The 113268-nt window shown below is 63.5% G+C and overlaps 6 protein-coding genes across 9 annotated transcripts; 3 read left to right on the plus strand and 3 right to left on the minus strand.

Annotated features, from left to right (window-relative positions):
• Positions 1 to 1260: 1260 nt before the first annotated feature.
• LOC132341032 (plasma membrane calcium-transporting ATPase 3-like) lies at positions 1261 to 26228 on the minus strand. Its single transcript, XM_059872296.1, is given in 23 exon segments — positions 1261 to 1569; positions 3349 to 3504; positions 4601 to 4708; positions 5761 to 5972; positions 7138 to 7351; positions 8515 to 8706; positions 9854 to 9960; positions 10045 to 10132; positions 11524 to 11709; positions 12840 to 13074; positions 15192 to 15325; positions 15327 to 15434; positions 17397 to 17473; positions 17476 to 17632; positions 19348 to 19562; positions 20263 to 20430; positions 20517 to 20558; positions 20964 to 21092; positions 21161 to 21286; positions 22114 to 22371; positions 24465 to 24662; positions 25270 to 25426; positions 26037 to 26228. Coding segments are annotated over 22 exon segments (3570 nt in total). The 5' UTR covers positions 25421 to 25426; positions 26037 to 26228.
• A 4680-nt stretch (positions 26229 to 30908) lies between these two features.
• On the minus strand, positions 30909 to 41138 carry LOC132341066 (red-sensitive opsin). The gene is made up of 6 exons (XM_059872338.1): positions 41016 to 41138; positions 39153 to 39449; positions 37317 to 37485; positions 36073 to 36238; positions 34536 to 34775; positions 30909 to 31053 (listed from the first exon to the last, which is right to left on the minus strand). Exons 1-6 carry the CDS (start codon positions 41125 to 41127, stop codon positions 30940 to 30942), a joined length of 1098 nt encoding a protein of 365 aa, XP_059728321.1. The 5' UTR covers positions 41128 to 41138; the 3' UTR covers positions 30909 to 30939.
• Positions 41139 to 45397: 4259 nt separating this feature from the next.
• On the minus strand, positions 45398 to 52540 carry LOC132341106 (blue-sensitive opsin). Its single transcript, XM_059872399.1, has 5 exons — positions 52139 to 52540; positions 50139 to 50307; positions 49347 to 49512; positions 47445 to 47684; positions 45398 to 46331 (listed from the first exon to the last, which is right to left on the minus strand). Exons 1-5 carry the CDS (start codon positions 52521 to 52523, stop codon positions 46203 to 46205), a joined length of 1089 nt encoding a protein of 362 aa, XP_059728382.1. The 5' UTR covers positions 52524 to 52540; the 3' UTR covers positions 45398 to 46202.
• Positions 52541 to 55851: 3311 nt separating this feature from the next.
• MECP2 (methyl-CpG binding protein 2) lies at positions 55852 to 62077 on the plus strand. The gene is made up of 4 exons (XM_059872297.1): positions 55852 to 55912; positions 60397 to 60699; positions 60812 to 61570; positions 61603 to 62077. Exons 1-4 carry the CDS (start codon positions 55875 to 55877, stop codon positions 61964 to 61966), a joined length of 1464 nt encoding a protein of 487 aa, XP_059728280.1. The 5' UTR covers positions 55852 to 55874; the 3' UTR covers positions 61967 to 62077.
• Positions 62078 to 66387: 4310 nt separating this feature from the next.
• Positions 66388 to 102072, plus strand: HCFC1 (host cell factor C1). Its single transcript, XM_059872298.1, is given in 29 exon segments — positions 66388 to 66527; positions 70823 to 71049; positions 72277 to 72425; positions 73776 to 73936; positions 75826 to 76034; positions 78283 to 78367; positions 78604 to 78710; positions 79768 to 79947; positions 82154 to 82648; positions 83442 to 83602; positions 84676 to 84873; positions 85362 to 85592; positions 86117 to 86221; positions 86892 to 87114; positions 88464 to 88606; positions 89027 to 89165; positions 89578 to 89783; positions 90143 to 92054; positions 92163 to 92341; positions 93336 to 93768; positions 94310 to 94364; positions 94366 to 94706; positions 95126 to 95247; positions 96649 to 96783; positions 98022 to 98207; positions 99244 to 99351; positions 99354 to 99546; positions 101154 to 101217; positions 101589 to 102072. Coding segments are annotated over 28 exon segments (6768 nt in total). The 5' UTR covers positions 66388 to 66527; positions 70823 to 70841; the 3' UTR covers positions 101629 to 102072.
• Positions 102073 to 102320: 248 nt separating this feature from the next.
• On the plus strand, positions 102321 to 110643 carry RENBP (renin binding protein). Of its 4 annotated transcripts, none has more exons than XM_059872404.1 (10): positions 102321 to 102360; positions 102753 to 102849; positions 103255 to 103330; positions 103431 to 103506; positions 104208 to 104380; positions 107178 to 107259; positions 108448 to 108623; positions 109555 to 109686; positions 110232 to 110319; positions 110415 to 110643. In XM_059872404.1, the coding sequence occupies exons 2-10, from the start codon at positions 102755 to 102757 to the stop codon at positions 110495 to 110497; spliced, it is 981 nt and encodes a 326-aa protein (XP_059728387.1). In that variant the 5' UTR covers positions 102321 to 102360; positions 102753 to 102754; the 3' UTR covers positions 110498 to 110643. The 4 variants fall into 4 exon arrangements, with proteins under 4 accessions (XP_059728387.1, XP_059728385.1, XP_059728389.1 ...); XM_059872402.1 differs by having other exon boundaries at positions 102328 to 102360; positions 103192 to 103330; XM_059872406.1 differs by having other exon boundaries at positions 102339 to 102364.
• The last annotated feature ends 2625 nt before the right edge of the window (positions 110644 to 113268 follow it).

Here is a 113268-nt window from a genome sequence, read left to right on the forward strand (position 1 = left end):
CCTCCCCAAATTCCCCCCCCCAAATAAACCCCCAGACCCCCCCTCAGCCTCGGCCGTGTTTAATTCCCGCGGGGGGGGGGAGGGGCGCACACGTGGGGAGGGGTCCCGACCCCGTGCGCGCCCCCCCCCAATAAATAATTACAGCAATTAAACCCCAATAAATTAATGAATTCATGAAATTAATTAAAACCCCCCCAACCCCGCTGTGCCCCCCCCCCAAATAAAACATGGCTTATGGGGGGGGTCCCCAATTTGAGGGGGGGTCCCCAATTTGAGAGGGGGTCCTCAATTTAAAAGGGGAGGGGTTCCCAATTTGAGGGGGGTCCCCAGTTTGAATGGGGGGGGAGTTTCCACAATTTGGGTGGGGGTCCCAATTTGAGGGGGGGTGTCGCCAATTTGGGGAGGGGGTCCCCAATTTGAAATGGGGGGGAGTCCCCAATTTGGGGGATCCCTACTTTGAGGAGGGGTCCCCAATTTGAGGGGGGGTCCCCAGTTTGAGGGGGTCCCTACTTTGAGGAGGGGTCCCCCAATTTGAGGGGGGGTCCCCCAATTTGAGAAGGGGGAGTTTCCCCAATTTTAGGGAGGGGTCCCCGAATTTAAAGGGACCCAATTTGAGGAGGGGAGGGGGGTTCCCCAATTTGGGGGAGGGGTCCCCAATTAGAATGGGGCCCCCCCAACTTTAAAGTGACCCAATTTGAGGAGGGGGGATCCCCCAATTTGAGGGGGGTCCCCCAATTTTAAAGGGGGGGTCCCGAATTTTAAAGGGGAGGGGTCCCCAATTTGGGGTCCCCCAATTTGATGGGAGGGTCCCCAATTTGAGGGGGGTCCCCAGTTTCAAAGGGGGGTCCCCAGTTTGAGGGGGGGTCCCCAATTTCAAAGGGGGGTCCCCAATTTGAGGGGGGATCCCCAGTTTCAAAGGGGAGGGGTCCCCAATTTGATGGGGGGCTCCCCAATTTAAGGGGGCGGTCCCCAATTTCAAAGGGGGGTCCCCAATTTGAGGGGGGGTCCCCAATTTAAGGGGGCGGTCCCCAATTTGGGATCCCCCAATTTGATGGGGGGGGGTCCCCAATTTGAGGGGGGGTCCCCAATTTAAGGGGGCGGTCCCCAATTAGGGATCCCCCAATTTGATGGGGGGGGGTCCCCAATTTGAGGGGGGGTCCCCAATTTAAGGGGGCGGTCCCCAATTAGGGATCCCCCAATTTGATGGGGGGGGGGGGTCCCCAATTTGGGGAGGATTTCGGGGGTCGCCCCCCCCCCCGCTCAGAGCGAGGTCTCGAGGCTGTGCAGGCGCCCGGGGGGGGGGCAGAAGGGCCCGGGGGGGGGTGGGGGAGGGGTCCGGTGGTTGTTGTTGCGATTTGGGGGGGGGGCGCGGATGGGCGGGGCCTCGCTCTCGGCGTCCGTGTCGTCGATCAGGGGGATGTCGCGAGTGTCCCCAAAAATCAGCTCGGCGTGGGGGGGCACCCCGAAAGGGCCCCCTCCCCCCACCAGCATCCCCAGGGGGGGCTCCGGCCGCGGCAGGGGGGGAGGACCCCCCCCCAAATTGCTGCGGAAGGCGCGGACCACCCGCATCTGGGGGGGGGGAGGGGAAGGAATTGAGTGGGGGGGGGACCCCGCAAAAATAGAGAGGACCCCCCCCAAAAGAAACCCCCTCAAAAATCCCCCCACCCAAAAAATCACGCCCCTCCCCCCAAACCCCCCCCGGTGTTTTCAACCCCAAATTGAGGGGGGGACACCCCAAAAATAGAAAGGGACCCCCCCCCCAAAATCCCCAGAGAGGAGACCCCAAATTTTAACCCCCCCCCAAAAAAATCCCCCGATGTTTCCAATGCCCACCCCCCTCAAGAGAGCCCTAATTAACCCCTTATTAACCCCTAATTAAACCCTAATTAAACCCTAATTAACCCCTTATTTATCCCTAAATAAACCCCTTATTAATCCCTAATTAACCCCTAAATTAACCCCTGATTATTTCCTAAATTAACCCCTAATTAACCCCTTATTAATCCCTAAATTAACCCCTCATTAACCTTTTATAATCCCTAAATTAACCCCTGATTAATCCCTAAATTAACGCCTAATTAGCCCCTGATTAATCCCTAATTAACCCCTAATTAACCCCTGATTATTTCCTAAATTAACCCCTAATTAACCCCTTATTAATCCCTAAATTAACCCCTCATTAACAATCCCTAAATTAACCCCTGATTAATCCCTAAATTAACCCCTAACTAACCCCTAATTAACCCCTAATTAACCACTTATTAATCCCTAAATTAACCCCTCATTAACCTCTTATAATCCCTAAATTAACCCCTAATTAATCCCTAAATTAACCCCTAATTAACCCCTTATTTATCCCTAAATTAACACCTAATTAACCCCTGATTAGTCCCTATATTAACCCTTAATTAACCCCTGATTAATCCCCTAATTAACCCCTTTATTAATCCCCTAAATTAACCCCTCATTAACCTCTTATAATCCCTAAATTAACCCCTGATTAATCCTAAATTAACCCCTAACTAACCCCTAATTAATCCCTAAATTCACCCCTAATTAACCCCTGATTAATCCCTAAATTCACCCCTAATTAACCCTAATTAATCCCTAAATCAACCCCTTATTAATCCCTGATTAATCCCTAAAATAACCCCTAATTAACGCCCCCAATGAAGGGACCTCCCCCAAACAAAGACCCCTGGAAATCTCCCATTTTCCCCCTGGAAATTCCCAAATGTTGGGATTTTTTTCCCCAATTTCAGGATTTTCTCCCCCAGATTTTAGGATTTTCCTCCCCAAATTCCAGGATTTTCCCCAAATTCCAGGATTTCCCCCCCCCCCAAATTTTAGGCTTTCCCCCCCCCAAATTTCAGGATTTTCCTCCCCAAATTCCAGGATTTTCCCCCAAAATTCTGGGATTTTCCCCCAAATTCCAGGATTTTCCCCAAATTCCAGGATTTCCCCAAATTTCAGGATTTTCCCCAAATTTTAGGATTTCCCCCAAAATTTCAGGATTTTCCCCAAATTTTAGGCTTTCCCCCCCCCAAATTCAGGATTTTCCCCCCAAAAGTTAGGATTTTCCCCAAATTTCAGGATTTTCCCCAAATTTTCGGCTTTCCCCCCCAAATTCCAGGATTTTCCCCCCCAAAATTCCAGGATCTTCCCCAAATTCCAGGATTTTCCCCAGATTTTAGGATTTTCCCCCCCAAATTTCAGCTTTTTTTCCCCAAATTTTAGGATTTTCCCCAAATTCCAGGATTTTCCCCAAATTTTCGGCTTTTCTCCCCAAATTTCAGGCCGAAAGGAGGGAATTTGGGGGCAGGGGTTTAATTTGAGGAGGGGTCTCACCTGGGTCTGGATGCGGCTCAAGCCCCTGACCCACAGCACCTTCCCCCGGCGCAGCTCGGCCGCGGCCAGCTCGGGGTCAGCGCGGCCGGAGCCCTCCGGCCACTGAGCGCCCGAGGGCCCGGGGCACTGCGGGCCCCCCGGGACACACACCAGCACCTGGGGACAGGGACACCTTGGGGACACCCCGGGGACACCTTGGGGACACCTTGGGGACACCCCGGGGACACCTTGGGGACACCCCGGGGTCAGTGGGGTCAGCGCGGCCAGAGCCCTCCGGCCACTGAGCGCCCGAGGGGCCGGGGCACTGCGGGCCCCCCGGGACACACACCAGCACCTGGGGACAGGCCACACTTTGGGGACACCTTGGGGACACCTTGGGGACACCTTGGGGACACCTTCGGGACACCTTGGGGCCACCCCGGGGTCAGTGGGGTCAGCGTGGCCGGAGCCCTCCGGCCACTGACCGCCCGAGGGTCCAGGGCACTGCGGGCCCCCTGGGACACACACCAGCACCTGGGGACAGGGACACCTTGGGGACACCTTGGGGACACCCCGGGGACACCTTGGGGACACCCCGGGGTCAGTGGGGTCAGCGCGGCCGGAGCCCTCCGGCCACTGAGCGCCCGAGGGGCCGGGGCACTCTGACCCCTGGGGGTCACACCCCAGGACCTTTGGGGACACTGGGGACACCCTGGGGTCAATGGGGACATTGGGGACACCCTGGGGACACCCTGGGGACAGACAGGGGGTCCCATGGGGTGGGGGCGTCCCCATAGGTCAGGGGGCTCTGTGGGGTGGGCGAGGGTCCTTTGGGTTCCCCAGGTTTGGGGGTCCCGTGGGTCGGGGAGGGGTTCCCAGGTGGGCGGGGTCTCCAGGTGGGCGGGGCTCCAGGGTGGGGGTCACCAGGTGGGTGGGGTCTCCAGATGGGCGGGGTTCCCATGTGGGCGGGGTCCCAGGGTGGGGGTCCCCAGGTGGGTGGGGTCTCCAGGTGTGCGGTGTCCCAGGGTGGGGGTCCCTAGGGTGGGTGGGGTCTCCAGATGGGCGGGGCTCCCAGGTGTGCGGTGTCCCAGGGTGGGGGGTCCCCAGGGTGGGGGTCTCCCGGTGGGTGGGGTCTCCAGGTGGGCAGGGTCCCAGGGTGGGGGTCTCCCGGTGGGTGGGGGTCTCCAGGTGTGTGGGGTCCCAGGGTGGGGGTCCCCAGGTGGGCGGGGTCCCCAGGTGGGCGGGGGTCTCCAGGTGGGCGGGGTCTCCGTACCTGTCCCCAGACGAGCTCGCCCACGCCCACGAAGAGGCACCAGAGCCACTGCTCGGCACTGAGGGGGGAGCAGCTGAAGGGCTTCCCCCCGAACTGCACGATCAGCACCTGGGAGGGGACACGGGGGGGACACGGGGGTCACACACCCACCCGGACACCCCCGTGTCCCCACAGTGTCCCCTCAATGTCCCCACAGTGTCCCCACAGTGTCCCCGTGGGGAGCAGCTGAAGGGCTTCCCCCCGAACTGCACGATCAGCACCTGGGAGGGGACACGAGGGGACACGGGGGGGGACACGGGGGTCACACACCCACCCGGACACCCCCGTGTCCCCACAATGTCCCCACAATGTCCCCACAGTGCCCCACCTGGACAAGGTTGCCGAGGGCGATGGCGCAGAAGATGGGGTTGGCATCGAGATGCCCTCAGGACGTTTCTGTGTGTCACCAGGTGTGTCCCCATGTCCCCACATGCCCCCCATGCCCCCAATGCCCCCCAGGTGTCCCCAGGTGTCCCCTGTCCCACCTGCACGGCGAAGGTGCCCAGGACGATGGCGCAGAAGATGGGGTTGGCGCAGACGCCCTCGAAGACGTTCCTGTGGTGTCCCCATGTCCCCTGTACGTCCCCCATGTGTCCCCAGGTGCCCCCCAATGCCCCCCAGGGTGTCCCCCCATGCCCCCAGGTGTCCCCAGGTGTCCCCTGTCCCACCTGCACGGCGAAGGTGCCCAGGACGATGGCGCAGAAGATGGGGTTGGCGCAGACGCCCTCGAAGACGTTCCCTGTGTGTCCCCATGTGTGTCCCCATGTCCCCACATGCCCCCCAGGTGTCCCCAGGTGTCCCCAGGTGTCCCCTGTCCCACCTGCACGGCGAAGGTGCCCAGGACGATGGCGCAGAAGATGGGGTTGGCGCAGACACCCTCGAAGACGTTCCTGTGTGTCCCCATGTCCCTGTACGTCCCCCATGTGTCCCCAGGTGCCCCCCAATGCCCCCCAGGTGTCCCCAGGTGTCCCCCTGTCCCACCTGCACGGCGAAGGTGCCCAGGACGATGGCGCAGAAGATGGGGTTGGCGCAGACGCCCTCGAAGACGTTCCTGTGTGTCCCCATGTGTGTCCCATGTCCCCACATGCCCCCCAGGTGTCCCCAGGTGTCCCCTGTCCCACCTGCACGGCGAAGGTGCCCAGGACGATGGCGCAGAAGATGGGGTTGGCGCAGACGCCCTCGAAGACGTTCCTCTCGCCGTGCAGCTTGCGCGCGTTGAGCTCGTTGAAGAGCTGCATCAGCACGAAGGTGTTGAAGATGATGGTGAAGTGCTCCGAGGGCGGCGCGTGCAGCAGGGCGGCGCGGCCGCTGTCGATGTCAAACAGCACCTCCCCTGTGGGGACACGGGGACACCCTTAGGGACATGGGGACACCCCATGGGGACACCCCTGGGGACAGCGCTGCTCCAAGGGCGGCGCGTGCAGCAGGGCGGCGCGGCCGCTGTCGATGTCAAACAGCACCTCCCCTGTGGGGACATGGGGACACCCATGGGGACACCCTTGGGGACATGGGGACACCCATGGGGACACCCCCGGGGACACCCTTGGGGACACCCTTGGGGACATGGGGACACCCATGGGGACACCCCTGGGGACAGCACTGCTCCGAGGGCGGCGCGTGCAGCGGGGCGGCGCGGCCGCTGTCGATGTCAAACAGCACCTCCCCTGTGGGGACATGGGGACACCCATGGGGACACCACCGGGGACATGGGGACACCCATGGGGACACCCTTGGGGAACCCCTGGGGACATGGGGACACCCATGGGGACACCCCTGGGGACATGGGGACACCCTTGGGGACACCCCTGGGGACATGGGGACACCCATGGGGACACCACCGGGGACATGGGGACACCCTTGGGGACACCCTTGGGGACATGGGGACACCCATGGGGACACCCCTGGGGACAGCACTGCTCCGAGGGCGGCGCGTGCAGCGGGGTGGTGCGGCCGCTGTCGATGTCAAACAGCACCTCCCCTGTGGGGACATGGGGACACCCATGGGGACACCCCTGGGGACATGGGGACACCCTTGGGGACACCCCTGGGGACATGGGGACACCCATGGGGACACCCTTGGGGACATGGTCGTGGGTGTGGGAAGCCCTCCCCTGTGTCTACTGTCCCCTGTCCCCAGTGTCACTGACCGGCGAGGAGCAGGGTGAAGATGGCCAGCAGCTGGGAGAGCACGTGTCCCACCGTGTCCCACCGTGTCCCACCGTGTCCCACCATGTCCCACCATGTCCCACTGTGTCCCACCATGTCCCACCGTGTCCCCACGGGTTCCCATCACCTGTGGGACCGTGTCCCCAGTGTCACTGACCGGCAAAGAGCAGGGTGAAGATGACCAGCAGCTGGTAGGGCATGTGTCCCACAGTGTCCCACCATGTCCCACCATGTCCCACTGTGTCCCACCGTGTCCCATCATATCCCACCATGTCTCCACGGGTTCCCATCACCTGTGGGACCCCTCCCACGGTGTCCCCAGTGTCACTGACCGGCGAAGAGCAGGGTGAAGATGACCAGCAGCTGGTAGGCGGCGTGGCCCAGGATGTTGCGCAGCATGGTGCCCGACACCAGCGGGTGGTCGCGCCCGTAGGGCCGGCGCAGCAGCAGCGCCTCCGTGGGCGGCTCCGTGGCCAGCGCCAGCGAGGCCAAGGTGTCCATGATCAGGTTCACCCACAGCATCTGCACCGCCTTCAGCGGCGAGTCCTGGGGACAGGTGGGCACAGGTGAGCTCAGGTGGGCACAGGTGGGCACAGGTGAGCTCAGGTGAGCTCAGGTGGGCTTAGGTGGGCTCAGGTGGGCTCAGGTGGGCTCAGGTGGGTTTAGGTGGGCACAGGTGGGCTCAGGTGGGTTTAGGTGGGCACAGGCCAGAGAGGCCAAGGTGTCCATGATCAGGTTCACCCACAGCATCTGCACCGCCTTCAGCGGCGAGTCCTGCGGACAGGTGGGCACAGGTGAGCTCAGGTGAGCTCAGGTGGGCACAGGTGGGCTCAGGTGGGCACAGGCCAGCGAGGCCAAGGTGTCCATGATCAGGTTCACCCACAGCATCTGCACCGCCTTCAGCGGCAAGTCCTGGGGACAGGTGGGCACAGGTGAGCTCAGGTGAGCTCAGGTGGGCACAGGTGGGCACAGGTGGGCACAGGCCAGAGAGGCCAAGGTGTCCATGATCAGGTTCACCCACAGCATCTGCACCGCCTTCAGCGGCGAGTCCTGCGGACAGGTGGGCACAGGTGGGCACCTGTGTGACGCAGGCGCCGGTGAAGGCCACGATGACCACCCCCATGTCCCACCTGCCCAGGTGAGCTCACCTGTGTGACGCAGGCGCCGGTGAAGGCCACGATGACCACCCCCATGTCCCACCTGCCCAGGTGAGCTCACCTGGGTGATGCAGGCGCCGGTGAAGGCCACGATGACCACCCCCATGTCCCACCTGCCCAGGTGAGCTCACCTGTGTGATGCAGGCTCCGGTGAAGACCACGATGACCACCCCCATGTCCCACCTGCCCAGGTGAGCTCACCTGTGTGACGCAGGCGCCGGTGAAGGCCACGATGACCACCCCCATGTCCCACCTGCCCAGGTGAGCTCACCTGTGTGACGCAGGCTCCGATGAAGGCCACGATGACCACCCCCATGTCCCACCTGCCCAGGTGAGCTCACCTGTGTGATGCAGGCGCCGGTGAAGGCCACGATGACCACCCCCATGTCCCACCTGCCCAGGTGAGCTCACCTGGGTGATGCAGGCGCCGGTGAAGGCCACGATGACCCCCCCCCATGTCCCACCTGCCCAGGTGAGCTCACCTGTGTGATGCAGGCGCCGGTGAAGGCCACGATGACCACCCCCATGTCCCACCTGCCCAGGTGAGCTCACCTGGGTGATGCAGGCGCCGGTGAAGGCCACGATGACAGCCACCACGTTGACGGTGAGCTGGAACTGCAGGAACTTGGCGATGCTGTCGTAGACGTTGCGGCCCCACATGACGGCCTTGACGATGCTCGAGAAGTTGTCGTCGGTCAGGATGATGTCCGAGGCCTCCTTGGCCACGTCCGTACCTGCGATGCCCTGGGGGACACGGACAGGTGACACCCAGGTGACCCCCAGGTGGACACAGGGATGAGGAACCCCGTGGCAGATCCCCAAGGTGACACCAAGGTGACCCCCAGGTGGGTGAGGGGACAGGACGATGTCCGAGGCCTCCTTGGCCATGTCCGTGCCCACAATGCCCTAGGGGACACGGACAGGTGACCCCCAGGTGACCCCCAGGTGACCCCAGGTGACTCCCAGGTGACCACAGTGATGGGGAACCCCAAGTGGCCCCAGGTGGGTGAGGGGACAGGATGATGTCTGAGACCTCCTTGGGCACATCTGTGATCACAATGCCCTTGGGGACACGGACAGGTGACACCCAGGTGACCCCCAGGTGGACACAGGGATGAGGAACCCCATGGTAGATCCCCAAGGTGACACCAAGGTGACCCCCAGGTGGGTGAGGGGACAGGACGATGTCCGAGGCCTCCTTGGCCATGTCCGTGCCCACAATGCCCTGGGGGACACGGACAGGTGACACCCAGGTGACCCCAGGTGACCCCCAGGTGACCCCAAGGAGGCCACAGATGACCCCCAGGTGACACCCAGGTGACTCCCAGGTGGACACAGGTGACCCTCAGGTGACCCCCAGGTGACTCCCAGGTGACCCCCAGGTGACCACAGCACGGCCCCAAGGTGACCCCCAGGTGGGCAAGGGGTGACCCAAGGTGAACCCAGGGATGGGGAGGGGTCCCCATTTGGGGGGGGGGGGTCCCAATTTGGGGAGGGGTCTTGATTTGAGGAGGAGTCTTGGGGTCACATTTTAGGGAAGGGATCTCGGGGTCCCAATTTGGGGAGGGGTCTCGGGGGTCCCAATTTGGGGAGGGGTCTTGATTTGAGGAGGAGTCTTGGGGTCTCATTTTAGGGAAGGGATCTCGGGGTCCCAGTTTGGGGAGGGGTCTCGGGGGTCCCAATTTGGGGAGGGGTCTCGGGGTCCCAATTTGGGGAGGGGTCTCGGGGGTCCCAATTTGGAGTGGGGTTCCGGGGGGGGGGGTCCCAATTCGGGAGGATTCTTCCATTTTGGACAGGGGTCCCATGGGTCTCATTTTGGGGAGGGGTCCCATTTTGGGGAGGGGTCCCGCTATTTGGGGAGGGGTCCCACTATTTGGGGAGGGGGCGTTACCATGGCGAACCCCACGTCGGCCTTTTTGAGGGCGGGACCGTCGTTGGTGCCATCGCCGGTGACAGCCACCACCTGGCGCTGGTCCCCGATGGTGCTGTCGATGATCCCTGGGGACAGGTAGGGGGCACAGGTGAGACCCCCCGAGACCCCCCCCCCCCAGGGACCCCCGGGACCCCTCCCCAAATTCCCACCTTTCACCAGGGTGTGTTTGTCGGTGGGCGATGACCGCGCCAGGACCCTCAGCTTGGGCCACACCTTGTCCAGGCGCTCCTGCTCCACCTGGGGGGGTTGGGGGGGGTGAGACCCCCGGGGACACCCCCCGGGGACACCCCCGGGACCCCCGGGGACCCCTCAGGATCACCTGAACCCCCCCATGGTCACCTGAACCCCCCCAGCCCATCCCCAGACACCTTGGCCAGGTGCTCCTGCTCCACCTGGAGGGGTTGGAGGGGGTGAGACCCCCGGGGACCTCCCCTGGGGACACCCCAAGACCCCCATGGACCCCACTGGGGACACCCCCGAGACCCCCGGGGACCCCTCAGGGTCACCTGAACCCCCCCATGGTCACCTGAACCCCCCCAGCCCATCCCCACACACCTTGGCCAGGTGCTCCTGATCTACCTGGGGGGGGGAGTGTGAGACCCTCAGAAGACCCCCCCCAGAGACCCCCCCAGTGCCTCCCAGTCCCTGTCCCAGTTCCTCCCAGTGTCCCCCAGTGTCCCCATTGTCCCCAGTCCCTCCCAATGTCCCCAGTCCCTCCCAGTGTCCCCAGTGTCCCCAATCCCTGTCCCAGTTCCTCCCAGTGTCCCCCAGTGTCCCCAGTGTCCCCAGTCCCTCCCAGTGTCCCCAGAGTCCCCAGTGTCCCCAGTGTCCCCAGTCCCTCCCAGTGTCCCCGGTGTCCCCGGTGCCACCTCGCCGCGGTCGTTGCGGATGCGCCAGTTGAAGTCCTTCCCCTCCAGGCACAGCCAGTGTCCCCAGTGTCCCCGGTGTCCCCAATGTCCCCAGTGTCCCCAGTGTCCCCGGTGTCCCCAGTGTCCCCAGTCCCTCCCAGTGTCCCCGGTGTCCCCGGTGTCCCCGGTGCCACCTCGCCGCGGTCGTTGCGGATGCGCCGGTTGAAGTCCTTCCCCTCCAGGCACAGCCAGTGTCCCCAGTGTCCCCAGTGTCCCCAGTGTCCCCAGTCCCTCCCAGTGTCCCCAGTCCCTCCCAGTGTCCCCGGTGTCCCCGGTGTCCCCGGTGCCACCTCGCCGCGGTCGTTGCGGATGCGCCGGTTGAAGTCCTTCCCCTCCAGGCACAGCCAGTGTCCCCAGTGTCCCCAGTGTCCCCAGTGTCCCCAGTCCCTCCCAGTGTCCCCAGTCCCTCCCAGTGTCCCCAGTGTCCCCGGTGTCCCCGGTGCCACCTCGCCGCGGTCGTTGCGGATGCGCCGGTTGAAGTCCTTCCCCTCCAGGCACAGCCAGTGTCCCCAGTGTCCCCAGTGTCCCCGGTGTCCCCAGTGTCCCCGGTGTCCCCAGTCCCTCCCAGTGTCCCCGGTGTCCCCGGTGCCACCTCGCCGCGGTGGTTGCGGATGCGCCGGTTGAAGTCCTTCCCCTCCAGGCACAGCCAGTGTCCCCAGTGTCCCCAGTGTCCCCAGTCCCTCCCAGTGTCCCCGGTGTCCCCGGTGTCCCCGGTGCCACCTCGCCGCGGTCGTTGCGGATGCGCCGGTTGAAGTCCTTCCCCTCCAGGCACAGCCAGTCGCCGCCGCCCCCCGCGGGGAGGATCCCGCACTTGGCCGCGATGGCGCGCGCCGTGTCCAGGTTGTCACCTGTCACCATCCGCACCGTGATCCCCGCGCGCTGGCACTTCCGGATGGCCTCGGGCACCTGCCACACGCACCTGTCCCCGTCCTGTCCCTGCAGTGCCACCGTCCTGTCCCCGCTGTCCCCCGTGTGTCCCCATCCTGTTCCTGATGTCGCGATTTCCCTCCCATGTCCCCCATGTCTCAATGTCCCCATGTCCCCACGCCCGTCCATGTCCCCATCTCCCTCCATGTCCCCGTGTCCCCATGTCCCTGCCATGTCCCCCCATGTCCCCATGTCCCCCCCATGTCTCCACGCCCCCCCATGTCCCCCCCATGTCCCCCATGTCTCCACGCCCCCCATGTCCCCATGTCCCCCATGTCCCCCCCATATCCCCCCATGTCCCCATTATGTCCCCATGCCCCCCATACTTCCACGCCCCCCATGTCCCCATGTCCACCCACGCCCCCCATGTCCCCGTGTTCCCCCCATGTCCCAATGTCCCCACGCCCCCCATGTCCCCCCCATGTACCCACGCCCCACCATGTCCCCCCCATGTCCCCATGTCCCCCATATCCCCACACTCCCCCACGTCCCCATGTCCCCATCTCCCTGCCATGTCCCCGTGTCCCCATTCCCCCCATGTTCCCCCCATGTCCCCTTGTCCCAATGTCCCCATTTCCCCATGTCCCCATGTCCCTGCCATGTCCCAATGTCCCCATGTCCCTGCCATGTCCCCCTGTCCCCCCATGTCCCCATGTCCCCATGTCCCCATTCCCCTCCATGTCCCCATGTCCCAATGTCCCCATGTCCCCCCATTTCCCCCCACGTCCCCACACTCCCTCATGTCCCCATGTCCCTGTCATGTCCCCATGTCCCAATGTCCCCATGTCCCCATGTCCCCATGTCCCTGCCATGTCCCCATGTCCTCCCATGTCCCCATGTCCCCATGTCCCAATGTCCCCATGTCCCCCCATTTCCCCCCACGTTCCCACACTCCCCCATGTCCCTGCCATGTCCCCCACCATGTCCCCATGTCCCCATTCGCCCCCCATGTCCCCATTTCCCCCCATGTCCCAATGCCCCCATGTCCCCATGTCCCCCCATGTCCCCATGTCCCCAATGTCCCAATGTCCCCATGTCCCCCCATTTTCCCCCACGTCCCCACACTCCCCCATGTCCCCCCCATGTCCCCACGTCCCCACGCCCCCCACCTCGGGCCGCACGGGGTCCTCGATGCCCACGATGGCGATGCAGGTGAGCTCCCCGACCACCGCGGCCTCGTCGTCCCAGGGGGGCTCGGGCCGGCCGGGGAAGTCGCGGAAGGCGAGGGCGAGGGTCCGCAGCCCCCCCGCCGCCATCGGCTCCACCACGCGCCGCACCAGCTCCTCCCGCTCCGCGCCCCCCAGCGCCCGCGGGGCGCCCCCCGCGTCCAGCATCGAGCTGCACCTGGGGGGACAGGTGAGTCGGGGACAGGTGAGTCAGGGGAGGGGGCTCAGGGGGGTCCCAGGTGAGTTAGGGGGGTCAGGGGAGGGGGTTATGGGACCCCCGCCCTATGTCCAGCATCAAGCTGTACCTGGGGGGGACAGGTGAGTCGGGGACAGGTGAGTCAGGGGAGGGGGCTCAGGGGCCAGGGGGGGTCAGGGGAGGGGGTTATGGGACCCCCGCCCTGTGTTCAGCATCGAGCTGCACCTGGGGGGCACAGGTGAGTCGGGGACAGGTGAGTCAGGGGAGGGGGCTCAGGGGCCAGGGGGGGTCAGGGGAGGGGGCTCAGGGGGGTCCTAGGTGAGTTAGGGGGGTCAGGGGAGGGGGTTATGGGACCCCCGCCCTGTGTTCAGCATCAAGCTGCACCTGGGGGGACAGGTGAGTCGGGGACAGGTGAGTCAGGGGAGGGGGCTCAGGGGCCAGGGGAGGTCTGGGGAGGGGGCTCAGGGGGCTCGGGGGGGTCAGAGGAGGGGGTTATGGGACCCCCGCCCTGTGTTCAGCATCGAGCTGTACCTGGGGGGCACAGGTGAGTCGGGGCCAGGGGAGGTCTGGGGAGGGGGCTCAGGGGGCTCGGGGGGGTCAGAGGAGGGGGTTATGGGACCCCTGCCCTGTGTTCAGCATCGAGCTGCACCTGGGGGCACAGGTGAGTCGGGGACAGGTGAGTCAGGGGAGGGGGCTCAGGGGCCAGGGAGAGTAAGGGGAGGGGCTCAGGGGGCTCAGAGGGTGGTCAAGGGAGGGGGTTATGGGACCCCCGCCCTGTGTTCAGCATCGAGCTGCACCTGGGGCGGACAGGTGAGTCGGGGACAGGTGAGTCAGGGGAGGGGGCTCAGGGGCCAGGGAAGGTCAGGGGAGGGGGCTCCGGGGGGTCCTAGGTGAGTTAGGGGGGTCAGGGGAGGGGGTTATGGGACCCCCGCCCTGTGTTCAGCATCGAGCTGCACCTGGGGGGGACAGGTGAGTCGGGGACAGGTGAGTCAGGGGAGGGGGCTCAGGGGCCGGGGGGGGTCAGGGGAGGGGGCTCAGGGGGCTCAGGGGGTGGTCAGAGGAGGGGGTTATGGGACCCCCGCCCTGTGTTCAGCATCGAGCTGCACCTGGGGGGCACAGGTGAGTCGGGGACAGGTGAGTCAGGGGAGGGGGCTCAGGGGGGTCCCGGTGAGTTAGGGGGGTCAGGGGAGGGGGTTATGGGACCCCCGCCCTGTATTCAGCATCAAGCTGCACCTGGGGGGGACAGGTGAGTCCGGGGAGGGGGCTCAGAGGGGTCCCAGATGGGTCAGGGGGGTTCCCCTGGGTCTAGGATGGAGCTGGTCTCCCTCGGGACAGCACCCATGGCTCTGCCTGCCCAGGTGTGCCCCTAGATGTGCCACCAGGTGTGCCCAGGTGTGCGCCTAGGTGTGTGACGTGTGTGCCCAGGTGTGTGCCCCCCCCCCCTCACCTGCGCAGCACCATCTCGGAGGCGCCCTTGCAGAGCAGCCTGTACCCCTCCCTGGGCTTGCACCCATGGCTCTGCCTGCCCAGGTATGTGCCCAGGTGTGCCCAGCTGTGCCCCCAGGTGTGCCCAGGTGTGTGCCCCCCCCCTCACCTGCGCAGCACCATCTCGGAGGCGCCCTTGCAGAGCAGCCTGTACCCTCCCTGGGCTTGCATCCATGGCTCTGCCTGCCCAGGTATGTGCCCAGGTGTGCCCAGCTGTGCCCCCAGGTGTGCCCAGCTGTGCCCCCAGGTGTGCCCAGGTGTGTGCCCCCCCTCACCTGCGCAGCACCATCTCGGAGGCGCCCTTGCAGAGCAGCCTGTACCCCTCCCTGGGCTTGCACCCATGGCTCTGCCTGCCCAGGTATGTACCCAGGTGTGCCCAGCTGTGCCCCCAGGTGTGCCCAGCTGTGCCCCCAGGTGTGCCCAGGTGTGTGCCCCCCTCCCCTCACCTGCACAGCACCATCTCGGAGGCGCCCTTGCAGAGCAGCCTGTACCCCTCCCTGGGCTTGCACCCATGGCTCTGCCTGCCCAGGTATGTGCCCAGGTGTGCCCAGCTGTGCCCCCAGGTGTGCCCAGGTGTGCCCCCAGGTGTGCCCAGGTGTGTGCCCCCCCCTCACCTGCGCAGCACCATCTCGGAGGCGCCCTTGCAGAGCAGCCTGTAGCCCCCCCCGGGCCGGCGGGTCACCGTGCTCATGGATTTGCGCTCCGAGTTGAAGGTGAACACCTTGACCAGGTGCTCCTCGGGCACCTGCGCCCCGCTCGGCCTCGGGGTCGCGGCCCAGGGCCAGCGCCAGCCCCAGCAGGGCACACTCGGTCTTGTTGCCCACGTGGCGAGGGAGGGCCCCGGGGGCTTCGGGGGGCTGGAAGGGGGGGGGGACAGGTGAGGGGGGGCAGGTAAAGGGGCAGGTAAATGGGGTGGGGGGCAGTAAAGGGGGTGGGGGCAGGTAAAGGGGGCAGGTAATGGGGGTGGGGGGCAGGTAAAGGGGGCAGGTAATGGGGTGGGGGGCAGGTAAAGGGGTGAGGGGCAGAGTAAGGGGGTGGGGGGCAGAGTAAGGGGGTGGGGGGCAGAGTAAGGGGGTAGGTAAATGGGGTGGGGGGAAGTAGAGGGGGCAGGTAAATGGGGTGGGGGGCAGTAAAGGGGGTGGGGGGCAGGTAAATGGGATGGGGGCAGGTAAAGGGGGCAGGTAATGGTGGGGGGCAGTAGAGGGGGCAGGTAAATGGGGGTGGGGGCAGTAAAGGGAGTGGGGGCAGGTAAAGGGGGTGGGGGGCAGTAGAGGGGGCAGGTAAAGGGGTGAGGGGCAGGTAAAGGGGGTAATTTGGGGGCACATAAAAGGGGCAGGTAAAGGGGGGTGAGAGGGCAAAAACTAACTCCCCCTAAAACCCCCCAAATCCCCCAAACCCCCCCAAACTCCCCCCGAATCCCCCCCCAGACCCCTCCCAGTGCTCCCAGTGCCCCTCACCAGTATCTCAATGGTGTAGGCGCTGTTGATGGCCATGGCCTGGACCTGTGACCCCTCCCCAAAACCCCCCCAAATCCCCCAGACCCCCCAAACTCCCCCCCAAATCCCCCCCAGACCCCTCCCAGTGCTCCCAGTTGCCCTCACCAGTATCTTGCTGGTGTAGGCGCTGTTGATGGCGATGGCCTGGACCTCTGACCCCCCCCCCCCAAAATCCCCCCAAACTCCCCCCCAAACCCCCCCAAACTCCCCCCAAAACCCCCCCCAAATCCCCCCCAGACCCCTCCCAGTGCTCCCAGTGCCCCTCACCAGTATCTCACTGGTGTTGATGGCGATGACCTGGGCATGTGACCCCTCCCCAAAATCCCCCCAAATCCCCCCAAACTCCCCCCAAACTCCCCCCAAATCCCCCCCAGACCCCTCCCAGTGCTCCCAGTGCCCCTCACCAGTATCTCACTGGTGTAGGCGCTGTTGATGGCGATGGCCTGGACCTGTGACCCCTCCCCAAAACTCCCCCCAAACCCCCCCAAACTCCCCCCAAACTCCCCCCAGACCCCCCCAAACCCCCAAAAACCCCCCAAAATCCCCCCCAAATTCCCTCCCAGTGCTCCCAGTTGCCCTCACCAGTATCTTGCTGGTGTAGGCGCTGTTGATGGCAATGACCTGGGCATGTGACCCCCTCCCCAAAACCCCCCCAAATCCCCCCAAACTCCCCCCAAACTCCCCCCAAACCCCCCCAAACTCCCCCAAACTCCCCCCAAATCCCCCCAGACCCTCCCAGTGCTCCCAGTTGCCCTCACCAGTATCTCAATGGTGTAGGCGCTGTTGATGGCGATGGCCTGGACCTGTGACCCCTCCCAAAACCCCCCCAAATCCCCCCAAAACCCCCCCAAACCCCCAAAACCTCCCCCCAAATCCCCCCAGACCCCTCCCAGTGCTCCCAGTGTCCCTCACCAGTATCTTGCTGGTGTAGGCGCTGTTGATGGCGATGGCCTGGGCATCATGTCCCCCCCCCAAACCCCCCCCAAAACCCCTCAAAACCCCCCAAACCCCCCCAAAATCCCCCCCAAACCCCTCCCAGTGCTCCCAGTTGCCCTCACCAGTATCTTGCTGGTGTAGGCGCTGTTGATGGCGATGGCCTGGACCTGTGACCCCCCCCAAATCCCCCAAACTCCCCCCAAATCCCCCCCAGACCCCTCCCAGTGCTCCCAGTTGCCCTCACCAGTATCTTGCTGGTGTAGGCGCTGTTGATGGCGATGGCCTAGACCTGTGACCCCTCCCCAAAACCCCCCCAAACCCCCCAAATCCCCCCAAACTCCCCCCAAATCCCCCCCAGACCCCTCCAGTGCTCCCAGTGCCCCTCACCAGTATCTTGCTGGTGTAGGCGCTGTTGATGGCGATGGCCTGGGCCAGCAGGTCCAGCGTGGGGGGCGCCAGGGCGGCGGCGGGGGCTGAAGTGGGACCCCCCCCACGAAGGCCTGGACCACCGTCATGCGGTTGGTGGTCAGCGTGCCCGTCTTGTCCGAGCAGATGGCCGTGGCGTTGCCCATGGTCTCGCAGGCGTCCAGGTGCCGCACCAGGTTGTTGTCCTTCATCATTTTCTGGGGGGGAAAGGAGGGAATTTGGGGAAAAATTGGGGAGAAATAGGGAAAAAATGGGAAAAATTGGGGAGAAATGGGGAAAAAATGGGAAAAAAATGGGGAAATTGGGGGGGAGAATGGAGATAATGGGAGGAAAATGGGGGGAAATGGCAGAAAATGGGAGCAGGTTGTTGTCCTTCATCATTTTCTGGGGGGAAAGGACAGAATTTGGGGAAAATTGGGGAGAAATAGGGAAAAAATGGAAAAAATTGGGGAGAAATAGGGAAAAAATGGGAAAAATTGGGGAGAAATAGGGAAAAAATGGGAAAAATTGGGGAGAAATAGGGAAAAAATGGGAAAAAATGGGGAAATTGGGGGGAGAAATGGAGATAATGGCAGGAAAATGGGGGGAAATGGGAAAAAATGGGAAAAAATTGGGGAAATGGGGGAAAATGGGGGGAAATGGGGGGAAAAAATGGGAAAAAAATGGGGAAATTGAGGGGGGAAATGGAGATAACGGGAGGAAAATGGGGGGAAATGGCAGAAAATGGGAAAAAAATTGGGGAAATGGGGGAAAATGGGGGGAAATGGGGGGAAATGGGGGGAAAAAATGGGAAAAAATGGGGAAAAATGGGGGGGGAAATGGAGATAATGGGAGGAAAATGGGGGGAAATGGCAGAAAATGGGAGCAGGGTGTTGTACTTCATCATTTTCTGGGGGGAGAAGGAGGGAATTTGGGGAAAATTGGGGAGAAATAGGGAAAAAATGGGAAAAATTGGGGAGAAATAGGGAAAAAATGGGAAAAAAATGGGGAAATTGGGGGGGAGAATGGAGATAATGGGAGGAAAATGGGGGGAAATGGGAAAAAATGGGAAAAAAATTGGGGAAATGGGGGAAAATGGGGGGAAATGGGGGGAAAATGGGAAAAAATTGGGGAAATTGGGGGGAGAAATGGAGATAACAGGAGGAAAATGGGGGGAAATGGCAGAAAATGGGAGCAAGTTGTTGTCCTTCATCATTTTCTGGGGGGAAAGGAGGGAATTGGGGGAAAATTGGGGGGGAAATGGGAAAAAATTGGGGAAACGGGGGAAAAATGGGAAAAAAATGGGGAAATTGGGGAGGAGAATGGAGATAATGGGAGGAAAGTGGGGAGAAATGGCAGAAAATGGGAGCAGGGTGTTGTACTTCATCATTTTCTGGGGGGAAAGGAGGGAATTTGGGGGAAAATTGGGGGGGAAATGATGGAAAAATGGGAAAAAATTGGGGAAAAAATGGGAAATAAATTGGGAAAATGAGAAAAACAGGGGGAAAATGGGGGGAAATTGGGAGCAGGTTGTCCTTCATCATTTTCTGGGGGGAAAGGAGGGAATTTGGGGGAAAATTGGGGGGGAAATGATGGAAAAATGGGAAAAAATTGGGGAAAAAATGGGAAATAAATTGGGAAAATGGGAAAAACAGGGGGAAAATGGGGGGAAATTGGGAGCAGGTTGTCCTTCATCATTTTCTGGGGGAAAAAGGAGGGAATTTGGGGAAGATGGAGGGACAGATGGCCAGACGGACACGAACAGGCAGGTGAGGGACAAACGGACACGGATGGGCAAACGGCCATGGAGGGACAAAGAGACACGGGTGGACAAAGGGACACGGACGGACAGACGGCCAGCTGGACTTGAACGGGGAGGTGACGGAGAAACGGACGCGGTTGGACGGACGGCCAGGCGGACAAACGGACAGACCTTGACGGAGTAGGCCAGCGAGATGGTGACGGCCAGCGGGAGCCCCTCGGGGACGGCCACCACCAGCACGGTGACACCGATGATGAAGAACTTGACCCAGTACTGGACGTAGACCGGGGCGCACTCGGCCAGCCAAGGCCGGCCCTGCACCACGAAGGTCTCGATGACGAAGTAGAGCACGAGGATGATGACGGTGATGGCCGACATGGCCAGGCCTGAGAGGGGACACCCTCAGGACGCGGTCCCCCAAAAGGTCGCCGTGTCCCCGTCACCCCCGTTTGGGGACACCGAACCGTCTGATGTGCGCGGTCACTTGGGTCAGCTTGGCTTGGTTTGTCCTTCTTGGGGACACCCCGTGTCCTTGTCACCACCCTGTGTCCTCGTCCCCACCCTGTGCCTGATGTCCCCACCCTCAGGACATGTCCCCAAGCTTTGTCCCCTCATTGGGGACCCCCAACCCCCCGATCTCCACATTCAGTTGGGTCACTTTGCCCTGCAGGACCAATTTGTCCTTCTTGGGGACACCTCGGGGACACGTTCCTGGCCTGTGGGGGGCCACCACGCTCAGGACACGTCCCCAAGGTCACCAACCCTTCGTCCCCTCACTGGGGACCCCCAACGCTCCAGCTGGGTCACTTTGCCCTGCAGGATCAATTTGTCCTTCTTGGGGACACCTGGGGGACACGTCCCCACCCTTGGTGTTGTTCAGCCACCCCTCAGGACACGTCCCCAGTGTCCCCAACCCTCTGCCACCCCATTCGGGGACCCCAATCTGCAGTCTCAGTTTGACCTGTGGCACTGATTTGTCCTTGAGACCACCTCTGGAGATGTGTCCCCACCCCGCCCTCAGTGTCCCCACCCCTCAGGACACGTCCCCAACCCTTTGTCCCCTCGTTTGGGGACGCCAGCCCCCACCTGCCTTCCCGATCTGCACGGCCAGCTGGGTCAGCTTGGCCTGGAGCACGGACTTCTCCTTCTTGGGGCCACCTCGGGGACGCGTCCCCGGCCCCTCGGCCGTGTCCCCTCCCTCGGCGCTTTTCAGCGGCTGCATCTCCATGGCCACCGCCCCATCCTGCCGCTTGCCTGGGGACACCGGCCACGTGGCAGGGGGACAAGGGGGGGACACGGGGAGGGGGGTTTGGGGATGTCCCCACCCGACCCCAAAGCACCTTTGGGTTGTGGGGCGTCCACGGCGCCATCCTGGGGTTTCCCTGTGGGACAAAGGGGGGGTGGGGACACCCCGAAATGTGACCTGGGGGGGACAGGGAGAGCCCCCGGGGTGGGGACAGGGAGTGGTGGTGGCAGTGGTGGCACTGCTGGGGACAGGGATGGGAGGGGTGGAGCACACGGAGACACAGGGGGACAGAGGGTCTGGAGACCTTGGGGACAGAGGGGACAGAGGGGGACAGAAGGGCCCGGAGCCCTCAGGGACATGGGAGAGACTTGGGGACAGAAGGTGACAGAGCCCACAGGGTCACCAACCACCCACGGCGCCACCAGTGCCAGCTCCCACGGCGCCACCAGCCACCCGTGGTGCCACCCAGCACCAGATTCCTTGGGGACAGTGCCAAGCAGTGCCAGCCCCCTTGGGGACAGCTCCCTGGGTGTGGTGTCACCTTTCTTGTCCCTGCCCTCGTCCTCGTCGTCCCCCGCGGCGCCCAGCAGGGTGAAGATGATGCCGCTCTGCGAGTTCACCCCCACGGCCGTCACCACCATCCTGCCCGAGCCCTCCATGACGTGGGTGCCTGGCGGGGACAGCGCGGGTCACGGCGCGGTCCCCCCGGCGTCCCCCGTGTCCCCGAACGTCCCTCACCCGAGAGCAGCAGCGGGTCCTTGTCCAGGGACTTGCGCACGTGGTCACTCTCCCCGGTCAGGGCGCTCTCGTCGATCTTGAGGTCGTTGCCCTGGATCAGGACCCCATCGGCCGGCAGGAGGTCACCTGGGAGGGGACAGGGCCACCGCGGTGTCACCGGGTGTCCTGGGGTGTCCCCAGACCAGGCTGTGTCACCGCAGTGTCACCAGAAGTTTGTGGTGTGTCCTGATGTGACCGGGGACATCGTGGTGTGCCATGGAGTGACCATGGAGTGACCACTGTGATGTCCCCTGGGGTGTCCCCAGACCAGGTGTTGGGGCTGTGTCACCGCAATGTCACCAGAACTTTGTGGTGTGTCCTGAGGTGTCCTGATGTCCCCTGGTGTGACCTCGTGTGCTCATGGGTGTGGGGACACAAGAGGACGTGAGGATGGGGACACGGTGATGGCATCGGGATGGGGAGGGTGACAGGGAATAAGGACACAGGAATAGGGACAGGGGATGGATGGCATTGGGGGGGGGGACAGGGGATGGGGACAGGGGATGGGGACAGGGGATGGCACTGGGATGGGGATGGTGACACAGGGATGGGGACAGGGGATGGATGGCATTGGGGGGGGGACAGGGGATGGGGACACAGGGATGGGGACAGGGGATGGGGACAGGGGATGGCACTGGGGTGAGGATGGTGACACGGGGATGGGGACAGGGGATGGGGATGGTGACACGGGGATGGGGACAGGGGATGGGGACACAGGGATGGGGACAGAGGATGTCACTGGGATGGGGATGGTGACACGGGGATGGTGACACGGGCATGGGGACAGGGGATGGGGACAGGGGACAGGCACGGCAGTTAGGATGGTGACAAGAGCCACCATCGAGATGGCGACACAGGCCACCACCACTCCCCCAACCCTCTGTCCCCCCATGTCCCCACCCTTTGTCACTCACCATACTTGACCTGCACGACGTCCCCCACCACCAGGTCGGCCACGGGCACCTGTGCCAGGTGTCCCCCGCGCAGGACGGCCACGCGCTGCTCGCGCTCCAGGCGGCTCTGCAGCCCCCGGAACTGGCGCTCCTTGCTCCAGTCGTTGGACGCCGTCACCAGCACCACGCAGGCCACCGAGAGCAGGATGGCCGCGCCCTCGATCCAGCCGGCCTCCGCCTCGCCCTCGTCCTCCGCGCCCCCCGAGGCCTGCCCGCACGCTGGGGACACGGGGACCGAGGTGTCACATGGGGGGATAGCGGTGACACGTGTAGGGACATGGGCAACACACGTGGGGATACGGGCGACACATGTGGGGACACGGGCGACACACGTGGGGACAGCAGGGACAGAAGTGTCATACGGGGGGACACAGGTGACACATGTGGGGACAGTGGGGACGGTGGTGTCACCTGGGGGGACACGGGCGACACGCATGTGGACAGCGGCGACACACGTGGGGACAGCAGGGACGGTGGTGTCACATGGGGGGACACAGGCAACACGCATGCGGACAGTGGCGACACATGTGGGGACAGCAGGGACAGAGGTGTCACACGGGGGGACACAGGTGACACATGTGGGGACACGGGCGACACATGTGGGGACAGCAGGGACGGCGGTGTCACACGGGGGGACACAGGTGACACACGTGGGGAGAGCAGGGACAGAAGTGTCACACGGGGGGACACAGGCGACACATGTGGGGACAGTGGGGACGGTGGTGTCACATGGGGGGACACGGGCGACACGCATGCGGACAGTGGCGACACATGTGGGGACAGCAGGGACGGAGGTGTCACACGGGGGGACACAGGTGACACATGTGGGGACAGTGGGGACGGTGGTGTCACACGGGGGGACACAGGTGACACATGTGGGGAGAGCAGGGACAGAAGTGTCATACGGGGGGACACAGGTGACACATGTGGGGACAGCGGGGACGGAGGTGTCACATGGGGGGACACAGGTGACACATGTGGGGAGAGCAGGGACAGAAGTGTCACACGGGGGGACACAGGTGACACATGTGGGGACAGTGGGGACAGTGGTGTCACATGGGGGGACATGGGCGACACACATGCGGACAGCGGTGACACACGTGCGGACAGCAGGGACAGAAGTGTCACACGGGGGGACACAGGTGACACATGTGGGGACACAGGCGACACACGTGGGGATAGCGGGGACGGAGGTGTCACACGGGGGGACACAGGTGACACATGTGGGGACAGCAGGGACAGAAGTGTCATATGGGGGGACACAGGTGACACATGTGGGGAGAGCAGGGACAGAAGTGTCATACGGGGGGACACATGTGACACATGTGGGGAGAGCAGGGACAGAAGTGTCACACGGGGGGACACAGGTGACACACGTGGGGAGAGCAGGGACAGAAGTGTCACACGGGGGGACACAGGCGACACATGTGGGGACAGTGGGGACGGTGGTGTCACACGGGGGGACACAGGTGACACATGTGGGGAGAGCAGGGACAGAAGTGTCATACGGGGGGACACAGGTGACACATGTGGGGACAGCGGGGACGGAGGTGTCACACGGGGGGACACAGGTGACACATGTGGGGAGAGCAGGGACAGAAGTGTCATACGGGGGGACACATGTGACACATGTGGGGACTGGGGACGGTGGTGTCACATGGGGGGACACAGGTGACACATGTGGGGACACGGGCGACACATGTGGGGACAGCAGGGACGGCGGTGTCACACGGGGGACACAGGTGACACACGTGGGGACAGCGGGGACAGAAGTGTCATACGGGGGGACACAGGTGACACATGTGGGGACAGCGGGGATGGCGGTGTCACACGGGGGGGATATCGGTGACACACGTGGGGACATGGGCGACACACGTGAGGACAGCAGGGATATCGGTGACATACGTGGGGACACAGGTGACACTTGTGAGGACATGGGGGACAGAGGTGTCACACATGGGGACATGTGGGGACATGGGTCACATATGTGGGGACAAGGACAACACATGTGGGGACACGGATGACACATATGGGGTCACAGGAGGATACAGGTGACACGCATAGGGACACCAGTGTCACACACAGGGACATGGCCAGGAGGTGCAGGGGACGTGGGATGGGGATTTGGGGACATGGGGACATAGGGATGAGGATATGGGGACATGGAGATGGCAGTGGGACGGGGACAGGGGATGAGGACACAGAGCTGGGGACATGGGGACAGCAGACGGGACACAGGGCTGGGGATGGCAGCAGGATGGGGACACAGGGATGGGGACAAAGTGCCGGGGCCGTGGGGACAGAGGTGTCACCTTCATCGGCGGCGCCAGGGGGGGCGTAGAAGGACAGCCCGAGGGACACGAGCGCGGCCACCTCGAGGATGACGAGGGTGACGTCCTGCAGGGCCTCCCACACCAGCGCCGCGAAGCTCTTGGGGCGCCGCGGGGGGATCCAGTTCCGGCCGAACACCCGGCGGCGGCGCTCCAGCTCCGGGGGACCCTCGGACAGCCCTGGGGACACGGGTGTCACCACCAGACCACCCTGGGGACACCCCTGTCACGCCCACGGCCATCCCAGGGGACCCCCCGACAGCCTTGGGGACATGGGTGTCACCACCAGACCACCCTAGGGACCCTCAGACAGCCCTGGGGACACAGGTGTCACCACCAGACCACCCTGAGGACACCCCTGTCACCACCACAGCCACACTGGGGACACCCCTGTCACCCCCACGGCCACCCTGGGGACCCTTGGACAGCCCTGGGGACACGGGTGTCACCCCCACAGCCACCCTGGGGACCCCTGGGTGGTTTTGGGGGGCTCTGGGGGTCCACCAGGGGGGATTTTGGGGAGGTCACGGTGGTTTTGCGGGATGGGGGGGGTCCCAGGTGGTTTTGGGGGTCCGAGGGGGGTTTTGGGGAGTTCCTGGTGGTTCGGGGGGGGGTCCCAGGTGGTTTTGGGGGGTTCTGGGGTGCCGGGGGCGTTCCCAAGGGTTTCCAGAGGAATGAGGGGTCTGGGGGTGTCAGGGTGGGTTCTGTGGGGTCCTGATGGGTTTTGGGGGGTCTCGGTGGGTTTGGGGGGGTCCCGGGGGTGTCGCGGGGGGTCGGGGGGCGTTACCGTCGGTGGGGGAGGTGCGCAGGCGGCGGCAGAGCCCCGGGACCCCCCCCAGGTCCCGCTGCAGCCTCAGGAGCGCCTCGGAGCCCCGGAGCTCCATCAGCGCCCGCAGCTCCGGCAGCGCCAGCCCGAAACCCCCCCCGGCGTCCCCCATGGCGGCCTGGGGACAGGGGACAGCATGGGGACACCGCTGGGGACAGGGGACAGCGTGGGGACAGAGCTGGGGACAGGGGACAGCAAGGGAGACAGCGCTGGGGGCAGCCGTGGGAACAGGGGACAGCATGGGGACACCGCTGGGGACAGGGGACAGCATGGGGACAGCGCTGGGGGCAGCCGTGGGGACAGGGGACACTGCTGGTGACAGGGGACAGCATGGGGACAGCCGTGGGGACAGGGGACAGCTGTGGGGACAGGGATGGGGACAGGGGATACTGCTGGGGACAGGGGACAGCTGTGGGGTCAGGGACGGGGACAGGGGACACTGCTGGGGACAGGGGACAGCTGTGGGGTCAGGGATGGGGACAGGGGACACTGCTGGGGACAGGGGACAGCGCTGGGGGCAGAACTGGGGACACAAGATGGCAACAGGCCTGGGGATGGGAACAGGGCTGGGGACAGGGGGACAAAGATGGGGGCACAACTGGGGACATGGGGACAGCGCTGAGATCACCACTGCGGGCCTGGGGACAGGTCTGGGGACATGAGAGGAGTACTGGGGACAGCTCTCAGGGTTTGGGGACAGCGCTGGGGACAGGGCCACCGCCCCTCACCTGTCAGCGCTGGCGGGGCCTGGGGGGGGTCTCGCCGGGGGGGGCCCGGCCGCCCCCCCTGTCCGGGCCACACCTGGGGACAGCGGGGACACCTGAGGGGACAGCGGGCAGCCATCCCGCCCCCCGGGGACACCGGTGACCATCAGTGACACCAGTAACTCCCAGTTCTCCCCAGTTCTTCCCCAGTAAATCCCAGTCCCTCCAGTCTTTCCCAGTTCCCCCAGTAAATTCCAGTCCCCCCAGTCCCCCCAGTCCCTCCCAGTAATTCCCAGTTCTCCCAGTAAATCCCAGTCCCTCCAGTCTCTCCCAGTTCTCCCCAGTTTTCCTAGTTCCCCCAGTAAATCCCAGTCCCCCCAGTCCCTCCCAGTAATTCCCAGTTCTCCCAGTTCCCCCCAGTCCCTCCCAATTCTCCCAGTCCCGTCTCGCTCCGCCCAAGCCACGCCCCCTCCCGTCCATCCCACATTTTCAGCCAATCAGCGCCCGCGTCCAGCGCCGAGGCCCCGCCCCCGGCCCTGCGGCGGCGCGCGCGGACTGCGCCAAACGGGGGGCGGAGCCTCGGGGCGGGGGCGGGAACTGCCAGTCCCTATATGGGCAAAACCACGCCCACCACGCGGGAAAAACCGACGCCCCAGTGCTGTAAACCCCGCCCACAGCGGGGAAAGCCCCGCCCCCAGCGCGACACAGCTGGGCACACGTGGGCTCCCAGTAAATCCCAGTAATTCTCAGTAAGTCCCAGTGTCCCCAGGAGCTCACAGCTCTCCCAGTGCTCCCAGTAACTCCCAGTTCACCCCAGTAACTCCCAGTTCACCCAGTGAACCCCCAGTGCCCCCAGCAAACCCCAGTGCCCCCAGTAACTCCCAGTTCACCCAGTAAGTTCCAGTGCCCCCAGTATCCCCAGTAACTCCCAGTGCCCTCAGGAACTCCCAGTTCCTGCTCACACCTGTCCCTGACACACCTGGACACACCTGTCCCTGACACCTGCACACATGTGTGCCCCAAGAACAGCTGGACACATCTGTCCCTGACACACCTGGACACACCTGGACACACCTGGGCACACCTGGGCACACCTGTCCCTGACACACCTGAGCACACCTGTCTCCAACACCTGCACACAGCTGTCTCCAACACACCTGCATACACCTGGCCCTGTCACACCTGGACATCCCTGACACAGCTGGTCACAGCTGGTCACCCCTGTCCCACCTGGTCACACCTGGCCCTGTCGCACCTGGACATCCCCGACACACCTGGACACACCTGGCCCTGTCACACCTGGACACACCTGGCCACCCCTGTCCCCGCCGCCCCTGCTCAGCCCTGTCCCTGACCGCCGCACACCCGTGTCACACCTGCTCACAGCTGTCCCCACCACACCTGGCCACCCCTGGCCCCGCCCCCGCTCCCCCCTCGGTCTCACACCTGCCCAGGTGCCCCCCCCGCTCTTCCCCCCCTCCCCCCGCGCTCTCCCGCCCCCCCCAGCCCCCCCCGAATCCCCCCTCTCCCCCTCCCCCCGCATCCTCCCCCCTCCCCCCTCCCGCAGCCCCGCGCGCTGCCCCCTCCCCCGCCCCTCCCCCGTTCCTCCCGAGCCCCCCCGAGCCCGGACCCCCCCCCGGAGCCCCCCGAGCCCCCCCGGCCCCGCGGGCCCCCCCCGGTACCGGTCCCGGCCCATCGGTCCCGGCGCTGCGGCGCTGCCGGAGGCGCTGCGGGCCGGGGGCGGGGCCTGCGGAGGGGCGGGGCCGGGGAGGGAGGCCACGCCCACTGGGTGGAACCCCCACCCCCCCCTCCCCGGTGTCTCCGGTGGAGACCACCGGGGGTTGTCACCTCCTCTTTGTCACCCCCCCTGTGTCCCTCCCCCGGGTCACCCCCCCCCCGGGTGTCACCTCGGTGTCCCCGTCCCTTGGAGGGCCAGGCCACCCACCCAGGGGGACACGGGGGGGGACACAGGGGACAGGGAGGACCCGGGGGACACAAGGGACACGGGGCAGCGGGACAGGGGGACGTGGGACACAGGGATGGGGGACATGAGGGACAGAGGGTGTGGGGACACCAGGGATGGTGTCACCTCAGGGGACACCCCCTTGTCCTTTGCCTGTCCCATCCTTGTCCCATCCCTGTCCCTGTCCTGTCCCTGTCCCCATCCTTGTCCCCATCCCTGTCCTGTCCCCATCCCCGTCCTGTCCTCTTCATTGTCCCCGTCCTTCTCCCTGCCCCATCCCCATCCCTGTCCCATCCCTGTGCCATCCTTGTCCCCAACCCTGTCTTGTCCCTGTCCCCATCTCTGTCCACTCCTTGTCCCTGTCCCATCCCTGTCCTGTCCCCGTCCTTGTCCCTGTCCCCATCTCTGTCCCACTCACATCCCTGTCCCCATTCCTGTGCCATCCTTGTCCCCAACCCTGTCTTGTCCCTGTCCCCATCTCTGTCCACATCCCTGCCCTATCCCCATCCCTGTCCCCATCCCTGTGTCCCCATCCCTGTCCCTGTCCCATCCTTGTCCCCATCCCTGTGTCCCCATCCCTGTGTCCCCATCCCTGTGTCCCCATCCCTGTCCCCATCCCTGTGTCCCCATCCCTGTCCCTGTGTCCCCATCCCTGTGTCCCCATCCCTGTCCCATCCCTGTCCCCATCCCTGTCCCCATCCCTGTGTCCCCATACCTGTCCCATCCTTGTCCCCATCCTTGTCCCCATCCCTGTGTCCCCATCCTTGTCCCCATCCTTGTCCCCATCCCTGTGTCCCCATCCTTGTCCCCATCCCTGTCCCCATCCCTGTGTCCCCATACCTGTCCCATCCTTGTCCCCATCCCTGTCCCTATCCCTGTCCCCATCCCTGTGTCCCCATCCCTGTCCCAGTCCCCATCCCCATCCTTGTCCCCATCCCTGTCCCCATCCCTGTGTCCCCATACCTGTCCCATCCTTGTCCCCATCCTTGTCCCCATCCCTGTGTCCCCATCCTTGTCCCCATCCTTGTCCCCATCCCTGTGTCCCCATCCTTGTCCCCATCCCTGTCCCCATCCCTGTGTCCCCATCCCTGTCCCCATACCTGTCCCATCCTTGTCCCCATCCCTGTGTCCCCATCCCTGTCCCCATACCTGTCCCATCCTTGTCCCCATCCCTGTGTCCCCATCCCTGTCCCATCCTTGTCCCCATCCCTGTCCCTATCCCTGTCCCCATCCCTGTGTCCCCATCCCTGTCCCAGTCCCCATCCCCATCCTTGTCCCCATCCCTGTCCCCATCCCTGTGTCCCCATCCCTGTCCCTGTCCCATCCTTGTCCCCATCCCTGTGTCCCCATCCCTGTCCCTGTGTCCCCATCCCTGTGTCCCCATCCCTCTCCCATCCTTGTCCCCATCCCTGTCCCCATCCCTGTCCCCGTCCCCATCCCCATCCCTGTCCCCGTCCCCATCCCCATCCCTGTCCCCATCCCTGTCCCTGTCCCTGTGTCCCCATCCCTGTCCCATCCCTGTCCCCATCCCTGTCCCCATCCCTGTGTCCCCATCCCTGTCCCTGTCCCCATCCCCATCCTTGTCCCCATCCCTGTCCCCATCCCTGTCCCCATCCCTGTCCCTGTCCCTGTGTCCCCATCCCTGTCCCTGTGTCCCCATCCCTGTCTCCATCCCTGTGTCCCCATCCCTGTCCCCATCCCTGTCCCATCCTTGTCCCCATCCCTGTGTCCCCATCCCTGTGTCCCCATCCCTGTCCCTGTCCCTGTGTCCCCATCCCTGTGTCCCCATCCCTGTCCCCATCCCTGTCCCATCCCTGTGTCCCCATCCCTGTCCCCATCCCCGTCCCTGTCCCTGTGTCCCCATCCCTGTGTCCCCATCCCTGTGTCCCCATCCCTGTCCCATCCCTGTGTCCCCATCCCTGTGTCCCCATCCCTGTCCCTGTGTCCCCATCCCTGTGTCCCCATCCCTGTCCCCCCCTCCACGTGCCTTTTCTCCTGGCCCCGCCCCTTTCCCGCCCCCTCCCCGCCAATCACAGCGCTGCGAGCGCCCCTCCCGCCCTTTTTCACCAATGAGAATGCTTGGAGGCGTGGCCAGAGACGATGACATCACCTCCATTCAGATCACGCCCCTTTTGCCCCACCCCTGCTCCTGATTGGCCGCTTGGAGCAGCGACGATTGACATCTCTATTGACCAATAGCAGAGCCGCGCGCAGCGGGAGTGCTTCCCATTGGCTGCGAGCTCGAGAGGGCGGGGCCAGCTGTCTCTCCCCGGGGTCTGGGGGGCATTTGGGGGGACACGGGCGGATGGAGGGGGTGACACCGCCGCAAAGGCTGATGGGAGGGTTGGGGACCCCCGGGGGGCTGATGGGACAATGGGGACACCGCAGGAGGGGACACCGGGGACCCCCAGAGCCATGGGGACAATGGAAATCCATCGAGGGGGACATTGGGGACCCCCCTGTCTGGGACACTGGGGACCCCCAGAGCCATGGGGACAATGGGGACCCCCCTGACTGGGACATTGGGGACGCCCCTGGGTGACGTCACCTCCCCAGAGCCATTGGGACATGGGACATCCTCCCAAGGAGGGGACACTGGGGACCCCCAGCCCCCTGGGGACATTGGGGACACCAAAGAGGGGACCCCAAGAGCGACTGGGGACATTGGGGACACCGGGAGGGGACCCCCAGCCCCCTGGGGACATTGGGGACACCAAAGAGGGGACCCCAAGAGCCATTGGGGACACTGGGGACACCAAGGAGGGGACCCCCTAGCACCCTGGGGACACAGGGCCAGCGCGAGGAGGTGACACTGAGAACCCCCAGCCCCTTGGGGACACTGGAGACACCAAGGAGGGGACCCCCCGTCCCTTGGGGACACAGGGCCAGCGCGGGGAGGTGACACGGGTGGCACGGCTGTCCGGGAGGTACAAAGCTTTATTGGGGAGGGGGCGGCGGGGGTCCCTAGGCGGGGGACACGGAGGAGTTGGACACCGAGGACACCTCGGTGCGCGAGGTGGAGACCTCGGAGCCATCGTCCACCTTCTTGCCAAAGAGCTGCAGGATGCAGTTCCGGAACTGCGGGGACACCGGGGACAGACAGGGGACAGACAGGGGACAGGGGACACCGGGACAGACAGGGGACAGACAGGGGACAGACAGGGGACAGGGGACAGACAGGGGACAGACAGGGGACACAGGGGACAGGGGACAGACAGGGGACAGGGGACAGACAGGGGACAGACAGGGGACACAGGGGACAGGGGACAGACAGGGGACAGACAGGGGACACAGGGGACAGGGGACGGACAAGGGACAGACAGGGGACAGACAGGGGACAGGGGACAGACAGGGGACAGACAGGGGACAGACAGGGGACAGACAGGGGACACAGGGGACAGACAGGGGACAGACAGGGGACAGGGGACACCGGGACAGACAGGGGACAGACAGGGGACAGGGGACAGGGGACACCGGGACAGACAGGGGACAGACAGGGGACAGGGGACAGACAGGGGACAGACAGGGGACACGGGGGACAGGGGACAGACAGGGGACAGACAGGGGACAGGGGACAGACAGGGGACAGACAGGGGACACAGGGGACAGGGGACAGACAGGGGACAGGGGGACAGAGGGACAGGGGGACAGACAGGGGACACCGGAGACAGGGAGACACACATGGGACACAGGGGACAGACAGGGGACAGAAGGGGACAGACAGGGGACAGGGGACACAGGGGACAGACAGGGGGACAGAAGGGGACAGACAGGGGGACAGGAGAACACGAAGATGTAAATGATGGGCTTGCAGGTGGTGGCTCTATCCCAGTCCCAGTGCCACACCCCATCCCCATGTCCTGGCTGTGTCCTCATGCCCACACCTGTGCCCAGGTGTGCCCAGGTGTGTCCCCAGGTGCCCCCAGGTGTGCTCAGGTGTGTCCCTCACCTGTCTGTTCATGAAGACGTAGATGATGGGGTTGTAGATGGTGGCTCTATCCCATACCCCATACCCCATACCCCATATCCCATACCCCAAGCCCATAGGTGTGCTCAGGTGTACCACAGGTGCCCCCAGGTGCCCCCAGGTGTGTCCCTCACCCGTCTGTTCATGAAGACATAGATGATGGGGTTGTAGATGGTGGCTCTATCCCATACCCCATACCCCATACCCCATACCCCATACCCCATACCCCATAGGTGTGCTCAGGTGTACCATAGGTGCCCCCAGGTGCCCCCAGGTGTGCCCAGGTGTGTCCCTCACCTGTCTGTTCATGCAGACGTAGATGATGGGGTTGTAGATGGTGGCTCTATCCCATACCCCATACCCCATATCCCATACCCCATACCCCATAGGTGTGCTCAGGTGTACCACAGGTGTACCCAGGTGCCCCCAGGTGTGTCGCTCACCTGTCTGTTCATGAAGACGTAGATGATGGGGTTGTAGATGGTGGCTCTATCCCATACCCCATACCCCATACCCCATATCCCATATCCCCAAGCCCACACCTGTGCCCAGGTGTGCTCAGGTGTACCACAGGTGCCCCCAGGTGTGTCCCTCACCTGTCTGTTCATGCAGACGTAGATGATGGGGTTGTAAATGGTGGCTCTATCCCTGTCCCATACCCCATACCCCATATCCCATACCCCATAGGTGTGCCCAGGTGTGTCCCTCACCTGTCTGTTCATGCAGACGTAGATGATGGGGTTGTAGATGGTGGCTCTATCCCATACCCCATACCCCATATCCCATACCCCAAGCCCATAGGTGTGCTCAGGTGTACCACAGGTGCCCCCAGGTGCCCCCAGGTGTGTCCCTCACCTGTCTGTTCATGAAGACGTAGATGATGGGGTTGTAAATGGTGGCTCTATCCCTGTCCCATATCCCATACCCCATACCCCATATCCCCATAGGTGTGCTCAGGTGCCCCCACCTGTGCTCAGGTGTGTCCCTCACCTGTCTGTTCATGCAGACGTAGATGATGGGGTTGTAGATGGTGGCTCTATCCCTGTCCCATACCCCACACCCCATACCCCATACCCCATAGGTGTGCCCAGGTGTGCTCAGGTGTACCATAGGTGCCCCCTGGTGTGTTGCTCACCTGTCTGTTCATGCAGACATAGATGATGGGGTTGTAGATGGTGGCTCTATCCCTGTCCCATATCCCATACCCCATACCCCAAGCCCATAGGTGTGCCCAGGTGTACCACAGGTGCCCCCAGGTGTCCCCAGGTGTGTCCCTCACCTGTCTGTTCATGCAGACGTAGATGATGGGGTTGTAGATGGTGGCTCTATCCCATACCCCATATCCCATACCCCAAGCCCATAGGTGTGCTCAGGTGTGCTCAGGTGTACCATAGGTGCCCCCAGGTGTGTCGCTCACCTGTCTGTTCATGAAGACGTAGATGATGGAGTTGTAGATGGTGGCTCTATCTCATACCCCATACCCCATATCCCATATCCCATACCCCATAGGTGTGCCCAGGTGTGCTCAGGTGTACCATAGGTGTGCTCAGGTGTGTCGCTCACCTGTCTGTTCATGCAGACGTAGATGATGGGGTTGTAGATGGTGGCTCTATCCCATACCCCATACCCCATACCCCATACCCCATACCCCATAGGTGTGCTCAGGTGTACCATAGGTGTACCCAGGTGCCCCCAGGTGTGTTGCTCACCTGTCTGTTCATGCAGACGTAGATGATGGGGTTGTAGATGGTGGCTCTATCCCTGTCCCATACCCCATATCCCATACCCCATACCCCATAGGTGTGCCCAGGTGTGTCCCTCACCTGTCTGTTCATGAAGACGTAGATGATGGGGTTGTAGATGGTGGCTCTATCCCATACCCCATACCCCATACCCCATATCCCATACCCCATAGGTGTACTCAGGTGTACCATAGGTGTACCCAGGTGCCCCCAGGTGTGTTGCTCACCTGTCTGTTCATGCAGACGTAGGTGATGGGGTTGTAGATGGTGGCTCTATCCCATACCCCATACCCCATATCCCATACCCCATACCCCATACCCCATATCCCCAAGCCCATAGGTGTGCTCAGGTGTACCATAGGTGTACCCAGGTGCCCCCAGGTGTGTTGCTCACCTGTCTGTTCATGCAGACGTAGATGATGGGGTTGTAGATGGTGGCTCTATCCCTGTCCCATACCCCATACCCCATATCCCCAAGCCCATAGGTGTGCCCAGGTGTACCATAGGTGCCCCCACCTGTGCTCAGGTGTGTCCCCCACCTGTCTGTTCATGCAGACGTAGATGATGGGGTTGTAGATGGTGGCTCTATCCCATATCCCATACCCCATACCCCATACCCCATACCCCATAGGTGTGCTCAGGTGTGCTCAGGTGTACCATAGGTGTGCTCAGGTGTGTCGCTCACCTGTCTGTTCATGCAGACGTAGGTGATGGGGTTGTAGATGGTGGCTCTATCCCTGTCCCTTACCCCATACCCCATACCCCAAGCCCCATAGGTGTGCCCAGGTGTGCTCAGGTGTACCATAGGTGTGCTCAGGTGTACCATAGGTGTGCCCAGGTGTGTCGCTCACCTGTCTGTTCATGAAGACGTAGATGATGGGGTTGTAGATGGTGGCGCTCTTGGCGAAGAAGGCGGGCAGGGCGGCGGTGAGCGGGTGGAAGGCGTAGCCGGGGTTGGCGGCGGCGAAGCAGGCGAAGATGGTGTAGGGCCCCCAGCAGAAGCAGTAGGCCAGGATCATCACCACCACCATGCGTGACACCTCCTTCTCCGCCTTCTGCGTCGACTCCGACTCCTTCTGCTGGGCTGCCACCTGGGGGGACACAAGGGGGGTCAGGGGGGTCCTGGGGAGGGGGCTGGGGGGGAGATTGGGGGGTCCTGGGGGGGTTTGGGGGGGGTTGGGGGGGTTATAATGGGGTTTGGGGGGGAGATTGGGGGGTTTGGGGGGGTTTAAAGGGGTACAAAGGTGACTTCTTCTGCTGGGCTGCCACCTGGGGGGGGGACACGGGGGGTCAGGGGGGTCCTGGGGAGGGGGCTGGGGGGGGATTGGGGGGTCTTGGGGGTTTGTCGTGGGGTTATCATGGGGTTTGGGGGAGTTAAAGGGGTACAAAGGTGACTCCTTCTGCTGGGCTGCCACCTGGGGGGGACACGGGGGGTCAGGGGGGTCCTGGGGAGGGGGCTGGGGGGAGATTGGGGGGTCCTGGGGGGGTTTGAGGGGGTTATTGTGGGGTTTGGGGGGGTTTAAAGGGGGTGTTTGGGGGATTAAAGGTGACTCCTTCTGCTGGGCTGCCACCTGGGGGGGGACACGGGGGGTCAGGGGGGTCCTGGGGAGGGGGCTGGGGGGGAGATTGGGGGGTCTTGGGGGGTTTTTGGGGGGGTTATCATGGGGTTTGGGGGGGTTTGGGGGGGTTATCATGGGGTTTGGGGGGGTTAAAGGGGTACAAAGGTGACTCCTTCTGCTGGGCCGCCACCTGGGGGGGGACCAGGGGGGTCAGGGGGGTCCTGGGGAGGGGGTTGGGGGGGAGATTGGGGGGTCCTGGTGGGGTTTGGGGAGGTTTGGGGGGGTTATCATGGGGTTTGGGGGGGTTTAAAGGGGGTTAAAGGGGTACAAAGGTGACTCCTTCTGCTGGGCCGCCACCTGGGGGGGACACGGGGGGTCAGGGGGGTCCTGGGGAGGGGGCTGGGGGGGAGATTGGGGGGTCCTGGGGGGGTTTGGGGGGGTTATCATGGGGTTTGGGGGGGTTATCATGGGGTTTGGGGGGGTTAAAGGGGTACAAAGGTGACTCCTTCTGCTGGGCTGCCACCTGCGGGGGGGCACGGGGGGGTCAGGGGGGTCCTGGGGGGCAGATTGGGGGGTTTGGAGGTCCTGAAGGGGGGTTATGAGGAGGTTTTTTTCCCTGTTTCTTCCTTTTTTTTGGTGGGGGGTGGTCAAAATTTTTTGCAGGGCTTTTTAGGATTTTTTCTCTTTTTTTTTTTTTCTGTTTGTTTGTTTATTTCTGCATTTTTTCCCCCCAAGGTTTTTTGTTGTTTTTTTTTTTTTCAGGTCAGAATTTTTTCCCCCGGGGTTTTTTTGGGTTCAGAATTTTTTTGGGGAGGGGGTCTCTCCTCACCGCACGGATGGCCAGCCAGACTTGCAGGTAGCAGAAGATGATGACGGCCAGCGGGAAGAAGCAGCAGGTGACCATCAGCACCACCATGTAGGACTGCACACCTGGGTCCGTGCTGCCGCTGAACACGTCGGGCCCGCACGAGGTCTTCAGCCCATGGGGCCAGTACCTGCCCAGGGGGACACCGAGGGGTCAGAGGTGACAATGGGGACCCCCCCCAAATTCCTCGGGAAGGATCCGGGTCTGGGGGATCCCTGGGAACCTCGGGGGGGTCACCCCCAGACCCACCTTGGGGACACCTGGGGACACCTGAGTCACCCCCATGGGGTCAGTACCTGCCCCAGGGGACACCGAGGGGTCAGGGGTGACAATGGGGACCCCCCCCAAATTCCTCAGGAAGGATCCGGGTCGGGGGGATCCCTGGGAACCTCGGGGGGTCACCCCCAGACCCACCTTGGGGACACCTGGGGACACCTGAGTCACCCCCATGGGGTCAGTACCTGCCCAGGGGGACACCGAGGGGTCAGCGGTGACAATGGGACCCCCCCCCAAATTCCTCGGGAAGGATCCGGGTCTGGGGGATCCCTGGGAACCTCGGGGGGTCACCCCCAGACCCACCTTGGGGACCCTCGGGTCATTCCTGGAGCTTCTGACAGCTCTAGGGACACTCGTGTCACCCCCCAATACCCCCTGGGGACGCTCGTGTCACCTCTGTGACACTCCCAGACCCCACCCCAGGGCCTGGGGACCCCTCCCCACCTGCTCCAGCTGAGGGTGGGGGGCGCGGTCCAGGCTCAGGACCAGATCCAGGAGAGGAGGACCCCAGCCCAGACCCCTCCCACAGCTCTGGGGACACCCGTGTCACCTCTGTGACCCTCTGGGGACACTCGTGTCACCCCCGGACCCCCCCCCCAGGGCCTGGGGACCCCTCCCCACCTGCTCCAGCCGAAGATGGGGGGTGCGGTCCAGGCGCAGGACCAGATCCAGGAGAAGAGGACCCCAGCCCAGACCCCTCCCACAGCTCTGGGGACACCCGTGTCACCTCTGTGACCCTCTGGGGACACTCGTGTCACCCCCAGAACCCCTCCCCACCTGCTCCAGCCGAGGATGGGGGGCGCGGTCCAGGCGCAGGACCAGATCCAGGAGAGGAGGACCCCTGCCCAGACCCCTCCCACAGCTCTGGGGACACTCGTGTCACCTCTGTGACCCTCTGGGGACACCCGTGTCACCCCCGGACCCCTCCCCACCTGCTCCAGCCGAAGATGGGGGGCGCGGTCCAGGCGCAGGACCAGATCCAGGAGAAGAGGACCCCGGCCACCGCCAGCTTCCCGTCGAACTTGATGTTGCCGAAGGGTTTGCAGACCACGAACCAGCGCTCCCAGGAGATGATGGCCAGGGACCAGAGCGCCGTGATGCCTGCAGGAGTTTGGGGTGGTTATGGGGCTGCCCCATAGCGCCCAGACCCATAGAGCCCCATGGAACGTGGCCCTATAGAGCTCAGACCCATAGAACCCCATAGACAACCCCATAGAACCCCATAGACAACCCCAGAGCATCCAGTCCTTGCTGTGGGGAGAGTGGCCAGGGTCTGCAGTGCTGGGATTCCTGCAGGGGTTTGGGGTAGTTGTGGGGCTGCCCCATAGCACCTGGACCCATAGAGAGTCCCTGACCCATATTTGTGACCCACATCCCTGCCCATATCCCAGCCCATAACCCTGCCTCACATCCCTGTCCCATATCCCTGCCCCATATCCCACCCCATATCCCACCCCATATCCGTGCCCCACATCCCTGACCCACATCCCTGACCCTTACCCCAGGTCTACATCCCTGCCCCACATCCCCTCCCCTATCCCACCCCCCATCCCCCTGCCCCCAACTGACCACAGGCACTGCCCACACCCCACACCCCCCCGTGTCCCCAGCCCCACTGCCCACCCCCCAGACCCCCTGAGTGTCCCCACACCCCACACCCCCCCATGTCCCCAGCCCCACTGCCCACCCCCCAGACCCCCTGAGTGTCCCCAGCCCCACACCCCCTATGTCCCCAGCCCCACTGCCCACCCCCCAGACCCCCTGAGTGTCCCCAGCCCCACACCCCCCATGTCCCCAGCCCCACTGCTCACCCCCCAGACCCCCTGAGTGTCCCCAGCCCCACTGTCCCCCGTGTCCCCAGCCCTACTGCCCACCCCCCAGACCCCCTGGGTGTCCCCAGCCCCACACCCCCCCCGTGTCCCCAGCCCCACTGCTCACACCCCAGACCCCCTGAGTGCCCCCACACCCCACACCCCCCCATGTCCCCAGCCCCACTGCCCACCCCCCAGACCCCCTGAGTGTCCCCACACCCCACACCCCCCCCATGTCCCCAGCCCCACTGCCCACCCCCCAGACCCCCTGAGTGTCCCCAGCCCCACTGCCCCCCGTGTCCCCAGCCCCACTGCCCACCCCCCAGACCCCCTGAGTGTCCCCACACCACCCCACACCCCCCCCATGTCCCCAGCCCCACTGCCCACCCCCCAGACCCCCTGAGTGTCCCCACACCCCACACCCCCCCGTGTCCCCAGCCCCACTGCCCACTCCCCAGACCCCCTGAGTGTCCCCAGCCCCACACCCCCCCATGTCCCCAGCCCCACTGCCCACCCCCCAGACCCCCTGAGTGTCCCCACACCCCACACCCCCCCGTGTCCCCAGCCCCACTGGCCCACCCCCCAGACCCCCTGAGTGTCCCCCAGCCCCACACCCCCCCCATGTCCCCAGCCCCACTGCCCACTCCCCGGACCCCCTGAGTGTCCCCAGCCCCACACCCCCCCATGTCCCCAGCCCCACTGCCCACCCCCCAGACCGCCTGAGTGTCCCCACACCCCACACCCCCCCGTGTCCCCAGCCCCACTGCCCACCCCCCAGACCCCCTGAGTGTCCCCAGCCCCACTGCCCCCCGTGTCCCCAGCCCCACTGCCCACCCCCCAGACCCCCTGAGTGTCCCTAGCCCCACTGCCCCCCATGTCCCCAGCCCCACTGCCCACCCCCCAGACCCCCTGAGTGTCCCCAGCCCCACACCCCCCCGTGTCCCCAGCCCCACTGACCGCAGGCGCTGACGGTGTAGCCCTCGATGACGCACATGGGGTGGCCGAGGATGAAGTAGCCGAAGATCTGGTTGACCACGCTGATGGTGCTGGCGATGACCGTCTCGCCCAGGTCGGCCACGGCCAGGTTGACCAGGATCCAGTTCAGGGGGTGCCGCAGCTTCTTGAACTTGGCCGTGGCCACCAGCACCAGCCCGTTGGTGAACACCGAGGCGACCACCACGAAGATCATCCACAGCGACGTCAGGTTGTACACCCAGCGCGGCGCGATGTGGTAGTTGGGGCCCTCGAAGGGACCTGGGGGACCGAGCGGGGTCAGCGGTGGTGGCCGTCGGTGACCCTCGTGTCACCTCGTGTCACCTCGTGTCGCCTCGCGCCCGCTGGGGGTGGTGGCGGTGGTGGTGGAGGTTGGTGTTGACCTCAAAATTCCCTCGAATCTCCCTCAAAATGATTCCCTGGTGTCCCTTTGTGCTTCTTCATGTCCCTTCATGTCCTCTCATGATGTCCCTCCCTGTCCCCTCATGTCCCCTCCGTGTCCCCTCCGTGTCCCCCCACATCTTCATTGCGCCACTGCCGACGGTGTGGGTTGGCGTACATTGATCGTTGACCCCAAAACTCTTCAAAACTCTTCAGAACTCCCCAAAATCTCCCTCAAAATGATCCCCTGGTGTCCCTTTGTGTCTCCTCATGTCCCTCTGTGTCCCCTCGTGTCCCCTCCATGTCCCCCCACATCTTCACTGCGTCACTGCCATCAATACAGGTTGGTGCACGTCGACCATAGACCCCAAAAACTCCCCCTGAACCTCCCTCAAAATGCTCCCCTTGTGTCCTCTCATGTCCCTTCATGTCCCCTCATGTCCCCTCATGTCCCTTTGTGCCTTTTGGTCACCTCTGATGTCCCTTCCTGCCCCTTTTGTCCCCCCATGTCCCTCCGCGTCTTCACCGTGTGTTGCTGCCATCGATGTCTGTTTACCCCAAAACTCCTCAAACCTGTCCCAAAACTGCCCCAGAGTCCTCCCCCCGTGTCCCCCAGTGTCCCCTGGTGTCCTTCAGTGTCCCCTGATGTCCTTCAGTGTCCCTCCATGCCTCCCTGTGTCCCCTGATGTCCCCAATATTTTCACCACACACATATTTACTTTTGGTATACCTTGACCGCCAACCCCAAAACTCCCCCAAACCCCCCCAAAACTGCCCCAGGCCCCCTCCCCCCGTGTCCCCCCGTGTCCCCTGGTGTCCCCCAGTGTCCCCTGATGTCCTTCAGTGTCCCCTGATGTCCTTCAGTGTCCCTCCATGCCTCCCTGTGTCCCCTGATGTCCCCAACATCTTCACCGCGCTCATCTCTACTATTGCCGTACCTCAAACGCCAACGCCAAAACTCCCCCAACCCCCCCCAAAACTGCCCCAGGCCCCCCTCCCCCCGTGTCCCCCAGTGTCCCCTGATGTCCTTCAGTGTCCCCTGATGTCCTTCAGTGTCCCTCCATGCCTCCCTATGTCCCCTGATGTCCCCAATATTTTCACCACACACATATTTACTTTTGGTATACCTTGACCGCCAACCCCAAAACGCCCCAAAACCGCCCCAAAACCGCCCCAGGCCCCCTCCCCCGGTGTCCCCCCGTGTCCCCTGGTGTCCCCCAGTGTCCCCTGATGTCCTTCAGTGTCCCCTGATGTCCTTCAGTGTCCCTCCATGCCTCCCTATGTCCCCTGATGTCCCCAATATTTTCACCACACACATATTTACTTTTGGTATACCTTGACCGCCAACCCCAAAATGCCCCAAAACCGCCCCAAAACCGCCCCAGGCCCCCTCCCCCGGTGTCCCCGCATGTCCCCGCGGTGTCCCCGCGTGTCACCGCTGCTCACCGCGCGTGTTGTTGCTGTTGGTGTAGGTGAAGATGCTGTCGCGCGTGGTGTCGTCGTCGTCGTGACGCCGGCGGGCGGCGAAAACCGCCCCGTCAAAAACGCCCGTCGCCATCGTCCCCAAGTGCCACCAGCGCCACTGCCCCGGCCAGCCGCGCCCCCTTGCTCTTATACCCCCCCCCGCCCCCGGATTAGCCCGGACCCCCCCCCAAAATCCCGTCCCTGAGCCCTTAATTGGGGCCGCGCGGATCCGGGGGGGACGCCCCGGCCTCACCTGAGCAGCCGGGGTGAGCTGATGGGATTGACGCCAGCGCTAATCCCCCGCTGTTTCCTGGGCCCTGCCCCCCCCCGGGGTCCGAACTGCCCCCCACGGGACCCCCGAGATCCCAACGGGACCCCCCGGATGGAAATCGGCACCGCCAGAAACCCCCGGGACCCCCAGAAACCCCCGGGACCCCCAAAAGGCGGCATTCGTCACAAACAGCCCCGAGGTTCCCAGGATAATTTCCACCCAAATTGGCCCCCCCCGGGATTCAAATTGGACCCCACGGGACCCCCGGGATCCGAACGGGACCCTCGGGACTGAAATCGGGACCCCCAGAAACCCCCGGGACCCCCCTCCAAACCCCAGCTCCAATTCCCCACCCCCGGTTCCCGACTGGGCCCCCTCAGGATCCAAATTGGCTCCCCCGGGACCCCCAAGTGTGGGGCTGAGCCCCCCCCCAAAGGGGCAGCGCTGCCCCCCGGGATGTGACGCAGCCCCACATCGGGGTCCTGCCCCATAGTGGGGTCCTCACCCCCTCCTGCCCCACACTGGGGGGTCCTGGACCCCCCGACCCACAAAATTCTGGGTCCCGGCCCCCTCCTGACCCACCCTGGGGGGTCCTGACCCACATTGAGGGGTCCTGGAGCCCCCCCCCCCACCCCATATCTGGGTCCCGGCCCCCCTCCTGACCCACATCAGGGTCCTGACCCCTGTCCCGCCCCATAGCAGGGTCCTGACCCCCTCCTGACCCACATTTGGGGTTCTGCCCCACACCGGGGGGTCCTGACCCCTCCTGACCCACATTTGGGGTTCTGCCCCACACCGGGGGGTCCTGACCCCTCCTGACCCACATTTGGGGTTCTGCCCCACACCGGGGGGTCCTGACCCCTCCTGACCCACATTTGGGGTTCTGCCCCACATTGGGGGGTTCTGCCCCACACCGGGGGTTCCTGACCCCCTCCTGACCCACATTTGGGGTTCTGCCCCACACCGGGGGGTCCTGACCCACATTTGGGGTTCTGCCCCACATTGGGGTCCCGACCCCCTCCCACCTCACATCGAGGTCCTGCCCCACACCGGGGACTCCCGACCCTCTCCCGCCCCACATTTTGGGGTCCCACCCCACACCGGGGGTTCGGCACCCCCTCCTGACCCACATTTTGGGGTCGGGCCCCCCCGCCCGCCCCTCGGATCGGGGTCACGGGGCCGCGTTACATCACGGGGGGCTCCGGCTCGGGGCCAAGTGGGGCACGGGGGGAGCCCCACCCCCCCCCGCCCCCCCAAAAATAGCCGCAGCCCTAATTAGCAATTAACCCGGGGGGGTTGGGGACGACGGATTAACGAGGGGAGGGGGCTCGAATTTGGGGTCCTGGGGTGTCCCCCCCATCCCGTTCTACGCCCCACATTTGGGGTCCTGGGGGGTCCCGGGGCTTGGGGGCGCTCCCCAGGGGGGTCACCCCAGAAGGGCCCCCCAGGCCTGACCTTAATCCCGCCCCCCCTGGGGGGGCCGGAGCTGCCCCCCCCCCTAATCCCGGGATTTTCGGGTCGCCCCGGGGGAGTCCGATTAGGGGGGACACGGAAACTTTAATCCCCCCCCGGGGAAAAGGGGGCGCGGAGAGCGGCGGAGAGAGAAGCTTGGGGGGCTCCGGGGGGCTCCTGGGGGGAGCTGGGGAGGTTTTGGGGGGTCTGGGGGTCTCCGAGGGGGGTTTGGGGGATGTCGGGGATGGTTTGGGGGCGGTTCTGAGGGGTTTAGGAGCGGTTCTGGGGGGGATTTTGGGCGGCTCTGAGGGGATGTTGGGGAGTCTGGAGCGTTCCGGGGGGCTCCGGGAGGGTTTTGGGGGGCTCCAGGGAGGTCGGGGGGTTCGGGGGTTCTCGGGGAGGGGGGTTTGGAGGGGGTTTTGGGGCGGTTCTGAGGGGTTTTGGGGCGGTTCTGAGCGGTTTTGGGGCTCTTCTGAAGGATTTTGGGGCGGTTCTGAGCGGTTTTGGGGCCGTTCCGGGGGTCTCTGGGGAGGCTTTTCGGGGTCCTGGGGGGTCCCGTCCGTTCCAGGGGGGCCGATTGGGTTGGGGAGCGGCCGGACCCCCCCAAAACTGGGGGGCAAAGGGGGCGGGCGGTGCCCCCCACCCCCCATCTCCCCCCCCCCCATCCCGGGGGGCAGCCGGTAAGTGCTGGGGGGGCGCGGGGGGAGGGGGTTGGGGGGCTCTGGGGGGGCTCTCTGGGGCCACCAGGAGTGGCCGTGGGGCCACCAAGGCCACCGAGGGCCAGCAGGGCGTGCTGTGGGTCGGGGGTGGTGCTGCTTTGGGGCCACCATGAGCAGCCATGGGGCCACCGAGAGCCACCGGTGGCTACCGGGGGTCGCTGGGAGGGGCTGGGGGTCTCTGGGGGGCTGCCGTGGGGCCACCAAGGGCCACCAGTGGGTGCCGTGGGGCTGCTGTGGGTCACTGTGGGGCCACCAAGGACCTCCGTGGGTGCCACAGGTGTCCCTGTGAGTGTCCCTTTTGGGGTGTCCCCTCTGGGGTGTCCCCTGTGGGGTGTCCCGTGGGTGTCCCCTCTGGGGTGTCCCCTCTGGGGTGTCCCCCCCGTGTCCCCCCGGGCCGTGCGGCCGGAATTCCGCTAGTTCTGAACTTTTTCCTGGAAAAAAAGCTCACTACTGGCAGAACTCGGCTGCGCGCCCCACTGCGGGGGCACCTGGGGGGCACCTGGGGGGCACCCGGGGGGCATTTTGGGGGCACTTATGGGGCACTTGTGGGGCTGGGGGCACTGCGAGGACACTTGTGGGGCATTTGTGGGGCACTTGGAGGGCACTTGTGGGGTTGGGGGCACTGCGGGGGCATTTGGGGGCACTGCAAAGACACTTGTGGGGCATTGGGGGTGGTACCTGTGGGTCTGGGGGCACTTGTGGGGCACTTGTGGGGCGGTCCCCAAAGCAGAGGCAGCGGCTGCGTCTCCAGTGTTTAATACAGGGGGGTGGGGGTGGGGTTTATGTACAACGGAGCTGTGGGGCTGCCCCATAGCGGGGGGGGCAGAGCTGCCGTGGGGCTGAGAGCGGTGGGGGGGGTGTGGGGCAGAGCTGCCGTGGGGCAGAGCCCGATGTGGGGCAGTACTGCGGGGGGCAGAGCCCTCCATAGGGCAGAACCGTGAGGCTGAGCCTGATATAGGGCCAAGCTCGGTGTGGGGCAGAGCTCGATATAGGGCCAAGCTCGGTGTGGGGCAGAGCTCGATATAGGGCCAAGCTCGGTGTGGGGCAGAGCTCCATATAGGGCAAAGCCCGATGTGGGGCAGAGCTCCATATAGGGCCAAGCCCGGTGTGGGGCAGAGCTCGATATAGGGCCAAGCCCGGTGTGGGGCAGAGCTCGATATAGGGCCAAGCCCGATGTGGGGCAGAGCTCGATATAGGGCCAAGCCTGATGTGGGGCAGAGCTCGATATAGGGCCAAGCCCGATGTGGGGCAGAGCTCGATATAGGGCAAAACTTGGTGTGGGGCAGAGCTCGATATAGGGCAAAGCCCAGTGTGGGGCAGAGCTCAATATAGGGCAAAGCCCGATGTGGGGCAGAGCTCGATATAGGGCAAAGCCCAGTGTGGGGCAGAGCTCGATATAGAGCCAAGCTCGGTGTGGGGCAGAGCTCGATATAGGGCAAAGCCCGATGTGGGGCAGAGCTCGATATAGGGCAAAGCCCAGTGTGGGGCAGAGCTCCATATAGGGCCAAGCCCGGTGTGGGGCAGAGCTCGATATAGGGCCAAGCCCGATGTGGGGCAGAGCTCGATATAGGGCAAAGCCCAGTGTGGGGCAGAGCTCGATATAGGGCCAAGCTCGGTGTGGGGCAGAGCTCGATATAGGGCCAAGCTCGGTGTGGGGCAGAGCTCGATATAGGGCCAAGCCTGGTGTGGGGCAGAGCTCGATATAGGGCAAAGCCCAGTGTGGGGCAGAGCTCGATATAGGGCCAAGCTCGGTGTGGGGCAGAGCTCGATATAGGGCCAAGCCCGGTGTGGGGCAGAGCTCCATATAGGGCCAAGCTCGGTGTGGGGCAGAGCTCGATATAGGGCCAAGCTCGGTGTGGGGCAGAGCTCCATATAGGGCAAAGCCTGGTGTGGGGCAGAGCTCGATATAGGGCAAAGCCCGGTGTGGGGCAGAGCTCGATATAGGGCCAAGCTTGGTGTGGGGCAGAGCTCGATATAGGGCAAAGCCCAGTGTGGGGCAGAGCTCGATATAGGGCCAAGCTTGGTGTGGGGCAGAGCTCCATATAGGGCCAAGCTCGGTGTGGGGCAGAGCTCGATATAGGGCCAAGCTCGATGTGGGGCAGAGCTCGATATAGGGCCAAGCCCGATGTGGGGCAGAGCTCGATATAGGGCCAAGCCCAATGTGGGGCAGAGCTCGATATAGGGCCAAGCTCGGTGTGGGGCAGAGCTCGATATAGGGCCAAGCCCAATGTGGGGCAGAGCTCGATATAGGGCCAAGCCCAGTGTGGGGCAGAGCTCCATATAGGGCAAAGCCCAGTGTGGGGCAGAGCTCAATATAGGGCCAAGCTCGATGTGGGGCAGAGCTCGATATAGGGCCAAGCCCGATGTGGGGCAGAGCCCAATATGGGGCTGAGTCTGATATGGGGCCGAGCCCTCCACAGGGCAGAACTGTGAGACTGAGCCCCATACAGGGCCGAGCCCAGTGTGGGGCCGAGCCCGGTGTGGGGCAGAGATCCATATAGGGCAGAGCCCAATGTGGGGCTGAGCCCAGTGTGGGGCAGAGATCCATATAGGGCCGAGCCCAGTGTGGGGCAGAGCCCGGTGTGGGGCAGAGATCCATATAGGGCTGAGCCTGGTGTAGGGCCAAGGCCGGTGTAGGGCAGCCCTGGCTGGGTCGGGCCCGCTGTGGGGCAGAGCTCACTCTAGGGCTGAGCCTGCTGTGGGGCAGCCCCGCCGTGGGGCCGGGCCCTACGCCGGGGACACCTGGCTGGAGGACACCGAGGACACCTGCGTGGCCTGGGACGAGCCGGACACGTCGTCGTCGTCCCCGAAGGGGCTCCGGCCGCAGAACACGAGCTTGAGCATGCAGGAGCGGAACTGCGGGCGGGGGGCGTCACAGCGGGACCCCAGACCCACCGAGAGACCCCTGACCCACCGAGAGAGCCCAGACCCACAGCGGGACCCATAGGAACAGCCCCAGACCCACAGCGGGACCCCCAACCCATAAAGAGACCCCAGACCCACAGAAAGATCTATAGGAACAGCCCCAGACCAAGGGATGGGACCCCAGACCCAGGGACAGGACCCCAGACCCACAGCACTGCCCCCATGTCCCCATTGTCCCCATGTCCCCCTGTCCCCACCTGCTTGTTCACAAAGACATAGATGCCACCATCACCCCCATTGTCCTATTGTCCCCACTGTCACACTGTCCCCGTGCCCCCGTGTCCCCACCTGCTTGTTCATGAAGACACAGATGCCCACTGTCCCCATGTCCCCCTGTCCCCACCTGCTTGTTCATGAAGACATAGATGCCACCATCACCCTCACTGTCCCCACCAACCCCAGTGTCCCCATGTCCCCACCATCCCCACTGTCCCCATGCCACCATCACCCTCACTGTCCCCACCATCCCCACCATCCCCACTATCCCCATTGTCCCCATGTCCCCACCAACCCCATTGTCCCCACTATCCCCATTGTCCCCATGTCCCCACCATCCCTAGTGTCCCCATGTCCCCACCAACCCCACTGTCCCCACCATCCCCACTGTCCCTATGTCCCCACCACCCTCACTGTCCCCACCATCCCCACTGTCCCCATGTCCCCACCAACCCCAGTGTCCCCACCATCCCCACTCTCCCCATGTCCCCACCAACCCCATTGTCCCCACTATCCCCATTGTCCCCATGTCCCCACCAACCCCCATTGTCCCCACCATCCCCATTGTCCCCATGCCCCCACCATCCCCATTGTCCCCACCATCCCCACTGTCCCCATGCCACCATCACCCTCACTGTCCCCACCATCCCCACCATCCCCACCATCCCCATTGTCCCCATGTCCCCACCAACCCCACTGTCCCCACCAACCCCACTGCCACCACCACCCTCACTGTCCCCACCATCCCCACTGTCCCCATGTCCCCACCACCCTCACTGTCCCCACCATCCCCACCATCCCCATGTCCCCATGTCCCCGTGTCCCCACCTGCTTGTTCATGAAGACGTAGATGACGGGGTTGTAGACGGTGGAGGCCTTGGAGAAGACGGAGGGGATGGAGGCCAGCCCCAGGTCGAAGGGGTGTCCCCGGTGTGTCACCACCCAGAGCGCGAAGGAGCAGTAGGGCAGCCAGCACACCAGGAAGCCCAGCACCATCACCACCACCATCTTGGTCACCTCGCGCTCCGCCTTCTGCGTGCTGGCCGACTGCTCCTGCTGCTTGGCCACCTGCGGAGGGGGGACAGCGTCAGGGGGACAGGGAGGGGGCGGGGAGGGGGTGGGTATGGGGTCAGGGTGGGGACAGGGAGGGGGCGGGGAGGGGGTGGGTATGGGGTCAGGGTGGGGTTAGATATGGGGTTAGGGTGGGGTCAGATATGGGGTCAGATATGGGGTCAGATATGGGGTCAGGGTGGGGACAGGGAGGGGTTGGGGTGGGGGTGGGTATGGGGTCAGGGTGGGGTTAGATATGGGGACAGGGTGGGGTTAGATATGGGGACAGGGTGGGGTCAGATATGGGGTTAGATATGGGGTCAGATAAGGGGACAGGGTGGGGTTAGATGTGGGGTTAGATGTGGGGTTAGATATGGGGTTAGGGTGGGGTCAGTGTGGGGTCAGATATGGGATTAGATATGGGGTCAGGGTGGGGACAGTGTGGGGTTGGGGGTAGATATGGGGTCAGGGTGGGGTCAGATATGGGGTTAGATATGGGGTTAGATATGGGGTCAGATATGGGGTTAGATATGGGGTTAGATATGGGGTCAGATATGGGGTTAGATATGGGGTTAGATATGGGGTCAGATATGGGGTTAGATATGGGGTTAGATATGGGGTCAGATATGGGGTTAGATATGGGGTTAGATATGGGGTCAGATATGGGGTTAGATATGGGATTAGATATGGGCTTAGATATGGGGACAGGGTGGGGTCAGATATGGGGTCAGATATGGGGTCAGATATGGGGTTAGGGTGGGGTTAGATATAGGGTCAGATGTGGGGTTAGATATGGGGTCAGATATGGGGTCAGATATGGGGTCAGGGTGGGGACAGGGTGGGGTTGGGGGTAGATATGGGGTCAGGTTGGGGTCGGGGTGGGGGTAGGTATGGGGTTATATATGGGGACAGATTGGGGTCAGATATGGGGTCAGATATGGGGTCAGATATGGGGTCAGATATGGGGTTAGATATGGGGTTAGATATGGGGTCAGATATGGGGTCAGATATGGGGTTAGATATGGGGTCAGTTGTAGGGTCAGGGTGGGGAGATATGGGGTCAGACATAGGGCACAGGGGGGTCAGGTATGGGGTCAGACATAGGGCACAGGGGGGTCAGGTATGGGGTCAGTTCTGGGGTCAGTTCTGGGGTCAGACTGGAGGACTCAACCACGCCAGTGACCCATGGGGGTCTCAAACATGGTGGGGGGGGGGGGTCCTCAGACCCCCATCACTGACCCCCACTGCCTCCCCCCGCTTTGGGGTCCCCCCAAGGACCACCCACCCCACGGGACCCCAATTCCCCTGTGCCCCCAATAAACCGTGTACCCCAATAAAGCCGTGTACCCCAATAAACCGTGGGCCCCCCAAGACCCCCCGGGACCCCCTGGGACCCCCCAAAATCCCCTCACCGCGCGCAGGGTGAGCAGCAGCCATCCATAGGAGATGATCACGGTCAGGAACCTGCACTGCCCTGATCCCCCCGACCCCCCAGGACCCCCCGGGACCCCCCAGGACCCCCCGGGACCCCCCAGGACCCCCCGGGACTCCCCAAAATCCCCTCACCGCTCGCAGGGTGAGCACCAGCCATCCATAGGAGATGATCACAGCCAGGAACCTGCACTGCCCTGATCCCCCCGACCCCCCAGGACCCCCTGGGACCCCCCAAAATCCCCTCACCGCTCGCAGGGTGAGCAGCAGCCGCCCGTAGGAGAAGATGATGACGCTCAGGGGGAAGCCGAAGCAGAAGCAGAAGAGGAAAATCACGTAGGACTCGTTGTTCCATTTGTTGTCCGTCGTGTACCAGTCCGGGCCGCACGAGCACTGCAGCCCCTCGGGGATGTACCTGGGGAGGGGGCACGGGGTGTGGGCACTGGGACCCCCGAGCTCAGCCCGGGACCCCCGAACCGCCCCCGGGATCAGCGAAATCCCTGGGAACCCCCTGGATCCCAAAATCCCCGACAATTCCCGGCACTCCCAACCCCCGGGGATGGCTCTGGGGGAGCGGCTGGGGGGGGGTCGCACGGCTGAGGGACCCTTGAACCCCCCCCAAGACCCCCCGAACCACCCCCAGACCCTTAAAACCCTTTGGGTCCCCCAAAACCCCCGACCCCATCCAAGACCCCCCAACCTCCCTTGAAGACTCACCCCACACCCCCCCCCCCCAGGGACCCCCCAACCCCCCTGCTACCCCCTGACCCCATCCAGGACCCCTGACCCACCTGGGACCCCCCAACCCCCCTGCTACCCCCTGACCTCATCCAGGACCCCCCTGACCCCCCCGGGACCCCCCAACCCCCCTGCTACCCCCTGACCCCATCCAGGACCCCTGACCCACCTGGGACCCCCCCAACCCACCTGGGACCCCCCAACTTTCCCCAGATCCCCAACTCTAGGGACCCCCAGGTCCCATTGGACCCCTAAACCTTGGGGACCCCTGACCCCCCCCGGGACCCCCAGACCCCCCCAGACCTGCTCCAGCCGAAGAGGGGGGGCACGGAGGCGATGAGGCCGAAGATCCAGGTGATGGCACAGCCCAGCACCGCGTGGCTGCCCCGGAAGGTGAAGTTGCCCAGGGGCTTGCAGATGACCAGGAACCGCTCGAAGGCCACCACGGCCAGTGACCACAGGGACACCATCCCTGGGGACAGGGGACACGGGTGACATCCCTGTCACCATGGCCACCATGGCCACCACGGCCAGTGACCACAGGGACACCATCCCTGGGGACAGGAGATGTGGGTGACATCCCTGTCACCATGGCCACCACGGCCAGTGACCACAGGGACACCATCCCTAGGGTGACACCCCTGTCACCATGGCCACCACGGCCAGTGACCACAGGGACACCATCCCTGGGGACAGGAGATGTGGGTGACATCCCTGTCACCATGGCCACCATGGCTAGCTAGCGACCACAGGGGCACCATCCCTAAGGACAAGGGACATCTCTGTCACCACCCCCTGTGCCATGCCCACCATGGCCACCATGGCCAGTGACCACAGGGACACCATCCCTAGGGTGACACACCTGTCACCATGGCCACCATGGCCACCATGGCCAGTGACCACAGGGACACCACCCTGTGCCAATGCCATGGTGTCCCCATGTCCCCATTGTCCCCCGTCCTTGTGTGCCCCTGTCCCTCTGCCCGATGTCCCCACACCCAGCGCTCCTCGGCCAGCTGTCCCCACGGCCCATGTCCTCGGTGACCCCAGTGACCTTCTGCCTCTTGTCCCACATGTCCAGTGTCCCCACGCCCAATGCCACCACACCCAGCGTCCCCAGACCACGGTGACCTTGTAGTCCATGTCCCACACTCCCAGCGACCCCAGACCCAATGTCCCCATGTCCAAAGCCCCCAGACCCAACACCCCCAGACCATGGTGACCTTGCAGCCCACATCCCACACCCCCAAAGCCCCCAGACCCAATGCCCCCAGACCATGGTGACCTTGCAGTCCATGTCCCATACCCCCAACACCCCCAGACCCAAAGCCCCCAGACCCAACATCCCCAAACCCAACACCTCCAAACCCAACACCCCCACACCACAGGGACTTTCTACTCTCATGTCCAACGCCCCCAGACCCAACACCCCCAGACCACAGTGACTTTCTACCCTCATGTCCAACACCCCCAGACCACGGCGACCTTGCAGCCCATGTCCCACACCCCCAACACCCCTAGACCCAAAGTCCCCAGACCCAACACCTCCAAACCCAACAGCCCCACACCATGGTGACTTTCTACCCTCTTGTCCAACACCCCCAGACCATGGTGACCTTGTACCCTCATGTCCAACGCCCCCAGACCCAAAATTCCCAGACCACGGTGACCTTGCAGCCCATGTCCCACACCCCCAACACCCCCAGACCCAACATCCCCAAACCCAACATCCCCACACCATGGTGACTTTCTACCCTCATGTCCAACACCCCCAGATCCAACACCCCCAGACCCAACACCCCCAGTCCATGGTGACCTTGCAGCCCACATCCCACAGCCACAATGCCCCCAGACCCAAAGTCCCCATGTCCAACACCCCCAAACCCAACACCCCCACACCATGGTGACTTTCTACCCTCATGTCCAACACCCCCAGACCCAACACCCCCAGACCATGGTGACCTTGCAGCCCACATCCCACAGCCACAACGCCCCCAGACCCAAAGTCCCAATGTCCAACACCCCCAAACCCAACACCCCCAGACCACGGTGACTTTCTACCCTCATGTCCCACACCCCCAAACCCAGCACCCCCACACCATGGTGATTTTCTACCCTCATGTCCAACGCCCCCAGACCCAACACCCCCAGACCACGGTGACCTTGCAGCCCATGTCCCACACCCCCAACACCCCCAGACCCAAAGTCCCCAGACCCAACGCCCCCAGACCCAACACCCCCAGACCACGGCGACCTTCTCCCCCACACCCCCACCACTCCCCACATCCCCCTCGGTCCCTCACCGCCCAGCGTGGCCGTGAACCCCTCGATCTTGCAGGCCAGCGGCCCCAGGGCGAAGTACATCTGGGAGAAGCTGTAGAAGGCCGTGGTGGAGCCCACGCACACCACCAGCAGGTTGGCCACCGCCAGGTTGACCAGGATGTAGTTCAGGTGCGACCTCAGCTTCTTGTACTTGGCCGTGCATACCACGGTCAGCGCGTTGATGGGGACGCCCAGCACCACCAGCAGGAACATGAAGGCCGCCATGGCCTTGAAGATGCCGGGGCTGCCCAGGTGGGTTTGGGGTACCAGGAAGGGGCTCAGCGCCGTCACGTTGGGCGTGTCCAGGCTCATGGGGATGTAGAAATCCTCGGGGAGCTCGTCCCGCATCTCCCGCGACTTCTGCATGGCGGCGGCACCGCGGACGGACGGACGGACGGGTGGGTGGGTGGGTGGGGGGCGACGGGGCGGATCTTTTATAGGGCGGGGGGCGGATGGGACCCCCCTCCAATAATCGGGGCTCAGGAGGTAAAGCGCGGCTGAGCCCGGCTCATCCCGGAGCCGGCGCTGGCCAAGCCGGGCTTAGGCGCCGGGCAAGCGGCTTTCGGGGGGTCTTAATCGCCCCCGAGCCCTGATTAGCGGGGTTGGGGTGGGGGATCAGGGGGTATCAGAGCCCCCCCCCATCCTGAAAGGGCTTAATTAGGTGCTGGTGTAATTGGGGGGGGTGGTGGTCCTGAAATACCCCCGGGTGCTGCGGGGGGTTGGGGGGTTGGGGGTGTTGAGGTGATAAATTGGAGCCTGGGAGGTGCCTGGGGTCTCAAATTGGACCCCAAAAGCTCTGTGAGACCCCAAATTGGACCCCAAAACGTCCCTGGGATCCCAAACTGGACCCCAAAAGGTGGCTGGGATTGCAGATTGGACCCCAAAAGCTCTGTGAGACTCCAAATTGGACCCCAAAAGGTCCCTGGGATCCCAAACTGGACCCCAAAATGTGGCTGGGATTGCAAATTGGACCCCAAAAGTGCTGTGAGACCCCAAATTGGATCCCAAAAGGTCCCTGGGATCCCAAACTGGACCCCAAAAGGTGGCTGGGATTGCAAATTGGACCCCAAAAGTGCTGTGAGACCCCAAATTGGATCCCAAAAAGTCCCTGGGATCCCAAATTTGACCCCAAAAGCTCCCTGGAGTCCCAAACTAGACCCCAAAAGGTGACTGGGATTGCAAATTGGACCCCAAAAGCTCTGTGAGACCCCAAACTGGATCCCAAAAACTTCTTGGGATCCCAAAATCTTCCTGGTACCACCCCGTGCTGCCAAATTGAACCCCAAAACCTCCCCGGGATCCCAGATTGGACCCCAAAACCTCCCCGGGACCCCAGACTGGACCCCAAAACCTCCCCGGGACCCCAGACTGGACCCCAAAACCTCCCTGGTTTGCCAACATTTTACCGGGACCATCCCGTGCCCACAAATCCAACCCGCAAAAATCTCCCAGGACCCCAAATTTGAACCCCAAACTTTCCCGACCCCCCCTCACCCACACCCCAAAACTTCTCCGACCCCCCCCATACCCCAAAACTCCCCAGACCCTCCACCCCTGTACCCCCAAACCCCTCCAGAGCCCCCCCCAATTTCCCCCCTTCCGGATTTTGGGGTCCCACTGCCCCCCTGGTGCCACCACAGGGCTTTGGGGACATCAAGGGGGGGTCCAGAGGACATATGGGGGGTCCCTGGGGGATTTTGGGGGGTCCTGGGGGATTTTGGGGGGTCCCGGGTGACATTTGGGGGGTCCCTGTCCCCCCCCAGGGGGGACTACATGTCCCAGGGTCCCTCTGGGGACCTCCCCCCCAGGTGTCCCCCTAATCCCGGGGGGGTCACGGGTGCCCGGGATTAGGGACAATCCCCCCGGAGGTGGCCCCGATCCGTGGGGGGAGGGGGCGGGGGTGGGGGCGGGACCCCCAGAAACGGGGAGGGGGGGGTGGAAAAAAGAGGGGGAGGGGAAAGAAACTCACGGAACAGGGGGGGATGGGGGGGTCCGGGGTGGTTTGGGGGTGTCCTGAGGGGTTTTGGAGGGGGTCCCATATTGAGGAGGGGGTTTGGGGTTGTTCGGGGGGTGGCGGGAGGGCCCGGGGGTGGGGGAGGGGGGATTAGCGCTCCATCCCCGCTCATCCCCCGCCCGGGCCGGGGGGAGGGGGGGGGTCCGGCCCCCACCCCTCCCCCCCCTCCCCGAACTGGGGGGCACCGTGAGCAAACTGGTGGCCACAGTGGCCGTACTGGTGGCCACTGTGCTCGGACTGGTGGCCGTCATTGCCATTCTGGTTCTTTACTGGTGGCCACAGCGGCCGTACTGGTCCCGTACTTGTCCCTGCTGTCCCCTCACTGGTCCAGCTCTGGTGACTGGGGTGCCCATACTGGTCCAGTACTGGTGGCCATGATCCCCATGCTGGTCCCTGCTGTCCCCACACTGGTCCCAGTTGTCCCCACACTGATCCCAGTTGTCCCACACTGGTCCCCGCTGTCCCCGTACTGGTCCCTGCTGTCCCCGTACTGGTCCCTGCTGTCCCACACTGGTCCCCACTCTCCCCGTACTGGTCCCTGCTGTCCCACACTGGTCCCCACTGTCCCCGTACTGGTCCCTGCTGCCTTCACACTGATCCCTGCTGTCCCACACTGGTCCCAGTTGTCCCACACTGGTCCCAGTTGTCCCTGTACTGGTCCTCGCTGTCCCCGTACTGGTCCCTGCTGTCCCACACTGGTCCCTGCTGTCCCCGTACTGGTCCCTGCTGTCCCCGTACTGGTCCCTGCTGTCCCACACTGGTCCCCACTGTCCCCGTACTGGTCCCTGCTGTCCCCACACTGATCCCAGTTGTCCCACACTGGTCCCTGCTGTCCCCGTACTGGTCCCCGCTGTCCCCGTACTGGTCCCTGCTGTCCCACACTGGTCACTGCTGTCCCCGTACTGGTCCCTGCTGTCCCCGCACTGATCCCAGTTGTCCCACACTGGTCCCTGCTGTCCCCGCACTGGTCCCTGCTGTCCCACACTGATCCCAATTGTCCCGCACTGGTCCCTGCTGTCCCCGCACTGATCCCTGCTGTCCCCGTACTGGTCCCCGCTGTCCCCGTACTGGTCCCTGCTGTCCCACACTGGTCCCTGCTGTCCCCGTACTGGTCCCTGCTGTCCCACACTGATCCCAGTTGTCCCACACTGGTCCCTGCTGTCCCCGTACTGGTCCCAGCCGTCCCCGCACTGGGGCAGCGGGACCCGGGGCGGGCGGGGCGTGGCCAGGGCGTGGCCCGGAGGGGGCGTGGCCTCGCGGACCGTTACGGCCGTTGGATTTCAAACCCTTCGCAGCGCGGGGGGGCACAGGACGCGCCCCCTTCGCCGTCTCTTGACCGACATCGGCTACAGCCAATCAGCGCCCGGCGTCCCGGCGCGGGGCCCAATGAGCGCCCGCGCGCGCTCCGCCGGCCCCGCCCCCGGTAACTGACAGCGCTTCCCGCCAATTCCAACGGCCCGGCGCGAGCGCCCCGGCTCCGCCCCCGGAGGGCGGCCCTGCCGCCCAATCACCGCCCGCCGACGCTTTGACAGACGGGACATCTGGCCAATCGGCCTCAGGCGGAGGGGCGGGGCCAGCTCCGCTCCGGGTTCCCGTCGCCGCTCGGTCCGGGCCGCCCCCCCCCCTCCCGCCCCCCCCCTCCCGGCCCCCCCCCTCAGCTTCCCCCCCCCCCCCCCCCCCGCGGGTTCTTCGCTGCGAAGAAAATGGCGGCGGCGGCGCCGAGCGGCGACGAGGGGCGGCTGTGAGTGAGGAGGGGGCGGCGGGGCCGGGGGGGGCCGCGGCGGGTGTTGGGGAAAGCTGTGAGGGAGCGGAGAGGCGGCGAGGGGGGGGGGGGGGGGTCTCGCGCGCGCGCGCGCGCGGGGCGACGCCCCCCCCCCCTCCTCTCTCCCTCACGCCCCCCCCCCCCCCCTTTCCTTCCCCTCACGGGCCGGGCGGGAACCGGGAATGGCGGGCGGGGGGGGTGTGTGTGTGTGTGTGAGGGCTGGGGGGGGGCTGCGAGCGCCGCGAGTGCGTCACGAGCGGCCGCGGCCCCCCCGGGGGGCGGGAGGAGCCCCCCAGGGACGGGGAACCCTCGGTGGGACCCCCCGAGCCTTCCGCGGGACCCCTCCGGAATGGGGGGACCTCCCTTCCCTTTCCTCCGTGAGCCCCAAAAAATGCGGCCCCCCCCCCCCACCTCTCCAGCTAGAACCCCGCTATGAAATTTGGGGACTCCCCCCTCCACTCCCCAAAATTCCGTCTGTGTCGCTATGCCGGTGTTGCCCTCGTTAGGGTGGGAGATGGGGACCCCCCCCCCTCTTGGAGGGACCCCCGCCCCCCTCAAGGGGACACACCCCCCGGCCCGTCCCGCGCGCACCCAAAACCACAAAAACCGCCCCAAACCTCTCCCGAGTCACCCCAAAATCCACCCCGAGTCACCCCAAAATTCACCCCGAACCTCCCCCGAGTCACCCCGAATTTCTAGAGTTACCCCAATCCTCCTAAATCACCCCATAACTCCCCGAGCTATCCCGACCCACCCCCGAAGTCACCCCAAAACCCTCCCTAAGTCACCCCAAAATCCACCCCGAGGTCACCCCAAAATCCCCATCAGTCACCCCAAAACACCCCGAGTCACCCCAAAATGTCACGCTTGCGCTGCGCCCCAAAATACCCAAATTTGCCGCGAACTGTCGTGCTCACGTGGTGCCCCAAAATACCCCGGGTTACCCCAAAATACCCTGAAATTCCCCAAAATGCTGCACCCCAAATCTGCCCCAAATTATTGCGCGCACGTGACGCCCCAAAATATCCTGAAGTGCCCCAAAATGCTGCCCCCCAAAATACCCGAAAACGCCCCAAACCGCTTCTCACGCTGCGCCCCCCAAACTCCCTGATTTGTCCCAAAATGCTGCACCCCAAAATCCCCTATATTTCCCCAAACTGCTGCTCACGCCGTGTCCCAAATCCCCCCGAATTACCCTAAAATCCCCTGAATTGTCCCAAAATTTTGTGCTCGTGCGCCACCCCAAAACACCCAAAATTGCCCCAAAATGCTGCTCAATCTGCACGCTCCAAACGCTCGATTTACCCTAAAATCCCCCAAATTTCCCCGAATTGCTGCACTCGTGCAGCGCCCCCAAACTCCCCGAGTTACCCCAAAATACTCTGAATTCCCCCAAAATTCAGCAGCCCCAAAATATCCAGAATTGCCCCCAAGTTGCTCCAAATGTCCCCCTCACGCTGCTCCTGAAAACGCCTCAAATTCCCCCAAAACGGCCGCGGTCCTGCGACCCCTCCGGGTCCCCCCAAATCCCCCCAAATCCCCCCAAATCCCACCTGGGATCGCCCTAAAACTGCCCTCACACCACGAAATCTCACAAATCATCCCGAAATTTCCCAAATTCCGCTGGAATTGCCCAAATTTCCTCGGAACACCCCAAAATTTTGCTTCTCACGCCCACCTTTGCTGTGCCCACCCCGAGACCCCCTGAGACCCCCGGGGTCACTTGGGATCTCCAACCCTGGGGCCACCAGAGCCACCCCCAGACTCCCCTGGGACCCCCCAGGGCCACCACGAGACCCCTGGGGCCACCAGAGCCACCCCCAGACTCCCCTGGGACCCCCCAGGGCCACCTAGGGACCCCCCAGGGCCACCACGAGACCCCTGGGGCCACCTCAGACCCCCCAGGGACCCCCCCAGGGTCACCCCAAGACTCCCTTGGGACCTCTCAGGGTCACCCCAGACTCCCCCAAGACCCCCAGGGCCACCTGAGACCCCCAACCCTGAGGCAACCCCAGCCCCCCTGAGACCCTGGGACATGTTGGGGGGTCCCTGGGGGTCACCCCCTGTCCCCAGTCCCCCTCATCCCGACATTCCCACGCCCCTTCCCAAATTTTTTGGTGCCGTTTTTGCGACTTTTGGCCCCTAGGATGGGGCTGGGGGGTCCCGGCCGTGTCCCCCCCTTTGTTGGGGAGGGGTCAGGGGTGGCACCGTGGGGACCCCCAGCACCAAGGGGGGATCCTGGAGGGGGAGTGCATCCCCCTCCCCCCACCCCATGACCGACCACATAGCGGGGGTCCCGCCCCTCCCCCAGCCTCACCCGTGTGCGTTTCCTCACCAGGACGGGACCCCCGCGCTGGTGACAGCGGTGACACCGAGGACGGGGGTCCCACCCCGGCCCAAACCCCCCCTCCCCCGAGGGTCCTGTCCCTGCCCGGTGACAGCCCCGGTGTCACCGCGCGCTGACAGCGACCCCCAGGCCCGGTTTGAGTCTGGGGGGTGGGCAGGGGGCTGCCGGACACTCGGCCGGCCGAGCCAGGACGGGGCTTTGGGGGTGTCCGGTGCCCACTCCGAGCCCCTGTCCCCTCCATGCCCCCCATGCCACGGACTGACGGACACCGGGATGTCATTCCGGCCGTAATTCCCGCCGGTCTGGGCTGCCCCTCCTTCCTCCTCCTCCTCCTCCTCCTCCTTCTCCTTGTCCTGGCTCCGGCCAGGCCCATCCCATGCTTTGCCCAGTTTGGCCCCGTTTCACCCCGTGCCCGTGTCTGGGGCTGTGTCCGTGTGTCCCCTGCTGTCCGTTTGTCCGTCTGCGTGTCCGGGACTGACCAGTGCCATGTCCAGAGAGTCACAGGGCCCTGTCCATCGGTGTCCGTGTGTCCAGCTCTGACCAGTGCCGTGTCCAGAGAGTCACAGGGCCCTGTCCATCGGTGTCCGTGTGTCCAGCGCTGACCAGTGCCGTGTCCAGAGAGTCACAGGGCCCTGTCCGTGTGTCCAGCACTGACCAGTGCCATGTCCAGAGAGTCACAGGGCCCTGTCCGTGTGTCCGGCGCTGACCAGTGCCGTGTCCAGGGAGTCACAGGGCCCTGTCCGTGTGTCCAGCACTGACCAGTGCCGTGTCCAGAGAGTCACAGGGCCCCGTCCGTGTGTCCAGCACTGACCACTGCTGTGCCCAGAGAGTCACAGAGCCCTGTCCGTGTGTCCAGCTCTGACCAGTGCTGTGTCCAGAGAGTCACAGGGCCCTGTCCATCGGTGTCCGTGTGTCCAGCACTGACCAGTGCCGTGTCCAGAGAGTCACAGGGCCGTGTCCGTGTGTCCGGCGCTGACCAGTGCTGTGTCCAGAGAGTCACAGGGCCCTGTCCGTGTGTCCAGCTCTGACCAGTGCCGTGTCCAGAGACTCACAGGGCCCTGTCCGTGTGTCCAGCTCTGACCAGTGCCATGTCCAGAGAGTCACAGGGCCCTGTCCGTGTGTCCAGCACTGACCAGTGCCATGTCCAGAGAGTCACAGGGCCCTGTCCGTGTGTCCAGCTCTGACCAGTGCCGTGTCCAGAGAGTCACAGGGCCCTGTCCATCGGTGTCCGTGTGTCCAGCACTGACCAGTGCCATGTCCAGGGAGCCACGGGGCTGTGTCCATGTGTCCATGGTGTCCATGTGTCCAGTGCTGACCTGTGCTGTGTCCAGAGCTCCCAGGGCTGTGTCCGTGTGTCCATCGGGTCTGTCCGGCCAGTGCTGTGTCCGGAGAACCGCAGGGCCTGGTCCATGTGTCCAGCGAGTCTCTGTCCCTGTGTCCATTGAGTCTGTGTGTCCATTGTGTCCGTGTGTCCAGCGCTGACCAGTGCTGTGTCCTGGAGCTCACTGGGCTGCGTCCCTGTGTTGGTGTCCGTGTGTCCGGCACTGACTGAGGATCTGCAGCGCCGTGTCCATCGTGTCCGTGCGTCTGGCACTGACCAGTTCTGTCCAGGCATCTTCAGGGCCCTGTCCGTGTGTCCAGTGCCGTGTCAGGGCCCCGTCCGTGTGTCCAGCACTGACCAGTGCAGTGTCCAGTGCCCTGTCTGTGTGTCCAGCACTGACCAGTGCAGTGTCCAGGGCCCTGTCTGTGTGTCCAGCACTGACCAGTGCAGTGTCCAGTGCCCTGTCTGTGTGTCCAGTACCCTGTCCGTGTGTCCAGCACTGACCAGTGCAGTGTCCAGGGCCCTGTCTGTGTGTCCAGTACCCTGTCCGTGTGTCCAGCACTGACCAGTGCAGTGTCCAGTGCCCTGTCTGTGTGTCCAGTACCCTGTCCGTGTGTCCAGCACTGACCAGTGCAGTGTCCAGTGCCCTGTCCGTGTGTCCAGTGCCGTGTCAGGACTCTGTCCGTGTGTCCATACACCCAGCACTGACCCCTCCCACACCCCTCATCCCTCCCGTCCGTGCGTCCATCCCCGACCCTCTCCCCTCCCTCCGCTGACCGCCGCGTGTCCCCGCAGGGAGGAGAAATCCGAGGAGAACCTGCAGCGGCCGCCCAAGGCCAAGAAGCCCAAAAAGGAGCGCAAGGAGCCGGAGCAGCCCGCGGCCGAGCCCGCCGAGGCCGGCAAGGCCGAGAGCTCGGAGGGTGCCGGGGCGGCGCCGGCGGCCCCGGAGGCGTCGGCGTCGCCGAAGCAGCGGCGCTCCATCATCCGCGACCGCGGGCCCATGTACGACGACCCCACGCTGCCCGAGGGCTGGACGCGCAAGCTCAAGCAGCGCAAGTCCGGCCGCTCGGCCGGCAAGTACGACGTCTACCTGATCAAGTGAGGCCTGGCACGGGTGGGGTGTGTGCGGGGTGGCCGGAGAGGGAGGGGGGTGCGGTCATCGCCGCTGACCGTTCGCTCGCTGACCGTTCGCTCGCTCTCCCGTCCGCAGCCCGCAGGGAAAAGCCTTCCGCTCCAAGGTGGAGCTGATCGCCTACTTCGAGAAGGTGGGGGACACCTCGCTGGACCCCAACGACTTCGACTTCACCGTCACCGGCCGGGGCAGCCCCTCGCGCCGCGAGCAGCGCCCGCCCAAGAAGCCCAAATCGCCCAAAGGCCCCGGCACCGGCCGCGGCCGGGGGCGGCCCAAGGGCAGCGGCGGCGGAGGTGGCGGCGCCCGGCCCAAGGCAGCCTCCGCCGTGTCCGAGGGGGGCTCTGCGGCCAAACGGGCTCTGGAGAAGCCCCCCGGCAAGCTGCTGGTCAAGATGCCGTTCTCCCCGGGCCAGCCGGGCCCCGCGGCCCCGCCGGCCCCGCGGCGGCCGGGCCGCAAGCGCCGGGCCGAGCCGGACAGTCCGGCCGTGCCCAAGAAACGCGGGCGCAAGCCGGCGGGGGCGGCGGGGCCGGGGGGGCCGGGCGGCCCCGACAAGAAGGCGGCGACTCCCCCGGCCGTGCAGGAGACCGTGCTGCCCATCAAGAAGAGGAAGACGAGGGAGACGGTGGTGGTGGAACCGGTGACGATGGCGGCCGCCGCCGCCGCCACAACGACGACGACGGCGACGACGCGGCCGCCGCCGACCCCGCCGGGCGCTCGCGGCCCCCGCAGCGCCCGCAGCCCCGGCCGGCGCAGCAAGGAGGGCAGCCCCAAGGGTCGGGGGGCTCCCCCCGCGCCCCCCCCCGCCGCCACCGCCGCCGCCGGAGCCCCCCCAGAGCGGCCCCAAGGACAGCGCCAGCCCCCCCCCCCCCACCGCCCCCGCCGCCGCCGCCGCCGCCCCCCCAGGACTTGAGCGGGTGCTCGGAGCAGAGGGGGGGTCCCGCGGCCCCCGACGGCTGCGCCAAGGAGCCCCCTAAGACTCAGCCCCCGCCGCCGCCGCTGCCGCCGTCGCCGCCCTACAAACACCGAGGGGAGCCCGAGCACAAAGACTCTGCCTCCTCTTCCTCCACCTCCTCCTCCTCTTCCTCCTCTTCTTCATCCTCCTCCTCCTCCTCCTCGTCGTCCTCGTCGGCGCCGCCGCCGCCCCCGCCCCCCCCCAGCGTGGCCGTGCCGCGGCCCCCGGCCCGCGAGGAGCCGGTGGACACGCGGACGCCTGTGCCCGAGCGGGTCAGCTGACTGTGAGCCGCCGCGGGGGAACGCACGGACGGACGGACGGACGGACGGACACACGGACGGGCCCCCCTCCCCGCCCTACCCCCCCCTCCCTTCACGAGGCAGTGGGGACCCCCCCCCAAACCCCCACCGAGAGCCCCCCTCCCCCCGCCCACCATGGGTTCTCCGCCCCTCCTCCCCCCGTGTCCCCCCCGAGTTTTTATTACCGACAAGCACAGCGAGGGACCCCCCCGGACCCCCCCACTTTGCACTTTTTGAGGAGGGGGGGGTCTCCAGGGCCCCCCCCCGAGGTTGGGCGGGGTTGGGGGGAGGGGGGGGGGGGTTTGTTTTGGGGGGGCGGGGCCACGTCTTCCCCCCTCCCCCGGCGCCGCTTTTCTCGTTCTTCCAGTTCCGTTTTCCGCCCGTGGGAACCATTTGCACTATGGGGGAGGGGAGGGGGCGGGGCCGGGATCCGGCCAGCGGCCAATGGGGAGCGGCGCTGCTGAAGGGGGGGGGCGGGGCTGAGGCTACGGCCAATCAGGGGCAGGGATCCAGCGTGGAGCCAATCAGGAGAAGGGGGTGCGGTGTCAGGGGGCGGGGTCTGGTGTGGAGCCAATCAAGAGGAGTGGTGGGTTCAGCCGGGATCTGGGGCTGAGCCAATCAAGAGCGGAGCTGGGCAGGGGTGGGATCAAGTGTGGAGCCAATCAGGAGCGGCTGAGTAGGAGGGGTCGGTGTTGAGCCAATCAGGTGTGACTTTCTTGGGGGTCGGATTTAGAGCCAATCAGCAGCTGCCGGTCTGTGTGGGATCCGGTGTCTGGAGCCAATCAGGAGGGAGGGCCAGGATCAGGAGAGGGCGGGGTCTGGCCTTAGGCCAATGGGGACGGCTCTGTGGGAGCCGGATCTGGTGTGGAGCCAATCAGGAGGGGCAGGATTAGGCCTGGAGCCAATCAGAAGCAGCCTTTGGTTGAGCTGGGATCCAGTGTTTGGCCAATCAGGATCCGAGATCCAGACAGGGGTGGGGAGGATTCCAGATCTCCCCCCGAACAGAGGCGTGGTCGAGTCCAGAGCCAATCAGGGACCAGGTGGGGTCGGCGCCATCCAATCAGGACTGAGATCCTGCAGGGGCGGGGCCGGATCCGGCCCCTGGAGTGACTCTGGGCAGGGGCGGGGCCCGGCCAGGATCCAATCAGGAGTGGTTTGGATTGGAGGGGCGGGTCCGGCCCCCGCCCAATGGGGTTGCTCTGCTCTGGAAGGGGGGATCCAGTCACAGCCAATTGGGAGAGGCCACGGGCATGGTGGGAGCCAATCAGGAGCAAAGGTGGGATGCAGTCCATAGCCAATCAGGAGTCAGAATGAGCAGAGGTGGGATCCAGTTGAGCCAATCAAAATTGAAAGTGTGATCTGTTCTGGAGCCAATCAGGGGCAAGAGTGTAATCTGGTAAGGAGCCAATCATGATCGAGCTGGGCAGGGCTGGGATCTGGTCCAGAGCCAATCAGAATCGATCATGGGTGGAGCTGGGATCTGGTCCAGAGCCAATCAGAATCGATCATGGGTGGAGCTGGGATCTGGTCCAGAGCCAATCAGATACGAGAGTGGGATCTGATCAGGAACCAATCAGGAGTGAGCTGGGCAGGGCCGGGATCTGGTCCCGAGCCAATCAGGAGCGAGCACGGGGCGATCCATTTCTCTCTGGGGGAGGGGTGTCATCCTGCCCCTCCCCCAGCCGCTCCCCCCCAGTCCCGTTTTGGGGTGGGGGAGGGGTCCCCGTCCTGCACTTTACCCACTCTGGGGGGGAGGGGTCGGGGCCACGCCCCATTTGTGCCCTCCCCCCCGTTCTTCCATCGCCCCCCCGGGGGTCCCCACCCCCCCCAGCTCCTCACGGCAATAACGGGGGGGGAGGGGCGGCCAGAGAGAGCAAACCCCAAATGGGGGGAGGGACCCATGTGGGGGAGGGGTCCCGGGGGGGGCGGGGCGCAGCCACCACCGTTGGGGGGGGGGGAATTTTGGGGGGGCCCCCCCTCCCCCCACCTATTTATTCTCTCGAGACGTTTTTGCCTTATAAAGTTCCGGAAAAGCCCCTCGGTGTCGGTTGTTTTTGGGGGGGGGTCCCACGGCGCCGCCCCCCTTTCCCCCCCCCCCCATTTAAACCCCCCCCTCAAATTCCACCCCCCCCCGGGTCTGTGTCTGTGCTGCTGCTGCTGCTGCTGCGCGTGATCCAGCGATTATAAATCTGTGTAACCCTCAGCCGCCTCCGCCGCTTCTTTGGCTCCGCGCACGGATCCCCTGGATCCCCCAAAATGCCCCCCAAAATCCTCCTAAAATCCCCCACAGATCCCCCAAAAATCCCCCCCCAAACCTTCCTAAAATCCCCCACAAATCTCCCCACAAAAACCCTCCTAAAATCCCCACCAGATTCCCCCAAAAAACCCCAAATCCTCTCCAGATCCCCCTCAAAATCCCTCTGAAACCCCCCCTAAAATCCAGCCCGGGTCCTCCTGAAATCCTCCACCCAAAAAATCCCTACCGTATCCTCCTGGATCCCCCCAAAATCCCCCCCAAATTTCCATCCAGATTTCTCCAAAATTTCCCCTATTTCCCCCCAAAATCCCTTGGATTCCTCCAAAATTTCCTCAAAATCCCCCACAAAGTTCCCCCCATATCCCCCCTCCCCAAAATCACCCCCAGCCCACAGAGGGGGAGGGGGCTGGGTCATTCCGAGGGGTGGTCCCAGATTCCCCCCAGGCGGTTCCGGTGTTTGGGTCTTCCCAGGTGGAGTTTGGGGTCGTCCCCAGGTGAATTTGGGGTCCCCAAGTGCCGATTTGGGTTCCCAGGTGGATTTGGGACCCCCCAAGGTGAGTTTGGGACCCCTCAGGTGGATTTGAAACCCCCCCGAGGTCAATTTGGGTCAGCCCACCTGCGTTTGGATCCGTCCAGGTGGGTTTGGGACCCCCCGATGACTTTTGGGCTTCCCGAGGGGGTTTGGGGCCCCCGTGTGGGGTCAGGAGGGTGATCCGGGATCTCCCCGTAAATCACCTGGATGACGTCACTGGATTCCCTCCAATGACGTCACTGGATTCCCTCAGACGACGTCACTGACCCCCCCTGTGGGGGTTCACCTGCTCCCAGTTGTCCCCCCCGCCCTCCTTCCCCTCCCCCAGCCCTCGGGAGTGCCCTGGAAGTTGTGACGTCACATCACGATGCCATCCGCGTTTACGACGTCATCATTCCGATGACGTCATCGCGGATTAAGGGCGGGAAGCTCGCTCAGGCCCCGCCCCTTTTCCCGCATTTGCGCCTGGTTCCGCCACACTCAAGATGGCGCCGTTGCCGCGGTAACCGCGGGGGGCGGAGCTTCTGCCACACAAAAAATGGCGGCGCTCACCGGGGGCGAGGCCTGGGCGGGGCCTTCCGGATGGAGGAGGCGGGACTGGGATGGACTGGGACAAACTGGGAGGGACTGGGACCTCCAACATTACCCCCAGAAAGGCCCTGGGCCCCCCGAGGTTGCCGGGGGCACACCCAGACTAATTTCTGGCTCGGAGGGGCTCAAGCAAACCTTCCCCAAGAAGCCGAATTCTATTCCCGGACCCTCAGGGGGGGATACATGTCACACCTGGGAGTTTATTGTCACACCTGGGAGTTTATTGTCACACCTGGGGCTGTTTCACACCTGAGCTTCAGGGGCGACACCCCAAAACTCCCTAACCCAAAACCTCCCAAAACCCTGGCACCTTCATCCCGAGCCCCTTGCTGAGAAGCCCCCACTCTCCTCCTCTCCTCTCTCCACCCTCCCTGGAGCATTTTGGGGTCCCGGAAGGGCAAAACTGGGGCGAAAAGTGCCAAATTCGGGTGTTTGAACAAAAATCCGTTACGGGAAAGACGACAAGAGCGCCTGCGCAAGAAGGAGGTGGAGCCGAGCATGCGTCATTACGACCGGCGCGGTCGCGCACGCGCAGTGAGCGCCGCAGCCGTTAAGCGCCACCATCCGGGGACTGGCGGGCGCCATCTTTGTGGCGGGTGGAGGAGACGCGTCCAAAATGGCGGCTCCCAAGCGCCAGTAGCCGGCGCGGCGAGCGGGCCTTTCTCGGCTTTCAGCGCGGCGGCGGTGGCCCGGAGCGAGCGGCGGCAGAGGCGGAAAGCGGCGCCCGGTGTCGGCGGGCGGCGGGTGGCTGCAGGTGCGGAGCAGCGGCGGAGCGGCGCGGAGAGCGGCGCATCCGGGTCCCGCGGCCGCCGCCATCTTGGGCCGCCGCGGAGCTGCAAGCTCCACACCTGCGCCATCTTGGGGCGCCGCATCGGGGCTGTTCCGGAGGGGGGACGAGAGGAGGGGGCGGCGGGGCCTGAGCGAAGAACGCGGAGAGCGTTCAAAGCTCCGCTCCTGTCCCGGGCAGGCGCCGCCATCTTGTGCGCGCGGCGAGGAGGAGGAAGAGGAGGAGGACGAGGAGGAAGATCCGGGCACCGGGCGGCGCCATCTTGGACCCCCCCTTCCCACAGCAGCGCGCCGCCATCTTGTGACCCCTCCCCCGCGCACCCGGGTACCGGCCGTTCCGCCGCCTTGGAGCCGCTGCGGTAGCGCAGCCGCACCCGGTAAGGGCGGAATAAAGGGAGGAGTGCCGGGAGGGAGGGTAGGAACAGGGGGATCCCCGTGGGGGCCGACACCGGGCATCGGTTCCGCCGGATGGGCGGCGCCATCTTGGGAGGGGACGTGCAGGGTGTCATGGCGGCGCCGTGCGCCGACATCCGGGTCTTTCCCCCCCAGCGCCCCCGGGGCGCCATCCTGGGCTGGGCCGCCGCATCCGGGTCCCGCGCGCCGCCATCTTGAGAGTCCGGGGGGGGGGGGGGGGGGGGCGAGGGGCGATGGCAGCGCCGGGGATCCCCGGCCCGTTTGCGTCTCTCGGAGCCGCGGGGCCCTGAGGCCTCAGAGCGGCTCCAGCGTCTCGTTAACCCCGGGAGGGCAGTGGGGAAAGCGCGGGCGCCCCGGGATAGAGGAGGAGGAGGGGGCGCGGTTTGCGGAGGGGGCGGCACCCAAGGAGAGGCGGGGCGCCCAAGATGGCGGCGCCCATGGCGGGCTGAGCGCTCCGTACAGCGCTGCGCCGCCGGGAAACGGGCCGTGCCGCCGGCAGCCAGACCGCGGGGGATTCGGTGTGTGCGGGGGGGACGACGCCAGAAATGCCGGGGAGCGATTACGGGGCGGCGGGAAGGCCGGGAGGGGGCGGCACCGGGAGATGGCGGGGCTTGGGGGGGGGCTCGAAGGAGGGAAAACCGCGTAAAAGGCGGGCTGGAGGGGCGGCTCCTTTAAGAGGCGGTTGGAGTGGGCGTGGCCACGCCCTTCCGTGACCACACCCCCTCCGTTGGCGCCATGGGCCGCGCCCCTTCAGGGGACTCCGTACAGTTCCCCCCCGCGCCCCTCCGCCGCTCGCCTCAGCCCTGCCGCTACCGGCCCGGGCCCGGGACCACAGAGATGGCGGTGAACCTCCTCCCGGTTCCCCTCCCAATATGCCGTCGCTTTTTCCCGTCCCGCCTTCCCTACAATGTCGCCCCCCGTCCCCGGCCAAGATGGCGCCGCCCGGGTCCGGAGGGGGCGCGTCCGCGTTAGCTCCGCCCACTCCCGTCGCTTCCCGCCCACCCTCGGCGGCCGCCGGACACAGGCGCAAGATGGCGGCTCCCAGGGCGGCGTGAGGGGCCGCCGCCGCCGCGCTCCGCCCGCAGCCGCAGCCCCGCGCCGGGAGCCGCCGCAGCCGCGCGACCCCCGGAGCCGCCGCCGGGAATCGGGGAGCGGCCGCGGGCCGGGAGAGGGAGGCGGCCGCGGGGGCCGCGGTGAGCGGGGGGGGCGGCGGTGGGGGGGAGGAGGCGGCCGCCATTTTCCGCCGGGCAGAGACAAGATGGCGGCGCGCAGGGGCCTGAGGGGGGGGGAGGGGGCGTGAGGGGAGGGGCAGGGCTGGGGGGGGGGGGTTGGGCATTTTGGGGGGGGGGGGCACCGCCTGAGGGGGGATTTGGGGAGGGGGGAGATGAACCTGAGGGGGGCAAAAAGTGAGGAGGGGAGCACAGCCTGAGGGGGGATTTGAGGAGGGGAGTTGATCCTGAGGGGGGTCATGGCCTGAGGGGATATTTGGGGAGGGGGGAGATGAAGCTGAGGGTGGGGCACGGTCTGGGTGGGGAATTTGGGGAGGGGGGCGTTGAACTTGTGAAGGGGGCGTGACCTGAAGGACGAATTTGGGGAGGGGGGGGTTGGGCACAGTCTGATGGAATAATTTGGGGGGGGGGTGGGCACGGCCTGAGGGGGAATTTGAGGTGGGGGGAGATGAAGATTAAAGGTGGCAAATTTGGTGAGGGGGGAGGAAATTGGGTTGTGAGGGGTGGGTCATGGTGTGAGGAGGGTAATTAAGGAGAGACATAATGAAGAAAGTAATTAACGGGGAGGAATAAATGTTCCCCTCCCCCTCACGTGGACTCCTCCCCCATTGTCACACCCCCTGCCGTGGGGGGGGGTAATTAACTCTTTCGGGGTAATTGCGGTGGGGTTGGGGGGTGTAATTAAACATTCTATGCGGGATTTTGGTGGGGGGGGCGTTTGGGGGGGAGGGGTAGGAGGTGACCCTGGGGAGTCTGGGGGGGGCAGAAGGGGATTGACCCCGGATTTGGGGACACCCCCCTCCCAAATAGATGTAATGAGGGGGGGGTCCCAATGTCCAAACCCCCCCCCCCCGATCCTCCCAGAATGCTCAATGGGGGGGTGGGGGGTGCCCAGGTCATTGGTTTGGTTTTTTGGGGTGTTCTTCATATCCAAGCTCCCCCCACCCCACAAAGGACAGGCAGAGGGGAGAGGTCAGGCCATTGTGGGGGAGGGGTTTTGGGGGTGTCCTTTGTTTCTGACCCCCCCCCTTCCCCAGGACAGGCAGTGGGGGGGTAGTGCCAGATTATTTTGCTGATTTTTGGGGTATCCCCCATGTCTGAACCCTCTTGTCCCCCCAGGACAGACAGCAGGGGGGTCACTGTCGGGGTGTGGGGGTGGGGGTACCAGTTAAATTTGGTGATTTTTGGGGTATCCCCCTCTGTCTGACCCCCCATGTCCCCCCCCAAACAGGCAGTGGGGGGGTTCAGTTTCAGTGGGGGGGGGGGGGTGCCAGTTAATTTTGGTGAATTTTGGGGCATCCCCCCTGTCTGACCCCCCGTGTTCCCCCAGGACAGGCAGTGGGGGGGTTCAGTGTCAGTGGGGGGGGTGCCCAGTTAATTTTGGGGTATCCCCCGTGTCTGACCCCACCGTGTCCCCTCAGGACAGGCAGCGGGGGGGTTCAGTGTCAGTGGGGGGGTGCCAGTTAATTTTGATGGTTTTTGGGGTATCCCCCATGTCTGACCCCCCCGTGTCCCCCCAGGACAGGCAGTGGGGGGGGTTCAGTGTCAGTGGGGGGGTGCCAGTTAATTTTGGTGAATTTTGGGGTATCCCCCGTGTCTTACCCCCCCGTGTCCCCCCAGGACAGGCAGCAGGGGGGTTCAGTTTCAGTGGGGGGGGGTGCCAGTTAATTTTGGTGAATTTTGGGGTATCCCCCGTGTCTGACCCCCCCGTGTCCCCCCAGGACAGGCAGTGGGGGAGGTGTCAGTTAATTTTAGGGATTTTTGGGATGCCCAGTTAATTTTGGGGTATCCCCCATGTCCTGACCCCCCCCGTGTCCCCCCAGGACAGGCAGTGGGGGGGGTGTCAGTTAATTTTAGGGATTTTTGGGGTATCTTCTGTGTCTGACCCCACCGTGTCCCCCCAGGACATGCAGTGGGGAGGTGTCAGTTAATTTTAGGGATTTTTGGGGTGCCCAGTGAATTTTGGGGCATCCTCCGTGTCTGACCCCCCATGTCCCCCCCAAACAGGCAGTGGGGGGGTTCAGTGTCAGTGGGGGGGTGCCAGTTAAATTTGGTGAATTTTGGGGTATCCCCTGTGTCTGACCCCCCATGTCCCCCCCAAACAGGCAGTGGGGGGGGTTCAGTGTCAGTGGGGGGGTGCCAGTTAAATTTGGTGAATTTTGGGGTATCCCCTGTGTCTGACCCCCCATGTCCCCCCCAAACAGGCAGGGGGGGGGTTCAGTGTCAGTGGGGGGGGGGTGCCAGTTAAATTTGGTGAATTTTGGGGTATCCCCCCGTGTCTGACCCCCCCGTGTCCCCTCAGGACAGGCAGCGGGGGGGTTCAGTTTCAGTGGGGGGGGGGTGCCAGTTAATTTTGGTGAATTTTGGGGCATCCCCCCGTGTCTGACCCCCCCGTGTCCCCCCAGGACAGGCAGTGGGGAGGTGTCAGTTAGTTTTAGGCATGTTTGGGGTGCCCAGTTAATTTTGATGATTTTTGGGGCATCCCCCGTGTCTGACCCCACCGTGTCCCCCCAGGACAGGCAGTGGGGGAGCTGTCAGTTAATTTTAGGGATTTTTGGGGTGCCCAGTGAATTTTGGGGTATCCCCCGTGTCTGACCCCCCCCGTGTCCCCCCAGGACAGGCAGTGGGGTGGGGGTGTCAGTTAATTTTAGGGATGACCAGTTAATTTTGGGGTATCCCCCGTGTCTGACCCCCCCGTGTCCCCCCAGGACAGGCAGTGGGGGAGCTGTCAGTTAATTTTAGGGATTTTTGGGGTGCCCAGTTAATTTTGATGATTTTTGGGGCATCCCCTGTGTCTGACCCCCCCGTGTCCCCCCAGGACAGGCAGTGGGGGAGGTGTCAGTTAATTTTAGGGATTTTTGGGGTACCAGTTAATTTTGGTGAATTTTGGGGTATCCCCCGTGTCTGACCCCCCCGTGTCCCCCCAGGACAGGCAGTGGGGGGGGGGTGTCAGTTAATTTTAGGGATTTTTGGGGTGCCCAGTTAATTTTGGGGTATCCCCCGTGTCTGACCCCCCCGTGTCCCCCCAGGACAGGCAGCGGGGGACGCATGGCAGGCCTGGGCGGGGGGGGGTCCCCGCCGCGGGCCCCCCCGGGCCCCCCCGCGCTGCAGCCGCGCTGGAAGCGGGTGGTGGGCTGGGCTGGGCCCGTGCCCCGGCCCCGGCACGGCCACCGAGCCGTGGCCATCAAGGAGCTCATCGTGGTCTTCGGGGGGGGCAACGAGGGCATCGTGGACGAGCTGCACGTCTACAACACAGGTGGGCACCTGGGGGGGCACCTGAGTGGGCACCTGGGGGTGTGGGGGGGTCCTCAGAGGGGTGGGACTGGGGAGGAGCTGCACATGTACAGCACAGGTGGGCACCTGGGGGTGTGGGGGGTCCTCATAGGGGTGGGACTGGGGAGGAGCTGCAGGTATACAGCACAGGTGGGCACCTGGGGGCGTGGGGGGGTCCTCAGAGGGGTGGGACTGGGGAGGAGCTGCACATGTACAGCACAGGTGGGCACCTGGGGGGGTACAGGGGGTTCTGAGAGGGGTGGGATTGGGGTAAACAGCACAGGTGGGCACCTGGGGGGGTACAGGGGGTTCTGAGAGGGGTGGGATTGGGGTATACAGCACAGGTGGGCACCTGGGGGCATGGGGGGGTCCCTGCAGTGGTGGCACCGGGGACAAAGTGCAGGTGTACAACACAGGGGGGCACCTGAGGGGGGTACAGGGGGTCCCCAGAGGGGTGGGATCATCTACAACTCTGGTGGGGCACAGGGGGGATTCCCACAGAGATGGGATTTGGGATCATTCCTGGTGTCCCCACTGTGTCCCTTGTCCTCTTTTTGTCCCCAAGAGCCACCAACCAGTGGTTCATTTTGAGGGTTTGGGGCGGGGGGGGGGTCATCTTCAGTGTGTCCCTGTCCCCCCTGTGTCCCCACAGCCACCAACCAGGTGTTCATCCCAGAGTGTCAGGGATTGTTCTCAGTGTCCCCCCTGTGTCCCTGTCCCCTCTGTGTCCCCACAGCCACAAACCAGGGGTCCAGGGGATCATTCTCAGTGTGTCACTGTCCCTGCTATGTCCCTGTCCCCGTTTTGTCCCCACAGCCACCAACCAGGGGTTCATCCTGGGGTATCAGGGATTGTTCTCACTGTCCCCCCACCATGTCCCTGTCCCCACAGCCACCAACCAGGGGTTCAGGGGATAATTCTCTGTGTGTCACTGTACCCACCATGTCCCTATCCCCTCTGTGTCCCCACAGCCACCAACCAGTGGTTCATCCCGGGGTGTCAGGGATTGTTCTCACTGTCCCCCCACCATGTCCCTGTCCCCACAGCCACCAACCAGGGGTTCAGGGGATAATTCTCTGTGTGTCACTCTCCCTGCTATGTCCCTGTCCCCATTTTGTCCCCACAGCCACCAACCAGGGGTTCATCCCAGAGTGTCAGGGATTGTTCTCACTGTCCCCCCTGTGTCCCTGTCCCCTCTGTGTCCCCACAGCCACCAACCAGTGGTTCATCCCGGCCGTGCGGGGGGACATCCCCCCGGGCTGTGCCGCCTACGGCTTCGTGTGTGACGGCACGCGGCTGCTGGTGTTCGGGGGCATGGTGGAGTACGGCAAGTACAGCAACGACCTCTACGAGCTGCAGGTACCCAGCGCCTGGGGAACCCCCCTGAGCACCTGGGGAGCACCTGGGGAACCCCCTGAGCACCTGGGGAACCCCCCCGAGCACCTGGGGAGCGCCTGGGGAACACCCCTGAGCACGTGGGAAACCCCCTGAGCACCTGGGGAGCGCCTGGGGAACCCCCCTGAGCACCTGGGGAACCCCCCTGAGCACCTGGGGAGTGCCTGGGGAACCCCCCTGAGCACCTGGGGAACTCCTGGGGAGCACCTGGGGAGCGCCTGGGGAACCCCCCTGAGCACGTGGGAAACCCCCTGAGCACCTGGGGAGCGCCTGGGGAACCCCCCTGAGCACCTGGGGAGCGCCTGGGGAACCCCCCTGAGCACCTGGGGAGCACCTGGGGAACTCCTGGGGAGCACTTGGGGAACTCCCTGAGCACCTGGGGAACCCCCCTGAGCACCTGGGGAGAACCTGGGGAACACCCTGAGCTCATGGGAAACCCCCCTGAGCACCTGGGGAACTCCTGGGGAACCCCCTGAGCACCTGGGGAACCCCCCTGAGCACCTGGGGAACCCCCCTGAGCACATGGGGAGCGCCTGGGGAACCCCCTGAGCACCTGGGGAGCACCTGGGGAACCCCCCTGAGCACCTGGGGAACTCCCTGAGCACCTGGGGAGCACCTGGGGAACACCCCTGAGCACGTGGGGAACCCCCTGAGCACCTGGGGAGCACCTGGGGAACCACCCTGAGCACCTGGGGAACCCCCCTGAGCACCTGGGGAGAACCTGGGGAACCCCCCTGAGCACCTGGGGAGCACCTGGGGAACCCCCTGAGCACCTGGGGAACCCCCCTGAGCACCTGGGGAGAACCTGGGGAACCCCCCCTGAGCACCTGGGGAACCCCCCTGAGCACCTGGGTAGAACCTGGGGAACCCCCCTGAGCACCTGGGGAGAACCTGGGGAACCCCCTGAGCACCTGGGGAACCCCTGAGTACCTGGGGAGCACCTGGGGAACCCCTGAGCACCTGGGGAACACCCCTGAGCACCTGGGGAGCACCTGGGGAACCCCCCTGAGCACCTGGGGAACTCCTGGGGAACCCCCCCCTCCAAGCACCTGGGCATCTCCTGGGGAACCCCCCCCCTTAACACCTGGGGAACTCTTGGCGACCCCCCCCACCCTGAGCACCTGGAGAGCACCTGGGGAATCCCCCCCCCCCCCACCAATACCCTCTGTGACCCTCCCCAGAACACCCCTCCCCCCCCAAACACCTGGGAGCATCCCCCCCGCCTCAGTTTTGGGGTTCCCCATCCCCCTGGGTGTCCCCCAATTGCAGACCCCTCCCCAAATCCCACATTCCTCCTCCCCCCACCCATTCCAGGCCTCCAGGTGGGAGTGGAAGCGGCTGAAGGCGAAGACCCCCAAAAATGGGCCCCCCCCTTGCCCTCGGCTGGGCCACAGCTTCTCCCTGGTGGGCAACAAGTGTTACCTCTTCGGGGGGCTGGCCAACGACAGCGAGGACCCCAAAAACAACATCCCCCGGTACGAGGCACCCCAAAACCCCAGGGCACCCCAAAACCTCGGGGGCACCCCAAAAACCCCAGGAATCAGTGGGGGGAGGGAGCTTGGGGCTGGGTTGGGGGCACTTGGGGGGGAGTGGGGGTGAAGCTGAGACATTGGGGTCGTTTTTAGGGGGCACCCCAAAAACCCCAGGGTACCCCAAAACCTCGGGGGTACCCCAAAAACCCCAGGGTACCCCAAAAACCCGAGGGTACCCCAAAACCTCGGGGGTACCCCAAAAACCCCAGGGTACCCCAAAAACCCCAGGGTACCCCAAAACCCCGGGGTACCCAAAAAACACTGAGGATAACTGGAGGGGGGAGGGGGCTTGGGGCTGGTTTGGGGGCACACAGGGATTTTTGGGGGGCATGGAGGTGAGCCTGAAACATTGGGATCACCTTTAGGGGGCACAGGGACCTTTGAAGGTGCACCCCAAAACCCTGGGGACACCCCAAAACCTTGGGAATAGGATTGGGATTGGGAATTTGGGGACATTCCCCATCTTTGGGGGATACAGGGGTGACCCCAAAACTTTGGGGTCGTTTTTAGGTGGACTCAGAGATCCCTGGCAGGGGCACAGGTGACACTGGCACCATTCTGGGTGCATTTTAGGGGATTTAAGAACTCTTTTGGGGCTGTTCTGCATTCCCAAAACCCCTCCTGACGTGAACCACCTGCACACGTGGGCACAGGTGACACTGGGGCCATCCTGGGCACATTTTATGGGATCTGAGGACCCTTTTAGGGGCGTCCTACATTCCCAACCACCTTTTTTAGGCCAGTCCCACACATCCAAACACCCTTTTAGGATTTTATTGGGGTGTCCAGACCTTCTTAATCCCCTCCCCAGATATCTGAACGCCTGCACACGTGGGCACAGGTGACACTGGGACCATCCTGGGCACATTTTATGGGATTTAAGGGACCTTTTAGGTCAATCCCCCATATCCAAACACCCTTTTAGGATTTTCTTGGGGTGTCCAGACCTTCTTAATCCCCTCCCCAGATATCTGAACACCTGCACACGTGGGCACAGGTGACACTGGGGCCATCCTGGGCACATTTTATGGGATTTAAGGGATCTTGTCGTGCAATCCCATATCCCCCACACTCTTTTAGGATAGTCTCATATATTCAAAACACTTTTAGGACTTTTTTTGGGGTCTTCTGACCTTCTGGACCCCCTCCCCACATACCTAAACCACCTGCACACGTGGGCACAGGTATCTTTGGGACCACCCTGACTGCATTTTATGGGATTTAAGGGACCTTTTAGGTCAATCCCACACATCCAAACACCCTTTTAGAATTTTCTTGGGATGTCCAGACCTTCTTAATCCCCTCCCCAGATATCTGAACACCTGCACACGTGGGCACAGGTGACACTGGGACCATCCTGGGCACATTTTATGGGATTTAAGGGATCTTGTCGTGCAATCCCATATGCCCCACACTCTTTTAGGATAGTCTCATATATTCAAAACACACTTTTAGGACTTTTTTTGGGGTCTTCTGACCTTCTAGACCCCCTCCCCACATACCTAAACCACCTGCACACATGGGCACAGGTATCTTTGGGACCACCCTGACTGCATTTTATGGGATTTAAGGGACCTTTTAGGTCAATCCCACATATCCAAAACACCCTTTTAGGATTTTCTTGGGGTGTCCAGACCTTCTTAATCCCCTCCCCAGATATCTGAACACCTGCACACGTGGGCACAGGTGACACTGCACACATTTTTTGACATTTAAGGATCTTTTAATGCAATCCCATATCCTCGACCACCTTTTTCAAGCCAGTCCCACCCATCCAATCACCCTTTTAGGATTTTTTATAGGATCCCCTGACCCCCTATCCCTTTCCCCAGGTACCTGAACGACCTGTACGTGCTGGAGCTGCGCCCAGGTTCGGGGGTGCTGGCCTGGGACATCCCCATCACCTACGGGGTGCTGCCCCCTCCCCGGGAATCCCACACGGCCGTGGTGTACACGGAGCGCGACGGGCGGCGCTCGCGCCTCGTCATCTACGGGGGCATGAGCGGCTGCAGGCTGGGGGATTTGTGGACCTTGGATATTGGTACGGGGGGTTTTGGGGTGTTTTTAGGGGTTTTGTGGGGTTTTATGGGGTTTTTGTGGGGTTTGGTGGGGTTTTGGGGTCAGGGGAATGGGGGTTACTGGGGGCCATGGTCGTCTACGAGGGCATGAGCGGCTAGAGGCTGGGGGATTTTTGGACCTTGGATATTGGTACGGGGGAATTTGGGGTGTTCTTAGGGGTTTTTAGGGGGTTTTAGGGGTTTGGTGTGGTTTTATGGGGTTTTGTGGGGTTTTTGTGGGGTTTGGTGGGGTTTTGTGGGGTTTTTGTAGGGTTTGGTGGGGTTTTGGGGTCAGAGGAATGGGGGTTACTGGGGGATGTGGGCATCTTACGGGGGCATGAGTGGCTGCAGGCTGGGGGATTTGTGGACCTTGGATATTGGTACGGGGGGTTTTGGGGTGTTTTTAGGGGTTTTTTGGGGTTTGGTGGGGTTTTTGTGGAGTTTTACGGGATTTTTGTGGGGTTTGGTGGGGTTTTGGGGTCAGGGGAAAGGGGGTTTCTGGGGGCCATGGTCGTCTACGGGGGCATGAGCGGCTGCAGGCTGGGGGATTTGTGGACTTTGGATATTGGTACGGGGGGTTTTGGGGTGTTTTTGGGGTTTTATGGGGTTTTGTGGGGTTTTGTGGGGTTTTGGGGTCAGAGGAATGGGGGTTACTGGGGGAATGTGGGCATCTTATGGGGACATGAGCGCTGCAGGCTGGGGGATTTGTGGACTTTGGATATTGGTACGGGGGGTTTTGGGGTGTTTTTAGGGGTTTTGTGGGGTTTTGGTGGGGTTTTTGTGGGGTTTTTGTGGGGTTTTTGTGGGGTTTTTGTGGGGTTTTTGTGGGGTTTGGTGGGTTTTTGTGGGGTTTTTGTGGGGTTTGGTGTGGTTTTATGGGGTTTTGTGGGGTTTTTGTGGGGTTTGGTGGGGTTTTGGGGTCGGGGGAATGGGGGTTACTGGGGGATGTGGGCATCTTATGGGGGCATGAGCGGCTGCAGACTGGGGGATTTGTGGACTTTGGATATTGATACGGGGGTTTTGGGGTATTTTTAGGGGTTTTGTGGGGTTTTTGTGGGGTTTTGTGGGGTTTTATGGGGTTTTGTGAGGTTTGGTGGGGTTTTGGGGTCAGGGGAAAGGGGGTTTCTGGGGGCCATGGTCATCTACGGGGGCATGAGTGGCTGCAGGCTGGGGGATTTGTGGACTTTTGATATTGGTACGGGGGGTTTTGGGGTGTTTTTAGGGGTTTTTAGGGGTTTTATGGGGTTTTTGTGGGGTTTTATGGGATTTTTGTGGGGTTTGGTGGGGTTTTGGGGTCAGGGGGATGGGGGTTACTGGGGGCCATGGTCGTCTACGAGGGCATGAGCGGCTGCAGACTGGGGGATTTGTGGACCTTGGATATTGGTACGGGGGGATTTGGGGTGTTTTTAGGGGTTTTATGGGGTTTTATGGGGTTTTGTGGGGTTTTATGGGGTTTTTGTGGGGTTTGGTGGGGTTTTGGGGTCAGGGGAATGGGGGTTACTGGGGGATGTGGGCATCTTATGGAGGCATGAGCAGCTGCAGGCTGGGGGATTTGTGGACTTTGGATATTGGTACGGGGGGATTTGGGGTATTTTTAGGGGTTTTATGGGGGTTTATGGGGTTTTTGTGGGGTTTGGTGGGGTTTTTGTGGGGTTTTGTGGGGTTTTGGTGGGGTTTGGTGGGGTTTTGGGGTCAGGGAAAGGGGGGTTACTGGGGGATGTGGGCATCTTATGGGGGCATGAGCGGCTGCAGGCTGGGGGATTTGTGGACCTTGGATATTGGTACGGGGGGTTTTGGGGTGTTTTTGGGGTTTTTAGGGGTTTTATGGGGTTTTTGTGGGGTTTTGTGGGGTTTTATGGGATTTTTGTGGGGTTTGGTGGGGTTTTGGGGTCAGGGGAATGGGGGTTACTGGGGGATGTGGGCATCTTATAGGGGCATGAGTGGCTGCAGGCTGGGGGATTTGTGGACTTTGGATATTGGTACGGGGGGTTTTGGGGATTTTAGGGGATTTGGGGTCTGGGGGATGCAGTGACATAACAGAATAAGGGGCTCAGAGGGAGTTTTCCTCACATCTTGCAGAGTTTTGGGGCGGCTCCTTACATTTTTAGTGGGTTTGGGGCCATTTCCTCACATTTTGGGGCCATTTTCTCACATTTTGGGGCCATTTTCTCACATTTTGGGGCCATTTTCTCACATTCTGGGGCAATTTCCTCACATTTTGGGGGTTTCCAGAGACGCTGACCTGGAACAAACCGAGCCTGAGTGGGGTCGCTCCCCTCCCCCGCAGCCTCCACTCGGCCACCACCATCGGCAACAAGTGAGTCTGGGGTCCACCCCCATCCCCCCCAAGTCCCCCTGACCCCTCCCCTTTATCCTGGGGGGATCCCTTTGTGTCCCTGTCCTCACTCCAGGGGAAGTTGGGGTCCTTAGGGGGGTTTTTTATTTATTTTAATTTATTAATTAATATGGGTGGCTGTCTCAAAGATGAAAATTTTGGGGGGTGGGGGTCTCTGGGTGTCCCCCCGACCCCCCCTAACCACTTAATCCCCCTAGGATGTACGTTTTTGGGGGGTGGGTGCCCCTGGTGATGGATGATGTGAAAGTGGCGACGCACGAGAAGGAGTGGAAGTGCACCAACACCCTGGCCTGCCTGAACCTGGGTGAGGAGGGGGCTTGGGACCCCCAAAACTGACCCCAAATCCGCCCTAAAACTCCCTAATCCCACCTTGAAACACCCCAAATCTCAGCCTGGGTGAGGAGGGGGCTTGAGACCCCCAAACTCACCCCAAATCCACCCTAAAACTCACCCTGAAACACCCAAATCTCAGCCTGGGTGAGGAGGGGGCTTGGGACCCCCAAACTCACCCCAAATCCACCCTAAAACCCCCCTGAACACTCCCCCAAATCCCCCCAAACCCCTCCCCACTTCCCCCAAATCCCCCCAAACCTCCCCAGACTCGATGGGCTGGGAGCCCCTGGTGCTGGAGACCCTGGAGGAGCCCCCAGACCCCTCCCCAAATTCCCCCAAACCCCTCCCTGACACCCCCAGACCCCTCTGTGATCCCCGAGACCCCTCCCCAAGCCCCCAGACCCCTGTGTGAGCCCCCAAACCCCCCCCCGTGCCCCCCCAGACTCGATGGCCTGGGAGCCGCTGGTGCTGGAGACCCTGGAGGAACCCCCCTAAACCCCTCCCCAAATTCCCCCAAACCCCTCCCTGACCCCCCCAGACCCCTGTGTGACCCCCCAAACCCCTCTGTGACCCCCCCAGACTCGATGGCCTGGGAGCCCCGGGTGCTGGAGACCCTGGAGGAACCCCCAGACCCCTCCCCAAACCCCTCCCCAAATTCCCCCAAACCCCTCCTTGACATCCCCAGACCCCTCCCCAAGCCCCCAGACCCCTCCCCAAGCCCCCAGACCCCTCTGTGCCCCCCCAGACTCCATGGCCTGGGAACCCCTGGTGCTGGAGACCCTGGAGGAACCCCCAGACCCCTCCCCAAACCCCTCCCCAAATTCCCCCAGACCCCTGTGTGACCCCCCAAACCCCCCATGCCCCCCCAGACTCCATGGCCTGGGGGCCCCTGGTGCTGAAGACCCTGGAGGAACCCCCCCCAGACACCTCCCCAAATTCCCGCAGACCCCTCCCTGACACCCCCAGACCCCTCCCTGACACCCCCAGACCCCTGTGTGACCCCCCAAACCCCTCTCTGACCCCCCCAGACTCGATGGCCTGGGAGCCCCTGGTGCTGGAGACCCTGGAGGACAACGTGCCGCGGGCTCGCGCCGGGCACTGCGCCGTGGCCATCGCCACCCGCCTCTACATCTGGAGCGGCCGCGACGGCTACCGCAAGGCCTGGAACAACCAGGTGTGCTGCAAGGACCTCTGGTACCTGGAGACAGGTGAGTCTGGGGGGGCTGGGAGGGCTCAGGGGGGCTGCAAGGCCTGGAACAACCAGGTATGCTGCAAGGACCTCTGGTACCTGGAGACAGGTGAGTCTGGGGGGCTGCAAGGATCTGGGGGGGCTGCAAGGCCTGGAACAACCAGGTGTGCTGCAAGGACCTCTGGTACCTGGAGACAGGTGAGTCTGGGGGGCTGCAAGGATCTAGGGGGGCTGCAAGGCCTGGAACAACCAGGTGTGCTGCAAGGACCTCTGGTACCTGGAGACAGGTGAGTCTGGGGGGCTGCAAGGACCTGGGGGGGCTGCAAGGCCTGGAACAACCAGGTGTGCTGCAAGGACCTCTGGTACCTGGAGACAGGTGAGTCTGGGGGGCTGCAAGGACCTGGGGGCCTTGGGGGGGCTGCAAGGACCTCTGGTACCTGGAGACAGGTGAGTCTGGGGGGCTGCAAGGACCTGGGGGGGCTGCAAGGCCTGGAACAACCAGGTGTGCTGCAAGGACCTCTGGTACCTGGAGACAGGTGAGGCTGGGGGGGCTGCAAGGACCTGGGGGGCTTGGGGGGGCTGCAAGGACCTCTGGTACCTGGAGACAGGTGAGTCTGGGGGGCTGCAAGGATCTGGGGGGGCTGCAAGGCCTGGAACAACCAGGTGTGCTGCAAGGACCTCTGGTACCTGGAGACAGGTGAGTCTGGGGGGCTGCAAGGACCTGGGGGGGCTGCAAGGCCTGGAACAACCAGGTGTGCTGCAAGGACCTCTGGTACCTGGAGACAGGTGAGTCTGGGGGGCTGCAAGGATCTAGGGGGGCTGCAAGGCCTGGAACAACCAGGTGTGCTGCAAGGACCTCTGGTACCTGGAGACAGGTGAGTCTGGGGGGCTGCAAGGACCTGGGGGGGCTGCAAGGCCTGGAACAACCAGGTGTGCTGCAAGGACCTCTGGTACCTGGAGACAGGTGAGTCTGGGGGGGCTGGGGGGGCTCAGGGGGACCGCAAGGCCTGGAACAACCAGGTGTGCTGCAAGGACCTCTGGTACCTGGAGACAGGTGAGTCTGGGGGGCTGCAAGGCCCTGGGGCGGCTGCAAGGCCTGGAACAACCAGGTGTGCTGCAAGGACCTCTGGTACCTGGAGACAGGTGAGTCGGGGGGGCTGCAAGGACCTGGGGGGGCTGCAAGGCCTGGACCAACCAGGTGTGCTGCAAGGACCTCTGGTACCTGGAGACAGGTGTGTCTGGGGGGGCTGCAAGGACCTGGGGGGCTTGGGGGGGCTGCAAGGACCTCTGGTACCTGGAGACAGGTGAGTAACCCAGGTGTGACAAAGGTGTAACCCAGCTCTATCCCAGGTTTAGCTTAGATGTGACACAGGAGTAACTGAGGTGTCACCCAGGTGAGATATGAGTGGTGTGGGTGTACCCAGGTGTACCCACCTGTACTCCAGGTGTGATAGGAGTGGTACAGGTGTACCCCAGATGTACCCACCTGTACTTTAGGTGTACCCCAGGTGTACCTACCTGTACTCCAGGTGTAACCAGGTGTGATAGGAGTGGTACAGGTGTACCCAGGTGTACCCCAGGTGTACTCAGGTGTCCCCCAGATGTAGCCAGGTGTCCCCCAGGTGTAGCCAGGTGTACCCACCTGTCCCCCAGGTGTACTCAGGTGTCCCCCAGGTGTAGCCAGGTGTCCCCCAGGTGTACTCAGGTGTCTCCCAGGTGTACCCCAGGTGTACCCCAGGTGTACCCCAGGTGTACTCAGGTGTCCCCCAGGTGTACCCAGGTGTACCCCAGGTGTAGCCAGGTGTACCCACCTGTTCCCCGGGCGTACCCAGGTGTACCCCAGGTGTACTCAGGTGTCCCCCAGGTGTACCTACCTGTACTCCAGGTGTACCCAGGTGTCATAGGAGTGGTACAGGTGTACCCAGGTGTACCCCAGGTGTACCCCAGGTGTACTCAGGTGTCCCCCAGGTGTACCTACCTGTACTCCAGGTGTACCCAGGTGTCATAGGAGTGGTACAGGTGTACCCAGGTGTACCCCAGGTGTACCCCAGGTGTACTCAGGTGTCCCCCAGGTGTACCTACCTGTACTCCAGGTGTACCCAGGTGTCATAGGAGTGGTACAGGTGTACCCAGGTGTACCCCAGGTGTACTCAGGTGTCCCCCAGGTGTACTCAGGTGTCCCCCAGGTGTAGCCAGGTGTACCCAGCTGCCCCTCTCCCCCACAGAGCGCCCACCTGCGCCGGGCCGCGTGCAGCTGGTGCGCGCCAACACCACGTCGCTGGAGGTGAGCTGGGGCGCGGTGCCCACGGCCGACTCGTACCTGCTGCAGCTGCAGAAGTACGAGCTGCCCGCCGCGCCCGCGCCGCCGCCCGTGCCCTCGGTGCCCGCCAACCCCCCCAAGAGCCCCGCGCCCGCCGCGCCCGCGCCGCCGCCCGCGCCCCCCGCCCTGCCCCAGCTGGGGGGCGTGGGGCTCACCCTGCTGCCCCCGCCCGCCGCGCCCCCCAACCCACCCGGCGTCACCGCCGCCGCCGTGGGGACAGCGGGCGCGGCGGCGGCGGGCGCGGCCGGCGGCGGCGCCGCAGGGGTGGCGGCGGTGGCGGCGGCGGGGACGGCGGGAGGGGCGGTGGCCGCGGCCCCAGGTGCCACCCTGCAGGTGCTGCCGGCGGCCGGGGGGGCAACGGCGGCGGCCGGAGGAGCTGCCACGGCGGGGAGGGCGCCCGGTGAGTGACAGCGGGGGTGTTGGGGACATTATGGGGGGACATTAGGGACATTATGGGGGACATTGGGGGGGAGAATGGGGACATTGGGACATGGCGGGGAGATGGGGACATTGGGGACATTTGTGGGGAGAAGGGAACACTGGGGACATCGTGGGGGGAATGGGGACGTTGGAGACATTGTGGGGGGAATGGGGACGTTGGGGACATTGTGGGGGGAATGGGGACGTTGGGGACATTGTGGGAATGGGGACATTGGGGACATTGTGGGAATGGGGACATTGGGGACATTGTGGGAATGGGGACATTGGGGGGGAAATGGGGACATTTGGGACATGGGGGGGAGGTGGAGACATTGAGGGGGACATTGGGGACATTGTGGAAGGGAGGAATGGGGACATTGGGGACATTGTGGGGGGAATGGGGACATTGGGGACATTGTGGGGGACATTGGGGACGTTGCGAGGGAATGGGGACATTGGTGGGGGACATTAGGGACATGGGGGGGCAATGGGGACACTGGGGACATTGTTGGGGAGGAAATGGGGACACTGGGGACATGGGGGAGGCAGAGATGGGGACGTTGGGAAAGGGGGACATGGCAGGGGACATGGGGGACATCGGGGAGGACATGGTGGGGCAGGGATGAGGACACTGGGGACGCAGGGGAGGACATTGGGGACATTAGGGGGGACATTGGGATGGGGGGGACACTGAGAGGGACAGGAGGGTGCTGAGGTGACAGGGGACACGGGGGATGTCCCTGGGTGTCCCTGAGCCCTCTGTCCCCACCCAGGTGTCCCAGCGGTGCTGAAGGTGACCGGTCCCCCTGCGGCCACCGCGGGGCCACCGCTGGTGACCGTGCGCTCGGCCGGGCCCGGCAAGGCCCCGGTGACGGTGACATCGCTGCCCGCCGGCGTCAGGATGGTGGTGCCCACCCAGAGCCCCCAGGGCACGGTGAGAGCGGGGACACCTGGGCACACCTGGGGGGACAGGTGGGGGACACGGGGAGGGGACATGGGGGTGGTTGGGGACAGAGGGAGGGAGCCCAGAGGGTCCTGGCGGGGTACAGGGGACGCAGGTGTGACACAGGTGAGCCCCAGGTGACTCAGGTGTGACACAGGTGGTACCTGGGTGTCACCTTGCTGTCCCAGGTGCCCTCAGATGTACCCCAGGTGTGATCAGGTGCCCCTTGGCATGAGCAAGTGTCCCCCCCATCTGTGCCCAGGTGTGACCTGGTGCCTTCAGGTGTGCTCCCAGCTGTCCCCAGGTGTGCTCAGGTGTGCCCCTAGCTGTCCCCAGGTGTGACCCAGGTGTGCCCAGCAGTCCCCAGGTGTGCCCCCAGCAGTCCCCAGGTGTGCTCAGGTGTGTCCCCAGGTGTGCTCAGGTGTGCTCAGGTGTGTCCCCAGGTGTCACCAGGTGTCACCAGGTGTGCTTAGGTATCCCCAGGTGTGCTCAGGTGTGTCCCCAGGTGTCCCCAGGTGTGCTCAGGTGTCTCCCCAGGTGTGCTCAGGTGTGTCCCCAGATGTGGTCAGGTGTGTCCTCAGGTGTGTCCCCAGGTGTGCTCAGGTGTGTCCCCAGGTGTCCCCAGGTGTGCTCAGGTGTCTCCCCAGGTGTGTCCCCAGGTGTCCCCAGGTGTGCTCAGGTGTCTCCCCAGGTGTCCCCAGGTGTGCTCAGGTGTGTCCTCAGGTGTGTCCCCAGGTGTGCTCAGGTGTGTCCCCAGGTGGGCTCAGGTGTGTCACCAGGTGTCCCCAGGTGTGCTCAGGTGTGTCCCCAGGTGTGTCCCCAGGTGTGCTCAGGTGTCTCCCCAGGTGTCCCCAGGTGTGCTCAGGTGTGTCCCCAGGTGTGCCCAGGTGTGCTCAGGTGTGTCCCCAGGTGTGCTCAGGTGTGCTCAGGTGTGTCCCCAGGTGTCCCCAGGTGTGCTCAGGTGTGCTCAGGTGTGTTCCCAGGTGTCCTCAGGTGTGTCCCCAGGTGTCCCCAGATGTGCTCAGGTGTGTCCCCAGGTGTGCTCAGGTGTGTCCCCCCCGCAGGTGATCGGCAGCAGCCCCCAGATGAGCGGCATGGCCGCTCTGGCCGCAGCGGCTGCGGCCACCCAGAAGATCCCGCCGGCCTCGGCGCCCACCGTGCTCAGCGTCCCCGCGGGGGCCACCATCGTCAAGACGGTGGCTGTCACCCCCGGGGCCACCACCCTGCCCGCCACCGTCAAGGTGGCCTCGTCACCTGTCATGGTAGGTGACACTGCGGGGGCTTGGGTGGCGCTGGGGGGTGTCGTTGTCACCGTGGTGTCACCAGGGCTTGGGTGGCACTGGGGTGACACTGGGTGACTCAGTGTGACCCTGTGGTGTCACCAGCAGCATCGTGGGTGTCCCCACGCTGTCCCCACAACATCCCCACCATGTCCCCTCAATCTCCCCACTGTTGTCCCCACCATGTCCCTATGACATCCCCACAATGTCCCCACGCTGTCCCCTCAATCTCTCCACCGTGTCGCCATGAGAGTCCCCATGATGTCCCCACATGTCCCCACCATGTCTGCACCATTGTCACCACTCTGTCCCCTCAATCTCCCCATAATGTCCCTATGTGTCCCCTCTGTGTCCCCACCATGTCCCCACGCTTATCCCTCAATGTCCCCATGCTGTCCCCTCAATGTCCCTACAATGTCGCCTCAATGTCCCCACGCTGTCCCCACACTGTCCCCTCAATGTCCCCCCAGGTGAGCAACCCAGCCACGCGCATGCTGAAGACGGCGGCCGCCCAGGTGGGCACGGCGGGGGCGTCCCCCACGGCCACCAACGCGGCCACCAGGCCCATCATCACCGTGCACAAGTCGGGGACGGTGACAGTGGCCCAGCAGGCCCAGGTGGTCACCACCGTGGTCGGAGGTGTCACCAAGACCATCACGCTGGTCAAGAGCCCCATCTCCGTGCCAGGGGGCAGCGCCCTGGTGAGGGGACACCTCTGGGGACAGGGGGGACATTGCGGGGGATGGGTTTGGAGACATTAGGAGTGTGGGGACACCTTTAGGGATGGGGGGACATTGGGGGGACAACACGGGTTTGGGGACATTTGGGAGTGTGGGGACACAGATTTGGGGGCTGGGGGGACATTGGGGAGGGGACACAGATGGGGAGGACATGGGTTTGGGGACAGCGGGGACATTGTGGGGGTGAGGACACAGGTTTGGGGACGGGGGCCAGTGGGAGGGAGTGGGGACCGGGGTTTGGGGACATTGGGAGTGTGAGGACATGGGTGACATTGGGGAGTGAGGGGGTACAGGAGTTTGGGGACATTGGGGGGGGGTAGGGACATGGGTTTGGGGACAGGGGGGATATTGGGGGATGGGGACACAGATTTGGGGGGTATGGGGACCCCAGTTTGGGGACAGAGGGGATGCTGGGAGGGTGGGGACACAGATTTGGGGGGGGACACAGATCTGGGGGGTCTCTGACCCCCCCCGGGCCCCCCCAGATCTCCAACCTGGGCAAGGTGATGTCGGTGGTGCAGACGAAACCCGTGCAGAGCTCGGCTGTCACCGGGCAGGCCTCGAGTGGCCCTGTCACCCAGATCATCCAGGTGACACCCCAAAGCCACCCCAAAATCACCCCCAAAGCCCTGAGACCCCTCCCCAAATCACTGAGAGTCAGCTGAGTCCCTGGGACCCCCCCCTCGGCTGTCACCGGGCAGGCCTCGAGTGGCCCTGTCACCCAGATCATCCAGGTGACACCCCAAAGCCATCCCAAAACCACCCCAAAGCCACCCCAAAATCACCCCAAAATCACCCCAAAATCACCCCAAAGCCACCCCAAAATTACCCCAAAATTACCCCAAAATCACCCCAAAGCCACCCCAAAATCACCCCAAAACCACCCCAAAACCACCCCAAAATTACCCCAAAATTACCCCAAAACCACCCCAAAATTACTCCAAAACCACCCCAAAAATGCCCCAAAACCACCCCAAAATCACTCCAAAACCACCCCAAAATTACCCCAAAACCACCCCAAAACCACCCCAAAATTACCCTAAAACCACCCCAAAATCACCCCAAAGCCACCCCAAAACCACCCCAAAATCACCCAAAAATTACCCCAAAACCACCCCAAAATTACCCCAAATTCACCCCAAATCTCTGAGACCTCTCAAGCCCCCAGGTCTCCGACCAAAATTCACTGACCACTTCTCCCCTGAGTGACCCCTCCCCTGAGTGACCCCTCCCCTGAGTGACCCCTCTGTCCCCCCCCAGACCAAGGGTCCCCTGCCCGCGGGGACCATCCTGAAGCTGGTGACGTCGGGGGAGGGGAAGCCCACCACCATCCTGACCAGCACGCAGGCGGGGGCGGGGGCGGCCAAGCCCCCCACCATCCTGGGCATCAGCAGCGTGTCCCCCAGCACCACCAAGCCCGGGACCACCACCATCATCAAAACCATCCCCATGTCGGCCATCATCACCCAGTCGGGGGCTACCGGTGAGTGAGACCCCTCCCCAAATTACCCTGAGACCCCCAAACCATCCCTGACCTCCCTGAGACCCCCAAACCATCCCTGACCTCCCTGAGACCCCCAAACCTCCCCCCTGACCCCACCCCTGGGACCACCACCATCATCAAAACCATCCCCATGTCGGCCATCATCACCCAGTCGGGGGCTACCGGTGAGTGAGACCCCTCCCCAAATTACCCTGAGACTCCCAAACCATCCCTGACCTCCCTGAGACCCCCAAACCATCCCTGACCTCCCTGAGACCCCCAAACCCCACCCCTGGGACCACCACCATCATCAAACCCATCCCCATGTCAGCCATCATCACCCAGTCGGTGAGTGAGACCCCTCCCCAAATTACCCTGAGACCCCCAAACCATCCCTGACCTCCCTGAGACCCCCCGAACCATCCCTGACCTCCCTGAGACCCCCCAAACCCCCACCAAACCCATCCCCATGTTGGCCATCGTCACCCAGTCGGTGAGTGAGACCCCTTCCCAAATTACCCTGAGACTCCCAAACCATCCCTGACCTCCCTGAGACCCCCAAACCATCCCTGACCTCCCTGAGACCCCCCAAACCCCCACCAAACCCATCCCCATGTCGGCCATCATCACCCAGTCGGGGGCTACCGGTGAGTGAGACCCCTCCCCAAATTACCCTGAGACTCCCAAACCATCCCTGACCTCCCTGAGACCCCCAAACCCCACCCCTGGGGCCACCACCATCATCAAAACCATCCCCATGTCGGCCATCATCACCCAGTCGGGGGCTACCGGTGAGTGAGACCCCTCCCCAAATTACACTGAGACTCCCAAACCATCCCTGACCTTCCTGAGACCCCCAAACCCCACCCCTGGGACCACCACCATCATCAAACCCATCCCCATGTTGGCCATCATCACCCAGTCGGTGAGTGAGACCCCTCCCCAAATTACCCTGAGACCCCCAAACCATCCCTGACCTCCCTGAGACCCCCAAACCTCCCCCCTGACCCCGCCCCTGGGACCACCACCATCATCAAACCCATCCCCACGTCGGCCATCATCACCCAGTCAGGGGATACCAGTGAGTGAGACCCCTCCCCAAATTACCCTGAGACCCCCAAACCATCCCTGACCTCCCTGAGACCCCCCAAACCCCCACCACACCCATCCCCATGTTGGCCATCGTCACCCAGTCGGTGAGTGAGACCCCTCCCCAAATTACCCTGAGACCCCCAAACCTCCCCCATCCCCCCAATCCTCCATCATCACCCAGTCAGGGGCCACCAGTGAGTGACAGGGGGTGACCCCTGTGTCCCTGTCACCCTGCTGACCCCTCCCCGTGTCCCCAGGTGTCACCAGCAGCCCCGGGATCAAGTCCCCCATCACCATCATCACCACCAAGGTGATGACCTCGGGCACTGGGACCCCCGCCAAGATCATCACGGCTGTCCCCAAGCTGGGCGGGGGACACGGCCAGCAGGGCGTGACACAGGTGAGGGCACACCTGGCGACACCTGAAACCCCACTGGGGACATCTGGGGACACCTGAAATCCCCCCCTGGGGACACCTGAACCACCCTGGGGATACCTGAACCCCCCCGGGGGGCACCTGGGGACATATGGGGACACCTGAACCACCCTGGGGACACCTGAACCACCCTGGGGACACCTGAGATTGGGGGAGTTCAAGGACAATGGAGGGGTTGGGGACACCGGGGTGGGCTCAGACAAGGGTTTGGTGACACTGGGGACACCGGGGTGGGGTCAAATGAGGGGTTGGGGACACAGGGGTGGGGTCAGCTGAGGGGTTGGGGACATTGATGACAGTGGCAAGGGGGGGTTTGGTGACACCACTGAGGGGTCCCAGCCCCGAGGGTACCCAGGTGACAGCGGTGTCCCCGTGTCCCCCCAGGTGGTGCTGAAGGGAGCCCCGGGACAGCCGGGGACCATCCTGAGGACGGTGCCCATGGGAGGGGTCCGGCTGGTCACCCCTGTCACCGTCTCGGCCGTCAAGCCCACGGTGACCACCCTGGTGGTCAAGGGCACCACCGGTGAGTTGGGGTCACTCTGGGGTCATTGGGTCACCTCTGGGTCACTGGGGTGGTCACTCGTGGTCAAGGGCACCACCGGTGAGTTGGGGTCACTCTGGGGTCATTGGGTCACCTCTGGGTCACTGGGGTGGTCACTCGTGGTCAAGGACACCAGTGGTGGGGGTGGGGAGGTACCAGGGGGTCACTGAGAGGTCACTGGAGGGGTCATTGGGGTCACCATGGGGACACTGAGGTGGCCACCCTTGTGGTCAAGGGTACCACTGGGTGGGTGGAGGGGTCGTGGGGACAGTAGGGGGACACCAGGAGGTCACTTGGTGGGGGGGGGTGTCACTGTGGTGTCACTGTGGCAGCACGGGGTCACTTTGTGGTCACTTTGCTGAACGGTCACTCACTGCCCTCGTGTCCCTGGCAGGTGTGACCACGCTGGGGACGGTGACAGGGACAGTGTCTACCAGCCTGGCCGGGGGGGCAGGTGGCCACAGTGCCACAGCCTCGCTGGCCACACCCATCACCACCCTGGGGACAATCGCCACCCTGTCCAGCCAGGTCCTGAACCCTGCGGCCATCACGGCCACCGCGGCCGGGGGTGGCCTGGGGACACCGACCATCACCATGCAGGTGAGGGGACACTGGGGACAGAGGGGACAGAGGGGCTCGGGACACTGACCATCATCATGTGGATGAGGGGACACTGGGGACAGGGGGGCTGGGGACACTGGGGGCATTTAGGACATTGAGGACAGTGACCATCACCATGCAGGTGAGGAGACATTGGGGACACAGGGGACATCTGGGGTGTCCCCAAATGCAGCTCAGCCCCAGCCATGCTGCTGACAGGAGCGGGGAGGGGACACACAGGAATTTAGGGTGACACAAAGTGGGGGGGGGGGTCACAGAGATTTGAGGCTGGGGGTGGGGGTGGGGGAGCGGTGTCTGTGCTCAGTGCCACCTCCCCTGACCCCCCCTTGGGGACACAGCCGGTGTCCCAGCCCACGCAGGTGACGCTGATCACCACGCCCAGCGGCGTGGAGGCCCAGCCCGTCCACGACCTCCCCGTGTCCATCCTGGCGTCCCCCACGGCCGAAGGTCCCCCCGCGGCCACCTCGGGGGGTGGCAGCCTGGCCGAGCCCCCTCCCGCCGAGGCCACCCCGGGCACTGTCACCTTGGTGTGCTCCAACCCCCCCTGCGAGACCCACGAGACCGGCACCACCAACACGGCCACCACCAGCCTGGTGGCCAACGTGGGGACAGGGGGGGGACAGCTGCAGCTGCTCTGCGAGGACACGGGCGGGGGGACGGCGGTGGCGGCGCCCCCCCGGGCCTGCTCCAACCCCCCCTGCGAGACCCACGAGACGGGGACCACCAACACCCCCACGGCGGCGGGGACAGTGGGGACAGCGCGCTTGGGGACACCCGGGGCACCGCCCTGCCCCACGCAGCAGACGGTGGCCACGGGGACGACGATGACGGCGCGGTTGTGCCCCCCCGAAGGTGGTGGCGGTGGTGGTGGCAGCGGTGTCACCTCGTGCCAAACGCAGGAGGCAGCCCCATGCCAAACGCCTTGGGGACAGCCTGAGGTGGGGACGGCCACCGGGGCCACCAACGCCAGCTGTGAGACCCCCGCGGGGACACGGCTGTGTGCCAACCCCCCCTGCGAGACCCATGAGACGGGGACAACCAACACGGTGACAGTGACAGGGTCACAGCTCTGCTCCAACCCGCCCTGTGAGACCCACGAGACGGGGACAACCAACACGGTGACAGTGACAGGGTCACAGCTCCGCTCCAACCCTCCCTGTGAGACCCACGAGACGGGGACAACCAACACGGTGACAATGACAGCACCAAGGCCACCCTGCTCCAACCCCCCCTGTGAGACCCACGAGACGGGGACAACCAACACGGTGACAGTGACAGGGTCACAGCTTTGCTCCAACCCGCCCTGTGAGACCCATGAGACAGGGACAACCAACACGGTGACAGTGACAGCACCAAGGCCACCCTGCTCTAATCCTCCCTGCGAGACCCATGAGACGGGGACAACCAACACGGTGACAACCACGGGGACACGGCTGTGTGCCAACCCGCCCTGTGAGACCCACGAGACGGGGACAACCAACACGGTGACAGTGACAGCACCAAGGCCACCCTGCTCTAATCCTCCCTGCGAGACCCATGAGACGGGGACAACCAACACGGTGACAATGACAGCACCAAGGCCACCCTGCTCTAATCCTCCCTGCGAGACCCACGAGACGGGGACAACCAACACGGTGACAACCACGGGGACACGGCTCTGCTCCAACCCCCCGTGTGAGACCCACGAGACGGGGACAACCAGCACGGCCACCACCACCACGGCCACCTCGCGCCCCCCGCCCGAGTCGGGGACAGCGGTGCCACCGCCTCGAGGTGTCCCCCCCTGCTCCAACCCCCCCTGCGAGACCCATGAGACGGGGACGACCAACACGGTGACAATGACATCGTCACAGCTCTGCTCCAACCCCCCCTGCGAGACCCACGAGACCGGGACCACCAACACGGCCACCACGGCCACCGCGGGCTCCCGGCCGGGTGACACCACCACGGCCACCAGCGCTGCCACCACCTCCTCCAGCACGGGGGGGTCCCCGCCTTGTGCCATCCCCCCCTGCGAGACCCCCGAGAGCGGGACCACCAGCACGGCCACCAGAGCGGGGTCCTCGCCCTGCCAGAGCCACCAGAGCGGGGCCACCAGCACGGCCACCACCGAGGGGGTGACACCGCCCCCGCCCTGTGCCACCGCCACCAGCCCCCCCCGCGCCTGCTCCAACCCCCCCTGCGAGACCCACGAGACGGGGACAACGGCCACGGCCACCACGGTCACCGCCAGCATGGGGGCCAGCCAAGGTGACCCCCAGATTGTCCCCAAATTGTCCCCAGATTGTCCCCAAATCGTCCCCTGCGCCCTTACTTTGGGGTGGTCGCCTTGCTGACCCCTCCCCGTTGTCCCCACAGAGCCCCCCCCGCCGGCTGCCAACGGGCAGGGGGAGGGGGAGACCCCCCCCAGCGAGGGCGGGGGTCCCCCCGTGCCCCCCGGGACCCCCAGCCCCGGCCCCAGCGGCAGCGGGACCCCCCAGCCCCGGGCGGTCACCACGGTCACTCAGTCCACGCCAGCGCCGGGGCCAGCCGTGCCGGTGAGTGGCCTTGGGGACACGGGGAGGGGGCTGGGGACACTGGGGAGGGGGCTGGGGACAGTGAGGGGAGAGTTGGGGACTCTGGGAGGGGGTGTTGGGGCATTGGAAGGGGGTTTGGGGACATTAAAAGGGGGTTTGGGGACAGTAAGGGGAGAGTTGGGGACTTTGGGAGGGGGTGTTGGGGCATTGGAAGGGGACTGGGGACATTAAAAGGGGGTTTGGGGACAGTGAGGGGAGAGTTGGGGACACTGGGAGGGGGGTTGGGGGCACTGGGAGGGGGGTTTGGGGACATTAAAAGGGGGTTTGGGGACAGTGAGGGGAGAGTTGGGGACACTGGGAGGGGGGTTGGGGGCACTGGGAGGGGGGTTTGGGGACATTAAAAGGGGGTTTGGGGACAGTGAGGGGAGAGTTGGGGACACTGGGAGGGGGTTTGGGGACAGTAAGGGGAGAGTTGGGGACTTTGGAAGGGGGTTTGGGGACATTAAAAGGGGGTTTGGGGACAGTAAGGGGAGAGTTGGGGACTTTGGGAGGGGGTGTTGGGGCATTGGAAGGGGGCTGGGGACATTAAAAGGGGGTTTGGGGACAGTGAGGGGAGAGTTGGGGACACTGGGAGGGGGGTTGGGGGCACTGGGAGGGGTGTTGGGGACATTAAAAGGGGGTTTGGGGACAGTGAGGGGGAGTTTTGGGGTCAGTGGAAGAGTTTAGGGACATGGGGGGGGTTGGGGACAGTGGGAGGGGTTTTGAGGACACTCGGGGGGGATTTGGAGACACTTGGAAGGGGTCTGGGAACATTGGGAGGGGATTTGGGGACATTGTGGTGGGTTAGGGACATTGTGAGGGGTTGGGGACATTAAAATGGGGGTCTGGGGACACTGGGGGGTGCCCTCAGTACCGTGGTGGTGCCACTGGAGACCACCAAGCCCCCATTTGGGGGGGGGGGTCTCTGTCTCTCCCCCCCCCCCCAACCCCCTTTCCTCTCCCCTCCCCCCCCCAGACCATCTCGTCGCTGACCGAATCCCCCCCGGCTCCCCCCGAGACCCCCCCAAGCACCACCACCACCACTCCCACCCCTCCTGGAGACCCCCACCCAGCCCAGGACCCCTCCTCGGCCACCTCCCCATCCCCCCCCGGGCCCGAGGCCGCTCCCCCCCACGCCGGGGCCGAGCCCGGGGGGTCCCCGGAGCCGCTGGCCGTGGTGGTGCTGCCGCCGGCCGCGGCCGAGGGGGGCCCGGCCGAGGGGCTGGCGCTGCCCCCCGAGCTGCTGGCCGAGGCGGGGGGCGCGGGGGGACCCCCCGGGCTGACCCCCGAGGAGCTGGCGGTCACCGCGGCGGCCGAGGCGGCGGCGGCGGCTGCGGCCAGCGAGGAGGCGCAGGCCCAGGCTCTGGCCATCCAGGCCGTGCTGCAGGCTGCCCAGCAGGCTGTCATGGGTCAGTTTGGGGGGATTTGGGGGGTCCTGGGGGGGTCTGGGGGTGGTCACGGGGGTCTCGGTCCCATGGTGGTGACCCCAGGCCCAGGCTCTGGCCATCCAGGCCGTGCTGCAGGCTGCCCAGCAGGCTGTCATGGGTCAGTTTGGGGGGGTTTGGGGGGTCCTGGGGGGGTTTGGGGGGTCCTGATGGGGTCCTGGGGGGGTTTGGGGGGTCCTGATGGGGTTTGGGGGGGTCTGGGGGTGGTCACGGGGGTCTCGGTCCCATGGTGGTGACCCCAGGCCCAGGCTCTGGCCATCCAGGCCGTGCTGCAGGCAGTCATGGGTCAGTTTGGGGGGGTCCTCGGGGGATTTGGGGGGTCCTGATGGAGTCCTGGGGGGGTTTGGGGGTGGTCACGGGGGTCTCGGTCCCACGGTGGTGGTCCCATGGTTACGGGGGTCACACACTGGGGGCCATGGTGACCCCCGTGACCCCACGGGGTGGATTTTGGGCTGACCCCAACACGCTGCCCCCACCCCTGAGGTGTGTCCCCCCCTCCCCACAGGGACATCGGAGCCGCTGGAGCCCGGCGAGCCCGGGGGGGGCCCCTCGGAGCTGGGGGGGGGCCCTGGGGGTGTCGGAGGGGGCGGGGGGCACGGGGGGGGCGCTGCCCCTGGTGCTCACCCAGCAGGACCTGGCGGCTCTGGTGCAGCACCAGCAGCACCTGGCCGAGGCCGGGACCCCCCCTGCAGCCCCCCCAGCGCCCCCCACCCCCGCCCCTCCCCCTCCTGCCCCCGCCGCACCCCCCCAGGCGGCCGCGCCCCCTCCCCATTTGCCCACCGAGGCCTTGGCCCCCGCCGACAGCCTCAACGACCCCGCGGGTGACACCAACGGCCTGGGGGACCTGGGGACAGTGCCCGGGGGGGGCACCCCCGCCACCCTGCTGCCCCCCCCCGGCGACGGTGAGACACCAGGGGAGGGGCTCTGGGGCTGGGACCCCCCGCCCACGGCAGTGGGGGAGGGGAGAGGGGTCCTTTGGGGGCTGTTTGTGGGGTGGGAGGGGTCCCGTGGCGGGGGTCATGACCCCTTAGGGGGCACCCATTTGGGGGGTGGGATCCTTTTAGGGGATGTTTATGGAGTAGGGGGGGTTAGGATCCCTGGGGGGAGGGGTTGGGACCCCTTGGGGGGCACCCAGAGAAAAGGGGGGGACACCCAAAAAGGGTGGGGGGACACCCATGGGTGGGTTTGGGACCCTTTGTGGGGAGCACGACGACAAGGGGGAGGGTTTGAGTCCCCACTGCTGACCGTGGGTTGGGTGAGGAATTCCAGGGGGGGTTTTAAGCCCCCTCCCCAATATTTTGTGCCCCCCACCCCCACCCAGGCCTGGCCCCCTCGAGCGCCTTCGTGGCCCCCCCGGGCCCCCCGGTAGCCCCCAGCCCCGCCAAGCTGCAGGCGGCCGCCGCCCTGGCCGAGGTGGCCAACGGCATCGAGAGCACCCCCGTGGTGAGTGAGGAGGGGAAATCCCCCTCGAAATCCCCCCCAAAATCCTCACAAACCCACCCCAAAAATTCCCCAGAAATCCTCTTCCAAATATCCCCAAAATTCCCCTTGAAACCGCCACGCATCCGCCCAAAACCTGCCAGAAATTTCCCCAGAATCTCCCCCCAATTTCCCACAAAATTCTCACAATATCCCCTGAAACAATCCCCCCAAAATTCCCCCCAAAGAAATCCCCCGATTTCCCCCCCAAATTCCCTCTATTCCCCCCCATAAATCCTCCCAATTTCCCCCCAAGAAGTCCCTGGATTTCCCCCCCCCAAAAATCCCCTGATTTCCCCCAGAAATCCTCCCAGTTTCACCCCAAAATCCCCCTGATTTCCCCCCATAAAATCCCCAGTTTTCCCCCCAAAAATTCTCCCAATTTCCCCATTAAAAGTCCCCCTAAATCCCCCCGATTTCCGCCCATAAAATCCTCAATTTCCCCCAGAAGTCTCCCACGAAATCCCCTCAATTTCACCCCATAAAATCCCAATTTTCCCCCTTAGAATTCCCCCTTTAAAAATCCCCAATTTTCCCCCAAAAAATTCCCCAATTTCCTCCTTAAAAATCCCCCAAATTCCCCCCATAAAATCCCCAATTTCCTCCTAAAAAATTCCCCAATTCCCCCAGAAGTCTCCCAAGAAATCCCCTCAATTCCCTCCCATAAAATCCCAATTTTCCCCCTTAGAATTCCCCCCAAATTCCCCCCATAAAATCCCCAATTTCCTCCTAAAAAATTCCCCAATTTCCCCCAGACGTCTCCCAAAAACTCCCCTCAATTTCCCCCCTAAATCCCCCTGATTTCCCCTCACAAAATCCCCAATTTTCCCCCAAGAAATTCCCCAATTTCCTCCTAAAAAATCCCCCCAAATTCCCCCCAAAATCCCCAATTTCCTCCTAAAAAATTCCCCAATTTCTCCTAGAAGTCTCCCAAGAGATCCCTTCAATTCTCCCCCATAAAATCCCAATTTTCCCCCTTAGAATTCCCCCCAAATTCCCCCCATAAAATCCCCAATTTCCCCCAAAAAATTCCCCAATTTCCCCCAGAAGTCTCCCAAGAAATCCCCTCAATTCTCCCCCATAAAATCCCAATTTTCCCCCTTAAAAATCCCCCCAAATTCCCCCTTTAAAAATCCCCAATTTCCTCCCAAAAATTCCCCAATTCCCCCAGAAGTCTCCCAAGGGATCCCCTCAATTCCCCCCCATAAAATCCCCAAATTTCCCCCTTAAAAATCCCCCCAAATTCCCCCTTTAAAAACCCCCAATTTCCCCCAAAAAATTCCCCCAGAAGTCTCCCAGGAACCCCCCCCAGACCCCCCCAGACCCCCCAGACCCCCCCAAACTGCCCCGAGCCCCCGTGTGCAGAAGCCGGAGCCGGGGGCGCCGCCCAAGGCGCTGCCCAAGAAGGAGAACCAGTGGTTCGACGTGGGCGTCATCAAGGGCACCACCATGATGGTCACCCACTACTTCCTGCCCCCCGAGGACGCGCCCCCCGCCGACGTGAGCCACCTGGGGACACACCTGGGGACACGGGGACGCGCCTGGGGACACGGGGACACACCTGGGGACACGGGGACACACCTGGGGACAGCCGTGGGGAGATGGGGACGCACCTGGGGACACGGGGACAGCCGTGGGGAGATGGGGACGCACCTGGGGACAGCCGTGGGGACATGGGGATGCACCTGGGGACACGGGGACGCACCTGGGGACACCAGGATACACCTGGGGACAGCCGTGGGGACATGGGGACGCACCTGGGGACAGCCGTGGGGACACGGGGATGCACTTGGGGACACGGGGACGCACCTGGGGACAGCCATGGGGACACGAGGACACACTTGGGGACACGGGGACACACCTAGGGACAGCCATGAGGACACGGGGACACACTTGGGGACACGGGGACACACCTGGGGACACCGGGACACACCTGGGGACAGCCATGGGGACATGGGGACACACTTGGGGACACGGGGACACACCTAGGGACAGCCATGAGGACACGGGGACACACTTGGGGACACTGGGACACACCTGCGGACACGGGGACACACCTGGGGACAGCCATGGGGACACACTTGGGGACACTGGGACACACCTAGGGACAGCCATGGGGACACGGGGACACACCTGGGGACAGCCGTGGGGACACGGGGACACACCTGGGGACAAGGGGACAGCCCTGGGGACATCCAGGGCACAGCTCTGGGGACACAGGGACAGATATGGGGACACGGGGGACAGCTCTGGGACCGCCAGGGACAGCCCTGGGGACACGGGGGACAGACAGGGGGACAGACATGGGGACAGACATGAGAACATCCTGGGGACAGCTCAGGGGACATGGGGACAACCCTGGGGATGGCTCTGGGACACCCAGGGACAGCTCTGGGAGGAGCCCTGGGGACACGGGGACAGCTCAGGGGACAGCTCTGGGAGAGGCTCTTGGCACTGGGGACAGCCCTGGGGGCACCGGCGACAGTTCAGGGGACATCCAGGGACAGCCCTGTGGCACTGGGGACACCCAGGGACAGCTCTGGGACACTCCTGGGGACACCCCTGGGTTCTCTGTCCCTGCCGTGTCCCCACACTGTCCCCACGGGAGGAGGGCTCGGGGGTCCCAGGCGCCGTCCCCAACGCCCGCGGGGTTTCTCCGGCCGTGTCCCTGGCTCGGGGGGAGTTCCTGTGTCCCCACGTCCCCACGGTGTCCCCACGGTGTCCCCATGTCCCCGCAGGACGAGGCCTCGGGGGTCCCGGACCACTCCCAGCTGCGCCGCCAGGAGCTGCAGCCGGGCACGGCGTACAAGTTCCGCGTGGCCGGGCTCAACGCCTGCGGCCGCGGGCCCTTCTCGGAGCTGTCGGCCTTCAAAACCTGCCTGCCCGGCTTCCCGGGGGCGCCCTGCGCCATCAAGATCAGCAAGGTGACCCCTGGCAGAGACCCCAGACCCATTAGAGGGACCCCAGACCCATTACAGGGACCCCTACCCATAGGGGAGCTCATAACATCAACCCAAACCCAACCTGACCCGACCCCATCCCTGTCCGGCTTCCCAGGGGTGCCCTGTGCCATCAAGATCAGCAAGGTCTGCCCCCGGCAGAGACCCCAGACCCATTACAGGGACCCCAGACCCATTACAGGGACCCCAGACCCATTACAGGGACCCCAGACTATGGGGGAGCTCATAACATCAACCCCAAGCCATTCCCCAGCCCCATCCCTGTCCGGCTTCCCGGGGGCGCCCTGTGCCACCAAGATCAGCACGGTCTGCCCCCGGCAGAGACCCCAGACCCATTACAGGGACCCCAGACCCATTACAGGGACCCCTACCCATAGGGGAGTTCATAACATCAACCCAAACCCAACCTGACCCGACCCCATCCCTGTCCGGCTTCCCAGGGGTGCCCTGCACCACCAAGATCAGCAAGGTGACCCCTGGCAGAGACCCCAGACCCATTACAGGGACCCCAGACCCATTACAGGGACCCCAGACCCCAAGCCATCCCCCAGCCCCATCCCTGCCCGGCTTCCCAGGGGCGCCCTGCGCCATCAGGATCAGCAAAGTGACCCCAGACCCACAGCCTGGCCCCACACAGCAGGGACCCCAGACCCATTACAGGGACCCTCCTGTGTCCCCCCATGTCCCCCACCTCCCATAGGCCCCTTGACCTCTATGTCCCCCCGATCCCCATGTCCCCTCTGTCCCTCTCATGTCCCTCTGTCCCCCTTGACCCTGTGTCCCCCCGATCCCCATGTCCTCTGTCCCCCTCATGTCCCTCTGTCCTATCTCCCCCATGCCCCCCTGACGCCCCCATGTCCCCTCTGTCCCCCCTGACCCCGTGTCCCTCTGTCCTGCCTGTCCCCCCCATGCCCCCCTGACCCCTCCATGTCCCCTGTGTCCCGCCATGTCCCCCATGTCCCCCCTGACCCCGTGTCCCCTCTGTCCCCCGTGTCCCCAGAGCCCCGACGGAGCGCACCTGACGTGGGAGCCGCCCTCGGTGACGTCGGGCCGCATCGCCGAGTACTCGGTGTACCTGGCCATCCAGGGGGGGGCCCGGGGGGGGTCCCGAGGCCCGCGGGGGGGGGGGCCCAGCTGGCCTTCATGAGGGTCTACTGCGGGCCCAGCCCCTCGTGCCTCGTGCCGGCCTCCAGCCTGGCCAGCGCCCACATCGACCACACCACCAAGCCGGCCATCATCTTCCGCATCGCCGCCCGCAACGACAAGGGCTACGGCCCCGCCACCCAGGTGCGGTGGCTGCAAGGTGGGTCTGGGGGCTCTGAAATGAGTCTGGGGGCTGCACACCCCTGGGGGTCCCCGTGGGGCTGGGCAGGTGGGTGTGGCACTGTCCCCCACCCTGCCAACGACAAGGGCTACGGCCCCGCCACCCAGGTGTGGTAGCTGCAAGGTGGGTCTGCAGTGAGTCTGGGGGCTCTGAAATGAGTCTGGGGGCTGCACACCCCTGGGGGGGTTTGTAGCACTGGGATTGTGCCCCTGCTCCCACCTACAGTGACAAGGGCTACGGCCCTGCCACCCAGGTGCGGTGGCTGCAAGGTGGGTCTGAAATGAGTCTGGGGGCTCTGCAGTGAGTCTGGGGGCTGCACACCCCTGGGGGTCCCTGTTGGGGCTGGGCAGGTGGGTGTGGCACTGTCGCCCACCCTGCCAACGACAAGGGCTACGGCCCCGCCACCCAGGTGCGGTGGCTGCAAGGTGGGTCTGGGGGCTCTGAAATGAGTCTGGGGGCTGCACACCCCTGGGGGTCCCCGTGGGGCTGGGCAGGTGGGTGTGGCACTGTCCCCCACCCTGCCAACGACAAGGGCTACGGCCCCGCCACCCAGGTGTGGTAGCTGCAAGGTGGGTCTGCAGTGAGTCTGGGGGCTCTGAAATGAGTCTGGGGGCTGCACACCCCTGGGGGGGTTTGTAGCACTGGGATTGTGCCCCTGCTCCCACCTACAGTGACAAGGGCTACGGCCCTGCCACCCAGGTGCGGTGGCTGCAAGGTGGGTCTGAAATGAGTCTGGGGGCTCTGCAGTGAGTCTGGGGGCTGCACACCCCTGGGGGTCCCTGTTGGGGCTGGGCAGGTGGGTGTGGCACTGTCGCCCACCCTGCCAACGACAAGGGCTACGGCCCCGCCACCCAGGTGTGGTGGCTGCAAGGTGGGTCTGAAATGAGTCTGGGGGCTCTGCAGTGAGTCTGGGGGCTGCACACCCCTGGGGGTCCCCGTGGGGCTGGGCAGGTGGGTGTGGCACTGTCCCCCACCCTGCCAACGACAAGGGTTATGGCCCCGCCACCCAGGTGTGGTGGCTGCAAGGTGGGTCTGAAATGAGTCTGGGGGCTGCACACCCCTGGGGGTCCCTGTTGGGGCTGGGCAGGTGGGTGTGGCACTGTCCCCCACCCTGCCAACAACAAGGGTTACGGCCCCGCCACCCAGGTGTGGTGGCTGCAAGGTGGGTCTGAAATGGGTCTGGGGGCTCTGAAATGAGTCTGGGGGCTGCACACCCCTGGGGGGGTTTGGGGCACTGGGATTGTGCCCCTGCACCCACCTACAGTGACAAGGGCTACGGCCCTGCCACCCAGGTGCGGTGGCTGCAAGGTGGGTCTGAAATGGGTCTGGGGGCTCTGCAGTGAGTCTGGGGGCTGCACACCCCTGGGGGGGTTTGGGGCACTGGGATTGTGCCCCTGCACCCACCTACAGTGACAAGGGCTACGGCCCCGCCACCCAGGTGCGGTGGCTGCAAGGTGGGTCTCGGGGCTCTGAAATGAGTCTGGGGGCTACAAGGTGGGTCTGGGGGCTCTGAAATGAGTCTGGGGGCTGCACACACCTTTGGGTCCCCCTCTCAAACCCCTGATGTCCTCCCCAAACCCCCCCAGAGTCGAGCAAGGACGGAGCCGCCGGGAAACCGGGCAGCAAACGGCCCCTGGCGTCCCCCGACCTGTGAGTGGGGGGTCCTGGGGGTCCTGGCGGGTCTGGGGGCTCTTCTGGGGGTCCTGGCGGGTCTGGGGGCTCTTCTGGGGGTCCTGGGGGCTCTTTTTGGGGGTCCTGGGGGAGGTCTGGGAGCTCTCTTGGGTGTGTTTGAGGGTCTGGGAGGGTTTGGGAGTCCTGGCGAAGTCTGGGGGGTGCTTTGGGAGGAATTGGGGGTCTGGGGGCTCTTTTGGGGGGTCTTGGAGGGCTCTGTGGGTCAGTTTGGGGGGGGTGGTGGGTATGGAGGGGTTTCGGGGGCTGTATTGGAGGGTCTGGGGGTTATTTTGGGGATTTTTGGGTTATTTTGAGGAGGGGTCTCCATCAAACCCCTCCCCCTCCCCCAGGAAATCCGCTCCAAAGAAGCCCAAGGCCGAAGGGCAGTGAAGGACCCCCGGGACCCCCCCCCAAAAAAAAAAACCACAAACAAACCCCGGGGACCCCTCCCCCCTCTCAACACCCCCAATATCCCCGGGGGGTTTTTGGGGGGGAGTTTTGGGGTCCCCTCGCCTGGGGGGGGGGTCGGGGGGGGCTTTTTTTTTTACCTGTTGCAGTTGCTGGAATGAAAAGTTTTGTACAACGCTGCCCCTCCCCCCTCCCCCCCCCCAAACCCCCCCCCCCCTCGGGACCCCTCCCCCACCCTGTACAGACCCCTCCCTCCCCCGGGGGTGGGGGGAGGGGAAGGGGGAGACCCCCTGTGTATCATAGTGGGGGGGAGGGGAAAAAAAACGCCCCCCCCGAGCCCTCCCCCCTCCCCTCCCCCCGAGTGTTGTGTCCGTCGTTTTTGTGCTATTTTGAAAATTAAAAAAAGACATTTTTTTGGAGTAAAAATTTAATCAAATTGGGGATTTTGGGCTTGGGGGGGAAATTTGGGGGTCCAAGAGGGTCTTGGGGGGGTTCCGGCTGCTCTGGACCCCCCGATTTTGGGTCTGGGGGTCCTGGGGTCACTTTGGGGGGCTCCAGCCCCTTGAACCCCCCTTCAGTTTTGGGTCTGGGGGTGTCCCAGCTCTTAAGGGGCGTGGCCATCTAGCGATGGGCGTGGTTAAGGGGAGGAAAGGGGCGGGGTCAGGAAGGGGGCGGGGTCTTGTCGCGAGGTCTCGTGACTGGGCAGCGGTCGCGGTCGGTCCGGAGTGGGGGGGGGGGCGGTTTTGGGGACCCCAAAATTGACCTGGGGGGGGCTCTGGAGGTCCATGGGGACCCCCGGGTGGGGGATGGGGCTGGGGGGCATCCATGGGGACCCCTGGGGTGGGGGCCGGGGGGTTTTGGGGACCCCCCTGGCTGGGCTGAGGGGGGATTTGTGGGGTCTGGGGTCCCATGGGCGGGTCAGGGGGGTATTTGTGGGTCTGGGGTCCTAGGGGTGGGTCTGGGGGCTCCGTGGGTGGGTTAGGGGGGTATCTGTGGGTCTGGGGGCTCCGTGGGTGGGTTAGGGGGGTATTTGTGGGTCTGGGGTCCTAGGGGTGGGTTAGGGGGTTATTTGTGGGTCTGGGGTCCCACGGGCGCCCCCTCCCCAGCCATGGAGGAGCTCCGGGCGTGGCGGGGCCGCATCGGGGCCGAGCTGGACGCGGTTGTGGCGTTCTGGGAGCGGCACTCGCACGACCCCGAGCACGGGTGAGGCTGGGACCCCCCAAAAACAGACCAGAGACCCCCCGGGACCCCCAAAAACAGCTCAGGGACCCCCCAAAAAACCCCTGGGACCCCTCAGGACCCCTGAAGAACACCCCAGAGACCCCCAAAACCAGCCCTAGGACCCCCCAAAACACCCCCAGACCTCCCAGAACACTCCCAGGACCACCCCAGGGACCCCCAAGTGCCCCCCACAGCCCCACGAGGGACTCCGAGCTCTGGGACCCCCAATTTTCCCCACATTTGCCCCAAACTGAGTCCCAAAAATGAGCCCAGGACCCCCCAAATTCCCACAGGGGTCACTTAGAACCCCCCAGATTCCCACAGGGGACACCCAGGACCCCCAAGTGCCCCCGGGACCCCCAAATCCCCCCCAAATTTCCCCCCCAGGGGTTTCTTCTCCTGCCTGAGCCGTGACGGTTCCGTCTACGACGACACCAAATTCGTGTGGCTGCAGGGCCGCCAGGTCCGTGTGGGGTGGGGGGCGTGGGGTGGGACCTGGGGGGGCTCCGGGGACCCCCCCGGGACCCCCCTGAACCCCCCAAACCCTCCCTGCCCCCCCCCAGATCTGGGTCTATTCCCGCCTGTACCGCACCGTGCCCCGGTTCCGCCGGCCCGAGCTGCTCGAGGCGGCACGGAAAGGTGGGGAGGGGTCCCGGGGGGGATTTGGGGGGAATCTGGGGTGGGATTTGGGGCAATTCCCACATTTACCCATTTTAGGGGCAGTTCTGCACTTTTTCCATCCCCAGATTTCCCCAAATTCCCCCGATTTTACCCCAAATTCTCCCAATTTCCCCCCTATTTCCTTCCCCCGCTGACCTCCATGGGTGCAGTTCCCCCTTTTGAATTTTGGCTTCAATTCTCCCTTTTTTCCTCCCCCCAGTTACCCCAAATCCCCAGATTTCCCCCAAATTCCCCCGCTGATCTCTACAGGTGCCGCTTCCCCTTTTTTTCCATCCTCAAATTTCCCCAAAATTCCCAGAAATTTCCCCCAATTCCAGCCGAGGAGTTCCAACTCCACTGATCTCTAGGGGTGCAACTCCCCCTTTTTCCACCCCCCAATTCCCCTCAAAATCCCGAATTTCCCCCAAATCTCCCCAATTTCCCCCAAATCTCCCCAATTTCCCCCAAATCCCCCGAATTTCCCCAATTTCCCCCGAATTTCCCCCAAATTCCCCCGCCGATCTCACCGCCTGCAATTCCCCCTTTGGCCGCTAAGCGGCGCTGCCCCCATTGATCTCTATGGGCTCCCCCCAATGTTTTTTTTTTTTTTCCCGCCCCTAATTCCTCTAAAAATTCACCCGAAATTGTCCAAAATCGGCGGGATTTGCCCCAAATTTCAGCCGGGGAGTTCCTGGAGAGCCACGTGCGGCCGGAGCCCGGCTCGAGCCGCGCCGCCTTCGCGCTGAGCCGGGACGGGCGCCCGGTGCGGCTCCAGCGCAGCTTCTACAGCGAAGCGTTCTGCGCGCTGGGGCTGGACGAGCTGGGCCGGGCGGCGGGCGAGGAGCGCTACCGGGTGAGACCCCTCCCCAAATTAACCCGGGACCCGGTGAGACCCCTCCTCAAATTAACCCGGACCCCTCCCCAAATAACTCCGGGACTCGGTGAGACCCGTCCCCAAATTAAAAACCTGGAACCCCTCCTCAAATAACCCTGACCCCCGGGGCCGCTCCACAAATTAATAACTCGGGACCCCTGGGACCCCTCCCCAAATAACCTTGGGACCCCATGAAACTCCTCCCTAAATACCCCTGAGCCATTCTAATGGGTGAGACCCCTCCCCAAATAACCCTGGGACCGGGTGAGACCCCTCCCCAAATAACCTTGGGACCCCCATGAGACTCCTCCCTAAATACCCCTGAGCCATTCTAATGGGTGAGACCCCTCCCCAAATAACCCTGGGACCGGGTGAGACCCCCTCCCCAAATAACCTTGGGACCCCATGAGACTCCTCCCTAAATACCCCTGAGCCATTCTAATGGGTGAGACCCCTCCCCAAATAACCCTGGGACCGGGTGAGACCCCTCCCCAAATAACCTTGGAACCCCAGCCCAAAATATCCCAAGACCTCCAAAAATATCCCTGGGACCCCCTCCTCAAAATAACCCTGGGATCCCCAAAATACATCTAAGACCCCTCCCCAAATAGCCCTGACTCCCTCAGTCCCCCAGTACTGCGTGAGACCCTTCCCCAAATAACCCTGAGACCCCCAAAACACCCCCGAGACCCCCCCCCAGCCCTGCCCGCAGCCCCCTGAGCCCCCAGCCCCATTTCCTCAGGCCTGGGCGCGGCGCTGGGCCGGGGCCGTGTGGGGCTGGGCCCGGGGGGCTCCCATGGAGGGGGGGGCGCCCCCAGTTCTCGGGGACCCCTCCCCAGCAGGCGCTGGCCCAGGCGCTGATGGTGCTCAAGGTGGGGCTGCAGCTCTGGGGGGACCCCGGCCGGGACCCCCCAAAGTCAGCCCGAGCCCCAGGCCGAGGCCATGGCGGAGTGGGGGGCGCGGCGCGTCCTGATGCACCTGCAGGTACCCCCAAAGCACACCTGGGGACCCCCAAAGCACACCTGGGACCCCCAAAGCACACCTGGGGACCCCCAAAGCACACCTGGGACCCCCAAAGCACACCTGGGGACCCCCAAAGCACATCTGGGGACCCCCAAAGCACACCTGGGACCCCAAAATCACACCTGGGACCCCCAAAGCACACCTGGGCAGCCCAAAATCATCCTGGGGACCCCCAAAGCACACCTGGGACCCCCAAAGCACACCTGGGACCCCCAAAGCACATCTGGGACCCCCAAAGCACACCTGGGACCCCAAAATCACACCTGGGGACCCCCAAAGCACACCTGGGACCCCCAAAGCACACCTGGGACCCCCAAATTATCCTGGGACCCCCAAAGCACACCTGGGGACCCCCAAAATCACACCTGGGGACCCCCAAAGCACATCTGGGGACCCCCAAAGCACACCTGGGACCCCCAAAGCACACCTGGGGACCCCCAAAGCACACCTGGGACCCCCAAAGCACACCTGGGGACCCTAAAATTCACCTGGGCAGCCCAAAATCATCCTGGGGACCCCCAAAATCACACCTGGGGACCCCCAAAATCACACCTGGGGACCCCCAAAGCACACCTGGGACCCCCAAAGCACACCTGGGACCCCCAAATTATCCTGGGACCCCCAAAGCACACCTGGGGACCCCCAAAATCACACCTGGGGACCCCCAAAGCACATCTGGGGACCCCCAAAGCACACCTGGGACCCCCAAAGCACACCTGGGGACCCCCAAAGCACACCTGGGACCCCCAAAGCACACCTGGGGACCCCCAAAGCACACCTGGGCAGCCCAAAATCACACCTGGGGACCCCCAAAGCACACCTGGGGACCCTAAAATTCACCTGGGGACCCCCAAAGCACACCTGGGACCCCCAAAATCACACCTGGGGACCCCCAAAGCACACCTGGGCAGCCCAAAATCATCCTGGGGACCCCCAAAAATCATCCTGGGCAGCCCAAAATTCACCTGGGTACTTCAAAATTCACCTGGGACCCCAAAAAATCATCCTGGGACCTTAAAATTACAGCTGGGATCCACAAAAGTCACACCTGGGGACCCTAAAATTCACCTGGGCAGCCCAAAATCATCCTGGGACCCCCAAAATCACACCTGGGGACCCCCAAAGCACACCTGGGACCCCCAAATCATACCTGGGCAGCCCAAAATTCACCTGGGGACCCTAAAACCACACCTGGGACCGCCAAAAATCATCCTGAGAGCCCCAAAATCACGCCTGGGGTCCCCAAAATCACACCTGGGACCACCGAAAATCATCCTGGGACCCCCAAAATCACACCTGGGGACCCTAAAATCATATCTGGGAACCCCAAAAAAATCATCCTGGGAACCCCCAAAGCACACCTGGGACCCCAAAATCATCCTGGGACCCCCCCAAAGCACACCTGGGACCCCCAAAATCATCCTGGGACCCCCCCCAAAGCACACCTGGGACCCCCAAAATCATCCTGGGAACCCCCAAAGCACACCTGGGACCCCAAAATCATCCTGGGACCCCCAAAAATCACACCGGGGACCCCCCAAAGTCGCCCCCAGGGGCTCTTTTCCCCCAAGAGCAGCCCCGGGGGCTCCCCAATTCGGGGGTCTCCCCACTTTGGGGGTCTCCCTGACGGGGGTCTCCCCACTTTGGGGGTCTCCCTGACGGGGGTCTCCCCACTTTGGGGGTCTCCCCACTTTGGGGGTCTCCCTGACGGGGGTCTCCCCAATTCGGGGGTCTCCCCCAACTCGGGGGGCAGCGGGGGGACACGGTGGTGCTGGAGAACGTCAGCCCCGAGGGGGAGGAGCTGCCAGGGAGCCTGGGGCGCCTGATGAACCCCGGTGAGGGGAAAAGGGACCCCAGTTTGGGGGGAAATCCCAATTTTGGGGGGTTCAATCCCAATTTTGGGGGGTTCAATCCCAATTTTGGGGGGGGAAATCCCAATTTTGGGGGGTTCAATCCCAATTTTGGGGGGAAATCCCAATTTTGGGGGGGGTCAATCCCAATTTGGGGGGAAATCCCCAATTTTGGGGGGGGTTCAATCCCAGTTTTGAGAGGTTCAATCCCAGTTTTGGGGTGTTCAATCCCAATTTGGGGGGAAATCCCAATTTGGGGGGGTTCAATCCCAATTTTGGGGGGTTCAATCCCAATTTTGGGGGTTCAATCCCAATTTGGGGGGTTCTTTCCCAATTTTGGGGGGAAATCCCAATTTTGGGGGGGTTCAATCCCAATTTTGGGGGGAAATCCCAATTTGGGGGGGTTCAATCCCAATTTTGGGGGGAAATCCCAATTTGGGGGGTTCAATCCCAATTTTGGGGGGTTCAATCCCAATTTTGGGGGGAAATCCCAATTCTGGGGAGGTTTGATCCCACTTTTGGGGGAGGGGGATTTTCCCAGATTGTTTCTTTTTTCCCCCAACTTTTTGCTCTTTTTTCTCATTTTTTCCACTATTTTTTCTCTTTTTCCTCAATCTTTTTCCTCCTTTTCCCCAATTTTCTGCTCTTTTTTCTCTTTTCTTCTCTCTTTTTACTCATTTTATCCTCATTTTTTCCCCTCTTTATTTTCTCTTTTTTCCCCCTCTTTATTTTCTCTTTTTTTCCTCTATTTTCTCTTTTTCCCTCTATTTTCTTTTTTCCCCTCTTTTTTTTCTCATTTCCCCCTCTATTTTTCCCTTTTCCCCCCTTTTTTCCCCTCATTTTTTCCCTTTATTTTCCTTATTTTTTTTCTCTTTTTTCCTCATTTCTCCCCCTCTATTTTCTCTTTTTTCCCCTCTAATTTTCTCATTTCTCCCTCTATTCTTCTCATTTTCCCCTCTATTTTTTCCTTGTTTTTTCCCTTTCTTTTCCTCATTTTTTCTCTTTTTTCCTCCTCTATTTTCTCATTTTTCCCCCTCTTTTTCCCTCATTTTTTTTCTCATTTTTTCCTCATTTTCCCCCCATTTTCCCCCCATTTTTCCCTCTTTTTTTCCCCATTTTTCCCCCATTTTTTTGCCCTTTTTTCTCCTTTTTTCCCCCATTTTCTGGTCCCAGGGCACGCCCTGGAGGCCGCCTGGCTGCTGCTGCAGTTCTGCCACCGCCGGGGGGACGCGGCCCTGGGGGCTCGGGTGGTGCCAGCGCTGCTCCAGGGACCCCTGAAATGGGGCTGGGACCCCCAGCACGGGGGGCTCTTCTCCTTCCTGGACGCCGACGGCCACTGCCCCACCCAGGTAACCCCAAATCCCACCTGGTAACCCCAAACCCCACCCAGGTAACCCCAAATCCCACCTGGTGACCCCAAATCCCACCCAGGTAACCCCAAATCCCACCTGGTAACCCCAAATCCCACCTGGTGACCCCAAATCCCACCCAGGTAACCCCAAATCCCACCCAGGTAACCCCAAATCCCACCCAGGTAACCCCAAATCCCACCTGGTGACCCCAAACCCCACCCAGGTAACCCCAAACCCCACCTGGTGACCCCAAACCCCACCCAGGTAACCCCAAATCCCACCTGGTAACCCCAAATCCCACCCAGGTAACCCCAAATCCCACCTGGTAACCCCAAATCCCACCTGGTGACCCCAAACCCCACCCAGGTAACCCCAAACCCACCTGGTGACCCCAAATCCCACCCAGGTAACCCCAAATCCCACCTGGTGACCCCAAACCCCACCCAGGTAACCCCAAACCCCACCTGGTGACCCCAAATCCCACCCAGGTAACCCCAAACCCCACCCAGGTAACCCCAGACCCCACCCAGGTAACCCCAAATCCCACCCAGGTAACCCCAAACCCCACCCAGGTAACCCCAAACCCCACCCAGGTAACCCCAAACCCCACCCAGGTAACCCCAAATCCCACCTGGTGACCCCAAAAACCACCTCAATAATCCTAAAAAATAAAAAATCCCACTCAGGTGCCTCACAATGGCACCCAGGGAGCCCAAAATTCCTGGTTTTCCCAGCTGGAGTGGTCCATGAAGCTGTGGTGTCCTCACTCCTTTTCCCCAGTTTTCTCCCCATTTTTTCCCCCATTTTTCCCCATTTTTTTCCCCATTTCCCCCCATTTTCCCCCAATTTTTCCCCATTTCCCCCCCGTTTTTCCCATTTTTCCTGGGTTTTTTTCCCATTTTCCCCATTTTTCCCCTGTTTTTCCCAGCTGGAGTGGTCCATGAAGCTGTGGTGGCCCCACGCCGAGGCCATGGTCGCCCTCCTGGCCGCCCAGCGCTTCCAGCCCCAGCCCAGTTTGGTCTCCCAGTTCCTGCAGGTGGCCCAGTACACCTTCGACAAGGTGGGGAAATTGGAGAAATTTGGGATTTTTGGGGATTTGGGGATTTTTGGGTGGAATTTGGAGTCATTTTGGGGGAAATTTGGGGAGATTTGAGGGGATTTGGGGAGTTTGGGGGAGACTGGGGGGAAATTAGGGGAAAATTTGCAAGAATTTTGGGGGATTTTTGGGTGGATTTTGGGGGAGATTTGGAATTTGAGGGGATTTGGGGAATTTGGGGGGAATTAGGGGGAAATTCGGGGGAAAGTTTAGGGAGATGTGGGGGAATTCGGGAAGATTTGGGGAATTTTGAGGGAGATTTTGGGAGATTTGGGGAAATTGGGTGGGGATTTGGGAGGTTTTGGGGGGATTTCGAGCAGTTTTGGGAGGGTTTGGGATATTGAGGGGATTTTTGGGAGTCCCTGGAAAGGGAATTTGGGGTCTTGAGGGGCAAATTTGGAGTCTTGAGGGGTCTCTGAGGGGCTCCTGAGGGGCTCCCAAATTGGGAGGAATCCCAAATTCCCTAAAACCCCCCAAAATTGCCCAAAATCCCCCCAATTTCTCCTCAGTTCCGTGACCCCGAGCACGGGGAGTGGTTCGGGTACCTGAACCGCGACGGCTCCGTGGCGCTTTCCATCAAGGGGGGGCCCTACAAAGGTGGGTCTGGGGTCTCTCATCGCCGAGGGAGGGTCAGGAATGGGATTTTTCCTGATTTTTGCCCGTTTTTACCTGGTTTTCCCTCGTTTTTCCAGGCTGTTTCCATGTGGCGAGGGCGCTGCTGATGTGTGAGGAGATGCTGGACGCCATCTTGGAAGGGGAGGAGCCTCCGCAATAAATTTAAAATTTAGGAGCGCCTAAATAAATGTGGAGACCCCCAAAATAATCGGGATTTACCCTGAATTTAGCTGAGACCCCTCCCCAATAATCGCCATAAAAGTGGAGAGTGAAAAAGGTCAAATAAAGGGAAAAATATGCAATGAATTAATGGATGCCCCCATGCAAAAGTGGGTGTGGGACGCTCCAAAATCGCCTCAAAATCCTCAGAAGAATCGCTTCAAAATCACCTCAGAATCCTCAATGCCCCTGCAAAAAGTTCAAACAAAGGCAAAAATACAGAATAAATTCTCAAATCCCTAAAATCGCCTCAAAATCCCCCCCGAATCACCTCTAAATCGTTTCAACCCCCCCCAAAAATCACCCCCAAATCCTCAAGGTTCCTCCAAAAGTTCAAATAAAGGTAAAAATCCACAATAAATTCCCAAATCCCAAAAACTGCCTCAAAGCCACCTCAAAATCCCCCTCGAATTGCCTCAAAATCACCTCAAAATCAAAAAACATCGCCTCAAAATCACCTCCAAATCCTCCAAAAATCACCCTAAAATCCTCAACGTCCCTGCAAAAAGTTGAAATAAGGTAAAATTCCACAATAGATCCCAAAATCCCCTCAAAATTTCCCCAAATCCCACAAATTCCCCTCAAAAAATCCCTCAAATTCCTTTTCCCGCCCAAAATTCTTCCCCCGCCAAACCTTGCCCGCACTCAAGATGGCGGCGCCCGCTGCCTCGTTATTACGTCACTTCCGCCCTACTCTTTATATTCGCTGTTACCGCCTCTTCCCCACCTCCCTCCGCATTCGGCCGCTCCCTCTCTCTTCCCCCCCCCCCCCCGCCGCGCACGCGCCGCTGTTCCCTGCTGTGTCCTCCCCTCCCTCCGCGGCTGTTCCGCGGCGCGCCGCTCCCCCCCCCGCCGCGCTGCGTCTCCCGGACCCGCAGGATGGAGGTGCTGAACCAGGTGGGGACCCCCCCCCAAAAAAAAACCCCCCGGGACCCCCCCTCTGCGCCAAACCCACCCAAAGACCCCCCTCAAAACCCTCCCGGGCTGGCTGGGGGGGTGGGGGGCTTCTGCGACCCCCCCCGCACCGCGCTGGGGAATTGTGGGGAGGGGGCTCGGGGGGGAAATTGAGGGGGGGGGCGCATCTGGGGGATGGATTTGGGGAGGGGGTCGGATGAAATTTTTGGGGGGGAGATGGATAAATTTGGGGAGGGGAGCCTGAATTTGGGGAGGGGGTTTCTCAATTTGGGGAGGGGGCTTCTCAATTTGGGGAGGGGGATTCAATATTTGGGGCGATGCGGGTGGATTTTGAGGGGGGGCGGCTCCAGGATTTAGGGGATGCGGGTGGATTTTGAGGGGGTGGTCCTGAATTTGGGGAGGGGTCGCGGGAAGGATTTGGGGAAGGGGGAGGGGATGCCCTTGAAAGGGGAGGGGTCATTTTTGGGGAGGGGTCGCTGCCGCAGCATCCCCGGGGTGGGGGGAGGGGAGGGGGGTGAGGATGATGATGCAGCAACAATGGGGGGGGGGAGGGGGGGAGGAAAAAAAAACCAAAAATGAGTGGGGGGGCTATGACGTCAGCGTGACGTCAGCGCGGCCAGGTTTGGGGTGACCCCCCACTCAAATTTGTCCTTGAGGGGTCCCGGGGGGGGGGGTTTGGGGTGGTTTTGGGGGATTTTTTGGGGGGGTCTCATTTGGGGGGGGGTCCCCAGCCCCCCCTGAGGGTCTCCCCGCCCCTCCCCCCCCCCAGCTGGTGGCCGGGGGGCAGTTCCGGGTGGTCAAGGAGCCCCTGGGCTTCCTCAAGCTGCTGGAGTGGGTGAGTGACCCCTCCCCAAAATACCCAAAATCACCCCGGGACCCCCCAAAAAACCCCCAAACCGCCCCAAAGAAACCCTCAATCACCCCGAGATCCCCAAAAAAAACCCCAAAACCCCGAAATCCACCCGGGACCCCCCAAAAAAAACCCCAAAACCGCCCCAGAAAACCCCAAAATCCACCCGGGACCCCCCCAAAAAAACCCAAAACCGCCCCAGAAAACCCCAAAATCCAACCGGGACCCCCAAAAAAACCCAAAACCGCCCCAGAAAACCCCAAAATCCACCCGGGACCCCCCCAAAAAAACCCAAAACCGCCCCAGAAAACCCCGAAATCCAACCGGGACCCCCCAAAAAAACCCAAAACCGCCCCAGAAAACCCCAAAATCCAACCGGGACCCCCCAAAAAAACCCAAAACCGCCCCAGAAAACCCCAAAATCCAACCGGGACCCCCCAAAAAAAACCCCAAAACCGCCCCAGAAAACCCCCAAATCCACCCGGGACCCCCCAAAAAAACCCCAAAACCGCCCCAGAAAACCCCAAAATCCACCCGGGACCCCCCAAAAAAAAAACCCAAAACCGCCCCAGAAAACCCAAAATCCACCCGGACCCCCCAAAAAAAACCCAAAACCCGCCCCAGAAAACCCCAAAATCCAACCGGGACCCCCCCAAAAAACCCAAAAACCCGAAATCCCCCATGGGACCCCCCCATACTCCTCGGGACCCCCCAAACCTCCCCCCAGGACCCCCCCAGATCCCATTGGGACCCCTCCCCCAAAGATTCCAAACCCCCCCAGGACCCCCAAAACCCCTCAGGACCCCCCAAATCTCCCCATTTCCCCTCCCCCCACTCCGGGACCCCCCCTCACCCCCCCCCCGTGCTCCTCCCCCCCCCCCCAATCTGGGTCAGCTCCATAATCCGGGATAATCCCGGGATTTTGGGAGGGGGGGAGGGGCCGTGTC

The sequence above is a fragment of the Haemorhous mexicanus genome, chromosome 35 (genome assembly GCF_027477595.1).
Source record: "Haemorhous mexicanus isolate bHaeMex1 chromosome 35, bHaeMex1.pri, whole genome shotgun sequence".
In the NCBI taxonomy this organism is placed as follows: domain Eukaryota; kingdom Metazoa; phylum Chordata; class Aves; order Passeriformes; family Fringillidae; genus Haemorhous; species Haemorhous mexicanus.

Excerpts from the sequence above, each read along its gene's own strand:
- MECP2 (XM_059872297.1), top strand. The coding sequence starts at position 55,875 with ATGGCGGCGGCGGCGCCGAGCGGCGACGAGGGGCGGCT. Across the intron at positions 55,913-60,396 it reads AGCGGCGACGAGGGGCGGCT|GGAGGAGAAATCCGAGGAGA; the intron begins GTGAGTGAGGAG and ends GTGTCCCCGCAG. Across the intron at positions 61,571-61,602 it reads GCCGGAGCCCCCCCAGAGCG|ACCGCCCCCGCCGCCGCCGC; the intron begins GCCCCAAGGACA and ends CCCCCCCCCCCC.
- LOC132341066 (XM_059872338.1), bottom strand. The coding sequence starts at position 41,127 with ATGGCGACGGGCGTTTTTGACGGGGCGGTTTTCGCCGCCCGCCGGCGT. Across the intron at positions 37,486-39,152 it reads CTACACCGTCAGCGCCTGCG|GCATCACGGCGCTCTGGTCC; the intron begins GTCAGTGGGGCT and ends AAACTCCTGCAG. Across the intron at positions 31,054-34,535 it reads ACGTCTTCATGAACAGACAG|TTCCGGAACTGCATCCTGCA; the intron begins GTGAGCGACACA and ends GTGTCCCCGCAG.
- LOC132341106 (XM_059872399.1), bottom strand. The coding sequence starts at position 52,523 with ATGCAGAAGTCGCGGGAGATGCGGGACGAGCTCCCCGAGGATTTCTAC. Across the intron at positions 50,308-52,138 it reads GTTCACGGCCACGCTGGGCG|GGATGGTGTCCCTGTGGTCA; the intron begins GTGAGGGACCGA and ends CCCTGTCCCCAG. Across the intron at positions 49,513-50,138 it reads CCCCTCTTCGGCTGGAGCAG|GTACATCCCCGAGGGGCTGC; the intron begins GTCTGGGGGGGT and ends CCCCCTCCCCAG.
- RENBP (XM_059872402.1), top strand. The coding sequence starts at position 102,755 with ATGGAGGAGCTCCGGGCGTGGCGGGGCCGCATCGGGGCCGAGCTGGAC. Across the intron at positions 103,331-103,430 it reads TGTGGCTGCAGGGCCGCCAG|ATCTGGGTCTATTCCCGCCT; the intron begins GTCCGTGTGGGG and ends GCCCCCCCCCAG. Across the intron at positions 109,687-110,231 it reads CCCAGTACACCTTCGACAAG|TTCCGTGACCCCGAGCACGG; the intron begins GTGGGGAAATTG and ends ATTTCTCCTCAG.